At 47.1% G+C, this 120,883-nt stretch overlaps 2 protein-coding genes across 2 annotated transcripts; both read right to left on the bottom strand.

Annotated features, from left to right (window-relative positions):
- Positions 1-657: 657 nt before the first annotated feature.
- Positions 658-69,195, bottom strand: LOC142574618 (uncharacterized). The gene is made up of 16 exons (XM_075683661.1): positions 69,018-69,195; positions 61,785-61,909; positions 55,139-55,288; positions 48,023-48,523; positions 42,734-43,057; positions 38,460-38,825; positions 37,922-38,333; positions 36,154-36,199; positions 35,323-35,442; positions 32,483-32,599; positions 24,167-24,247; positions 23,999-24,079; positions 18,791-18,968; positions 11,324-11,491; positions 3,678-3,812; positions 658-991 (listed from the first exon to the last, which is right to left on the bottom strand). The coding sequence occupies exons 1-16, from the start codon at positions 69,076-69,078 to the stop codon at positions 833-835; spliced, it is 3,024 nt and encodes a 1,007-aa protein (XP_075539776.1). The 5' UTR covers positions 69,079-69,195; the 3' UTR covers positions 658-832.
- A 10,332-nt stretch (positions 69,196-79,527) lies between these two features.
- On the bottom strand, positions 79,528-81,391 carry LOC142574047 (uncharacterized). Its single transcript, XM_075683224.1, has 2 exons — positions 81,001-81,391; positions 79,528-79,851 (listed from the first exon to the last, which is right to left on the bottom strand). The coding sequence occupies exons 1-2, from the start codon at positions 81,333-81,335 to the stop codon at positions 79,548-79,550; spliced, it is 639 nt and encodes a 212-aa protein (XP_075539339.1). The 5' UTR covers positions 81,336-81,391; the 3' UTR covers positions 79,528-79,547.
- Between the last annotated feature and the right edge of the window lie 39,492 nt (positions 81,392-120,883).

Consider the following 120,883-nt stretch of genomic DNA (forward strand, 5'->3'; position numbering starts at 1 on the left):
GCACCACAACGCCATAGACATGGCTCTCGAACACACAGCGCATGCATATAGAGACAAGTAGTATACTAGAGTCCTCATGGGTCAGTTCTTGGTTAGTTACCAGAATCTTCGTGAACCAGTTCTAGGTATTGTCCGGAAGAAGAAAAAAAAAAGCATACACGCGATAAACATAGGAGTTCGGAAATCAATATGTTAGGCACTCACTTTGGGTTAGTTGAGCTCGGACAGACGCTGGCGCTTCTGAACATTTGCGTGCAGAGAAAAAACACGAAACGTTTTTGGGCGTCTGTCTAGAAAAATAATAAACACACCGTGACGATAATCTGTGCTTCAGACGTTATAGCAAAGCTAAAGCAGTCGCGAGATCGAAGAAAAAAAAAGATGGAATTGGTTTGAGTTATTTAACTGAAGCCGATTACAGGATGGCGATGCTCGTCGTCACTTTGCGCAATTCGCAGTGCACGCGGCAAACCGTTCAGCAGGAACATGCACTGTTAAACTTGCACTGTACTGTGCAGCAACAAATTAAAGAGAGATAGCTAGAACCCTATTCTGTGGTTGCAGACGCGCTCTTTGAACATTGGATTACTGTCACCAGCTGGCAGCAATCATCTCACACGCGGACAGTAACGAAGTTACATCAAAAAGCGAAAAAAAAAAACGTGGCGTGGAGGATTGAACAAATACACAGAAATTTCGCGCACGCTCGACACCTTTCAGGCGCGGCAGGTCCTCTAAGGAGAGAAACACTGGACACTCAACGACGTACGATGAAAAATAGAACGAACGAGCTTCGAAGGTTTGCGTTTCACAAATAACGCTAAGCACGGCGTCACATAGTTGTCGCCTCAACGTCGCTGGCGTTGCGCAGTGCAAACATGGCTTGCGTTCTCGCCGGCGGATCGCCTTGGAAGAGGATAAGGCCGACCGTGTTCATCGAGATGAATATGACGACCACGGCGGCGCACTTGAGGAACACGCCATAGGCCACCTGCGGGAGGGAGAAACAGTGGCGTCTTCTTTGGCGCGAAATTAAAGGTCCCGGATGGCCACGCCTGGTACAGTTGCACAAAGAGCTTTGGCGACCCCCAGCAGGTCACGTGGTGACCAACTTCAGAATATATCGTACCGACTTATAAGCGAGGAGGTTATAGAAACACCTCCTGGCGAATAACATGCCATGTACAAACAGGAAAAGCAGGTGAAAATAATAATAATAACAAAAAACCAACGGCCCTTCCCACCGCCTGCGGACGTGACTTCACAGATGCCGCACTCCCCACGCCCCCCTAGCCAATAGCGCCACAGGAAATGTGCCACATGTCTCGCGAAGGCCAAGTGGTCATAGCATTCAACCAATGAGCATGACGTCGCGGCATCGACTGCTTGCTTCCGCATTTCATGTGGAGTGTGCGGAACGCGAGAACGCTCGCGTATCCCACTTTAATGAGTGAGAACATCGAAGGGCAACTGCAACGAAATTTCGCTTCGGCTAAATTTGTTATAAATGAGCAGTATATATGCCACAAAAGCAATCTTGGCAGAGCCGGCCGCCTGTAACCAGCACCTAGGTAGCCGACTGATGCACCTTGTGGTTGTCGCTGTGAGCTAAGTTCTAGCCCGCCGCCTCAGAGATTTTCCAACGCGCCGAGGGCCGCCGCGATAGCCGCCATTATATCGGAGGTCACGCGGAGAAGCCACGTGCTGTAGGTCACCCGTCACTTCCGGTGAGCGGTCATGGCGGTTTATTCTTCTTTTTTTTTATTTCGCTATCAATAATGCCCTTTCTTGAGCTCGTATATAAGATGTCAAAATTTGCACGGAGGTTCCTTTCTATATACCACTATCTTAAGCTCAGAACTTTTGCGGGCTTCCAAATTCCGTTGCAGTTTTCCTCTAAAGGGAACCGAGGAGCTCGGTTACTTATTACTTACAACCATAGCAAACATGTCAATGAAGCCACAGAAAGCACAGTGGAAATGAAATGTTGTGTTTCAATGTAAATAAAGATCAAGGAAAATGAAATAAAAGTGTATGAAAAGAAAAATTAAAAAAAAATAACTTGCCTTTGAACGCTCCTTTGACGGTGCTTTAGAACTACCACCGCAAAAACAAAACTCCGGACAGGGACTGGTGAGCGGCTCTTTAAGGCCCCTCACCAGGTCTGGCCATTCTGAGCTGGCAAGCGCAGAGCATACAATGCGCGCCAACGATCGTGCCTGCTAAATATTACTTTGCTACGCGCCGCGGGAAGATCTGAAATTTCAAACCGAACGCCGTTCGCCCTTCCCCTCGCGGCCACCGGGCTCCAAGCCGAAGGGAGACGTTCACGTGCTAGTGCGCCTACTACACGTGCGCCTACGTACACGTGTTTGCGATGTGACGTCGCTGGTAGTGACCCGTGACCTCGAGAATTATTCAAGGCACCATCTGTTATTTCTGCAATCTGTTGCTTGAAAAGACAAATTAAAGTTTAGAGAAATGATAAAGTACCATACCGAATCTCTGCGTGTTTTTTGTTTTACTTCGCACCGCAGCAAGAGAGATGCACTTCAGTTTCGTCTTCTCGTTCCCACGTCGTGCGGTCGCGCGCGCAGACATCGGAACCGTCATTTTCTACCGTGTTCCAGCTAGCGATCATGCTCTGTGATCCGCTTGTGTCTGCCTCAGCAATTCGTGCAGCACAGACTTATATACCGCTAGTCAGGTGTCCTCGTGCACAGCGCGCAAAATCGTGCGCTGCGCGAAACGAGACAATCGCAGCAGCTCGCGCGCGACGTCGACAGCTGAAGGGCGCCGCGTCTCAAGAAAGCGAAGAGAAAAAAAAAATGAAGGCGGGGCCCGTGACGTATGCGACACACGTTACTCGAGTTCCGGTATGGAGAACGCAGGGAAGTAATTTCGCTTGCGGAGGCTAGACGGGGCAATTGGGGAGAGCGTATCGCTTGGTGGTGGCGCTCGCCTCCTGAAATCATGGGTTCGCGGCACTGAAATATTTCTATCTCTTCTATTAATGAACCGATTTAAAAGCTTTTGCGGCATAGCGCTCTCCAGAGGACACGTAACAACTTCCAGCGTATAACCGAAATTCGCTGTGTGGCCTGGTGAGGCGCCTTAAAGTAAACCAGAAATGAGCCTCATTTGTAGGTCTTCAACATGACGGTCACTGTGACGTCAGTACAGTATCTAACCACGGCCGTTTTATGACAACACATCCTATGTGTTTTCTTGTTTTGTTCCAGCGTTCATTGCCGTTCAAGGGTGAAAATATCCTTTTGCTTTTGTTTGTTTCCACTGCAACGTTTCTTTTTAAAGAAACCGCAATGCGATCCCTTTGTAGCATTGTGTTTACTCTCCTGTTGAAGAGTAACTTTCATTAAGCCGAGCAAGTGACAGACCAACATACCCCAGTTTTTACAAACGAGGAAACCTTAAAGACTATGCTGATTAAGATTCAAGGGCACTGTTACTCGATATATAATTTCCTGTGCCGTCTATATCAGATATAAACTGCGCCTGCTTATATAAGTCAGAAGCTTTCTCCTTCGCACTATGGCACGCGTCACGTCAGCGATACACTCCGATATACCTTTAAGTTGGTGACATCGGTGGTTGCAGCCATGTAGCCTATCATTGTTGAAGCATAGAAGGAAATGTTAGCCAGCCTTCACGCTTACCATCTGCGCACACTTGGTCTGCAAGTATTGGCGCATGATCAGCAGCGGCAGTGATACTGGCAGCATCACATTAATGGAGGCCGCCAGGCTCACCGGTACCACGTAGAAGGACACCGGGGTCTCCGTCGCTACCGCCTGCAGGTTGCGATGCCAACAGAGAGACCATTGTACAGTCCCCGAGTGTGGTTTTGTATGCAGCGAAATCAAGATCTTATTTTAGCTGTTCAAAATTTACAGCTGCGCACTGAATTTCATTTTGTAGTAGCCGCTGGGCAGTCCTGATTTCTGTGCATATGTCCCAAGCGCCGACTTGACCCAGTCGATCGGGACAGCTAAAAATAAATTTACTGACTTTAGCTTGAGTTCACTGAAAAAAACAGCAACAACAATAAGACAGGGGCCCTATAACGTAAAAATATTCCAATATGTTTTTATTGCAATCTCCTGACGTCAAATTTGCGTAACCGCTGACGCAAGCATCGGGCGGTGACCCGCAGGGTTGTCTGAACAGACCAATCAAACGCTCCCTCGTTCATACGAGGTCACTTTTGTTTGCTTGAAAATACCTACACTGAGCGGCTTGTCCTATTTAATTGGCTGATAAGACGCGATGAGTACGCTCAAGTGGAGAGGGATTCGACGGGGCCGAGCCACTGCAACGAAAATCGATAACCGGATGAAGAGGGTGGCGCCGGTGTCTGCGATTGGTCCGCTTTCTCTTACTTAGCTTGCGGTGGCTGGTCGCAAGTCGCGGTAGCATGCCACGGAAGCTTAAGAATCACGCTAAAACGGAGCCTCAGCAAAGAAGAGTTGGCAGAACGAGGTCGTAAACGTGCCGAAGGTGCTCGAAAACGTTACACGGCCACGCAAAAAGTTTTATTATAAGCAAATATACTCATCCTCTCCGGCAGGTGCGAGTAGCCAGCGCCTGAGCGATCAGCGGTAGCCATCTTTTATTCCTGTCTGAACGGGACAGTCTGCGGCTATGCGGAAGGAAATTCACTTTTGTTCAGCATATTAATGCATCTTTAACGCGTACGCGTCACTTTGACGCAGTGAAGTCTTGCGGTTTTGCGACGTCGCGTGAAGGGCAGGTGAAGCGGGCGCAGCCTGAAAACTTTTGGCCAATAGTCTGGAGATAATGGCGAAAAGACGTCGAATCAGAAATAAATGCTTTTGTTCGGTCAAATCATGCATTATCAGTGTGTACACGTCATATCACACGGGGAGCTGTCGTGATTTTCGTGACGTCGCGTGACAGACAGGTGAAGGGGAGGTGGTCCAAAAAAGCTTTTGACGAATCGCGGAGGGCTGATTGCAGAAATGGAATAGAAATGTTTGGAATAGCTGTAAATTATAGCGCCTCTAATTTCCTTTTTTAATGCCTGACGCTCAGTTCCACATTCTTCGCTTATGTTTCCTCTCGCGTTGCCTTAAGCATAGATGAGATTATGTTCTTGTCCATCAATTATGGGGTTTTAAGTGCCAAATCTACGATCTCATTATGAAGCATGCCGTGGTAGGGGGACTCCGGAATAATTTGGACTACCTGGAGTTCTTCAACGTGCACCAAAATCTAAGTACATGCGGCTGCCGCGGTCGGATCAAACCCGCGATCTCGAGCCATGCCATACACTCTAAAAAAGTTTGCACCCTTTGGGGTGTATATATGCCACACAACAATAATCGTCATCTGCCTTGATGCGTTTTCTTTATTTAAAGCTGCGAGCCCGGTACTTTCCAGTAACGAACAGTGTGCGCGTTATCAGCATGACATAGCATTCCCGACAGGAAAGTAGCGGGCGAGGTGTTTTCAAGAAAGGAAACGCATCAAGGCAGACGACGATTATTGTTGTGTGGCAGATATACACCCCGAAGGGTGCAAACTTTTTTTAGAGTGTAGCCGCAAAGCTGCCGCGGCAGGCACAGAAGTGTTGCTTTGGCATGTGACCACTTCCATAGGTTCGCCTAGACTATACGGTGCGCTTTAATGCAGCTCTGCTTCTGCACGCCTGGAGTAAGTTGCCCGCTTGACCAATTTGCATGGTGTTTATTTTTCAAAAGTAGCAAAAACGTGCCGTACCTTAAATTTAAATTAATTTCGTCTGCCCGCAACTGCTCTCGTATCAAAAGTAGTAGCGTTTCCTTGCCTGCAAGCTAAGAGTGGCAAGGCTTATTCACTCTTTCCCGGCTGCGTCGGTACTAGAGAAGCGCTTGTACAGGGGTTTTTAGGTTCTATCCATTCTATCTCCCCTCCTCTCCACCGTCTAGCTTTCCTCTGGCCTTGCACGTTAGCCGAAAAGTAAGCGCTGCAATTTCTGCGCCACTGACAATTACAGCTGCCAAGAGGCTAATGTAGCGACGCTCCGGGAGCTACAGAGGGCATTGTGCACATTCGACGCGGTACAAAGGTCCAAGCTAGTTTCGACTTTCCTCTCTTCCGTACTCCTGCCATGCATAGACATTCTGAACCACCGCCCGACGCGGTGTGCCAAACAGCAGCAGAACCTGCAGCAGCAGCCGCGGCAGCAATGGGAAAGTGGATTTAAGAGAAAAGAAAATTACGCTCTAAAAAAAACTATGCAGAACCCAAGCACTGTGGGAATCGATGTAAGCGAAGCTTTCCGTGCTGTATGCTTTCATTGGCGATAATTTTATTTATTATTTATTTATTTATCATACCCTCAAGGTACGGTTGTACATTGCAGAGGGGAGGGGCAAAGTAAGTAAATACAGAGGCAATCACAAAGTAAGGAGGGAAGGCAAACAACATGGCAAAAAATATCGTATACAAAACAAGAATGGTAAATAGAAACTTGTGAGCGTGGCAAAAATACATGGCGGAACAAAATAAAGAAAGGAAAGAACATACGATATAAAAATACAAGCAATAATGTAAAACAATGGCATAAAAGCAGTTATTATACAGAACAAGCAAAGGCAACAATTATTTATAACATGAAGCTTTGAAGTGTGCTTTTAAAGTTATTGGTGTCAATAATGCTTGTAAGTAATGCGGGTAAGTTATTCCAATCTTTGCTCGTTTGGGGAAGAAATGAGTATGAAAAGCCGACGGTGTTGCAGTGCGGAATGTTTACCTTTTGGCGGTGGTCTATGCGAGATGAAATGTATGGTGGTGGTTGGACAAAGATAGAGCGTAAATATGTGTTATGGTAGTAGATTTTATGGAAAAGACATATGCGAGATAGTTTTCTACGGGTTGATAACAGCGGGAGGTGAAGGAGAGCTTTCATGTTAGTGACACTCGCAGTTCTTTGGTAGTTGGTGAGAATGAAACGGGCTGATCGATTCTGTATTGCCTCTAGAGAGTGTATGAGGGTGTCATGACCGGGGTCCCATACTGATGACGCGTACTCTAGTTGTGGGCGAATGTAAGTTGTGTACAATAAGAGTTTTAGTGATGGTGGTGCTTGAGAAAATTTTCGACGAAAGTATCCCAGCGTGCGGGTGGCCTTAGATGTTATGTGATCAATGTGAGTTTTCCAGGATAGATTGCTGGCAATGTGAACCCCCAAGTATCGATATGACGTTACACATTCTAGTGGGATGTTATTTAGCGTATAGGTGGGGCAGATGACGTTAGTACGAGAAATCCTCATAGTCTTACACTTTCTAATGTTTAATTCCATGCGCCATGTACGACACCACTCATTTATGTTATTGAGAGCCTCCTGAATTAGTAGAATATCTGAAGAATTAGTTATTTTACGATACAAGACGCAGTCATCCGCAAAAAGACAAATGTTCGAGGAAACGTGAGTGGGCAAGTCATTAATATAAATTAGGAATAATAAAGGACCGAGCACAGACCCTTGCGGGACGCCGGAGTCAACTGGGGCTAAAGGTGAGTTAGCGTCATTAGTGGTTACATATTGAACACGTGATGTCAGAAACGCGCGAATCCAATTAATTACGGAGGGGTCGATGTTTAGAACGCCTAATTTATGAAGAAGCAATGCATGGTTCACTTTGTCAAATGCTTTAGAGAAGTCGAGAAATATACAATCTGTTAAAAAACCAGAATCTAAATTGGCATGTAGGGCATTAGTGAAGAGGATAAGCTGAGTATCACAAGAGAAGTTTTTACGGAATCCATGCTGCATAACTGTGAAGAAGTTGTTATTTTCAAGAAAATTAACCAGATGTGTGTATATTATATGCTCCATAACTTTGCATGGTACAGATGTAAGTGAAATAGGTCTGTAGTTGTGTGGATCATGGGTTGGTCCGGTTTTGTGAATGGGGATTACTTTGCCAATTTTCCAATCATACGGTAAGGTGCCAGAGTTGTAAGATTGTGAGTAAATGCATTCTAGTAGGATTGAACAGTATTCCGCTGTGTTTTGTAAGAATATAGTGTTAATTTCATCTACCCCACATGATGCTTTAGGTTTTAAGTTTTGTACTATGGCTTTGATACCAGTTGCGTCGAAAACGATGGGATCCATGAAATGGTAGTTAGTTGATTTTATCTCGGGCATCGGATCAGGGGTCTGAGGTGATGAGAATGACTGAGTGAAGGTATTGTTAAGCACGGTAGAACACAATAGGTCAGGTACTGGGTCCCCAGAAGTTGTTAGCAATGTGATTCCAGTTTTATGGTTGTTTCCTCGTATGGCTTCCCAGAAGCGTTTTGGATTAGTCTTCAATAAATTTGGAAGTGTACAATTAAGGAATGAAAATTTGGCTGACCTTAGGGCTTTAATATATGAAATTGCTGCGTGTTTATATGCTAGCCAATGTGTCTGTTTTGAGGAATGTTGCGCTGCACGGAATAAACGTTTTTTCCTGTTCGATAACCGATTAAGATATGTGCTGTACCATGGTGCTTTATTGTTAGCATAGACGGATCGAAGGGGTACGTGTTTGGTGATAAGCTCACTTATTTTATTTTTGAAGATAGACCAGTTAGTTTCTATGGAGCGTTGCAGATAAAGTGGTAGGAAAGTGTCTAGAAATATGCATAGTTCTCTGTTGATGGCTTGATAGTTAGCTTTTTTATAATCTCGGAACTTTTTCCGCTGTCGGTATGTTTTTTGTTGTGTTGTTGTAAGTGTAAAATGCAAGATGTCATGATCGCTCAGTCCGGGCATGTGTGTCACCGCAGAAAAGTTATCGGGCGATGACGTTAGAATGAGGTCCAGGAGTGATGATGTGTTATGTGCTACACGTGTTGGAAGTCTGACGATCTGCGATAAGCCGAAGTCAGAGCAAATGGAAATGAACCGATTGGCCTCGGCCGACGAAGGATTAGAAAAGGGATTGACATGTGACCAGACAATGTTAGGAAAATTAAAATCGCCTAAGAGTATAATTTCAGTTCCGGGGAAACGCATGGTAATCTTATTTAAACAATCATATAAGTCATCGCAAAAGGATGAGTCGCTTGATGGGGATCGGTAGCACACACCTAGTATTATTTTTTTAAAACTAATAGTTATACAGCACCAAATTAGCTCTAAATTGGTATCAATGGTCACAAAAAAACAATTAATACATACTTTAACGGCGAGCAGAACGCCACCATCAATTCTACCAGTTCGGTCACTTCGGTAAACAACGTATTGGTTCTCGCACTGAAACAGTTCGGGGTTTGTTATTTTACTATTTAACCATGTTTCTGTGAGTACAATGATGTCAGCATTACAGTCGTTAATAACAGCTCATAATTCGTCTTTCTTAGGAAAAAAACTACGAATGTTAGTAAAAAGAACTGAACACCCGCAATCTTTTAAGGCACCTCCCCTCGGATGGCCCTAACTTGGCTGTAACTTACGGCCAGAACGAAGAGTTGTACCAGGTGTATGCGTTCTGCGCATTTCATAAATACTTTCACTGGCTTCGTCATATGCGTAGCATTTCCCATCCAACATTAGTTTTTTATATCTTAGTTTGAAAAGCGTGTTTTTCGATTTGCCATATTCTATTAATTTTTTCCTTATTTTACGAGTGGCTTGGCAGAAATCTTCACTCATTGCTGTGTCAGTGTTTTTTAACAAACCCCGCTTTGAAGAGACTAGCTCCCTGGTTTTATAGGTTTCAAATTTAGTTATTAATGGTCGAGTTTTCGCTGAATCAAAACGACCAATTCTGTGCGCCCGGCATATGTCAGAACCGGTTATGTTAACCTTCAATGTATTAGTCAGCAGGTTTAGTATCTTATTTTCCGATTCTGATGAAGTTTCGTCTGCGGTGTCCGGGATACCATAAAAGATCAGATTATTTCTGCGAGATCGATCTTCTGCGTCATCAAGACGTGAGTGAAACGCACTCGTGTCTTTTTTGAGGCGCTCTACCGTGGCATGCAATTCTTTCATATCTTTTTGGCACTGCTCGAAAACAGAAGTTTGAGTTTCGACTTTCGCTAGTCTGTCCTTTATTTATAATTAGCGGTGATGTTGATAGCTAAAGCTTCATTTCTTCAACGTTTAGGCTAGCACAAGAGCGGTGAGTTGATGTTAAAGGTTGCTTTGAGTGCACCACTGCTGTTTGTCTGCGTAGTACACAGAACACACAGGGAGAGGTGTTTGCTTGAAACGTTGTTGTGCGCCATATTTTATAACCTTTGAGAGGGTTGAGCGTTGTCATTGCCTCCCATGGCACATCGCATCTCGGCAGAAGTACTATATTTGAATTAGATTATGGGGCTATACGTGCCAAAACCACACTCGAATTATGAGGCACGCCGTAGTGGCGGACTCCGGATTAATTTTGACACCGTGATGTTTTTGAACGTGTCCGAAATCTAAGTGCACATGCGTTTTCTATTTCGCCACCGTCGAAATGCGGCTGCTGCGATTGGGATCAAATCCGCGACCTCTAGCAATGCCACAGCGGCAAAGCTACCGCGGCGGGCGCAGAAGTGTTGATTAGACGGTCGACCACTTCCGTAGTGTCTCCGGGACCCTGCGGTGCGCTTTAATCAATGCGGCTCTGCTTCTGCACGCCCTGCGTAAGTTGTCCGCTTGACATCTTTGCATGGCGTTTATTCAGAAATAGCAGCAACGTACTGTACCGTACCTTGAAATTAAGCTTATCCTGTGTCCCCGCAACCACTGTCGTATAGCAGGGGGGTTTCCTTGCCTTCTCAAGTCACCACCCTCCCTCTCTTGTATAGTGATTCTTTCTCCCCTCCTTCTCTCTCTCCCTCTCCTTCTTCTCCTCTTCTCCTCTCTACAGTTCTATCTGTGTGCCCTCTGGCCTCGCACGTTAGTAGAAAGGGAAGCGCTGCAGTTTCTGCAATGCTTCTGAGGGGAGTCTCGGATAATTACAGCTGTCAAGCGGCTAATGTTGGGACCGCCAGGAAGCTCTGAAGGGCATTGTGCGCATTCGACACGGGGGGGTGAAAACGAGTTTCTCCTGTCGTCGTTCCTCTCTGACTCGCGCCTCTCATCTATATACACGCTCTGAACCACTCCCCCTCCTCCCCTGACGCGGTGTGCGCGAAAGTAGCAGCCACAGAAGCAGCAGAACAGCAGCGGGAAAGTTGAAGGAAGCGGCAAAGAGGGGCCATTTTTTGACGCGTCTTCGGATGAATCGGGTGGTTTTGCGCCTACCGTTCTTTTTCACCTTAGAACACGTCAGAGTCGAACGCGCTTCGGGAGCGGACTTTCCGGACCACTCACCACTCTGACCACCGTGGCCGCCATGGATCTTGCGAGCGAGTCACCGACCACAAGTTCGGAGAGAACGGCTGCCACGCTCACCAGGATGAACTGGCTGGCCTTGGTGGACCGCTGCGTCCAGAAGTGGTCGTCCAGCTTGGCCAGACCAGCCTCGACCAGCCGGTATTCCTGCAGCTCGTAAAAATAAAAAGAGAAAGAAGCAACGAAAAAAAAGCGCATTCGCGTAGAAATAGCTTCAGCACTACCACTTTCTGCTCAAAGATGAACCGAGACCTACTCTTCAACATTCAGTTGCACTTTTGTGTACTCTGTTATTGCCACTCTAGTGTGCGTTGCAGGCTTTATCCTGCTCCGGCAGCCATATTTTCTTTCTTTTTTTCTCTTGTTCGGTGACATTTTCCTTTGCTCGTACGAAACCGGGCACATGACCCGACACGGTCACTGGTAGGGTGGCTACCACCCTAGCACTGGTGTATAGGTGCGCTGTCCTGCGGGGTTATAGCACATGCAGCCCCGACAGTGATAGTTGGAGCAAGCAGCGTTCCATTGAAGGGAAGCTTAAACGGTTTTCAATTTCCATGAATTGCTGGGGTTGGGAAGAACACAGACCTATTAATTTACGGTTCTGAAATTTTTTCTTTGTATTGTCAATATAAGGGGCAGAAAGCGCGTTCTAAATCCCCCCCGCGGACACGCCCCCGTCGCTTCCCGGAGCGCCGGGTGAGGAGGCAGCCGGAAGAGAGAACCGGCGAGAGTGACGTCATTCCCGGGGACCGTACTTGCGGGCCTGCATGCTGGCATGCTGGCATGCTTCTTTCCGTCCTGCGCTTTACTAAACAACGCTACGAGAGATCTGCCGCCGTTCACGTTTGTTTTCTTTTGCAGTCGGTCCGTGCGGTGAGGAGAGATAATTTCTTGCCGACGAAATCAACTGTGCTGTGTTCGGACCATTTCCGCGACAGTGATTATCATCGGAGCTTGACAACGATGCGGGCAATCGGTATTCCAATTAAATCGGCGTGACTGAAGGCCGGCGTTGTTCCGTCTATATTCTCCCACAAGAGAAACACCTCGCCACTTCCAAGAGCGGCCTTCGCCAATAGGCGAAATGGTGAGGTAAGGGTTTTAATGTGCACACGGGCAATTTTTTAAACGGATGATCACCTGAGTGTCGAACAAACGGCCTTACAGCGGCCTATGACGAAGCGAGGTGGAGGCACAGCCGGGAATATGCCCATGCGTGCAAAGTGCTTGCCGTTTTCATCCTCTTTTTCCACTCCGCTTTGTCACGGAACACTGTACTACGGATGTTTGTTCGGCGATGTTTTGGTACGGTGAAATAACTGGCCGGGGGTACGCTTGCGCATTCAGTGATATTTGCTATTCGTCCTACCACGCGGTGCCCGCAGGTTTAGCTGTTCAGCATTCGTGTTCAAATCGCACGACATAAGGCGTTACGCTAATATTTTCATGCTCGCGTTAGAGTAGTTGAACTCGGCGTGTAAAAACTTCGTTCCGTAGATTTCGCACTCACAGCTTGCTATCAGCAGCGAAATGCCGCAAAAACGAGCGTCGGCACAGCCGCGCCCGTGGCAAGGCGAACGGGCTCAAATAATGAAGTAACGTTGTGAGGTATTGAAGTTATCAGCGTTCGACGTGGTCTAGCCCAATACAGGCATCGCTGCGTGGCAGCAAAAATTTTTTCTTGCCCTTGTACCTAGGGAACTAGCTATGCATCACGCATGGCAAAATTATTATTTGTAAGTAATTATATTACATTACTCATTACTTTCTTATTACGCTCATTGATTTGAATTACATTACCAATTGCCGCCTTAAAAAGTAATGGTATTACTTTACGATTGCTTCCAAAAAGTTTTCATGCATACAAGAAGCAAAAAGCAAAGTATAAAGGGACGCCAACCTTTCTTCAAGGTAACATTCATGCCCTCCCCTCATGTTTCTCCACGACACCTCACCACATTACCAACGTTCTGACGCCATACACAGCTTACTGGTGCATATTTGACGCAATTACTAAATTACCTTAGCCATGAAATTACAGACACCAAATAATTCGCATTACTAAATCACTAGACAACTAATCCATCACAGAAATTACTGAAAAAGTATTTCAATTACTGTAAGTAATCCAACTGTTGTCATGTTTGCTGATATGCATGATATGTTGAAATTCATGACATCCATGCCTTGCACTCCTTCAGGTTCTAGCGGAGCGCCTTGAGAACCGAGCCACTGATCAACCTGTTCCACTAACATCACCAATCGAAGAGTTTGAAGCAGCCAGTGTGACACAGGCAGATAATGTTAAAGAGTTTGAAGTAGCCAAACGCGGCACTTATGTTCGCGATCGTGTATCAACACGCAAAAAACCACGGAACTTTAGGCAAGCAGCGGCAAGGTGCATGGCATCGCGGCACTGCACCCGTGTTTACAATCTAATGAGATGTTAGTGCTTCGGCATTCTTCCAGCAGCAAGTTCCCAATGACACTTTAGCGCGTTTTCTTTCCCGTCATTAGAACGTGCAGCTACATGAGAAGATACATGTACCAGCTAAGATTTTCAACGCGCGAGAAGGTGCACACATCCCTCTCGCTGTTGGCACACTCAACATCATCGTTGGCCCGTTGCCGCCATCGTTCTCTGTATCGGCTGTCGGTTCGAACATGTACGGCGAAAATACAAGCTTTCCAAGACAGCGAGAACGTTCCATAATGCTTGCAACTCACCTGTGAAGCCAGAACAGAACAGCGTGCTACGCTCTGAAACGGCGGCGCCGACCGGCGATCCCCGTGAATGACGTCAAAGCGGTCCCGACCAATCACGGGCAACAGCCGCGTTCGCGCGATGCCCTGAGGCGCTGGTGCGCGTTTTCTTGCAAAAAACAGCCGCTTGCGTTTGTTTCCGCCCTTTTTAAACGAGATATCCGTGTCCAGTGGACTCAAAATTGTAGAATGCCGCAGGGAACTCATTTTTTTTCTTTCGAAAAGTGTTTCAGTTTCCCTTTAAGGTCCGCAAACCACGGCTCGCGGGCCTCGCATGCGGCTCTTCTCAGAATTTCTCTTGGCTAGTGGCCGGCTACCATGGCTGGGGGCGCCATTTTTCAGATGGTAAATTTCCGCCATAGGTTCAAATTCTGTAACGACAGAATTTTCAGCCAATCGGAAAGGCCGCGAAGCAGACTTATGCGGCCAATCAGAGCTGACCAGACGGCAAATTTGACAATATGGGAAAATTCGAGAACACACATATGTGGGATATTGTGCTTGCTTTCGGTAATCTCTTTTCCTTTGTCCCACTTTCACTTTGGGTAACCTGATCAGCGCTTCTCAGGTGACATGCACTTTAAAGTCAGATAACAGCATTACCATTTGAAATTCCCCAATTTCTCGGCGTCTATGGAAACTATGGCACAATCCACTGTGGATTTTTCATGCACCCTTTCGGTACATATCACCCACAGCTGTGAATGTTTGAGTCACGGCTCTCAATGCTCACATTGAGGATGAAAAAAAAAAGGTAGTGTGGCTCGTACGAAAGAAATGTACAACCACGCGTCATGTAACCTGGCGTAGCGTTCAGTCCCATGCATTTATGTCGCAAGATATGACGTAATTATTGCGTGAAAGGCGTAACAGACCTGGACTTATCCACCACGTGTACGGTGCCACCTAACGAACCCGTTAGGTGCGTTTCTGCGACCAGCGGCCACAGCCAAACCACGGTGCACTGCTTGCATGCGCTCGCGACCACAACATTGCGCGCCGCATACTGGGAACACAAAGGTGCGCACGTAAAACGTGATTCGACGCATCCTTAAGTCCACAGGTTCTAGCTGTGATCGAAGTATCAAAAACTCGCCACTGGCATTGTCAATGTAACGATGGAATGGCCTGCAACCATTGCCGAACTAACTCAGAATATTCTTTTTCGTCCTTACGCCGAAATAAGTATCCGGCATTTTTGAAATTTAATTACGCTGGAGTGATGCACCTGAAGTGATGCATCTGAGTGATGCATCTGAACCTGGCAACGTTTAACGTTAGAACGCTATCTAGTGAGGCGAGTCTAGCAGTGTTATTGGAGGAATTAGAGGGTAGTAAATGGGATATAATAGGGCTCAGTGAGGTTAGGAGGACAAAAGAAGCATATACAGTGCTAAAAAGCGGGCATGTACTGTGCTACCGGGGCTTAGCGGAGAGACGAGAACTAGGAGTCGGATTCCTGATTAATAAGGAAATAGCTGGTAACACACAGGAATTCTATAGCATTAGCGAGAGGGTGGCAGGTCTTGTTGTGAAACTTAATAAGAGGTACAAATTGAAGGTGGTACAAGTCTATGCCCCTACATGCAGTCATGATGACCAGGAAGTCGAAAGCTTTTATGAAGACGTGGAATCGGCGATGGGTAAAGTCAAAACAAAATACACTATACTGATGGGCGACTTCAATGCCAGGGTAGGCAAGAAGCAGGCTGGAGACAAGTCAGTGGGGGAATATGGCATAGGCTCTAGGAATAGCAGAGGAGAATTATTAGTAGAGTTTGCAGAACAGAATAATATGCGGATAATGAACACCTTTTTCCGCAAGCGGGTTAGTCGAAAGTGGACGTGGAGGAGCCCGAATGGTGAGACTAGAAATGAAATCGACTTCATACTCTGCGCGAACCCTGGCATCATACAAGATGTAGACGTACTCGGCAAGGTACGCTGCAGTGACCATAGGATGGTAAGAACTCGAATTAGCCTAGACTTGAGGAGGGAACGGAAGAAACTGGTACACAAGAAGCCAATCAATGAGTTAGCGGTAAGAGGGAAACTAGAGGAATTCCGGATCAAGCTACAGAACAGGTATTCGGCTTTAACTCAGGAAGAGGACCTTAGTGTTGAAGCAATGAACGACTATCTCATGGGAACCATTAAGGAGTGCGCAATAGAAGTCGGTGGTAACTCCATTAGACAGGAAACCAGTAAGCTATCGCAGGAGACGAAAGATCTGATCAAGAAACGCCAATGTATGAAAGCCTCTAACCCTACAGCAAGAATAGAACTGGCAGAACTTTCTAAGTTAATCAACAAGCGTAAGACAGCGGACATCAGGAACTATAATATGGATAGAATTGAACAGGCTCTCAGGAACGGAGTAAGCCTAAAAACAGTGAAGAAGAAACTAGGAATAGGCAAGAATCAGATGTGTGCGTGAAGAGACAAAGCCGGCAATATCGTTACTAATATGGATGAGATAGTTCAAGTGGCTGAGGAGTTCTATAGAGATTTATACAGTACCAGTGGCACCCACGACGATAGTGGGAGAGAGAATAGCCTAGAGGAATTCGAAATCCCACAGGTAACGCCAGAAGAAGTAAAGAAAGCCTTAGGAGCTATGCAAAGGGGGAAGGCAGCTGGGGAGGATCAGGTAACAGCAGATTTGTTGAAGGATGGTGGTCAGATTGTTCTAGAGAAACTGGCCACCCTGTATACGCAATGCCTCATAACCTCGAGCGTACCGGAATCTTGGAAGAACGCTAACATAATCCTAATCCATAAAAAAGGGGACGCCAAAGACTTGAAAAATTATAGACCGATCAGCTTACTGTCCGTTGCCTACAAAGTATTTACTAAGGTAATCGCAAATAGAATCAGGAACACCTTAGACTTCTGTCAACCAAAGGACCAGGCAGGATTCCGTAAAGGCTACTCAACAATAGACCATATTCACACTATCAATCAAGTGATAGAGAAATGTGCAGAATATAACCAACCGTTATATATAGCTTTCATTGATTACGAGAAAGCGTTTGATTCAGTCGAAACCTCAGCAGTCATGGAGGCATTACGGAATCAGGGTGTAGATGAGCCATATGTAAAGATACTGGAAGATATCTATAGCGGCTCCACAGCCACCGTAGTCCTCCACAAAGAAAGCAACAAAATCCCTATAAAGAAAGGCGTCAGACAGGGAGATACGATATCTCCAATGCTATTCACAGCATGTTTACAGGAGGTATTCAGAGGCCTGGAGTGGGAAGAATTGGGGATAAAAGTTGATGGAGAATACCTTAGCAACTTGCGATTCGCTGATGATATTGCCTTGCTTAGTAACTCAGGAGACCAATTGCAATGCATGCTCACTGACCTGGAGAGGCAAAGCAGAAGGGTGGGTCTGAAAATTAATCTGCAGAAAACAAAAGTAATGTTTAACAGGCTCGGAAGAGAACAGCAGTTTACGATAGGTAGCGAAGCACTGGAAGGGGTAAGGGACTACATCTACTTAGGGCAGGTAGTGACCACGGATCCGGATCATGAGACTGAAATAACCAGAAGAATAAGAATGGGCTGGGGTGCGTTTGGCAGGCATTCTCAAATCATGAACAGCAGGATGCCACTATCCCTCAAAAGGAAAGTGTATAACAGCTGTGTGTTACCAGTACTCACATATGGGGCAGAAACCTGGAGACTTACGAAAAGGGTTCTGCTGAAATTGAGGACGACGCAACGAGCTATGGAAAGAAGAATGATGGGTGTGACATTAAGGGATAAGAAAAGAGCAGATTGGGTGAGGCAACAAACGCGGGTAAACGACATCTTAGTTGAAATCAAGAAAAAGAAATGGGCATGGGCCGGACATGTAATGAGGAGGGAAGATAACCGATGGTCACTAAGGGTTACGGACTGGATTCCAAGGGAAGGGATGCGTAGCAGGGGGTGGCAGAAAGTTAGGTGGGCGGATGACATTAAGACGTTTGCAGGGACAACATGGCCACAATTAGTACATGACCGGGGTAGTTGGAGAAGTATGGGAGAGGCCTTTGCCCTGCAGTGGGCGTAACTTGGCTGATGATGATGATGATGCATATGCTGGTGCCATTTAACAACCCCTGTTGGGCTCTTTGCGGCGTCATAGTCGATGTTATATATATATATATATATATATATATATATATATATATATATATATATATATATATATATATATATATATATATATATATATGATGTGTATATTTTACGTTGCTCCTTTCCTCAACCGACGTTCGTTCTATCTTGTGTTGGTGTTCACCAACTGTGCCTATTTTGCTTTCCATTTTTCCCTTTTGGGAATGAACACTCTTCTGAATTGCTTTGTAGCGCTGCATGATATTTTCGTTGTTTTGCAAATCTCTCCCGCCCCCTACCCCTTCCTATGTAATGTCCCACTCGGGGCCCCTCGGGCATATAAATAAATAACGTCACTAAATATATTCCGTCTGGAAAGTCTCGCAAATCAAAAAGAACTGTACTCCGAAAAAGTGCGGAGTGAGACTTCATTGATCGTGCTGTAGCTGTGTGTACGAAGCGTAGTACATAGTATTTGTATTTGACCGCCCCTGGTCTAGACATTAGGTCGTGGGGCCATGTTCTGGCTTCCTCTGCCAATGAAGCGCCTACATCACGAGCTTCGCATACCTCGACGGCCTTGGCGAGCGCCATGACGGAGCCCAGCGTGAGGATCACGTTCCAGGGCATGCGAGAGCACAGGTTGCGCCAGCACAGCAGGCGAAGCGACCAGCACCGGCGCCACGTCGAGCTGGGAGCGACGCTCAGCACCAACAGCGTGAGACCCAGATAGGGCCCTTCCGCGTACCTGCGCGCGCGAAGGAGTTGGCGGGCTCTATATGCGAGAAGAGAGGCACTGCAGCAACATTTCCTTCATTCGCCAAGCACGAGATCGATTGTAAAAAAATTAGTTTACTGGGGAGATCGTCATAGTGCGCGTGGTATTCCTTGCAGTTGCTCATCCCTTAAAATGCGGCAGTCTTGGTTTTCAAGGGTGTACAGCCCAGGCTTCGTAAGCAAGGATTACAAAGAATGCTACCGGATATATGACAATTCCTCAGTGGGGAGTTCCAACATTTTTAACGCGACAGCGTTAAAGAGCTCGTGCCGCAGAATAGCCGGAGTCGTCGGCGTCGGCCGTGAGCGAAAATTGGCGGAAGGCAATCCATAAATAAAAACAACTTGCAAGAAGATATATTACAATTCCTCAGGGGGGAGTTGCAACGTTTTTTTCTGAGATATCCTAAAACGAGCGCAAGGGTTTATTTCCAGTTATTAAAAAAAAAGGGGGGGGTAATCACACGTGTAATGGCAAATGCACCTTTAGTATGGTGATCACTAGAGAGTGGAGAACGTACGGGTACGCCAGTGACATGGTGAGACAGAAACACGGAAACTTAAGGTGAAGCCCCCATGCTTCACTCGATTTAAATGACGCCTGTCGTCGGCGCGCCGGAGGAAACGCAATGAGCATCCTAGGCACGTTCACGCAGGCGTCACTGAGATCAAGTCAAGCATGGGCTTCAACTTAAGTTGCCTTCTTGAGTACGGCGGTAAGGGTTGAAATGTTGCTCGAATATTGCTCGTCGTTTGAAACATTGCCCGCATATAACACTTTCGAGCACTCGTTAAGAAAATTTTTTTAGAAACACGTGTGCGATCCACATGAATTTTATTTCGCTAACAAAAATGGCATTAATTTTCTCACCATTAATTTTTTCACCATGTGTTCATTAAATATGATATCGGCGGCGCTCACAGCTCAATTTTACGCCGTTCGTAAAATTCTCCGGAGCGCTTGCATACGTAATTGATCGCAAAGACTGCAATAACGACAATAACTTTGAACATTGCCTATATCACACATAACCTACCCTTTAAGCTTAGCAAATATGAACGGCATGGCTCCTTTACTTCACCGAAAACACCGAAAAATTAAGCCTATACTACGAACCTCGTATAATGCATGAAAATAGGGGAAAGGAAAAAGGTTCGGTAATTATTTGCTGCACTCTTAGTTAGGACATAAACATTAAAGGTTTCAGCGCACTTCACATCCAAAGTGTCCTAAATTTTCATACCGGGTAAGCTCAACGTGGTATAGAGATCTCTCGGGATTTCATATACAACGCTTATGAGCCTTTGCGAAACGAATTTTTCCCAGTTTCATTTGATCCACACACGTTCAACTTCACATGCACATTTATCATGACGTCCGCCTCTCCCTCCTCCTCTCCCCCTTTTGACGCATTTTATGTTGGCGGCATTTGGTATTCTCTGAAAACAGCGGACTAAATTTTGCTTCATTCATAAGCACACTTATATATAACGGAGCTGAGTGCTTGCATGCATGATTTATTTCAAGGGAAGCAATTAACACACCGCCTTCGAACTTTACCTACATATTAACCAAAACTTCCCGCTTTCTTCCATCAAAAATAAGCTTGGTGGGACGTAGAGCTCTTTCGGGACGCGCTATACGAACATATGGAAGTACAGAAAAAGGAGCGAAGGTTCATTAATATTTCACACCGCTACTAATCAATCAAGTAACGTAAACTTCAGCTGCATTTTACACTTAGGACGCTTCTCATCGCCACAACGTATTAACTTAAATAGCACAGTTTGCTCGGGGCATTCGAAAACATTGCTGACCACGGCAGCGTGACAGCTGCGAACACTCGCTGATATCTTTTGCGAACGCTGCACACATGGGATGCACACGCAGAGAACTGCGCACACCGATTTGCATAAAGAGGCTGGCACATAACGTTGACTTATCTCGGTGGCATTTCTGTTTCTTTTGTTATGCCAATTCAGCGGGAAAAAAAACTTGCGCCGCTCGTAGAACACTCAAAACACTATATACGCCGCAAATGAATACGTACGCATTTCAACGGTTGCAATATAAACCCACACACACTTTGAAATTTGCTTGCACCTTAACCATAGTGTTCGCAATTCATTTTCACCAAATATAAACAAGGTGGCGCATTTATTTCGGCGAGGACACTGAAGGAACCGACTAAAATCTATAGTGTATAACGCACGGAAATACCGAGAAAAGAAAAACGAGGGTTGAGTAAGTTGTATAACGCTGATAATTAAGCAAATGTATCGTTAAATTCGGCCACAACTTACACCCAAAGTTCTCGCCATATCCAGCAAATTTGAACTCTGTGTCATATGCAATGCTTTTGGCACTCTAGGAAAGGTGGCAGGTGTTAGCAGGCTGACACTAGAATGCTCTAGTAAGTTCATTTTCTGCAAAAAACTGTAATTAAGGTACACAGATGAATCATTTATTGTACGCATCCCGCAACCAGCACCATAAGCCAACGAAATGTAAGCAACAACCTCTGCCGCATATAGTTCACCGGGAATAGTAGAAAAAAACTATACATATGGCTCGTATATATAGCACGTGACAGTTGCGAGATAACGAGTACTGAGTAATAATTTTCAAACCACAAAATTAACATTGAAACTTCAAGCGTTCGGCACACGTCACCCATAACATGTGGCACTCATTTTCTTTAAAATTTCTAACGTCTTTCTTCCTCCCATGAAAGCGAGTAAACTTTGCAAAGGTATCATATAATGCCTCTATGCAAGCCAAAAACGAAAGTTAGCAGCTTTTATTTAACCCGCGATTAGTCAAGAGATTAACAATTCCACATTTACTCAAAATAATATCTTTGTGAGCGATCTAGTATTTCTTTTAAATTGTTAAATCAGGCATATACCGTTTTTTGACACCCGCCGTGGCTATTTACGTTTATTCACTATATGCTGTCGCGCTGCTACAAGCGAGGTCGCTAGATCAAAGGCCGCGGCCACGGCAGCTGCATTTCGATGGGGACGAAATGAAAAAAAAAAAAAAAAAAACACGCGTCTACTTAGATTTAGGTGCGCGTTAAAGAAGCTCAGGTGGTCAAAATTAATCCGGAGTCCCACACTACGGCGTGCCTCATGATCAGATTGTGGTTTTGGCATGTAAAACCACATTTAAAAAAAGCGTTTTTTAAAGCTTCTATATATAGTCGCACTGATATAGCCTCACTGCAAAAACGTGACTGACTGCGTCGTATTTTCGGCCCTCTAAAATAACGTAACTTGCACGGCTCTGCCGTTAGAACACGTTTGCAAGCTGCAAAGAACAGAGCATCCATTGTAAGGCCAGCGCCCGTCGCCCAGGTCTGTTCAGTTGCTAGATCTTAATTAATTACACCCACACTGGTCCCTCATCCGGCCGAGGCGTACGCAGCTGTATAAAGCAGTTTAAACGTGCAACTCAATGAAACTGAATGCGTTTTCAACGCGTTGGACACGGAGGCATTCGAAAGCAGATCACAGTGTGCCTGCGCCAATATGACTCGTACAACAGCGCATTTAATTCCTTGCGCAATACTATATACACCAGATAAATATTGGTCCGTGTCACGCGACAGTTAAAAACGCTATCTTTCAGTGAGCTAAATTTGCGGGAGAGGCTGAAAAACTTTGTTTCCGCACCAACAAAAAGTTTCGTTCTCCCTAATTCGGAGGCGCTATAAACTCGTATGAACCGGTTCGAACCGTTATGTTTTTGCTCCGCTGTTGAACCTAAGCCAAATATGAAAATATACAGAGGCCTGAACCCGGAAACCTTTCGGTTCGACACACCGCAAAGGTTTCGAACCAGTTTCAACAAAGCACTCCTCTGTAGCGCTACATTTCGCTCGGAGGTAAAATGGAGGTATCTTAGGGAAGGAGCATGTTCAGCTTAACCCTAAGCCTCATTTTCGGCGTCTTGCACCGCTGCAATGAAAAAAAAATAGGTCGAGTACGCAAATGTGTACGCCGTGACTGAAGGGGGCTAACTACGTCCACTCGAGTTCATGGGGGCATCCGCGAGCACCGAACGAGGTCAGTTGTATTCGCGGAACCCGGGGCTCAACAGTGGCTCATGAACCAATTGCGAGGGAGACGCCTTATTAAAAGAAGCAGCGCAATCCGGGTTCGACATTAAATTAGAAGACCTAAGAAGTAGCTGAGGAAATATACCTCCTGAAACAACGAGGAAGGGTAATTAGCTAATCAGGTTAGATTTTAGACACTCACATCAAAGTCTAATGACCTGAAACACATGCACTTTGCTGCCCGCAACGTTAAATATATGGAACTTGGCATTGCTACTTCCCGGGTAGGTCAACAATAAAACTTCAAGTGAAAAAAAAGAAAGCTTTAAATTTGCTTTCGCCTGCGCCTTTCACAGTGTGGGATGTTTACAAAAAAATATGACGGTTATGTCGCTTCCGTTGTCTACAATATACGGCGAAGCAGAGACTTTGAGATTAAATTTCAATAATACCTTGAAGGTGCACTTGAGAGGCGCAGATAAAAGCAACATGGCGTTTCTTTTTCCTTTAAGACCAGGAAAAATAGACCCAAGTGTTACACTGAATGTTCGGAACCATAAAATCTGACCTTTCCATGAATATTCAATATAGAACAAAGCGATGGTAAGCGCAAGGTTGTCTTTCTACATCTATAAGAGACACAAAACACACGTCTCTGCGCAAACTAGGTCAACAACAGCGCTATTTATGTTGAACAGAAGCTTCTTGTGAAGCTAAACTGTATAAACCATGCGCTAAAACGCACACGCGTATATGGCGCTCTATATAGGGCTCTAAATATCACTTTTCGTATTCCTCGTCGGCTTTGCCATCGCGCTCTTTGTACAATTTATTTATTTATTTATTTATTTATTTATTTATTTATTTATTTATTTATTTATTTATTTATTTATGATTACTGACTGTTTCAGAGTAATATTGCACTGTGGCTACTAACCCTTCGGGATAACGAGTGGCGTAAGCGCTGGAGACAACCGGGATCCCGATGAGCCAGTAGAACAAGAGAGCCTCTCGAATGCTGCAAGTGTCATTTCGGGGGCATTCAGTTTGCGCCGTCTAGGTCTGTGCAAACAAGCATGAAAAAAGAAAAGAAAAAGCGACGCACGTGTGCTTCTTCATGTTGCGCTGCCGGGCCCGGGCACACTTGGACATGTCTTCGTGCGTTTGCTCATCAATCTCGTCATCGCTTGCGGGAAAAGCAGAAAGATGGTTGGCGATCGTCAGGAGGGGGGGGGACATTAAAACAGAAGCGCGAAGTCAGTTTTCTTATATAGAAAGGAACTGTTGTTTCCATTTCATAGGCGGAAAATGGTTTTGATCATTAGAGAAAAAAGTTTAGGGCGACCTTAGTTTTTCTTGTTGCTGTTGTTTCGCCCACACACCAGCGCCGATGACGCAATTGTGACGTATAACAGACAGCAGACCAACTTTTGCGTGCTCGCGAACACTTCTTGGCGATAAAATGCAGCACACCTTGCTAGGGTTAGTCTTAGCTAAATACATTGGAATACGTAATGCAACGCTTTCAATTCGATCAGTAATTAATAGTGCTTCGAGGAGGGGCGTCAGAAGAAGCAGGCACGCAAATAAAGAAACGATAAATTAATGGAAATTAAAGTGGATGAAAAAACAACTTGCCGCAGGTGGGAACCGAACCAACAACCTTCGCATTTCGCGTGTGATGCTCTACCAATTGAGCTATCGCGGCGCTGTTTCCCCATCCACTTTCTTGGGTACTTAATGTGTACTAGTAGAACCCTGGGAATGTTAGCCAGCGCCACCACTCACAGACCTTGGCGGCGGACGTGGAACGCCCTTTTTGCCGCAGGCGTCACGGGAACGTGATCTTTTTGGGTGAAGGAAACTGATCAATAAACCCACACATGCTACCTGAAGGCATCAATGTTGCCGGATTCGAGACTCTCGTTATGTAATAAACGAGAAGAGAGCGGGTTAACCGAGGGTCCCGATTTTTATTAGTCATATCACAAGAAGCCAACAAACATTGACACCAAGGACAACATAGGGGAAATTACTTGTGCTTAATAAATGAAATAAAGAAACGATAAATTAATGGAAATTAAAGTGGATGAAAAAACAACTTGCCCCAGGTGGGAACCGAACCCACAACCTTCGCATTTTGCGGTAGCTCAATTGGTAGAGCATCGCACGCGAAATGCGACGCCATCTTGTCGACTAAGTGTCCCAGAACAAGTGTTTGACGTTCGCCAAACCGACATTTTTTTTTTTTAGTTTAGAACCAGTCCAGTTTTCTAGATGCAGTCGAGAACAAGGCTGAGACGTTCGTTATGTTCTTCAAACGTGCGACCAAAGATTACAACATCATCGAGGTAACACATGTATATCTCCCACTTTAGACCACGTAGTACTGTGTCCATGAATCTTTCAAAAGTGGCAGGAGCATTGCAAAGGCCAAAAGGCATAACATTAAATTCGAATATGCCATCTGGAGTCACTAAAGCGGTCTTTTCCTTGTCGGCAGGGTCCACTATAGGTAGTTGCCAATACCCCGATCGCAAATGAAGAGTTGAGAAGTAAGAAGCAGCATGTAAGCAATCAATGACGTCATCGATTCGCGGTAGTAGATAGACATCCTTCTTCGTCACTGCGTTTATATGTCTGTAATCCACGCAAAATCTCCAGGAGCCATCTTTTTTTCGGACCAGGATTACTGGGGCTGCCCATGGACTAGACGACTATTGAACGACACCTTTGTTCATCATCTCCTTGACTTGCTCTGCAATAACTTTGCACTCGGACGATGACACTCGGTAGGGCTTCTGGCGGATGGGGTGTGCTGAGCCGGTATCTATCCTGTGACGAGCGCGGGACGACGGTAAATGAAGGGGTGCATCTCCGTGCGTGAAGTCGAATGCAGCCTCATGCCTAGCAAGGACCTGTACCAGTGCTTGCCGTTCCGATGTACCGAGAGCCTTGCTGATCATGCCAAGCATTAGCTCTTCAGAATTGCGATTATCGCAAGAAGGGCAAGCTGTAGAGACGTCCGTAGTTAGTGCCGCTATTGAGCTACATGCGGCTTTATCGAAGAGAGCGATTTTCATACCACGAGGAAGGACAACCGGCGTGGCGGAACAGTTCAGCGCCCACAATGTGGCGACTCCTTTCGTCATGCACACGACAGAGCAGGGCACAAGTATATCTTTTTTAGCACAGTTTATGCGGAGAGGCCTAACTACAAGGTCAACACAATCAGCATCAACAGTAGTTGCCGAAACACGAACGGGCGCCAGGCACCACGATGGTGCAATCATTTCATCACGAACACTGAGTGTCCCTGTGTCCCTGTCTTCACTACCCGAGCTTTGTTCGGAATTTGCTGATATTTAATAAATAACTTGTTCAACGATATATCGCCACAACCACAGTCCACGGAAGCGCCGCACTGTTCAAGAAAATCGATACCAAGAATAACATCGTGCGAACAACGAGAAGGAACTAGGAATTCCGACACAAACACTTTCCCAGCCAACAAAACACTCACAGCACAAACACCAAGGGGATGAAGCCACAGCACAAACACCAAGGGGATGAAGGGGATGAAGATGTGGCCTAGACGGTTTTTGAAAGCGAGGCTCATCACAGACACAGTCGCCCCAGTATCAACTAACGCCATGATCTGTATTCCGTCAATCGAGATATTCACTTTGTTTTTGATCATCACAACAGGCAGAGGTATTTCTTGCAAAGACGGTCCGGCGACTACACCTCCATTGGCCGCGGATGCTAGCTTCCCGGCGGCGGTGAGGAAGAACGGTGCCGAGGGGACGGAGAGTGACGGGGACGGTTATTTGGTGGCGTCAAACTCCGCTCAGATGCTGGCGAATCGCTGCGTCTGGTCTCGTGTGAGAACTGGTCCATTGGAAGCAAATCGGTCGTCCGCAAGTCATATGAAGTACAAGTTCTGGGTGGCGAGAACATTAGTGGTGTCCCACGTGATTGACGGCCTTGGCGACAATACCGAGCTATATAGCACGTGGAACCGCAGTTGTAGCACACGGAAGGGTCGCGGTTCACAGCGTCTTCCTCGAAACGAATGGTAGGCGGCTGTGGGCGGCGAGAAAGCTCGTTGTCATGTGGATAACGTGTCTCTGCCGCTTGCTGAAATCCGTTAGGTCGTTCATAAGTCACGTCGTGGTAGTAGGGTCGGTGCTGTTCTTGTCGCGGCCTGACAGAAGTCACAGGGCCTCGGGTGTAAAAGCGCGGCTGCTCTCGTTGTGGCCGAGCGTCATAAGTAGGGCCTCTGTCGTAGAGACGTGGCTGCTGTCGGGGCGCGAGTTCATAATCCTCAGTGGCCCTCGCGACGGGATACGGGCAGAAGGATGCCACGTTTGGCTTGAAATCTCTTGGTAGGCGGAAGCTATGAGTGCCTGGATGTGTCAGTTTACGTGCAGGATGAGCTCTTCGCGAACTATATGTGAGGGATCGTTGATGCAAGATCAAGGGGCTGGTTGCTGTCCACGCTTGCAACTGTCGTCACATTGGATAACCTGCCAAACTTCGGCGTGATGCGCCTCGTCTTTAGTTGCTCGAAAGTGCGACAGTGCCGAATGATGTCAGCGACGGAAGCCAGGTTGTCTTTTGCGATGAGGAAATTGTGAACGTCCTCGGCGATTCCTTTTAGGATGTGCCCGACTTTGCCTTCCTCGGACATTCCAGAGTCCAACCTCCTACACAGTTTTATTACTGCCTCAACGTAGGTCGTGCAGGTTTCGCCTGGCACTTGCGCACGTTGCAGTAGCGTCTGTTCTGCCCTTTTCTTTTTCGTCGCGGAGTCGCCGAATCGCTCTTTGATTTCCGAAACAAATCTTCCCCATTTTGTGAACGTTTCCTCGTGATTGTCGAACCACAACAACGCAGTATCCGTTACAAAGAACACGACGTTCGAAAGCTGAGAAGCGCTGTTCCACTTATTGGCGGCACTCACCCGGTGATAATGGATGAGCCATTCCTCAACGTCTTCGTCCGACCTTCCGGCGAAGGGACGCGCATCTCCCAGTTGCAGAACAGAACTTGTCGGCGCAGCAGTTAGAATGGGCCGTTGTTCGTCTGCGTCATGGGGCATATTCAACTCCGCTAGATTCGGTGGGAGTCCAGCAAGGCGACGGCTCCGTCGAAAAACTTGTGGTTCAGCCTCCGTCTTCGGGTGTCGATTACCCCCCACTTCCACCACAACTGTTACGAAGAGTTGCGAAGAAATGGTTTTATTTACAGGAGATGGACGATGATTGTAGCGGGATCGTAGCGCAGCTCGGCCTCTCAAACTCCTAGTTCTCTTCCTCTTCTCTTCTCTCTTCTTGTCCGATCAGCTTACTGTCCGTTGCCTACAAAGCATTTACTAAGGTAATCGCAAATACACTCAGGAACACCTTAGACTTCCGTCAACCAAAGGACCAGGCAGGATTCTGTAAAGGCTACTCAACAATAGGACCTATTCGCACTATCAATCAGGTGATAGAGAAATGTGCGGAATATAACCAACCCTATATAGCTTTAATTGATTACGAGAAAGCGTTTGATTCAGTCGAAACCTCAGCAGTCATGGAGGCATTACGGAATCGGGGTGTAGACTAGCCGTATGTAAAAATACTGAAAGATATCTATAGCGATTCCACAGCCACCGTATAGTCCTCCATAAAGAAAGCAGCAAAATTCCAATAAAGAAAGGCGTCAGGCAGGGGGATACGATCTCTCCAATGCTATTCACAGCGTGTTTACAGGAGGTATTCAGATACCTGGATTGGGAAGAATAGGGGATAAAAGTTAATGAAGAATACCTTAGTAACTTGCGATTCGCTGATGATATTACCTTGCTTAGTAACTCAGGGGACCAATGAAATGCATGCTCACTGACCTGGAGAGGCAAAGCAGAAGGGTAGGTCTAAAAGTTAATCTGCAGAAAACTAAAGGAATGTGTAACAGTCTAGGAAGAGAACAACAGTTTACGATAGGTAGCGAGGCACTGGAAGTGGTAAGGGAATACATCTACTTAGGACAGGTAGTGACCGCAGATCCGGATCATGAGACTGAAATAATCAGAAGAATGAGAATAGGCTGGGATGCGTTTGGCAGGCATTCTCAGATCATAACAGCAGGTTGCCACTATCCCTCAAGAGAAAAGCGTGTAATAGCTGTATCTTACCAGTACTCACTTTCGGGGCAGAAACCTGGAGGCTTACGAAAAGGGTTCTACTTAAATTGAGGATGACGCAACGAGCTATGGAAAGAAGAATGATAGGTGTAACTTTAAGGGATAAGAAAAGAGCAGATTGGGTGAGGGAACAAACGCGAGTTAATGACATCTTAGTTGAAATCAATAAAAAGAAATTGGCATGGGCAGGACATGTAATGAGGAGGGAAGATAACCGATGGTCATTAAGGGTTACGGACTGGACTCCAAGGGAAGGGAAGCGTAGCAGGTGACGGCAGAAAGTTAGGTGGGCGGATGAGATTAAGAAGTTTGCAGGGACGACATGGCCACAATTAGTACATGACCGGGGTAGTTGGAGAAGTATGGGAGAGGCCTTTGCCCTGCAGTGGGCGTAACCAGGCTGACGACGATATATATATATATATATATATATATATATATATTGTGCCATTCGTGACTTTTGCATATAATGCCGCCGTTCAACGCAAGACCGGTTACTCGCCATTTTACCTTGTCTATGGTCGTTCGCCCTCTTCCTATCTTGACGTCTCTTTCTTTGCGCAAACTGTCCATCAATGTCCTTCCTCCTGCGAAGAATATGTGTCCTGCATTCTGCGTTGTCGCCAGCTCGCCCGCATCAACACCGAAGCACGGCAACAGGACCGCAAGCAGCATTACGACGCCTCTCATCGCGTCGTGTGCTTCCGCCCTGGCGACGAAGTGCTACTCCGGACACCAGTTCGTCCTCCTGGCTTGTGTGACAAGTTTGAGCTTCGGTTCATCGGCCCCTACAAAGTCGTGGAGCAGACTTATCCGGTTAACTATCGCGTGGAACCAGTTAGTGTTCCAAATGACCGCCGCTGCCGCGCCGCTGAGATTGTCCACGTTTCCCGTATGAAGCCTTTCACGAGACGTTCGGCGCCCCTTTGAATTGCGGCCAGGATGGCCGCTCTCGCGCGAGGGGTCATTAGTGTGGGAATTTATAAGCTATTCTTTGTCATCTGTACATGATCATCATCATGTGGGGTTCATATGGGGTTTTTCTTCATCATCGCTTGTGGGGCTGGCTCTCTAGTATGATACGTGCTGTGGGCGTGGTCGGTTCACCCAGTCTTTGACGCGGAACAAACGTCGTGATAACTGCTGCGTCACAATATATATATATATATATATATATATATATATATATATATATATATATATATATAGAACACAGCTTCGTTCAGCTCAGTGGTTAGGGGAGGTCACACTACAGGTGCCTTCTAACCAAGTGGAGAGTGGAGGCATTGGCCATCTTAAATGTCGCAGCAGTTGCAACCCATATGACCCTCAATACATTACACAAGCTAACTTTGTCATCTCTCCTTGTGGGCAGGACTCAGTGTGCATCTATTGACGTGTGGGTGATTCACAAACTGCTTACCCGTTTTCCTTCCCTTCAAGGTTTTTTTTTTCACGCAAGTTGGCATTCACGGTTGTTTTCGTTGCCTTTGATATGAGCCTCTGCACACGCTGGTATTCTTGACACCACATTTTTTTACACGCTCGAGTTCGTAAAGCTTGTCTTCACGGTTTTGTTACCTCTCGCTCGCTTCTTTCACTTCTTACTGATAAAATGTATCAATTGAACTCTCTGTGCTTGCAGTCGCACTTTTGATGAAGGCCGGACCCGGCCGAAATGTCAGTAAAGTCCTGTTATTTTTCTTACGTGCTTATATTCCTTGAACTATTTCTGCAGTGTGCCCGGATCCTGTGATTCCATGCTTCACATAATACATACATACATACATACATACATACATACATACATACATACATACATACATACATACATACATACATACATACATACATACATACATACATACATACATACATACATACATACATACATACATACATACATACATACATACATACATACATACATACATACATACATACATACATACATACATACATACATACATACATACATACATACATACATACATACATACATACATACATACATACATACATACATACATACATACATACATACATACATACATACATACATACATACATACATACATACATACATACATACATACATACATACATACATACATACATACACACACATACATACATACATACATACATACATACATACCGGATGTTTTATTTAACGTTAACACGACTGTTTTTCAACTCCTGTGGCATTTGGCACAAATCTACTTATTGAGGTGGTTTACTCGAAGAGGTATATATTACTTAGACCATAAATTAAGTTACACAATTTACTGGTCAACTAAAGCCCACTACTTAAATTTTCAGCTGATCAGCGCATATACTGCCACACACGGATTGAAGCCAGTGCTTTGACAAGGTACATTCACTTGGAACGAATTCAGAAAGTATAGCACCACTTTTCAGACAAGCGCAGTCGAACTTAACGTAAAAATGCACGGTTTCATTTACTTTCGTGGTTTTTTTTTTTGTTTTATTGAAGCGCCTTTCTATGTATTAACGCTCAAAAGTTACCGAAGCACCGATACATTTCGTCACAAACTTTGGGAGCACGCACCGTATAGACCCGTGCAAGGAACCGCACTTCTTTCTTCACAATTTTCACGAGGTGCGGTCCTTGCACGGACCAAACCTACTAGTGAAAATGGTGCCGGCGCAGCCGGCGACTGGTGCACACCCTGGCTCTAGCCACCTGATAAGCAGCATGGGGAAGTGTATGCAGCGCGCCGCATAGGAGCACCGAAGGCGATTGCTTATCTATTGGAAATTTTTGTCCCAAATTCGGACTGCCAAGTTGGGGGTGCGGCCCTTACACGAATCTATACGGTAATCCGAAACTTGTTCCGTCCTCAGAATTCATCCCATGTGAAAACGGCTTTAAAGGTCACCGGCTATAATTAGTAAATTAAAGTATGTGGCGCAAAATAACTACCGTAAAAGCTAAATAAAAAGCATGTTAATTATGCTACAATTTGCTTTAATTATTTTAGCGCGAATAATGCCTGTTTCTGAGAGCATAATTTAGCTAACGCGGATAATTGTACTACATATGTCACGGGCGATCTTTAAAAAATTCTATTAACCACGCGCCCCGTATCTGTAGCACCACGTGGCCGGTTTTCCACATTTTTCATCCACATACACTTCTTTTACACTTTTCCGCTCATAATGCCAACGCATTTAGAAAAAAAAAAAGACCAATGAAGGGCTGCTCACCAGCTGACGAGGCTGGCGCAGTAGATGAAGGTCCAGGAAATGATGCAGCAGATCACGGCCACGGGCAACGACACGGCCAGCCACCTCCACCAATTTACCGGACAGTCGTCGTCGCTGCTGGGTGAGCGAACATGGGAAGGGCCAATCCTCATAAATGTGCATCGGTTACAGAAGCAAGGTTTGGGTACGGGCTAGTTGGTATTCCATTGTTTCAAACATCACTTAATTACAGCGCGTACATAAGGACCAAAAGATCAGCGCTTGCCTTCGTCGTTCTTTTGGTCCCTGCCTGTGTAGGCGCTGTAACTTTGAAACAATGTATCGGTTACTTGGTTGCAACGACCTTGGGTTCATGGATTCAGACGGCACACGACTCACGCGAGGCAATTTAGCACAAAGCTTGGCGGTGGTTTATAATATTCGCGAAAGTGACAGTATACCAGTAGGATTACGTATGCACTAAGAATAGAGAGCCTATATATATATTTAAAGAAGAAAAATGGCAATATTAACCAAAATAAGTGACATTGCGCAACTTGAGTGAGTCACGCGTCGCAACAGCGGTATTGAACCGCCCGCAAGGCGCCGCCCACGTGTGTTAGTACAAAACGTCTGAGATGCCTAGGTTTGGAGATGTTCATCACGCAGAATCACTACGAAGGTTTTCATAGTGTTTTGCCTAGCTAATAGTTGAAAAAAAAAAGTCTTTCCGTGGAAAATTGAATTAACGAGACCTTATGTATGTCTACGGAGGTTCGCGTATGGCTACCTCGCAACTGTTTTAATTATAGCGGTGCATACTTGGTAGATATTTATTGAGCAATGCTCTACTTCAGTGACGCAGTCCCATATTCCGTATATTATGCTATAGCATTTATTGGATACTCTTAGTTACTAGTAAGTTTATCGGTTATCACTGTAAACATCTTTTTTATGCCCGCTGGAATGCACGAAGTGAAGCCGGAGAATATCCTTTTTATCTCTTGTGGGATTCACTTGCTATACTTACGTAACTTCGGAAAGACCCGGTATGTTTTCCATACGAAGGTGATGCTAATGAGACTTCTCGCGGTTTTCTGCTCGTACAGGTTTGTTTTCGAAAAAGTAAGGACGTTATGAAAAAAAAAGAAACAAAGGAAAAAAACGACAAACAGCTCTTCTCGCAACAAAACAGGCGAGAAAACATAGCAGCTCATCCTCGCAAACGCGTCGTTTCATATCGAGTTAACGCATAATCTTCAAGAACTCGAAATCCTTCGTCAGCACTGTTGAGTAGTTCGCTAATACATTGGCGTTTATGTTGTCACTCCGCTGCCATTTTGATTCTTTTCAATATGTCGCTGTCATCAGTCACATACATACATACATACATACATACATACATACATACATACATACATACATACATACATACATACATACATACATACATACATACATACATACATACATACATACATACATACATACATACATACATACATACATACATACATACATACATACATACATACATACATACATACATACATACATACATACATACATACATACATACATACATACATACATACATACATACAGAGAACTTTAATTACAAGGTCCTGAGAAGTTTTGCCCTAGGGCAGAGCTTAAAATTAAAAAAAGAAATTAGGCTTACATTTTGACCTTGCGTAGTCGGATGTCAGGCTGCCTCGTTCAGCGCGTGGAGCGCTGGTATACATCACTCAACAATTGATGCGCAACCATGTTGCGGACCCATTTTTTAAAATTCACTTTTGGTAACACGCAGATGAAAAATTATCCGCTAAAGTGCTAAAAAAATTGCGCCAGTTTTCGTATGCGATGGCAGCATCGACACCCAATAAGAATGAACAATGAAGAACAAATGGTCAAAAGTGCTTGTCGGGAAACTTGGAACGATTCCCTGTACATATTTTCGAACAGCTCGAAGACATCACATGACGAAGTCTCGCACAGATAAACGCCTTATGTGCCTTTGAACATTCGTTACGCCGGACCGACAACGCAACCAAGAGTGATGGGGGCTGTACTAGACAGCTGGTTATCACATTACGAAAGCGTTAATCTTTTTTTTCCGGGAGAATAACCCAAACAGGTTATAACAAAGCAGTGCTAGTTTCATATGATCTTTCCGTGAAGCCGGTTGTGTGACAGTCGAAATGCTGTTATATGTAGTGATGGTATCGAGTGCCTCCCCCTTCCCCCGCCCCTACCCCGGTTGTCTCATGACATTTTTACCCAACCACACCCTTATCCATCAGTGGTGAACTGGGATAATATTTCCAACTCCTCTCTCTCTCTTTCTTTGGCGTTAAGTGAAGGCTCGGGGCTTCTATATTCTCGAAAAATTAAAATACTGACAAGCCTCAGGAGGTCCCAAATAATTGAATGTAATAGCTAATAATCTGTTAATAAACCGTCTGAAAATAAACAATTTGGTTTCTACAGGGAGCTTTAGTTTCGTTTTTACTATGTCACTTGGTCGTCTGCTATGCTGCCAAGTCAGTCCTCATATCGAGCAGTGGCATAGCAGGCCGCCGAGAGAGCCAGAGCGACCGTTGAAAAAAAGCGTGGCAACGTTCTGCTCCCTCGTAACCACCTCCTGCGTCGTAACGTCACAATACGACGCGGAATCACACGTCCTCACAAATGCAACGGAAACTCCTCGAAGACCTTGTTAAAATATTCAAGGCTTTTTGAGGCGTTCAAGCATTCTTTTCTTGATTTAGAGCACTGGAACCTTCATTCAACGAAAAAAAAAATGAGTTGGAAACATCATGTTGGCACTGCTTAGAATTGTTACTGTAAGTTGTTACCAGCCGAGGGTGACAAGTACGGTGCCCCGCGTCGGCAGTGTGCTGAAGCTGGCGAGGTTCCCGAAGATGGCAGCGTAGGCAGCGCCGGCAATGAACGCTGGACGTGCAGCCGATGTCAGGCTGTGCAAATCGAAAAGGGAATCAGCGCAAAAAAAAAAGGAGAAGTCGCAGTTTCACCCGAAAAGACGAAGCACTGATTGCGACGAAATAAGATCAGTCGTTTTATCAGTCGCACAAACTACGGTAAACGTTCGCTTTTTAGCTAAATTAGCAAGCACGGTGTCAAGCGCCCTCAGACAAACGTGAACACTCGATGATCACTCGACGAACGCGGGCACTCGCAGTCAGATTGCCGGCGGGAGGAACAGCGGCAGCGGCAGCGAGCGAATTTTTCTTCGCGCTGCCTCTCGCTTCAATGCGATCTATATAGGCGTGGGAGAACACAGCGGGCCACCTATAGCCTTCGAACTCATCGCAAATTACCTCCGAGATAGGGCGCGTGCTGCCGTGCTCAGCCGCCGCACAAGAGAGGAGACGCGCACTAACCTGCCCCCCTCTCTCTCTCTCTCTCCATACCCTCCCCCCTATTGCGTGTGTGAGAAGACACCAGCGCATCAAGCTACCATCCTTCTAATCTTACCCTTGCAAGCTTTCCTCCGCACCTACAGAACACATTGCGCTGCCGCGACTTTAGCGCACTTGGACTTGACACGGAGCATCACGGCAACGCCGATGGCGACGACAACGGCGGAAACTCGCCTACAGTGTCCGTACGATTGTTATCGCAATTAGAGAGTTTGCCGACGACTCTTTGGCAAAGCCAGGACTTACGCTCGCACGCGCAGAGACGACGTCTGCAGCTCTGCTCCGGTGAGGTCTGAAATTAGACAATGGTGAAGGTTAATTTGTACAAAAATGATTGAAGCAGCAACGATTTAGGTACACTTCCTAGCGTATTCGGCGCCAAAAATGGCCGCTACATAAACAAGCTACAGCACACGGGCATCATTTATCAGAATAAATAAATAAATAAATAAATAAATAAATAAATAAATAAATAAATAAATAAATAAATAAATAAATGTGGGCATTACGCGTTGACACGTATTTTGAGATTTGCCGCCCGCCCAACCGCGTTTTTCTTGGCTGACCGGGGAAATAATGTGGGCCATTCCGCATGGCCACCTTGACCCAGGATTTTCCATGCCGCATGGTCCGCTTTCGCCGATCCTCTGCTTTTTAAGGCAAAGCTTTATTTGCGAACAGGTTCCACATTTCCTGTCTTGCCGAACGGCTGGCACGTAGTACAGCACTACCGTGATTTATTCTACTATATCTATATCTACCACCAACTAGCCAATTAGCCACTACCTAACTAGCCACTACCATACCAACTAGCCCAACAGCTTACTATTCTAAAGCACTACCATGTTCCATGTTTACTACTCCCTATATATGGGCGCCCAGTCTGTTGGCCTTGTTCTTTAAGTAATGACTAAGTTATAAAACAAGTGATACCTTAATGTCCTCATTGCAATAAACATACGTCACTATAGAGCGCAGTCGCTTTAATAAAACAAATGTTTCTAAAATCTTTCGTAACCGTTCGGCCACAGTCGCAAGTATACTTCTTTCGTGCCAGCGCCAACTATACGTACGTCCTTGGATGATCCGTCGGGTGTTGATGATCTCCACACTGTGGCACGTACCCACAATGGGGGGATTGGCCAAGAAACGCGGTGTATACACTTAAAACAGATAAGAAGAAATGCGAGGCGATACAAGAGTGGTCCCATTGCTATTACGACGGCGCTATAGCACGTGCGCGCACGTCAGTTTCGATTACGCCAAAAACGCAGGAACGGGGCAAACTTATAGCGTTTCATTAAACCGCGTCACGAAAGCTTAGCTTTAAGTTTAAATTTAAAAAAATGTGATTTGGATCTGTGTAGCTTTGTTTTATATCATCCGCTACACCGAATCATCGATTATGACGATGCCACGAACCATGGCTTCGTGTGTGCCAGTGACGAAAAAAAAAACGAGAAGAAAAAATAACAAGAAAAAACAATATGTATTAAAATATGTATCATGCTGATAAGCTCGGTTTAATGTGCTAACTAGTGCAGGCTAATTCTGTAAGCGAGGTAAATTGGGTCTACTAAATTCGGTTGACTTTGTTAGGCTTTCTGCAATCAGTCTGCGGCTTATATACCGTACTGTTCATACATAAAAGCTGCAGCGCACCCTAGAATGACTGATCTGATCGTGTCACTCGCGAAATGTACCGAAAATTTTGACAGGCACTGCATTTTTTGATGCTATGGATTAGAATGTGGAGTGCCTGAAGGAAGAAGCTCTCTTTCGCCGGGAGCTGCTGTCAGTTGATGCGTGTTCACGGCGTGCATGCATGTAGAGGTATCATTTGATGCCATCCTCACGTTCACGAACATCTCCAAGTTACCTAACTTACTTATTTTTTCTCCCTGGAAGTGGTTACAACGTCACGCGATTCCAGATGCACCAACTCAGCGTGAAGTCAGCTAAGAAGATCACGTCATCAAAATATGCTGGTCTACGGGACAGAAACGTTTCTCACCTGTCGTTGGGAGTGGACAGTGCGCCATGTGACCGTTATCGTCGTTCTCGGACGGCGACAGCAACCTTCCGTAAGGGACGCTGCCACTGCGGCTTGCGGCGCTCGGCTGAAGGGACGGATTTCTCTTCTTGAGAACCCCGCGTACTTCCACCGTCCGTGGTTCCAGTTCCTGGTCCACTCTGCACTCGGGCCTTGGCTCCTCCGTCTTCGTGTCGAGCTTGACCCCAGATTTCGGTGGTGCCACCGGCACGAATTCGGGCTGAATCTTTGGGTCGGGCACCGTCTTTACATTCGGCTTTGGCGTTCGCAGTGAATTGGTTCGGGCGTCAGCCTTCATTTCGAGGGTCTCTCGAGCTGGTTGATCTGGCTGTCGCACGCTGCTGGCAGATAACGTTTGATGCCTGTTTCGCGCCTGGAACAGACGGCGAGAATTTTCGCTCTAACCGTTGCAGAAAAAAAAAGGCGAGGCGTAGTCGACAGTATATATAAACAAACGCTCTATACCGTTCCATTTACATTTACGTAAAACCGGACATACCTCCAGGTTGTCCACGGCCGTCTTCTCCGGGGATGGAATTTCTTGACCCTGGCTCCGCCTGGGGGCGGCAGTTTTCGCCCGGGTCTTCCTCGGCGATGGCGAACGTTCCCCGCGTCCTTTTAAGCCCTTGGACGACGATATTCCGGCCACTGGCGCGGCCGCGTCGGTGCAGTTCTGCTGACGCGAAGGCGTCGCCGCCGCGGTGGCGTTGCACTCGTAGGCACCGCAGGCGTCCAGCGCCGCTTCCGGGGAAGTCGCCACACTGCAAAGCGGTGCCCTGGGCGGAGTCGTCGGCGAGGAAAGCGTGGACGACAGTGGCGTGTACACCAGTGACTCAGGGCTACCGGGGCTGTCGATGGGGCCTTCCTGCAAGAGCGGGAGTGAATGGGCTGGTTGGTTCGCTATATACTGAGGCAGGTTTCAGGTTTATTAATGATGCTTCTTTCTTTAAAAAGCAAAGCTAGCTTTGCAAACCTATGCTGGGCTTTCATGGCCGTGGCTGCTGTGTGCTGCTGTCTTGCGGAATAAAACTCGTAATTAAAGAAAAGTGACTCGCCATCCCAGACCTGCACAAGTGGATGTCCAATGAAGCGGCGGAAAACCGCCACTACAACTGCTCAGGGGGGTGTTCTTTACAAATGCGAAATTATATCCATGGCCCATGAAGCGAAAAATCTGGCGTTAACATCCGATCGTACCAGAATCTATGTGACCAAGTGGTGAGGTCATGTTTGACATGATGACGTAATGTGACTACGCCATCACGTCAAACGTTATGTTACGTGATAACGGCATCTTCGCCTGGCAATATCGCCTGTCACATGACATCATCATGTCAACCGTGACGTCATGCGATAATGTTGTCAAGTGACCATGTCCAAACCATTGACCAAACAGTGACCAAACAGGACAATCAATGAACGTCTAAACGAACATCGCGCGGACAGATCTTCCCAAAGCCGTCGCCGAGCATTTCAACCAAACAGATCATAACTCTGATGAACTTAAACTACATCTTACAGACAAATTTCCGTTCTGAACGAGAAAGAAAATACAAAGAATCATACCTTATCCATAAGTTCAAGACATTGCAACCAATAGGCATAAACGTTTCAGAGGGAGCTTTAGAATCTATTCCCTATGCTAAATTTCAAGCTATAGGCAACAACAGTTTGGTTTCTTAGCGTTTTTCCTTTTTTAAAGCGAATGCTTTACTGGCCGCGAACTTGCGATTTCGCCGTGGCGGTGCTCCGAGGAGGCACATGACGTCACATCGCGTTCCTCGTCATTGCGTTCGCCTCCGCTCGCTTCGCCAGCTGCGTCGCATGTCTGATAACATGTCGGAGGATTGAAAAGGAGAGCTTGCGTGCGCTGCAACCACATTTGAGGTGGCAGTATGAACGGCGACAATTCTGATAAGCAGGAGGAGGCCTGGAATCGACATCGGAACGAGATGAAGAGGAAACGAATCGCCCAGGAAAGAGCTAGACGAACAGCGCGCCGAACGATTGGCCAAACGCCACAACATAACTAGACAACCAGACTATCCTGGACTTGCAATCAAGATTAACCAAGGCTAACCATGCTATGCCTTAGCTTTCGCTACGTATATCCTGGCATAGCCGAGCTAAGCCACTGCCAATTTTTTTCTCTTCCTTTTCTCGTTTTCCCCTTCTTTCCGTTTTCCCCCCTTTATTTATTTATACCATTTCAGTATTTTCTTTTTTCCCTTTCTTTCTTTTCCTTATTCTCTTTATTTTACAAGCCCGGTTTCTGCCGCTCCTTCTATTATCTCTTTCTGAGACACGATAGCCTACGACCACCAGTGAAACCGGTAATAGAGGGCTGCTGTGCAAGCCGTTGACACGCGCGCTGACACGCGGGCGTTGACACGTGATTGACAGACGGCCGGGTCCCCGGCCTTGTGCACAGCACTCCTTTATTCTCAATGCGACACGCTAACACACCTTCGCTCGTTGCCGCACCCACCCGCTTTACGTCCTCTCCCCTTTAGAAGGACCCCACCTATATATACTGTGGCGAGGAGAGCACCTGGTCGCCTTGAAGAAGACAAATCCACTTGTCGAAACGTTGGCTCCTGCTTTCACCTTGTTCTCGTTTTGCTCATCGTCTTGGATTTCCATCTCCCGCCTTCCGGATGTTTTCCTTCCATGACACCTGATGACGCTATGTGATGCCTCTTGGATAAGCATCACACTATGAGCTTCCCGCTACCTTGCACTGTCTCCAGGATCGGCCCACATTTCTGTGCGAGCACGCCGCCACGAAAAATCCCGAGCAATTAAAGGCTAACAGCTTCGCTGTAGAAAAACTAAAAAACTAAAGTGGAATCGCAGCTCTGTTCACCAGCACATTAGCCCGACACTAACCATCACGTCACAATCGCACGGATACTTCTATCGTGCCAACGCCTACTAGCTCTGAAATTATTGCCGCATGTTTCACATAGCGTAGCACGATTGTGTGAGAGTGTATATATATATATATATATATATATATATATATATATATATATATATAGATATGCGTGTGTGTGTGCGTGTGCGTGTGTAAATGCGGGCGCGCCAGTTTCTTTTACGCCAATGTCACAAGAACGAAATAGACAGCTTTGGATCTGCATAATTTTTCTGCTCTTGTGCAAAGATGTCAATACACATTTGTTATTACAGAACGAGGTCCTAAACTCACTTTCTCTGGGGTCACGTCCTTTCGGAGTTTACAAAGGACATACAGATATTAGCATCCAAAAAATAGAACAGTCAATTAGAAACGTCGGTACAATGGAAATAATGATCAAACACGAGCAATACATTATCGACTAACACCTGATTTTCAATAAAGATGGCTGTAAAAGCAAAGGAAGTTAGGAATACAAATAAGAAAGACACGTGTTAGCCCTACTTTAAAAGCAGTAAACGAAGGAAGCGGCGCAGGCAAAGCGAATGACACAAGAACCGCGGTGTCAGTTTTACGTTCCTCACGTGTCCTTTGCCTTTATACTAAATATGGTGACCTGTCTTTTCTGCAAAAGTGCTTTGGCACGGGCGAGACGAGCGCTTGTGGCTACATATGCGTTCATTTGCAGGTATGCGCACACTGGCTATGGTTATCTCCTTGCTATATCCCTGACCTCTCCCCACCTCCTCCTCCTTTCCTTCGAGTAGAGCAATTAACTGGACGTTACATTGCTTGAAAGGGTGCTGATATATTTCCCAGTGTTCCTTTTTTTTTTTTTTTTGCTCTAAGTGACAGTCTGGAACCTCTAAGCACCAAACAAAATACTGTCAATTATGCCTCACAGCGCCCTAAATAATTCAATATAATAGTTTCAGTTTTGTTTTTACTGTGTTTGTGGTCACGTGGTTACTGCAACGTTCTGACACTCAGTCTGGCCCCCTCGGTCGACCGCTACTCTGCTACATAGGGCCCTCACGACATACGAGGCGACCGAGCAGAACGTCGTAATGTCCCGCTCCCACGTTACTACGCACTGCGTCATGCCGTCACAACACAGCATCTTCCTGGAAAATGAAACCGAAAACGTCACTAGAAAAGCTTATGTCAAAATATTTACGATGCTAAGATGTCTACCACTACCTTTTTCTAGGGTTTAGAGGCCCATAAGACCTTCATCTAACGCAAAAGCATGGTCGGCCTATCCATTCCGTGAAGATGGATGATAAGCGAAGCTTGTCCCTTTGTATACCTAACCGTCCCCTTTGCCATGAACTTTGTGTTTACTTGAATGTGCCCTTGTTATTAACGAGATGTGCATTGTGTCGATACTGGCCACACCAATGAAGACCAGTTGTCCTTGAAACGCATATTTATTAACGTCGGAAACTTCAACGGCCAATTTTCACGTTAAAGTCTTGTAGCCCCTGCTTTACGGGCGTTGGGCCATCTCATTCTTTTGCTTGCTTACGGGGGTATGTACCGTCAGATTTTTGCGGACAGATGCGAACGTTCAGGCTAGACAAAGACAAGCTCCGCTTGTAAAAAAAAAAAAAAGAAGTTCTCGAAAATATTATGTATTATGTCGGTACCACTTTAACCTGTCTGGTTGTCGTTCTTTATATCTAGCAGTATGCTTGCTGCTGAGCTAGTAGATGCGCATGTCGAACAACAATGAATGAAGCGCTCGTCCCGTCTCAATGTCCTCACCTCTTCGTGATCGCGTTGTTTGGCGCTAAATTCTTGATTACTCCTTACGCCCACATCTCTGCCTCTCTCTCTCTTATGTCTCGGTATACCTGCACGAGGTCGTCGCTGCTGGGCGACGGTGACCGTGCCGACAGTGGCGTCGAGAGCGGCTCCGCGAAGAGAGCGGCCCTGCGGTCCTCCTTGCCCGCGATGGCTGCGCACGGCGACGGCACCGGCGAGGACTGCGGGCACGGGGTCGCCGACCCTAGGGGCGTCGGCGGAGGCACGGCCGGGCTGCGCTTCAGGATGGACGACGGCGGCTTGGGGCACGAGCTGAAGGAGCGGATGTGACGCACGGGGAGGTGGTGCGGCCACTGCGGGTCATGCGGCGCGGCCCGCTCGAAGGTTCCGAACGAGGTCTTGCGAGGTATTCTCTGCGCGGGTATAGGCGACGTCGTGCATGCCGGCGCCTCGTAAACGCAGAGACGGTGTTCTTCTAACTTCAGTCGGCGATGTTGTATATGAGGCGTGTTCCACGTGACTTGAGCTAAAGTTTTTAAAAAAATATGCATGTGCCACGTAGCTATAGCTAGACAGAAGCGAAGTGACGTTGTTTGCCGTCGCTTGGAGACATTCAGATTACGTTTTGCATCCCGCCTAGTTACGTAATTAGTTCTAATTTATTAGTCAGCTTCTGGAATATTATAATTAGACGAAAAGTGTCAATGAGAAAATTGTAGGGCTACATGAAAAACTCCCGGTATGCAGCTTTATGTTGGTCAAAATTGGGAGGACATTTAGGCTTCGCCTTAAGAGGAAGCTTTAGCTCGAGTGCTCTTATCAAAATAGATGAAAAAGGAGAATTCGTTTTTCTCGGGCAACGGCTACACCAAACTTGATGACGTTTCTTGCATTTAAAAGAAAAGCTGAACGTCTAGTGACTGTTGGTTCCGAATTTTTTATTTAGGTCGTCGAGATTGTCCTAAATATTCGCAAGATTCGCAAATTTTCAGAAAACGAAACTATCAAGTTTACACCTCCATAACTCAGCAATCAAAAATTACATCACAATTCTGTGAATTGCAGCTCATAGTACATCTCAAGCGGACAAATATGATATGTTACACATGAAACTAAAAAAAAATTGTCATGTGTAAACACAGCTTTTGCAGAACCCTTGTACACAACGTTACAAGTTCACGCAATATATAAATTGGCATATAGAATTTGTCCGTTTTGAATGATCTAATGGGTGCCGTTCATAGAACCGCGATATCTGTTTTTGTCGGAGAGCTGTTAATTTGTAAACTTCGTGCTTCTATGTTTTTTTCGACCTCTCGAATTATTGAAAATTCTGTCAAGAAAATTCAGACCCTAAATCGAAATTCCGCTTCCAACAGTGACTAGAATTTATCTTTTTCTCTCAAATGAAACAAACTTCATTAAAATCGGTCCAGGCGTTATCTCAGAAAAAGGGTTTTGCGTTTTACATGTATTTGAATAGGCGGCGTCGGAGTTGGGCACGAGCTGATTCAAAGCCACCTAGGTGGCTTTGGCTGATTCTTCATTTCAGAGTGGAACGCGATACCGTTCAAAGACCCCTTACTGCTTTTCTTGCTTGTAACTGTAACGTTTGCCGGGAAACACATGCTGCGAACGCTATTCACGAAGGCGAGCTTTCTGGTAGAAACGCGGCCTCTTGCATGGGTCGATCTGCTATTTCGCGCATTTAATATTTCAATCTGAGAAGAGCTGACATAAAGGACGTGCGCTGTCGGTGTTTTTTTACATTATATTTGCTTGTGGGCTGCCCCTCTCAAAACTCCCAGGAATAACTTTGTAAAAGATGAAAGACGAGGTCTGAGCAATCTTGGTGGTAGAGAAGTGGTTGGGTATGCGTGGTTCAGATTTGGCTCGAAATTCTTTCTGCCGAGGCGATGTCCGACGCTGGACGCCACGAAGCGTGGTGCAGCAGAAACGTCCTACGTAAACATCTCTCAAGGAAGAGCACAACTCTCTCTTCCCTAATAGATCCAAGCGATGGTAGCATAGTCGATTCACCAGATGGAGTTCTTGCACTGGCGAGGCAGTTTTACATGACCTTGTATGCCGAACCAGCTGCCACTCCAACTGCGTTTCCTTTTGCTTCGCCAGCTGAGCCGCCGCAAGTGTGCGACTCAGCCATAGATGAGGACGAGCTTTTTTCGGCATTGAAGTCTATGAAGCGTAATCGCAGTCCGGGATCCGATGGTCTGACAGTCGAATTTTATGTTAAATTTTGGACACTGTTAGGGAAGCCATTCACATCACTGGTGAACCGGCTACTCAGTGAAGGGACTTTGTCAGCGTCTCAACGAGAGGGGTTAATCACTCTCCTTTGTAAGGACGAGTCGAGGAGCTCCGATCTGAGAGCATGGCGTCCAATCACACTTCTGAACTGCGATTATAAGCTCATAGCAAAGTGCCTGTGTATGCGACTCACGCCAGTGCTCAGCACTGTTTTGGGTCCATACCAGGCATGTTGTGTCCAGGGGCGCTCTACTCAGCTTCACGGTATAGCACTAAGGGACCTTCTCCTGTGGGCAAATACCAGAAAACTTCCAGGTATTCTTTGCTCCTTCGATCAGGAGAAGGCTTTCGATATCATTAGCCATAGGTACCTTTTCCGTGTTTTGGAAGAGGCTGGTTTTAGTGTGGGTTTTAGACAGATGATCCAAGCTTTGTATTCTCGACCGACTTCTGCTGTTCTCATACGAGACCGCCTCTCGGAGGCGTTCATTGTGGGACGTGGTGTGCGACAGGGGGACCCGCTCTCACCTGCCCTCTACGTACTCGCTTTTGAACCGCTTCTGCAGAGGTTGTCTTGTGACAGCAGAATTGGCAGGTTCCTACTTCCACCAGGTTCCCCCCCGGTTGCACTCTTTGCCTATGCAGACGACTTGTCCATTGTCGTCCCGGACGAAGCATCAGCTTGCGGCGTCCTGGAGGTCATGGACAGTTACTGCGGGGCGAGCGGTGCAAGGTTGAATAGGTCCAAAAGTGCAGCAATGTACTTGAACTCCACTCCTTCCAGTCCGCAGCCGGTTCATGGTCTCCCCATGAAAACGCGGCTGCGGATTCTAGGCTTCCAGTTCGAACCAGGTGGTCTCTCTAGCGAAAACTGGCAACAGGCTAAGGAGAAGCTTGAAGCCAGGGTTCAGGAATTCAGCGCGTTGTCATGCCCTTTGACTGCTCGAGCGACAATCCTTCGCTCACTTCTGTTTTCCTTTCTGACGTATGTGGCGTGTGTGTCTCCTATTCCAACCCGAACCAAGCTTATCTTGGAGAGGGTCTTGTTTCGCTTCCTCTGGAAGGGTACAACTGGTTGTGTAGCTAGGCGGGTGCTCAAGTTGCCCAGGGACAAGGGAGGACTCGGAATTCCCGACCTGGGCATCGTGGCTACTGCACTACACGTCAGGTGGACCCAGGTCGCTCTTAACTCGGATATGCTCCTAACTCGAAGCTTAACTTCCTTCTTTCTTAGCACCCGACTCCGCTTGTTCTCGCAGAGCACATTTTCCCACTGTGTTCCTCGTTCAGGTACCCCGTCCACCATTTATGCGGCGGCTGCCAACTCTTTGGTAAGCCTCCGCAAGGTTCACCCAGGCATCGACGTAGTTTCAGCTCCACTCCAAGAGTTAGTGGATATCCTCACCCCAGGACTCCCCCCACATTGCCAAAGGTACGACCTGTCGATTCACAGGCCAAACTGGAAGCTCATTACGGCCGGTTTCCTCGACGCCAGGCGAGCCACCTTTATGTACCGCCTGGCGCGAGGGTGCCTGCCGTTGAGCTACAGGCCCTTCACAGCCATCCCGGCTCGTGGAGTGTGTCCTTTCTGTGGCGCTCGTGAGGACTCAGTTCATATCTTTACGCAGTGTTTGCTTCCTGCAGCTCTTCTCCAAAGAGTTGCTAGTCTATTTAGGCTCCCAGGCGTTCCTTATGAGACAGTCCGATTTTTGCACCCTTTGCCCAATCAGGCGATCAACCAGTTCGTGCTTCTCCTCGCCGAGTGCTCATACCAAGTTTGGCTGGCACGCTGCGATGCAATTTTCGGGGGTCGGGCACCGGGCCTTCACGAAGTGCTTGCGAAAGCACGGAAGGAGGTCTGGTTCCACCTCACCCGGGAGCGGCACCGCTTGGGCGAGAAGAAGTTTCTCGAAGTGTGGGCTCGTCCTGCCGTGATTTTTGACGAGTCAGGTGGAAAGCTATCCATTAAGTTATGATGCATGCTGCAAAGGTCGCACGACTCGGCCGTGTGCGCCAGTCGATCTACGGGGTTTTGTTTGGCTCAGTGGAACCCAGAGCTGGAACCGGTGGTGGTGCACCCTCAAGTGGTCGCGCTGCTCCGCGGACGGCTTTGGTGGTCTCCATGGTTGTATGCCTTGACCTCTTTTGCGTCAGGGCAGTCCGAGGGTCAGTCAGGCTTGTGCCCTGCAAGACCGACATGGCTGTTTGTGTGTTGAGTGCAGTCCCTCAGTTGGACTGCACCACAACAGCCCCCTTGTCCGGGAAGGACCGTTGGCCCGAACCAAGTCCCCCCACCCAGTTAGCCCGGGTTGTGGGGGAGTATACCGGGGTCAATGTATCGAATGATGCTGGGTTGATGAGTACATGAAAGCTCTGGGACGCGGCGCCTCTGGTTGCCAAGTCCTCTTCCCATCTGACAACGGTACGTCTACATTTCTGCGGCACGGGATCCTTAAAGCTATCGCGTTTATACGTGTTACATAAAAATGTTTTTTTTTTGAGCGTAAAAGAAGTCCGCGAACACACGCGAAGTGCCTCGAGCGGCCAGTCGCGCGGCAGTTTTTTGTGTAGTCCCTACACTTTTCTCCTTGCCACTTTATCTGATTACAATATCTGAGAAGTTGATTAACTAATTAAGACTAATTATGTAATTAGGCGGAACGGTATAAGTAATCTGAGTATTCCGAAGCTACGGCAAACAACATTACCTTGTTTCTGTCCAGCTGCGTCGCACTTTCATGTGTTGAAAGTTGGGCCCAAGTTACGCAGGGCACCCGGTATACACTCGTAAGTTACATTTTTTCCGTCTTTGTCAGTCGACTTCCGTTACTCCGACGAAGCTGTTTTCCGGAGAACGCTTTATTTTGTCACAGCGCAATGTAGCCAGACAACTGTACTCTTCAACTGCGTTATAATTGTTCTTTTTTTTTTTTGCGCAGCAATTACGCTCAAACATTGCCAGTTTTCTGTGAGGCACGCGCGATTTAACGTGCAGTGCATATTTCAAGCGCGGAAATTTGGCACCATGGCTCCTCTAGACGTACGGCTCTTAAGCACGTGCCAAAGTTAAACAAATATGAAGCAACGCTTGTTGGCCGCCGCATAGGTACCTTCTCGTCTCCGCTGGGCGTCGCGACCGTCGGCTGCTCGAGGAACAGAGCCGGCGGGTGCATCCTGTACTGCCTGACCAAGGAGCTGCTGGCGTCGCTGGCGAGGGTCATCTCGCTCACCACGGACACGCTGCGGGGCCTCCGGCCCGCGGCGCTGCCCCTTCGACCCAGGCCGGCCCAGCGGGGGCGCCGGCCTTCGTCGAGGTAGTTGAGCGACGAGCTGGCCGTCTGGATGCGCACCACACTGCTGCGCTGGTCCGCGGTGATCTCGTTGTGCACGGTGGTGACGAACCGGTCGATGAACACGGTGCTGAAGACCACGACCAGGGCGCTGGGCAGCAGCAGGCCGAGCGCGAACACCAGCAGGTGCATGTAGAGGAAGAGCGGCTGCATCCGCAGGGCGTAGCGTCGCAGCGCGTGCAGGGACAGCCGCAGGAACACGGTCGTCTCGTCGCCCAGGAAGGCGATGGCGAACAGCAGGCTGGCCGTCAGCACGCGGGGCTGCGCGCATTGGGGGGGGGGGGGGGGGGGTGGAAACGCGCGTGCATGCAGGAGCCGTCGACGATGCTCGTCAATGTGGTGAGCGATACAGCCGAACGCCTTCTGTGGAAGCCTTCGTAAGGAAGGATGCCCTTGAAGGTGTGTCTTAATGCGTTGGCATTAGGACTGTCAAAGCGGAAAGCGGAAGTGCGTGCGTGCGCGCGTGTGTGTGTGTGTGTGTTTGTGTGTGTGTGTGTGTGTGTGTGTTTGTGTGTGTGTGTGTGTGTGTGCGCGTGCGCGCGTGCGTGCGTGCGTGCGTGCGTGCTCCTGAACAACGCTTTGCAATGTCATGAGCGCGGTTAAATGAATCGACGGATCCGGCGCCTCAAGGAGGTGTGCACGTAATGCTAATGCACTTCTCTCGCATTGAGCGTTAAACTTCCACCGATCTCTTTCTTTCTTTCTTTTCTTTTTTTTTTCAGAGTAGGGGCATAGTGTTGTAGCGCTTGTCGTTCCGTCGCGTAATACCCGGAACATAAGGCGCAGCTAGCCTTTAACCAGCACACCTGTAGCGGTATATAGTACAAGTGGAAAACTCGCGCTTCTCGAAGAGTATATATATATATTGTTCGGCGGTGAACGCACCCTGCTACTTCGTTGCGAGAGCCCGCGTCCTCTGTGTTGGCAGCGAAGGCGGCGAAAGTTCAAGAACAACCACGAGAACGGGCGAAAGGTTCAAATAAGCCTATTTGGCGTTTTAGATATTGCAGGCTTTAACGCGCCGCAACCGCAATCTGATTACGAGGCACACCGTATAGGGGGGACTCCGGATTAATTTCGATCACCGATATAGGCATTCATTAACATGTGCCTGATAAGCTACGTGCACGAGGGTGTTTGTATGTTGACCTCCATTGAAACGTGGATGCTGCAGCGGGGATCGAACCCGTGACCTCGAGCTCATCGGCGCAACGCCATAGCCACTATATAAGCTATATATACTGCGTCGGGTATGTAGGTTGAGGCTATGTTAAGCCTTTTTCTCTCGATGTACTTACAATAGTCTCAGTGGAAAATTAAGTAATCAAATAATTATATTAATTAATTCAGCTAGCGGTATGTTTCATGGTACTCCCACCGTTGAACCGGCTTCAGTAAAGTGCCTTGAAGTTGCAAAGAAGAGAGGAAAATACGTCGAGGTTGTTTTACAAGAAAGAAGGGCACTGCTTCGTTCGCTTCAATTGAACGGCCGCCGTATAAGATAACCAGAAAACTGTGTAACGCAACTTTACACTTGTCTTATAATGCTTCTGTCGACTGTGAGCTCTGTAGCTAGCGGAAGCTGTTTTGAGTAAGATTTAGAAAGTGGATACTAACGAGTCGCGCTAATTAGGGCATCGATAGTAGCAACAGACAATTTCAACACATCAAAACATACATGAAGTATAGTGCCGTCGTTGGAGTGCATCAGGGCCTGTTTTGGCACCTCGTCCTTCTCTCAAAGGTTTTGTTGCACTGATGGGAAAGCTACGCGGCCGAAATGTCGGCACCCGCATCAGATATTAGATTTACGTCCCCGGTCCGTTTCATTTCACTTTCCTGGAGGAGCGCCACGCGGTAAATGTACAAAGGCTTTGTGAAACGTGGCAATGGTTTCGCGCTTTCCTTCCGCAACAAGCAAAACGTCCGAAGAAATAAAAATAAAACAAATTGCATATGCGTTGTTCCGGGAAGAAGAAATTGCAGATGCGACGCACTGTGAGCACCGGTGTGAGCGAATTTTTGTGTGAGCGAAGTTTTGATGAGACAGCAAGACATAAACGGCGCATACACGCAACGTGTTTTCGGGAATCAACGCTCGCGCGCCATGTAACGGTCTTCAGCCAAGATGCACCGTGAAATGATTTACACACTCATTCGTCTTTTAAGGACGTATTATCTTACAGCGGCGCGTAGCTCGCGAAGCAAAGATCAGTTTTATTCAGGGGCGATATTCTCGACTGATCAACTTCGGTGATGCTATCCACCTTTCCACCATTTTGCTCGACTCGGCAGCAGACGCGTCGAAAGTGCTCCTGGCACTGTTCGAAGATAGGAAGCTATATATAGGCGCAGTGCCAGAAGCTTGCTAGAAGTGCTGCCAGCAGTACGCGCCGACGCGTCTGGTATATCGAGTCGCACGAAACCTCGCATACATCCCCAACAGCGCGGCAGCTTCTACTCGGCGACGACTACGGCGTCCTCGTCGACCACCGTGCACCGGGACTACAACGGGGACGACACGCCAAATCGCAGGGTGGCAGGTAAGAAATATTCGTGTTAGAAAGCCTTGCTTCCTCTGACGAGTTGTCAGTATGCAACGAATCCTTATTACTATAGTAACTATACGGATACTCGATACTACGGAGCCGAATAAAAGAGACGTTTTTACGAAAAACTATTGCGGTCAGGGTAAGACACGAGAAAGCCTTTCGTTTACAATAATGTGTGCTGAACTGACAGCGTGTGAAAAACAAGAGTGAATTAATTGTGATCCGCCGAACCATGGGCGTAGCCATATTCTTTTCTCTGTGGGGTTTACGAGATCAAGCTCTTTTACCCTATTGAGGTTTGCGAACGCCTGAGCGCACATTTTCGGGAAACGACGTGGATAAATTTTATTGCATCCAATGAATTTATTTTATCTTTTATATGGTATACTTGACCTCCCCCCCCCCCCCTACATTATGCCCTAACGGCGCCCTTAGGGTATTCAAATAAATAGATACGAATGGAAATGTTTCTTTATTATCCTTAAAACGACCACGACGTTTTACACCATATCCAGTATCGCACCTACACATGTGCACGCACTTTGAGTCCGTTGTTTTAAATACAGTGCCTAAGAAAGTTGTCACCAACTTCTTCCCTGGTTTCCTTCAAAAGCTTAGTGGCGAATAAGGAGTCAGCAATCGGAATTGTATTAAAGACGCCCATAGTGCGAAGTGTCAACGTTTTATACAAAGTAGTAATGCTCCGTTATTGTACAACTTTTGCACGAAAACCAGATCGGTATATGCGCACGCTGGCTCCCCTGGGAATGTCTTCTTTCTTGCCTCACTGAACAGCTTCATTTGCTTTGCGGAATAACCACTTTCTTGGCACTGAAACCACAGACTGCTGTCCAGTCTTTGTTCCCTACTAACGCATTAAACTAACACCCCAGAGAAAGGGTAAATTAACATATATTAGTAAACTCAACTTTTTAAATAGCAGAATGAGTGCGGTTTACTGCAAGAGGAGGCGATAGAACGTATCCGCACAAGCTTGCTGTCATCGAATTTGGCAGCGGTATTCTGGTATAGTTGAGTTGTTTATCTGCCAAGAAGGACTACAGCGCACTCTAAATGGAGAATAGCTAAAGCCAGCACATCTGTATACGTTTTACAGAGCCAGAACGACCGGAATACAAGATTACTGAGATTCTTGACCTCACGTTGACAAATGAGAGCGGAAGTTTGGGCTTGCAATTCAGAAGAAGGAATGTTGCATTCTATTGTTGCAATCGAACATGCTCAGGCAAATGAACAAAATATGTAGTTTTAAAAAAACGATTCATTAGTACGAGCTTATCCAGTGCGGCTACGTAACTTCTCTTCAACAACCAGTGCTTCTCCTTATTTGAAATGGGCTTAGCTCGAGCTGAAGGAATTTATGCTGTGATCTCCTACTGCGGAAAATCGGCGCTTTGCCCCTCAGCACTGCCTGCGGTAGCGGTGCTCGAAACTGTCGCCTAACGCGTCGACTTGACTCACCCGGCTATTGTATAGCGCTTTCAATTGCAATATTCGCGTCTTCAGCTTGGCAGCATAAGTTAAAACCTGCTATATTTTCTTCGACTTGTACATTTGTCCCATTGAAGAATATAAAGATCGTTTATGGCAAACTGGTGCGTCTGTCGAGTGTCCTTTGCAGACTGGGATATATAAATGGATACCGTTCTCTCTTCTATTTGCCCCTCATTACAGTGACAGAGATACGTGTGGAAAACAGCTTTCGAGGCATGTCATAGGAAACTTGGCACGGGAGACATTGCAACGGGAGCCAAAAAGTGGAACAAGTAAACTTTTAGCCGTTGGTTATCAGGTACTTAATGATACAACTTCCATTACGTGTCTGCAACGTCATGTACCACTGGCATGTATCCCATGACCGGTGCCTCATAACTTCCTGCATGACCTCTCTCCACCAAGACAACAGCAAACTGTCGCCAATTTATGCAACGTGTTTCTACGAAGACATTAAGTAATATGTAAAGCTAACCGTTTTGAAACGGTAACAGAACGCTTCTCTAGGAGACACGCCGTAGGGGACGACTGATACGTGGTAATTCGTCGCTAATTTACAAACGTTCATTAATTAACTCTTAAAATTTCAGTTACAGCGGGTTCATCGTAACAGGGAAATCGAAGCAAGCTCTCTGCACAATCCGTATCAACTTTTGGATATGGAAAAATTGGGTTTACCCGCAGAAGTGTGGCACGATGAATTTCAGCTATCAGAGCGCGCGAAGCCGAAAGTGGGAGGCTGCAGCGAGCGCAAAGCCGCGCCCCTCGAAGCGACGTTCTGCTTACGTCACAAAGCAGCGGGCAGCCAGCGCGCTGCGACTCCGTGATCCCCGCTTTCGCAGCGAGCTGACTTTCCGCAGCTGGGTGAAGTAACAGAGCTCGCTTCAGTTTCCCAATTAACTATGAACGCGCAGAAACTAAAAGTTAATTAGTGATTTTTTTAATTAGGGATTGATTATCACGTATCACCCATTACCCCGTGGTCGCCTCTGCATACTGACGGCATGTCTCTGAAGAAGCCGGCCTTTTATTTCAAAACGGCTATATTTAAATATTACTTAATGTATTCGTAAGAACTTCCGGTACATATACTTTGCAGGGCGCACACAAACGCGGGTGGTGATCAAGCAAAATATTGCTGCAGAAATGTGTCCTCGAAACTCACTCGCTAATTCTTGAAATGTGGCTGTGTTCTAAAGAACGGGCTGCTCTAGTACAGCGCTCACCAATTGAAACGCGATTCTCGGTTCGCGTGCCTGCCTGTACTTTGTGCGTCACCGGTGAGCGCTGGGTTATCGCTAAGGGGCCGAATGCAGTCACAGTGCATCGCAAAGGCTCCTGCATTCATGCAATACAAAGTGCATCATCCCAATGTCCCCAGCACCTGCCAGTGGCGCAAGAAGTGTCAGCAGCTAGGCGCTCTCAGTATCGCGTTTCAATTGTTGAGCACTGTGCATTCTTTAGTTATGTGCAGAAACAAAGAAAAAATGGACAGTTTTCAATGAAAAGCAGATGCTTCCTTCTTACATTCGTTCCTAAAAGCTATGGAATAATGTTAGGCTTGCAATCGCACATAAACGGTGGTGGAAATAAATTGCGGCAGAACCCATCTAGCGACGACTGTCGATGGTATCTATAGTGCGTTAGCACTGAATCAATATAGCGACACAATGGATTGCCATCGTCGAAACGGGGTTTGTGCTGTAGTGGGACTGCTCTTTCGCGCTTCCCCAAGAATACTAAGCGCCATCTAGTGCCGCCGCCGCGAAGCCTGCGTGTGGCATCCGAAATTCACGGCCCGCCAGTGCGTGCGAACGCAGAGAAACGCACCATGCGGCAGTCAGGCTTCTCTCCCGCATTTCTTTCTAGACACGCTGCGCCCACTGGTGGCACTGCCGCGATGTTCGCGCGTGGCCTCCGAGATGCGTTGCGTGGCGCGACGGTGCCTGCGAACGCTGGTAATTATTCCCTCACTTGCCACACACTCAGCGGCACATCCTCAGAAACTCAAGTTGGCGAGAGATTCAGTGAACAGCTGCACATAGCTAGTGCAATCCTGGCGCAGCTCACTAAAGCGTTGGCCTGAAAGGCGTTTGTCGAAAGATAGACGCGTGCTCAAGGCATTTGTGGCGCAGCCTGCGAATGCGTCGGGTTGCTGTCTTGAGGAAGTCTTGTGACGTCGGTTAGATTGCGCTCAGCATCGGATAAATTTATAAGGGATCCTTGTTGTCATTGTAGAGCGGCACATTCCCCGTGGCAGGCACCTATAGCTACCCAAGTTGGCGTCAAAGACGTTAAGAGTAGCAAATACCTACTGGCACATGACCAATAACCAAAGTCGGCATCAAAGAAGTTCATTGAAGACTAGCACTGACCAAGTCGCACATGCCCATAACTTCAAGACGGCGGCTAGGTGTTTCTTTAAACAGCGGCACCTACACAGTCCCACGCCTACATTGACCCATGTCGGCGTGAAAGAGGTGCGTTGTTGGGCGAAACACATGTAGGGACACATTGCCACATACTCAGTGAGCCAAGTTGGTCCGATGATTGGTTTCGAACGCTGTCATCTCAGCACAGCAGCCCGATGCGCTACTCATTCCAGTGACCCAAGTAAGCGGGAAAGCGATCAGATACAAACATACAAACATAGATACATACATAGATAGCCCCCAGAATATGCGTGAAGTACCACAAGAATGCAAACGCGTTATAACAGATGGTGTGAGACCTGCTAATGCAGCCAAATGCTGTGGCAAAGCTCGACCTTTAGCCAGTTTTCAATCTCCTTAAACATAAGTGTACTTACACCCATGTACTCAGCGGCCAGCCGTTCTGCGCTATAAATGCCGCCGACGGACAGGATGACGATGGGCAGCATGGCGGCTACAGCCGGCGGAAGCAGGCGGCCTGTGAGGCAAAGCACCGTCAGCAGGACGCAGTAGATGCAGGTGCCCTCCTGCGTAAGTGAAAATCCAGGGCACGTATACTCACGCAGAGCTCTTACAATATACAACTGTTTCGTGAGAGATAAACTGTAGCGAATCCCGGTGCTAGACATATCATTAGCTAAGATGGGCCAGCAAAGAACGCTTACGAAGCTTTATGAAATAAAACCCGAGGTCTTTATAAGGCACGATTGGACACCCACGAGGGTAAGAATCTCATTGCCGAAGAAAGTAGCATAAAGTTAGCTTTGTAAGGAGGGCATCTGTGTTCACAGCAATATTTATGTTTGGTCTAAATGATGAAATGGTTAGTTAAATTGGCGAGTCCACTGTCGCTACTAGCTTAGCTGTTCGATGCACAGAATTTTCTTTTTGCATGAAAAAGAAATATTGTTGAAGGAAATTGCCCAATATGCAAACAAATGGCTGTTGATGCAAAAAATAGAATATCACTTCACACTTAAAACAGGGCGGTTTGAGGCAACCAACACATGTACGTGCCACGACGGTTTCCCTTGCTTCAAGGAGGAACACTGCAAAACAGCTTCTGAGCTATTATACTGTGCGTGACCATCGTTCCTTTTCTTCGTCTATGTTTTGTAGATTTTTTATATGTTCCTCGGGGGGGGGGGGGCATCACATTAACGTTTTAAGTGGCCTTCATTATCTCTTCTATTAGTGAATAAATTACTGCGAAACAAACGAAAAATGAGTTTTGAAATGATAATTTATCGGTCTCGACTTTGGTGTCAAACAAGCCACGTTGGCCTCGCTTTTGTGTACATGTCGTAAGAGGTCAACAAATAAAGACACCAAGGACAGCATGGGGGAAATTACTTGTACTTAATAATTGAAGTAAAGAAATGATAAATTAATGGAAGTGAAAGTGGATGAAGAAAACAACTTGCAGCAGGTGAAGAAAGATACCACGGCTTCGCATTACGCGTGCGATGGTCTACCAATTGAGCTACCGCGGCGCCGTTTTCCCATCCACTTTCTGGAGGTATTAATGTGTTACTACGAGAAGTAACCCTGGGAGTGTTAGGCAGAGCCGCCACTCGCGAACCTTGGCGGTGGATGTGGAACATCCTTTCTACCGCAGGCGTCACGAGTACGTGATCATTTTGGGTGACACCAACTGGTCAATAAACCCACACGTGCTATCTGAAGGCATCAATATTGCCGGATTCTAGACCCTCGTTATGTAATAAACACGAAAAAAGGGGTTAACCGAGGGCCCTAGGTTAACCCCTTTCTTCTCATTTTGTGTACATAGTAGTTCTTGTCAAACAAAAATTGAACGCTGCGTACTTAAATATAAGCCTCAGCCTGAAGTTTACACCAGCAGGTAATTAGCATATAAATAGTCACTGCAAAACAGCTATGTGTCCATGACCTCCGAGATCCCTGTGTAAACTTTGCCCCGCCAGGTGCTGCTACCAACCCAATCACTCGAATTTACGCCAGTAACACGGTATTCCGCTAAGGGCAGTGCGTTCACCAAAAGCTAAAATTTGAGTTTTAGTTCTTTCGTAAACGTGTTACCCATTGCGTAGTACTGCATTACCCGCGAAGTGAACTACAGCCGCAGTGCTGACAGTGACAACTTGTGCCATCACCGCGCGATCGCGCAGGTCACACGAAGTTCCTACCAGTGAAGACAGCTATTTTATTTCAGTGACAAAGTATACTTTACTTAGCTGTCGGCGTAAAGCTTTGATAGCCACATAATTATCAACACTCATTCCTTTTGGGATTTTTCTCCGGAGGGAAGTCTCGGAACGCAAAAAACGTTACAGACGCATTGTAGTTGTACAAAGCGTCACAAGATGTCACTGCCAGTTTTGCTACTTTACTGACGGCCACGACTTAAGTAATCTCTAGACAGTGGTAAGCTTACGCGCTAACAAACTCTCCATTACACGAACGCGACAAGTGGTGCATCATGTCGCATTCGTGTAAACGGCGGAAATACGCTAGGAAAATGCAACAGAAGAGTATAGTTCCAAACTGGTTAGGTCGTGTCACGCAGTGCCTGTAAACAATAGCGTGCCACATCGACGGAGAGAGACGGCTGCCGCCGTGGGTTTCCTCCACTCACCAGTGGAATGCAAATCACCTGAAAGATGTTCCGGCTGCCGCATGCGCTAAACACGTACGCTAAATTAAACAAGCTAAACATTCACGTAAGTGCGACACTATAGCGCGTCGCGTTCATGAAAATGCAACTCCGAGCACTGCCGAATGCACCGTCCGCTTGTGTTGATAAAAATATCTAATTCCACTAGGGCTGGGCGAATAGCCGAAGTTTCGCATACGAACGCAAATAGTTAGCGTGTAATATTCGATTCGTATTCGGAAATTACCCATTGCATTTTCCAATATCAAAACTAAGCAAATACTTGGCAAAAACCGATTAAACTCTGCTTACTATTTTCCGCATGCTGGTCAAAGTGTCGCAGTTTATAAGAAGTAAAACAACAAAAAATGTTCTTTTCTTAATGATGCAGGAACAAAATCATAATGCTAGATTTGTTTTCTGCTTCGCGGCGGTAGCGTGGCGCTGGTCTAACACACAATGGGTTACATGTTGTACATCTGCTTAAATGCTCAAGAGCGAAAATATCTCAGGGAGGTTGCCGTAAACAAAGCAAATTAATGACTTTGAAAAGAAAATTTTGTTCATTTCGGTCAGGGTAGGAATCGAACCCGAGCCTCTGGGGTGCGAGACGAGCAGGCTTCCCCGACTCCACAGGGGATTTTCGTTTTTGTTTTATTACACCGGAGCAGAATTTTAAGCAAAACAAGAAAAACGAAGCGCTACAGAAATGTAAGGTGACTGAAGACACGCTCAAAAGTCAGGCAAGCAGGTTCATGTGTCCAATAAAGGCATCCAGTCCGGCACTGTTTCTTGTGCAGCCTACACACTGCCGACGCAAGCAACAGATTCCCGAAAAAAAGAATGGCCGAGTGCTTCGCGGTGGTCCAGTGTGCCTGTCGCACATTCTACTGCACCAAAGGTTATGCAGGCCAAGTACCATGAACATGTCATATGGTGGGTCACAGGGATCAATAAAAGGTAGAAACGAATTGTGTATAGTGTGATGTCTAAATCTTTTTTAAGTGTTCTTTGTAGAATGTCCCAGAACAACGCAGTTATCCCTACAATCTGCAAAACAGTGATCAATTGTTTCAGCATGTGGACACAAGCGGCAGTTGGTCGACTACGGCACGAAACAGCCTCTTTTTCTAACCAGGTTTTGACAGGAAGGGCTGCCGAAGGTAACTTAAAGAAAAAAGTTTTGATCCCTGGAGGAACGATCATTCGACGAACACATTTAAAGTACGTCTAGATAATGACATTCGAAATAAGGCGCACGATAATGTGGGACAGGAAACTATGTGTCTATGCTTGCAGCGGAAATTTTCTTGCGGGAGCGAGTGAAAATATAATCCATACTAAAGCGCGCCTTTAGAAGGTGAATGAATGCCTTCAACAACCTCCTTCAAGAACCCCCCGTTGGCGCATCTCTGACAGATGACGACACAACTATTTCTGGAATGTAATTGATTAATCGAAGTTGTAACATCCCTCCTAGAAATGGACTGTTTGTATCACGACAGAAGAATATCGGGGAGATAGGCTGCCTTACAAAAAAAAGGAGGTGAACTAGCCCAAGAATTCCCCTCTCAAGAGGGAAAAGAAGAAGGGTTATGACGCAGCATGACCTCAACACGTGAGCTTCATGCATAGGTAGCAAGCACACCATGGAAGGCTTGGAACCTAAGCCAAGAACAGTGTAATAATACCTGATAAGTCGAGCAGCTAGGAACACATTGCTTCAGCTCGGCTAAATATGGACAGCTGCCGTCCCTGCCAGTTGTTAACCTACGTAGTAGTTCTGAAATTTCCGCTGACCAGTGAGAATTACTATTGACCCTTTTCGCGATGATACCATGGGTGCTGCCATGTTTGATCACGTGGTAATCGGTCCATTGCTTGCCTCAACTGTTTCTGTAGCCTCTGCGTTTACTATAGGTGTGTATGACGCCGGTGCGGCTTAGCAAACCTATTTCGAGAAATATCGTAGACGATGACTCGATGGACGACGCGAAGCTTTGGCCACAGCTTCAGAAAACATGCAAAAGCGTTTCGGAAGTTGATTAAGTTAGGTCCAAATGGTGCGAGCAGCGTATTTGGTGCTTGTTTTAAAAGCGAGGCTAAATATGTATTCCCAAACTTTCCACTCATGCATTGAATCAGGGTTAACGTGCTTTTTCTCTTCGTTCTTTATTTGGAAAATATTTTGAAGCAGCGGCTTGTCATATTTCTGCCTAATCGCTCGCTGGTGTGCTCACTTCCGATAGATTTGTTCTTGCTGCGCGCAAGGCTTGAAACGTAGCCGTTTTGTACGTTGTAATACCTCGTAGCAACGATGTATTATTGCTAGTAACTCGCTTACGCTTGTGGACCGTCATGAAGCATTCAGCTTCGACCAGCGCTATCGTTGTAGTCCGTCATTTAATGTGCGCATATGATGCCCACATATATGTGTGCGCGCCCATTCACTTATCGGCACGTTGGCCGATAGACTGGGCGTAAGATTCCGTTCCAGTTGGGGTAGAAGTCGGTAGATACTGTGTGCGAAATGTACTATATATGACAGGAAGGGGCCATACTCCCTTTGTCATTGGTTAACGAGTAGTACTCACTCTTACCGACGTTCCGGGGCTGGAGCACTTTCTTTGAAGGTTAGCGATACAACGCTGGCGGATGAGCAAATTTCTGTATCCTCAAAGAAAGCCGTACATCTTTAAGTGCTGGTAACACGCACTGACAGTTGCAGCTATAGGGCCCGCGAACTTGGGTGCACAGATTCATTCCATTCCTTATTATGCTGGTCACTATTTTTGCAGCCGACTACTGCACACGTCTTCAGTCCACATGACTCAATCCCGTATGATTGGAGCACCGTGCGTCAGCGAAAACTCGGTTGCATTTCCAACAGCTGTTCGCACAGAAGCAAGGTGGAAGCGGTAGCGGTTTCGTATTCGTGCCCTGTCGCTGAGGCGACATGTGGCACGCCGCCGAAAGCTCCATCTCGCTTCTCTAGAACAAACTGCTCCGCGAAAAGGGTAAACAGGAATATTGAGAGACGGGTACACCTAAGTACTTGAAGTCTTGCCTCCACTGAATACCCACGAATCAAGTTGACATCGTATACCATAGACCGAACCAAAACACCGAGCTCTTAGAGAAAAGTTTACTGCTGCACCACCACGGCGGCTCCCCGGTTCTGGCTGACTAAAGGTGTACCTAGGCCGTGCGTCATTGCACACTTCACGTCGCAGCCACCTGGCTGACTAAAGGTGTGTCCTAGTGCGTGCGTCACTGGGCACGTGAGGGCGCAGCCAATGGGGAGGTGGTGGTGCCACGTCATGAGTATATAAAATGACCGCGCTGTTTCCCGAGCGTCACTTGCTCTTCGGATTTCATCGGTGTTGTTTCTAATGCGACACATTGTTGAAACAGAAGACATAATCACGAGAGACCTAGCATGAGAGGAGGATGACCGCTTAACTTGAAATAAGGTTCAGCGTTCTGCAGCAAAATGGTCCGAATGTTTCCTGTCTGTGGCCAACGTATACGCAAGCACACATGGCTTTAATGCATGTCGAAAACATTAGTCGAAGACACTTCACCGAAGCGACTATAATGCTTTCACATTCCAACACGTAAGCAGTCTTAAGTGTATCAGTCGATTTTTTTTTCTTTTCCCGTAACTTCTGCACAACCCCGGCTGGGTCCGTATAACTGTGAGGAAATAAAAACTAGAACGTGTGCCAGCCTTGGTGAAAATTAATTACCTTAAACTCAGGGGTTTTACGCGCCAGAACTACGGTATGGGGCCGAATTCACTATGCTTTTCATTTGTAAGTCCCCTTTCGCATTGGCCAAACGTCTTCGCTAATCATATATTTGTCATTCCTATTGGCTGGCATATACTCTTGCAAAAAGTTATGACAGCTAGCGTATAAAGCACTTCTTTTTTTGGGGGGGGGGGCAGGAGAGGGGGGGAAGACATGCCCCGATTAAGAGACACGCTGTAGTGGAAGACTCCGTAATAATTCTGACCACCTGGAGTTCTTTAACGTACATGTGAATATAAGCCCGCGAGCGTTTATGCATTCCCGCCTTGAACAGGAAACGGTAGTGAGCCCAAAGTAGAATGAAGTTTTTTTTTACCCACCTCCTATATTTCACGTACCTTTTCGCTACCACTATACGCCTTCCGCGATTGAAGCTTCTTGTTCACCAATGACGAGCACAGCTTCGGGGCCTTTGGCAAGCAAAATAAGTAAGAGGCGCCATGTTCGGGCTTGCAATTACGCCGTCGTTGGGACTCCTTTCAGAATAGAACTGAAAACGGAAGTCGGTTTAGCGCAGCCCATAGGACTACCCCGCGGGCAACCGTCGGTTTACGACAGACGCGCTAATGAGCACACCTTGTCGCCGAAAATGAAAGGCAGCAGGTAGACGGGCAGGAGTAACTCCAGGCACTCTTCGAAGCTGCGTTCCTTGCGTTGCAGATCTACGTCCTGCGTGATCGAGCTCCTCTTCGCCCCTTCGCCTGCGATCAAAAGAACACCGCTAAAAAAAGAAGGAATAAAAAAAGAAGTTGTCCAAAAGTACTAGTGTTCGCGAAATGCGAGTGCCCCATACGGATCAAGGAATACTGCCAAATAGTTTCGAAGTTGTAAATTAAAGCTCTCCCTCGTGCTTCTCGTCTACGTAAAAGACTCACGCTTGGCTAGTATGAAGGTTGGGACACACAAATAAGATATATTTTTAATTTGATATTAATGTACCTTGAAGTGGTTCCTACCGCGGTCCAACTCAGTTTGCAGCGATGCAAGGCCTGTCCCTGCCGAGCGCACTATAGTTGCTCTCAGGGCAATCGGAGTTAGCCACGTTATCGAGTTTCTGTCGGACCTCAGTCGCGCTTCCAGGTTGAAGGTGGGAGCGTCTCCGAGCCCTCTGAACTGGATCGCGGCGCTGTGAATGATCCAGGTGAGCGTGGTCCGAGTGCTCGATTTCGACCAGCCGAATGTAAACCGCACTGCGAGAGCAACCCTGTGCGCTCGGAAGTGACCGCTCTAATGCATTACGTAAGTTTGTCTCGTAATGCCCGACCTGGCATCATCTAAATTATCGCGACGTCATTATAAATGGAAAAAAAAATTACTTAAGTCGTTAGCAATAAGGCTAGGTGGTATGGTGCTGCTCATTAAAAAAAGAGAATATGGTGCACGCGGGTGCGTCTGCGTGTGGCAGCTGCAGTGAGCGCAGGAACAGAGAGCCAGTGTATCCTGATCATGACGCCATGACACATAAACCGCCTTTGTACCGAAACCAAAACTATGTCATAGTTTAATAGTATTGTATTAAATGGAACAGTTGAATGCTTGATAGGGCATATTTTTATGGTTTACAGAGTGTGGACTTTCATTTAATGAAAACAAAAAGTTAGAAAACGCCGCATCAATATTCCTTCAAGCTGCGGCCACAGTCACGTTTTCATTCCCTAATAATTAGGGTTGTTCGATTGGCCAAATTTTCGCATCGAATCAAATAAAGATATTCGACAAAATGACTTTCGAATATCAATTCGAATACCAAATATTTCAAAATAAAAAAGGAAATATAAAGGTTGTGTGGAGTCATTCAAAAAAAGCTAATTTCTTATTCGATACCTCTGGTGCCTTGAACTGATCTCACTGGTCATGTCAGCTTAGCGGCTTGTATGTCGAATAAAGAAAAAAAGAAAAATGATTGTATCTGGTGGACGTAGTGACAATGGCAGCAATAAAAGAAAACAGCGCGCCAATAGATGTATGTAGTAGAGTATAGTATTGATTGTAGTTGCGACAGTACGACATAACAGAATCATTTTGGACAATTCATATACGGTGGGATTAGCCGAATAATAAATTGTTTTGCCGAAATCAGTCTTGCACAATGTACGGATGGTCCCTCGGACTGCATGCGTACCGCGAGTGGACATTTAGCGGCCCGCGGCCAGAGTTCGTACTTCCATGGTGTACTGCCTATGACCATATGATGAGAAACCCCTATTCTGTCTTCTAACACCGCCCACGACCTGAATAGGGTCGTGAAGCACTTAAAAAATAAGTTGGGGGAGCATGGGATTTCTTGTTCGGAACGGATAAGAAAGAGACGGTGACCAGCTTGGTATTCAAGTTATCGAAGCCGCATTATTGGTGCAATCAACAACCACCACTGGATAGAACAAGCGCTTTCAGATAATTCTTGATCGAACCATCGCAGCTGTTAGCGCCTGCGAGCCGATGCTTTTGTTTGATGGATTCGTCGTACTTCAACATTCACAGGTGTTGCTTATCTGCTTATCTGCTCATAGATAAGCAGATAAGCAATGCCTCATGACTTCGAGCGCACCGAAATCTTAGAAGAACGCTAGCATAATCCTTATCCATACGAAAGGGGGCGCCAAACACTTGAAAAATTATAGACAGATCAGCTTACTGTCCGTTGCCTACAAAGTATTTACTAAGGTAACAGCAAATAGAAACAGGAACACCTTAGACTTCTGTCAACGAAAGCACCAAGCAGGATTCCGTAAGTGCTACTCAACAATAGTCCCTATTCACGCTATCAATCAGGTGATAGAGAAATGTGCCGAATATAACCAACCCTTATAGCTTTCATTGATTACGAGAAAGCGTTTGATTCAATCGAAACCTCAGCAGTCATGGAGGCATTACGGAATCAGGGTGTAGACGAGCCGTATGTAAAGACACTGAAATATATCTATAGCGGCTCCACAGCCACCGTAGTCCTCCATAAAGAACGCAACAAAATCCCAATAAAGGAAGGCGTCAGGCAGGGAGATACGATCTCTCCAATGCTATTCACGGCGTGTTTACAGGAAGTATTCAGAGACCTGGATTGGGAAGAACTGGGGATAAGAGTTAATGGAGAATACCTTAGTAACTTGCGATTCGCTGATGATATTGCCTTGCTTAGTAACTCAGGAGACCAATTGAAATGTATGCTCACTGACCTGGAGAGGCAAAGCAGAAGGGTAGGTCTGAAAATTAATCTGCAGAAAACTAAAGTAATGTTTAACAGTCTCGGAAGAGAACAGCAGTTTACGATCTAAGGTAGCGAGGCACTGGAAGTGGTAAGCGAATACATCTACTTAGGGCAGGTAGTGACCACGGATCCGGATCATGAGACTGAAATAACCAGAAGAATAAGAATGGGCTGGGGTGCGTTTGGCAGGCATTCTCAAATCATGAACAGCAGGTTGCCACTATCCCTCAAAAGGAAAGTGTATAACAGCTGTGCGTTACCAGTACTCACATATGCGGCAGAAACCTGGAGGCTTACGAAAAGGGTTCTGCTAAAATTGAGGACGACGCAACGAGCTATGGAAAGAAGAATGATGGGTGTAACGTTAAGGGATAAGAAAAGAGCAGATTGGGTGAGGCAACAAACGCGGGTAAACGACATCTTAGTTGAAATCAAGAAAAAGAAATGGGCATGGGCAGGACATGTAATAAGGAGGGAAGATAACCGATGGTCATTAAGGGTTACGGGCTGGATTCCAAGGGAAGGGAAGCGTAGCAGGGGGCGGCAGAAAGTCAGGTGCGTGGAGGAGATTAAGAAGTTTGCAGGGACAAAATGGCCACAATTACTACATGACCGGAGTAGTTGGAGAAGTATGGGAGAGGCGTTTACCCTGCAGTGGGCGTAACCAGAATGATGATGATGATGAATCATCATCATGATGAAGCATATAAGCAGTAAGCGTCAGTCAAGCTTATTTGGATGCGGTAATAGATAGTTTTGAAATAGCGTTTGTCGCCATATTTACGTTAAACACAATCATAATAGCGGGACGTTTAGGTGCGCGTCCCTCCAAGACTTGGAGGTCGAGATTTTTCGCACCCAAAGTTTGCGGATGCTAACGGCCGGGCTTACAAAAGAACGGAAAGAGTGTACAAAAGAATGTAAATGGCCCACAATGGCGTTTTGGTTTGGGCACGGCCTGGCTTCTCGTGCCAAACATATTCAAACCAAGACAACCCAGTAGCTACCATCCAATCGCTTCTAGCGTGCGTTCAAATGCCGTACGATAATCCCGCACGTGAGAAGCTGGTAATGCGCCTAATAGCAGAATCGTTTAGGAACCTTTGAAAAGGCGCGATGGTGGCGTTCCTATAGGCCGACGCGTCTATAGTTAAGCCTACGGAGGCCGATATCACCGAACGATATCACAAATTCGACGCACTATTCCCTCATAGCATTGCAGGTGAGGTTATATTAAGTGAAAGCTCATTTCAACAGTTACTGACCATCAGTTACGGCGAGAGCACAGCCATCACGACGAATCATGCTGGAGCGGGCGTCAAAGGTATATATGCCATCATGTTTTCTCCCGATATGCTTTGGAACTTCGGTCGTGTGTTGCAAGTCGTACATTTACCGCGTTCGTTGCAATGTGAATGCGCGGCTGAGGCCCGTTGATTCAGGTCCCGTTCCCTTTTAAGAAGAGCCCGCACTCAGTGCGTGGCGGTGGAATAAGACGCTAACATTTACTGCAACATCATCACGTGTTAGGTTGACTTGGCTTCAAATTTGTTACGCGACGGGCCTTCCCGGTTATTTCTTTTCTCGATGCATGGGGCGTCCGGCATGCAGGTCGAGGGGAAGCGTCGATGTGGAGCAACACAGGCCCGAAATTAAGGACAGGACTCTCCGGCCGAGGCGATGTGGCAAAGTATTTCTTCTTCTTCTTTTTTTTTTTTATACATAAGGCGTGACAGGACAAACACAGCTTGTGCGTGGAACTATCGCAAAGGGCCGTTCAGGGTCCTTGCACTTCTTCGAAACAGTCGCCCAAAGAGTAACCGTACCGAATTGCGTATATTAAAGGGGTCCTGAATCACCCCTCTGGCTTGGGCAAGACACATAGTTGGCGGTAGCATACGCTGCCGTGAACATCTCAGCCAAGGTTTGCAATCGTGCGCGGCGCGCGGAGCGCGCGAATGGAGGGCAAAGTCGCCTCTTTCTCAAACTCTCTCTCTTCAACAGAAGCCGACTTCTCACCCTTTTCTAGACGCTTTATTTCGCAATATAGCAGATTCCCATACGTGGCTGCTATTGGCCAGTATCTTAATTAGGTCAATCAACAAGGTTGTTTGGATCAGTGTGCTTCTTCCTCCTGTCACTGCGTATATTTATCGGCGCAGTTTAATACACAGGCAGAAGTAAGCGAAAATCTGCTTTACAATTGCGATAATAACTACGTACTTCAGGAAGAAGCCGACTGTCGTCTGCTCACACACGGCCGAAGCCGACCGCGTGCGAATTAAGAGGAAGCTTTAGCTCGAGTGCTCCTATCTAAATACATGTAAAAGGAGAATTCGTTTTTCTCGGCAACCACTGCACCAAATTTGACGAGGTTTGTTGCATTTAAAAGAAAAACTTAAAATCTAGTGACTGTTGGTTTCGAATTTTTGAGTTAGGTTGTCAATTTTTTACTAAAAATTGGCGAAAATCAAAAATTTTCAAAAAACAAAACTATCAAGTTTACAACTCTGTAACTCAACCAGTAAGAATGATAATACAATTCTGTGAATTGCATCTAAAAGTACATCCATAGCGGACAAAATTGATATGTTACACATGAATACAAAAAAATTTAATCACAGGGAAATACAACTTTTGTAAAACCGTTGTAACCAACGTAACAAATTCATGTAAGATGTAAGATGACATATTGAATTTGTCCGCTTTGAATGATCTAATGGATGCCGTTTACAGAACCGCGATATCAGTTCTTGATGCATAGCTATCAATTTGTAAACTTCGTGCTTCTATTTTTTTCAAACGGTCAAATATTTGAAAATCGTTTTAAGAAAATTCAAGCCCTAAATCGAAATTCCGCTTCCAACAGTCACTAGAATTTAACTTTCTCTTTCAAATGCAACAAATTTCATCAAAATCGGTGTAGGGGTTATCTCAGAAAAACGTTTTTGCGTTTTACATGTATTTGAATAGGCCGCGTCGGAGTTGGGCCCGAGCTAAAGCTTCCTCTTAAGCTTTGGCCGCCCTGCTTATCGGTGTCGTAGCCGCAGGGTCTCGTTAATTTCGACTAGTTTTAAACACTAAACCAGCCTCGAACTACACGAAACTTAAGGTCAGACCACACGCACGCTTGCCAGCGTGCGCTCAGTCCTAGCCGCTTATGGTTAGATGCCTCGGCAGACTTCACTTCGCATTGAGCTAATGACACCGCTTCAAAATGCCCAAATCGCATGTGGCTACTATCCGTCGTTCAAGCTGATGCATGACAAAGCCGGTCCGAACCACGTAGCACGGCCGGACTGGAGTATATGAGCGCGAACACGCACTCAAGCCCTGTCGTGCACTGTATAAGCCCTCTATATATGCTCCCTGCGGGAGGATATACAGGGACACTGGCTGAGCGCACAGCGGCTCTCTGAGGGCAACCGTGGCGTGTGGGTCACTTTTGGTGCGTCGTAGGCACGAAAATAGTGAGGAGTGGCGTCTACGTGAACGTCCAGAATCAAACTTCAACTACGCGCCACAGTGACGTTCAGTTGTGGTCACGTGCCGCTCGGCCGCAGACTTCGCATTGCAAGGCATTAAAGAAGGAGCGGGGGCACCGCGAAGCGGGAGTTTGATTGCCAATAACTCCACTTCTGTTCAATGCTTTGAAGTACCTTTTTGCGGTAAAGCATTTCTGAAATAGCCGCAAATGCATTCTTCCACTTCGATAAATATTTGTTCAGGGCCCCTTTTGAGCGAATAGATTTTGGGGCTTTTTCGGTCGATCTTGTATTTGATAAATGACCGGACTCGGTGAGAAAAACATTCGCTCGTTCGTTTGTTCGGTCTATTTGTTTACATTGACGATCATCGTCGATGGTTTCCGCACATTTCCTTTTTTGTCTGTACCTATAATCACTATACCATGTATGAATATACCGGAGTAAAGGAGCCGTAAATTTGTTTACCGTAATGCTTTAGAGCTGCTCAACATACAATTACCGTATAGGCTCCCTTTCTAGAGAAACAGTGCTTATGGTACCATCTGTTGGTACCAAGTTGAACCGTAGAATATAGAAGTGTTGATTGCATAATTGCACCGACCATATTCTACTGATTTTACTGCCCTAAACTATTGGCAGTGACATCGTCATTACCGTAGAAAGCGTTAGGTTATTTTCGACCGACCAGAACATGCCCGCGGAAAAAAATATTATTGCATATCACGGTGGGACAAAGCGCCCCAGAAAGTTGCTACCGGTAGCGCAGGCGTCGAGCTACTGTACGAGGGAGCATATGCTACATTATACTTAACGCTATACACCTCCAAGCCCTCAATGCTTCTGTATGACCATTAAGGGAGCCACGCACAGGTATACACTTAGCTGCTGCACCTAACTTTTCTCCACCAATACGCAAAATAGTTATAGGATGAGCTAAAGATGTCGAACAATGTAGAGTCGCAATATTTCTATGTACATATATATGTCCTTGACAACGTGGTGTCTCCGTTCCTTCTTCGGCAGCTCATGCGAAATGCATCAGAATTTACGCTCCCACACACAGTGTGGCAGGTGACCACCAGCTTAGCTGACCCACCTTGGCTTTACTACGCTCACCTGGAATGTATGGCTCGCTGCTTGCCGGCAGCGTTTGCGCGACGGCTCCCGTCGTGGTCATGGCTGTGCTCGAACGGCCGTCGCTGGTGGGCGACGAAACGAGTCCACCGTCGGCTACTCCTGTACGCGTAGTCGCGGCCTCTGACGCGGCGGTTATTCAAAGTGAAGCCTTCGAAGAACGCGAGAAACCTGCGCGGGGGAGCTCTTCTCTTCTTCTCCTTCTTCTTCACGTGAGTGCGATTGCCGACGCACCAACCCTAGTCCGGCCTGATTCATGGCCGATCCCCCTTAGTGTGTTGAACCACACCCATATGCACCATACAAACCAAACCAAGCTGATTGCCCTTGGAAAATATTCATGACTGTGATTTGCACTTATATGGCGCGTATCCACAAAGGGGTACAGGCCAAGAATCGGGTGGCAGGCGGTAGCGTACGAAAAAGAAAAGTTGTATAAGAGGAGAAACGAAGAAAAAAACATAAATGGAAAGATTGGAAAAGCAAGAATAGTAGGCTGTAGTGGCAGCAGCGTTAATTACTCAAGTCGGACAGCACTCTTTAGGAACGATCGCTGCTGTGTAGTCAAAGATATTTTCTTTTGATTTTGCGACGAACAGGTAGTCAGACAGACTAATATAGCTAATCGTTCTTCTCATTGGTGATCACGTTCGGTGTTTTAGATTTCTTTAAGTTTCCTTAAGGTTCCCCAGTAGACGAAAAATGTCGATCTTTCGGCGATGCAGCCGTAGCGCCTGCGGACGCCAGAAACAGCCGACTGAACGCTAAATAACTATATCGCCAGCTAAAGCGTATTACAATTGTCTATAAGTAATAACTTTGAGAGCGTGTGGCGAAAATTGAAGTCTGCCACCACATGTTGTAATGATAAATGACGACCTTACTGATGCAATGCCGAGCACGTTCTGCGTCCTCGTTTTATGCTCTAATAGCAGTATACGGATATCCGCTTTATCCGATAGCGGATATTATACGGACATCCGCAACTACGGATATCCGATATGCGTTAGTTTACCGCTTACACTACCAGGTACTCCTTCCCACGCGTTTTGGCTTCAGGCTACACACGCAAGACAAATATTGTAGTCATGGCAGCGGCATTTCATGGGTGGCCCGCTGGGTTCGGCTTTCGGTGCCATGGTAAACGAGCAGGTTACCATGGAATAATGGTTCTTTGAGGGCCTTATAAACATTTTGGCAGGCTTTCTTTCTTTCTTTCTTTATGATTTCTTTTTTGAGCGATAGCTGCTAAAGTTTTCATACAACCAACGGGACCGATTTTGCACGCATTTTGCAGCACGTATACCGGACCAGATCGTTCTCGCTCACACAGCGCGTCCTCTCTTCGCGACCCGACGCTCGGTAAGTTCTGTCCGTTAACGCTTAACGCACGCTCGGTAAGTTCTATCCGTTAACGCTTAACGCGCGCTCTGCAGACGGACTCAAGCTCTGCTATTACCTGCTGCGGAGGGACAGAGGCTGAGCTTGTATTCTGTTTTGCAAACATTTATTCGGCATGTTTCATGATGTACCCATTCGATCACGTCCACTATACTCGTGTCCTGAGGAGAGAATTGCCGAAGTAGAACGCACTGGTATACGTTGGGAGGTTGTTCCTCGGCCAAAGAATCTAAAACTATTTGAGGGATGAGCCGGGAATCGGGCTGTGTGTAATAGAGAATATAAAATATATTGTGGAAGAATATGTTGAAAATTATTAACTCGAAATCGGGAAATTGAGAGATAGTCGACTCGAATGCAAAATTAATGATTATGTTGTAAAGAAACAAATATCTGGATAAGGAGGATAGAGAAAGGAACTAGGCTGCGATTCTTGTACAGCTAAGGAAATTGAAACTCTATTCGCAAGCATTTTGGCTAATAAATCTGAGAGCGGTAGCACCTAAAAAAGAAAATGAACCCAGGAGGAGTGAAGTTGAGGCCATGCTTCGCCATCGTGAACAAGTTTGGTTTGGTTTGGTTTATTGCTGATCTATATGGCTCAACCCACTACGGGGGATCGAACATGAATAGGGCGGCATGCTGGTGAAAAGAGAAAAATACTTAAATAAAATTTTGTAATTAAAGAATGAGATATTAGATGAATGCAAATGGGTAGCATCAATTTTCAGGCTATATTATTTCAAAATTTGAAGTTAATGTTTGGTTTTCATATTAAGGAAAAAAACAAATGGCAGCCTCCTTGTTTCACTTACAAAATTAAATATGGCATCACATGCGTTCCTATTGCAGTGTCCTAGTGCCGATGCCCCGCGGGAGCCAGTATGACAGGAAGCTTAATGACCAATCCAAGTTGGCGAAGGGGACTTTTTGAAGTCGTTTTCTGTGCACGTCGAGCCTACTAAACTCTATAAAGAAATGTTCTATAGTCTCAGGTTCGTTGCAAAACATTGAGGGGAAGGTGCCAAACCAGACCTGTGGGAATGAAAAATTAAGCATTGGCACTCGGCAACGATTTCTCGTAAATGAAACATCAAATCTTCTTGTTGAACACCATCTGCTGTGCCAAGGGAATATAAGGTGCAGAAAATCGGCGTCGTTTAATACACATCACTTGACATGTTCTTCTTTGACACAAAAAGTTTTAAATCTTGCAGCAGTGGGGTATGCCGGAGATTTTAGGATCATCAGTAGCGGGCCATTAAGAGATGCCGCCGCTATAGTGCGACTGCTGACTCGATTGAAGCGCGAGCCAAATGCTTTTAATTATATTCTTCACCTTAATTTATCGGCATTCCCCTGTGGGGTCTCTTGCTCGTCGCCATCGTCAAAATGAAACTGGTCGTTCACATTTATTTTACGGCAATAGCAATTATACTGAAACTCAAGGCGTGTCCGCGCCGTCGGCGCAGCCACCGCCTTTGTCGTGCGGTCCCGCTAAAGGCTCACGCGCGCCGCTCGCACACGGAGGTTTGTTTCAGGGTGCCTCAGTACGTTTGCAGAAGGACCCTGGGGACGAATTTTCGGACGGTCGCTTTCGGCGACATCGCTGTCAGTGCGTGTGTGTTGGCTGGTCGAGCAAAACCGGAACAGCCGATTGGCAGCTGGTTCATCTCTACGTCACGCGAAGGCGACAGTGTCGTCGAAGATGATTGTCCGTGAATACGTCCGCTCGCGAAGTGTCAAGACTGCCAGGTAGTTACAACCTTTGTGTAAAATTACTTACGAAAGCGTACCAGGCTGACCATATATGGCCGTTATCTAAATATTTCCCGGAGAACTAAATGGGCTATACATCGCAGCGACGTCACATTTAGTGGAAATGGGGCACAGGTTAAGTGTTACGACAAGCGAAACTTTCATCTTTTTGGGGGGAGGGGGGGGGAAACACTGAGATGAACGCGAAGGGGAACGACTCCGCGCGGTCGTATAGCCACGGCGCGAGCGGCTGCGCAGCGTGTGTGCACAGCGGAGCCACCTCCGAAACGTGTCGCGCCCTTAAATGACACCTACTCATTTTATACACCTTATACGGCGGATGTGGTATCGGAGTATATAGCTTATACTACCGGGCGTCTCAGAACAGTAGCCAGAAGAGTTACTATCGAGACATCCTATACTCTGCAGTATAGGGTACCAAGATAAAAACAAGTTTTCTTGTTTTATCTAGGGACCTTATGTAGGGATCTAAGGGACCTAAGCCTCATATAGGGACCTAAGCGGGCCGCCAGCGGCGTCCGATGTGTACTAAACGTCGGTGTTTGTCAGAGGATAGGTCATCTAAATCTTCTTTTAGAACCTCCTCATTCAGAGTCCAATGAAAGCATTAGACAGGTTGAGCAGGTATTGAAGAACGCTGGTTCTTTAAGTTGACGTTTACTGGCTACGTTCCTCTGAGACTAGTTTCTACACACTATAGTGCTCAACGGGAATGCTACAGTGCGCGCGCTGAACTCTGGTGCCATAAGGTGAAGGCAGAACGCTGCCCTGCGCTGCAGAGCCGATCGAGCGGAGCGTGGCGGTGCGTCCACTTGGCGCCTTCGCGGACGAACGCGGTACGCATCGCTGGCGTCTCTGGAGAACTTCTGACGCTGTGCACGTGAACTGCGCATGCGCAGTCGATACGAGGACATCACGGCGACGGCGAAAACGTCGCTTGAGTGTCCGTATAATTGCGGTCGCTACCTATAGGAAAAGGCATAAAGAGAGGAAAATTGCATTAAAAAAACATTTCGCAGTACCGCCGGAAAGGCGTACCTCCGATTGCGATAGCGAATTAGTAGATAGCTGTACGAAGTAAGGACAGTAGTTTTATCGGCCGTATAAACTTGTAAACGTTCGCTTAATAACTAAATTAACAATGATAGGATGCGCAAGCGTGACCGAACGAGGACGTAGAAAGAAACAGACACACGGAGACAGTGCTGTCTTTGTGCGTCTGCTCCGTTCTACGCCCTTGTTCAGTCGCGCTTACACATTATATCATGGATTGAAACCAAATAGCCTGTCAATGTGTTTTAACAAACTTGACCAGCTCGGTTACACGCGCGCACAGGAAAACATGAACACACATCGCGCAATGACAGCGGAAGCTGTGTGTGAAAACGCTGGAGTTAGGAATCGCGGCAGCAGCCGCGAGCCAATTGACCTACGTGCATCTGTCGGTTCAACGCGTACGAAACGTCGAAAGCACAGCGCATACGTAGCTACCAGCAGTACGCGCACTTTGCAAACATCGCAGATCGCTTTGAAGATGAGGCCTGCGCAGGCGCGCACTTTGGCAACGTCGCAGACCGCTTTCAATAGACACGACCACCGGGAATGCGTCCCTACGGTGTCCGCCAAAGGCGTCTACTACGGCGTCCGCGATTCGCGTGGCCAACGCCGTAGTAGACATCGCATTTGTCTACCATGGCGCAGAAGTGTCCTTGTATCGGGTCATCAACGCCGCATATCTCGCATACGGTGCGGTCCATTGTGGGGCAATATTCTGAGCGATGTCCCAACTCGAGGCAAACCGTGCATAGTTGCTGGCGTTGACGACGCACGTAGCAACGGTGTTCGGCGCCGTAGGAGCGAACGTAGTGGGGAAACCGGAGTCCGTCGAACGTGAGGAGGGCCGTGTTAGATTTGCCAATCATACGTTCCTGCAGGATGGTTAAGCCCATCGTAAGGAGATGATCCATAAGTTCGGACGGGGTCGTTCCCGGTTCGACACCGGAGATGATTCTTTTACACGAGTTGTCGGGGGCCGCAATGTAGACCAAAACGGTCTAGGTGGCTGGCCCAGGCGAAGGTGTTGGACGCTGTACAGGTTCAAGACGATGCATCCTGTGGCGTGCTTATCACGGCAAGATGATGTTCCGGGCGTAGGCGAAAAACAGGCCGATCGGCTTCAGCAGGGCGGCCAGCCCGCAGCCTTCCCGATCGCCCGGGTCAGGGTGGGATGAGTCCACTGGTCCAAACGCCACCCTCCCTGCGGGCGCAGTATGGCCTTGTAGTGGTGGACCGGCAAGGGGGTGGCCGCAACATGACGGGCTGACGCAGTTTGGGGGTCTTGCCTTCAAGCTAGCTGGTCTTCGTGCCTTGGTTCAGCGTCGGGACGTGGATGTCCGCTGGCGTGCAGGGCGGCCTTTGGACCAGCATCCGTGCACAGCTGTCCTCATTGGGTCGGGAAGTTTCGTCACTAGTCGTGGTCGGAGTCGTGTCCATAGCCGCTGCAACAGGCGCAACCACAACGTCAGCATGAACTTTCTTGGTCAGAGCGACCTCCATCTGGAAATGGAATGCTTGTAGGCGCCGGCGGCGTTCGCGGAGAGAAAAACGTTAAAATGTACCAAAACATGCGTGAAAGGCAGAGGTTCTCACACTATGCGATGCAGATTCATACAGATTGGTCGAAAATGCGTCACTGTCCCCAGTCAGAGCTTCCGGACAAAGCCGTCGTCAGGCCGAAGCTTCGGCCATGCCTAGGCTTATCGATTCCGTTGGGTGCCTGCGGCTGTCGTTGTCGCGAAGCCGGGGGGGGGGGGGGGGATTCACTAAGATCAAAAACGGTGTAAATTTCACTCACTTGGGGTCGGGGTGGTCTCAAAATTATCCCGGTGACTTGCCGCGTCTATTGAAGGCAGCGGTCAGGATGCGGAATTGGCTCGACTTCCGAAAATGAGTTGGAAAGCGAGAGACCGTGCAGAGCACGTCACGTAACGCGGTAGTAACGCCGCGTCTCCGCCGTGCTGGAGACGTGGACTATTATACACTTGATAGCATATGGCAGAACGGTGGCTAGGTATGTCGTGCGCTAATGCAGAAGCCCGCAACTAAAGTCTGAACTGTGTGGAACGCGTAGTAGTATATATGTACCAAAAAGGAGTGAGTCACTCACTTTCCAATTACACAAGTTCTCATATTGTGTCCGTAAACTTGCTCATAAATTTACACACTTAAATATAGGTTCTGTGCACTCGATATTGGTCCATTGTTAACTTTCAAGGTAGGAAAAGAAACTTCACTTTGCAGACCATTTCGACATCCATGTCAAGAGAAAAAACTTGCGCACATTGCAAGGGCGACGCAGATGGTCTGTCCGGAACGTGGACGTTAATTTATTCTTGCATGCATTGTTTTGTGTGTCTGCATGACTGCTAAGGGAGGCTGTTGAGTCAGCACTAATTTTTGGAAGGCCTTCCTTAGGCCTGAGTGGCAAATCCAAGATTAGAAAGCGCGCTGCGTAGAAAAGCCTCATATGTGCCCCAAGTGCAAGTACAAACTTTACAAAGACAGCTAAAATTGTTTCACAAGCCACCGAAGATTATAGTCAGATTAAGCGAGTGAGGACCACACAATTCACATTAGCAATACCTTATAACGGGGCTGCTCATGCAACATACCACACGCGAGCAGATATTTAGTGGCCCTTGGCCGAATTCCGACTTCAGTGGTGTGCTGGTGCTGCTAAATATACAGTGCACATGAACCAGGGAGATTAAAACAAAACAAAAATAGTGTGCAGGCGAGGATCTCTGGCTGGCGGCCGATAAGAAAGGCGGACGACCGCCGAGCGTATTCGTGAGGTTAACAACGCCAAGACCCCATTATTGGCGCAGCGTCTACATTTCAATTGAACACGAGCTTTGATAATATCTTCCAATACTGAATGACGGTAAATTCCCCATTATTGATTGGCACTGAAAGGCTTTCCCCAAGCAAAAGATGCACAGTCCTAATTCAAATGCGGTCTGAGTTGCATGCCGCAGAAGTGGATTTTAGCAGTAGCTGTTTCTGAGTCGTGCAGCCCTGCTTAAAAGTATACACTGCTGCCGTCGGTAGTGTTTGATGATGGCAACATAAAATATAGCTCATATGTTTTTTGTAGAAGGCATGATAGCGTGACAACGACGGCAGCACGACGCAAGACGGCATGGCAACAGAACTCGGGCAGCTTGACGATGACGGCACGACGGCTTAGCAACAAGCTGGCAACAGTGCAAGGACGATGGCTTGATAATGACCGCGCACCTGCACTTTCTTCTCCGCTCGCTTGCTCCATGGAGGCCAGGTACTCTTCTCCGACTCCGCGTACTGTGGGAGTTGGGCTCAGAGAAGCTGTGGTGAGCGGGCAAAGATGAAAGGGCGCGTCGGCACAAGAGACGCACAGCGAATTTGGGCAATGAACGCGTCCCACAGCCGTCAGCCAAGGCGGTGGAGAAAAAAGAATTGGCTGCAGCTTAGCTCAGCTAACCCTGTACACGCAAATCGAAAGCTTGGTTTAGCCTGGTGAATTCTTGGTTTCATTTGGTTAACCTTTGATTTAGCGGTAATTATTATACTTACGTGTGCAAGAATCGTTAAGCCAGGTATGAAGGCTGTGCCTATAGGTCGGTGGCTAGACATGACTGCGATTAGGCTTGGGTAGACACGCATCGTTCGACGGTGCGGCGCCTGTTGTGCCACAGGGAAAGCGCAAGTGCTAGACATGCAAAGAGACGCCGCGAACATTCGCAGTGTCGAAGCACAAACGGACAGGGCGCGAACGCGGGCGCTACATTGATCTCGATGGTGCGACGCCTGTTGCGTTCCTGACCCTTGCCAGTAGAGAGTTTTAGATTAGGTCACGAAAGTGGCTTGCGTACGCAAGAACTAGGGGCGACGGTACTGCGCATGCGCACACGCAGACGTAGGGTTCTGCGCATACGCAGTACCGCGGCCCCTAGTTCTTGCGTACGCTAGCCGCGTGAGTCCCCTAACCTAAAGCTCTCTAGTGAAGAAGCTCTTCTGGCGATACCAACGGGTTGGGGGGATCAGACGCCGCTCAAAGACGGCCCGGCGTCGCTCTCATCCATGGCCAAGCTCGCACTGACAAGGCGAGCGCGGCGCTCCTCTTAGCGAGGCACGCGGCGAGTCATCTGGTCAGGCGGCGACCCAGCACCCAGCTGCGGAGAGCGCATGCCCTAAGCCGGCAGCGAAGCTCGGCGCGGCGAGTCACGTGGTGCGTTGCCAAGGCTACGGCGCAGCTGCGGTGAAATGAAAGTCAAATTGACGGCGACGACGGAACTCGGCTCGACGCGATTAATAAAGCCTTCGCTTTAAAACGCGACGCAGCGCCGCGGCGACGCCACAGGACGCTTGAGGGACATCACTGTACGTGCGTCGCAAAGGTCGTCATTCGGCGACGAACGTCGCTTGTGTCTGTGTTGCAGATATCTCACGACGCTAGCCTTTCTCTCGCCGGTAGCCGCGGCCAAGCAACCACTCTACGCGAAATGTCCCAGATCCTAAAATCAACCATAGCCATTTCACTTGGGAAAAAAAATTGGTGAGTTGGCAGTTTGTGAATGAGATTTCACCAAATAATTCTCGTGAAAACATTTTTTTATCTTGACGTAAGCGCTCTGGTAAAGTTTTTCCGAAGAGACAAATGTTGGATGGAGGTAAATTTATTAAAAAATCAAGTGTAAAAGTAGGTACAATGACAAATCTTATTTTAGAACATTCTACTGGCGTGGTTCTGTCAGGTGATGTCATAGGTAAATGTATTCATAAATATTCCGCGTCTAATCGGCTGACAAGAAAACCAGAAAATTTTGGGTTTTTATTGAATCTTTACAGAAATATCGTTAGCGTTTCACTGACAGAAATCTTTTATCACTTTTTCCAGTAGCTATAGTTTCTGGTAAGATAACGTTAAACAGTCAAATTAAGTTTTTTTCCAGAAAATTAATTCCTGATTTGCCAAAATTCATTTTTGACGATGTTCAGAAGAATCATCCAGATTAAAACACATGAGATAGCTCAATATTTGAATAAACATTTCAGCTTGTGATCGGGAAATTTCCATTTACCCGCCGTGGTTGCTCAGTGGCTATGGTGTTAGGCTGCTGAGCACGAGGCGTGGGATCGAATCCCGGCCATGACGGCCGCATTTCGATGGAGGCAAAATGCGAAAACAGCCGCGTACTTAGATTTAGGTGCACGTTAAAGATCCCCAGGTGGTCGAAATTTCCGGAGTCCTCCACTACGGCGTGCTTCATAATCAGAAAGTGGTTTTGCCACGTAAAACCCCATATTTTTTTTTATTTCAAGAAACTGCCCAATGTAAGTAATGAAATGGACAAATCATTTTTTCGAACAATGAGCCTCCGATTAAAAAAAGAAAGAAAAATCCTAGCGGATGGTTCTCTTCAGCGTGGAATGCAGGGGTCCCGCAGCCTTCGCCGTTTTCCCAAGTTACGGCACAGCAGTTCCTCCACAAGCCATGACCGGAATACGGCCAGGCTATCAAGATCGTCTACTTCCCAGCTGCGCACGCAGCTGGGAAGTATATCGGGCTCGCGGCTGACACTTCGGCATCTCTCCTTCTCATTCGATCTGTGTTATATTCTAACATCCTTCTTTCCCTTCACAACTGTACTCCCATACCCTGTGCCTCTTTCAATCTTCACTACATATTCTTTGTCCACGAGATAGTCCAGTTGCCAGCAGCCACGTATGTCAAATCTGAATAGCGAATCAATTAATCTACTTGGCATTCTCGTAAGCAGAGGAAGAAAAATATTATGGAATTTAATATTTCAGTCGTAGGGTATTTCAAGTGCACTCTAAAGAAACGCGCATGAACGCGTTTATTTCAATCAGAAATAAAATGCAATGACTACACTAAGAAACGGCTATGGTGACCCGAGGTGGCTTTCCTTTAGCACTGCCTTTTTGTTAAAGAACTTCACTCGAGGTGATAAATTAAGGCTCATGCGGGTCTTTTTTGCACAAGTTCTTGGCAAATCGGGAAAACAGGTAAACTGGCTTCGAACTACAAGCAATTGGTTAGTGCGTGTGCTAGTGTAGTGCTGACAAACCAGCGGTCAGCGTCCACGCGTAACGTAGTAGCTAGTGAATCCAGAAGGAACAGCTATAAGTGTGTCGATGACGGTGCCTCCCGAAGAGGAGCCTGTAAGGAGGGGAGGCTGGCTGGTCCCGAGAAAGGACTGTGCCTTCGCAAGGAAACACGCACGCGCAGGCCCAGGCAGGGATGTTTATTCACGGAACACGTCGAGGCTACATGAGTCCGGCAACCGAGAGGGTGTCGGGAAGGTTGGCGGTGCAGTCGGGAAAGGCCTGGGCGCAGCCGGCCAGGCCCCGCGAACGGCCCACCTCGGCGGCGGCAACGAAGACCGAGGCGGGACCCGTCCTGAGGCCCACGTTGGTGTTGAAGAAATGCACGGTCGCGTTGCCCACCTTGCCGAGCCGCAGTGCGTCGGCGGCACTCTCGCACACCATGCGGGACACGCACCCTTGGTCGTCGAGATCCTTCAAGAAGGTGAACAGCAAGTCCGTCTGGGGCTTCGGCTTCTCGTCGACGCTGCGGGTTTAAAAGTGAGAAGTGAAATACCATTGTGAGGCATAACCCTCCCCCAAAACCAGAGCACATCGCGTTATGAAGGTCGGATTACGATTCCAAAGTTCGAAGCCCATGTGCTCACCAACTGTGAGCACATGCGTTTCTTTAAAGTGCACCTAATTCTAGATGGCGCCAGTTTTTTTTTTTTTTTTTTTGCAGTGCGCCACCATATAAATGTGGCAGCCATGGCCGAGAATGAAACGCGTCACTTCGGATAGATCAGAGCCGCTAATTCACCGTGGTGCAAGTGTGCAGCGGTATACCACACCTCGCAGATTGAGCTCATCGTGCAGCCAAACCAAAGATGACGACGGGAGGAGCATTTAGCCTTGCTCTAACGTCTAGAAATTGTTCCACCCTAGCAGAGTTCAAGGACGCCAAAATTTATGGGTAAATCATTCATGCGCGTCCTCATTCGCGAAACGGGCGAACGAACCGACGCTTATGGTGATGCGGAACCGTACGCAAGCCGTAGTGTATTTCAGCGCGGGATGGATGACTCAACCCACGCAAACCCCCCTCCGCAGTCTACCAGAATAGCTCTCCTTAAGATTACCAATCCCAATCTAAGACTACATCGCTCAATAAGTTCAGTGGAAGCCGGAACATCTCTCGCATGAATGACCAGTGTCCTCGCGGAATTAGCATTTGTGGCGTTCAGAAGCTATATCGCTTTATACACCGAATAATCAAAATCGGACTCGTCGTGTCGCCCTTGTGACTACCTGCAAGACTGAAATTCAGAGCTATGGAATGTTATTTGTTGACATGTCCTAGACTTGCACACCTTGAACACTAGCGTTTATGTTGTCTTCGCTCAACTCTGCACCAACTTTGACCTAATTTAAGCCTTAACTTGACTATTGAAGAACTTTTGCACGAAAATAGATAGGGAGAACCGAGGTCAACATCGTATGGAAAAGTAGACGTATATTGCTGCATACTGGCGCCGTTCAATAATTCTAAACCAATTGGACAGGCTTTAGGTACCAAGTGCAGCGGCGATGAGTAAGTCGAATGGCAGTGCAAAACCGACATAGTGCTACATTTGTAACCGAGGAAACGACCCCAGCATGTATCTAAGACGCTCCCGCATGGCTTCAGTCTTACTTGAGGATGTCTTGGAGCGCCGAAATCGGCGAGACCCTCACTTGCGGCTGCTCGGTGGTGGTTGTCGTCCTCATGCCGAGGTCCAGAAGACCACGCCGTTCGCTCTCCTCCCTGGAAAATGACTCTGCGACGTTCGCGCCGGTCCTGGCGTCAGAATCGCCGTAGAAGGCCTGGCCGAGCATGCGGAGCACAGCGGCGGCCACGGAGATCTTGAAGCGGAGGATGCCGCTCGCGGACGTGATGCTACTGAACGGCAAGAGCAGACTTCCCAGGAACGCGCTGTCCACGCCGTGCATCGCGACGACGACCACGAGGAAGATGGCTGAGGTTTTCATGTCTGCGCGACCACGTGGCTCTAGCTCGCAATAAGCGGGCGCAGGCGCGCGTTGCGGATTTTATCAGTTCTGAAACACCACGTGACGACGGGATTCAAAGTGGTGTTGCTGATGTCACTCCGTCCAGGCACCAATGAGGCGTCTCGAAAGTGGCGAGCATCACGCGAACCCTGATCCGGGATCCGGAGAAACACAAGAAAGGGCAGTGCTTTCTAGTCCGAAAAAAAAAATTTTTTTTCAAGGGAGGAGCGGAAAGTGCGCAGAACAGCAGGGCGTCACCCCTTTCCTCCTCTCGATGGAATGTTGGGGGAGAGAACAGCGTGCATCTGGGCCTCTTCGCATTCTATGCTTTGCAAGTTTCACTGCTCGGTGGGGAGGGACTCCGGGTAAAAATGGCTAAAGATGGCATGATACACGAGCACTTTTGTATTCCGCCTCCAGCTGAACGCAGCCGCAAATGTCGGTGAACGAAACCGCGACCTCGGGGTCAGCAGGTCAAGTTCTAGCCATTAAGCCACGTGGCTATTCACAAGCTGGGGTGTGTAACACTGCGGGTAAAAAATACATGTGAACCACTCGCGAAAATACTCGGAGCATGCACGAAAAAGTTACTAAATATGCTCGAGGCCTAGACGGCGAAAAAACGTGTTTATCAAAAGATGTGGTTTCACGCATATAGACGTGAGGGAGGTCTTTTGATAAGTCTTGATATGAGGCTCTTATGCCTTTCCTTAGAGGTTGTGCTGGTATCGATCGGGGAAGGTGTTTGTTGAAGAACGCGAGCGTATACGCTGCACTCGACAACAGCGAAAAGGTCATGGTGCAGAATGTGGTATCGGCTGACTGCAAGCAATGCTATGCAAATAAAGCTTGACCACACGTCTACTTTCTGCCTATCTGTCTATCATCTGCCAGTCTGGCGGTGGTAAAGTCTGTTGAATGGCAGCTTATACTTTGTTACCCAAAACCAAATGTAATATTTTGGTTAAGTATGATAACGAGGAATTTTCACAGTAATCTTTTAAAAATCATTGTGCTCGCGCTTACTCTAAAAAAAATATTATGCAGATCCCATGCACTGTGGGCATCGATGTAAGAGAAGCTTTATGTACTGGTTGCTATGATTGACGATAATTAGCGGCGATGTTGACGGCGAAAGCTTAAGCTCTTCAATGTTTCGTCTGACAGGAAAGTGGTGAGTTGATGTTAAACGTTACCTTGCGTGTACCATTGCTGTTTCTCTGCGTAGTACACAGAACACACAGGGAGAGGTGTCTGCTTGAGGCGTTGTTGTGCGCCATATTTTATAAACTCTGAGAGGGTTGAGCATTTGTCATTGCCTCACATGGCACACCCACCGTGGCCCAAGTATTAAATTTGAATTGGGTTATAGGGTTGTACGTGCCAAAGCCACAATCGGATTATGAGGCACGCCGTAGAAGCCGATTTCGGATTAATTTTGGCACCGTGATGTTCTTTAACATGTCCCAAAATCTAAGTGCACGTGCGTTTTCTATTTCGCATCGTCGAAATGCGGTTGCCGCGGTTCCGATCAAATTCGCGGCCTCTAGCAATGCCGTAACCACAAAGCTGCCGCGGCAGGCACAGCACTGTTGGTTTCACGGTCGACCGCTTTCGTAATGTCGCGTGGACCTTACCGTGCGGATTAATTAATGCGTCTCTGCGTAGTTCCTGCGTAGTTTGTCCGCTTGACATATTTGGAAGGTGCTTATTTTTCAGAAATAGCACCAACGTACTGTATCGTACCTTGAACTTAAGCTTATCCAGTTTGCCCGCAACCGCTTGCCTTGTCACGTTCCTGCCCCTCACCCCCACCCCTCCTTTGTATGGTAACTTGGGAGCTGCAGCTCCTCCTCCCTCCTCTCCACAGTTCTATCGCGTCCCCTCTGGACTCGAACGTTATCAGAAAGGGAAGCGCTGAAGTTTCTGCAATGCTTCTGAGGGGAGTCACGGATAATTACAGCTGTCAAGAGGCTAATCTGGCGACGCCCAGGGAGCTCCCGAGGGCATTGTGCACATTCGACACGGTGGGGTCCACACGAGTTTCTCATCTCACCTTTCCTCTGTGACTCACTCCTGTCACTCGCTTTAAAAAGGTCGGGGGAGGGAGGATGGGGGCCTCGCTTCAAGGGAGAAATGCAGTCTTGTGAACGAGAGTGCCTGGTTAGAAAGCACGTGGCGCTCATTTTTTTGCAAATCGCCAAATGCCGAAACTAGGGTCCCTAGAAATACTTTTTCTAGGGACATTTCGGGACATTTTTTATGGACCTAGGTATTTCTAGGGACCCTACCGAAACACACATCACGGCTGGATCATACGTTGGGTTAGTGCTGGTTGCCTGCAGGAGAGGTCATATGAAAGAAGTGATGGGATAATCAATAAATTACCTCGCCCTTTCCTTTCACAGGCACAACCATGTACAACCAGGTAGGGGTATTCAAGGTTTTGTCGCCGTGGCTTGATCATGAGGAGTCAGCAGCATTTCGTGTGGACAAGTAGCAGCACTCATCGCTTCCTCGCATACCGATAACACAGGCTTGAATGTCGGCCCGAGCAACAAAGAAGCAAGGGATTCAATGAGTCACCCCCGTGCACCTCCTTTTCCAAGAGAGAGAAAGGCAAAGGGAAGAAAGGAGGTTAACCAGATAATGTTAGGCTCCGCTAATGGTGGTAGCTGCGTGGGGCCCTTCGTTGGGTGCCGGCTTGTACGTATCTAAAATAGTATACTCAAGTTCCTTTATCTTAAATACTTTTCAGGGAATGTTAGTCTCCTTGAGATACTTTGAGAGAGGGGGTATCTATGTTGTAACTGAAATATGTTGTAAAGTATCTTGTACTCATTAATTTCAATACTGAGAAGGAAAATGCAATACCTTTAGCGATATAGTATTTGCACTATTCGAACGCGCCCATTTTGGAATAAAAGGTGCGTTCAAATTTGCATGCATGTTACAATGGTAACTACTTCTAGTCAAAAGCAAAAATTAAACCGATTCTTAATAAAAAGAAAAGCTGCATGCATGTTAGCTATAACCACATTGCCATCGTCTCAATAAAGCCACACTCGGAGACATCGCAAGGTGGCTTCATGGTGCGTGGAATGCCCTCCCTCAGATGATGGTTGCGCGAGCCGTCAAGAAGTGTGGCATTCCTAAGGCATTAGATGGAAATGAAGACGACTTTCTGTGGTCGGCAAACGGCGAAAAGGAGGTGACGTCGGACTCCGATAGCCAGTAGCCGCTAAGATTAAGCTTAGTGCGTATCTGTGTGCCTTTGTATGGTTCATAATATCGCTTCAACACGGTATACGCGTTGACTCAGGTTTCATTACTTGCTATACGCGGCAGAATCGGCGTCAAGTTGGTTTTATATATATATATATATATATATATATATATATATATATATATATATATATATATATATATATATATATATATATATATATATATATATATATTTATTTATTTATTTATTTATTTATTTATTTATTTATATTTGGGCGGCAGCCCAACTGCGCGTTACAATCGGCGGCGCGGTAACCCAAGGCCAACGTACCTGGGGGCCTATAACGTAAAACTCTTCCAATATGTTTTATTCCGATCTTCTGAAGTCAAATTCGCGTAAACGCCGACGCAAGCATCGGGGGGTCACCCCCAGGGTTGTATGAACAGACCAATGAAACGCTCTCCTCATTCATACGAGGTCACTTTTGTTTGCTTGAAAAACGAATAACATTACCTACAGTGAGTAACTTGTCTTGTCTAGTTGGCTGATAAGAGGCAAGGAACACGCTCAAGTGGAAAGGTAATCGATGGGGCCGAGCCACTGGACTCAAAATCGATAATCGGATCAAGAGGGTGGCGCCGGCGTCTGTGATTGGTCCGCTTTCCCTTACTTAGCTTGTGGTGTCTGGTCGAAAATCGCGGCGGCATGCAACGGAGGGTTAAGAATGCCGCTAAAACGGATCCTCAGCAAAGAAGAGTTGGCAGAGCGAGGTCGTAAACGTGCCGAAAGTTCTCGAAAAAGATACACGACCACGCAAAGAGATTTATTGTACCAAAATAAACCCATGCTCTCCGGCAGGTGCGAGTAGCCAGTGCCTGAGCGATCGGCGGCAGCCATCTTTTCTTCCTTTCGGAACGGGGCAACCTGCGGCTGTTCAGAAGAAAATTCTGTTTTGTTCGGCATTTGAATGCTTCTTTAACGCGTACACGTCATTTTGACGCAGTGAGTTTTTGCGGTTTTGTGACGTCGCGCGACAGGCAAGTGAAGTGGGTGCAGCCCGAAAGCTTTTTACCAATAGCCGAGGGCTAATGGCGAAAAGGCGTCGAACCAGAAATAACTATTTTTCTTTTGTTCGGTCAAATCATGCATAATCAGCGTGTACACATCATATCAGATGGGGAGCTATCGCGGTTTTCGTGACACCGCGTGATGGACAGGTGAAGGGGGCGTGGCGCAAAAAAAGTTGACTTTTTTTTTATTGCGGTAAAGACTCGCCCTTAAAGGGAAGCTGAAAACTTTTCCAGAAAAAATGAGTGAAGAGCAGTACGCCGTGGTTTTCAACCCTCTGAATCCGAATATCGCGTCGAAATTCAGCGAAAGAAAGCGCAAACATATTTTATTTCGACGAAAAGTGCAGCAGCAGACACCCCCAGCTTGCGCGCCTCGTTTCCGCCTGTGATTGGTCGGGCGCCTCGTGACGTCAACAATGGTGTTCGTCCGGACCGACTGCTGCCGCTACACACGAAGCACGGTGCAAAGTAGTTTGGTGGTGTTTTACTGAGACGGTCATGGAAATTTTCGAGAGCTTGCGTTTCTCTGAGGAGTTCGGCGTTAAGTCCGAACTCTACGAGAGCGATTTTGCGCGCGACGGTGACGGGCGACGGCTTCGAGCGACAAAACGGGCCGTCGCTTGAACAAATCGCTCGGTGTTGTCGCTCGATCGCCCGTTTCTAGAAATCTAGAACTCGTCGCCCGGAAATGCTATGAACGACTAGCCAATTGTGCGAAGCCGAAACTGGATGTACATAACTCAAATACTACTGTTTGTCGCACGGAACGAGCAAACTATTGAATTTTACACGTGCAAGAATAAGAACCTAGTGCAAAACCTTCAGAAATATTTTGTGCTCCTTCTTCAGTAAAATACATCAACTTAAATTGATAAAGCATGCGTCACGCTAGTTTCGGCGCGTATACTGCTGCCCTCATACCGGGAAGTCGCCGCTCAAAGCCGTCGCTCGCGTGGAGTTCGGCTTGCAGACGACGAGTGAACGCGACAGCCATCGCCTCGCTTGTAGCGCTGTCGCTGTCGCGTGCAAGATCACTTGTAAGGGGTTTATACTTGTACATACTACACGTACGTACATACTTGTACATACTACATGTACGAGCCGACTGCGAAGAGCCGGCCTCTCCAAGAAGCAAAAAATGCTGGTGCAAGCACTGCTTTCCACGCGAACGAAGGCGAAGTGTTAGCATCTCCTTGTGTTGGAAATGTTCTTTGGCGAGTATGTTTTTTGCTAAGCTGCATTCAGCGTTCCAGTGAGTACGTTTCCGGGCAAACAACTGTAGTGTTATGTTCCTGCATGCCTCCTCGTAGAACGTAAGCGCTGATGCGATCTTCAGCATTTGTGCGCTGCCCCAAAGCTGTCGGCAATCTACACAGGCGGTTTAAAAGCGGGAAAAGTTTACCGGCTGTTGTAGCACGTGTAGAATAGAACCTTCATCAGCGCGCCATCCGCACGCTACTCGTAACCGGCGAATTCCGTCGGCTACGTGAGATGGTCGGTTTCTTATGTGTGCGAGAGAAGGAGGAGCGCAGCGTCTTGGCGTGAGCAGGCTTTCCAACACATGCAAACTTTACGCTTGCACTGCGTTATGGTAGCTGCATGCCGGCTGTTTCACAACAGACGTGCGAATAGAAAATTCGAGGCGCTTGGCGATGAAACCTGCGTCAAGGGTGGGCGATAAACATACACCTTCCTTCAGTTCAGCGTGCCAATTTTTTTTTTTTTTGAGAACCCAAAGCACGCATTATTGATAAACTCCTGTAGTAATCGTCACGGAAGTGGTTAGAGCACAACACTGTTGTTCTTGAGCGCTTGAAGTTGTTTCGCTGCACAGCAGCCTCCCACTTAGCTGAAAGCTTCTTGTCTTGCAGGAACTAATGGAACATCGGAACATCGTCGCGGCCGCTGGTGTTCGTGCAAGCGTAGGCTGCACAGAACGCCGGCATGATCGGCCTACAAGTTCAATTGATGCTGCGCACGTCAACCACCACTCCTATATACACACAAATAAAGGAATGTAGGGTCGAGCAAAGCAGATTAGGACGGCACGCACGCAGAAATAAGCCCGGTCAGGCACGGTCGCGGAGACTGCGAAGGAGCGGAACACCAGTGTTGACGTCACTAAGCCGCGGTTTCCGGTCTCCGCTCGCATCGTCAGCGTCAGCAGCAGCGCGCGGCGCTCGACGGGGGGCGGAGCTACAGCGCAATTTTAACCCGCGATTGCGTCGCTCCTAAGTGAAAAATCCCCCCCAAAATTTTACCTTCATGGTTTATAAGGTTCCCGCATCCGTATATGAGCATCTTATTGAATTCGACAGACTCTTCAGCTTCCCTTTCTTGGTGCGTATATGTGTATTATATGTGTGCTGTGAGGCCTGTGTTGTGTATGAATTGAAGCAGTGTTTTGTGGAATCTGTTGTCATGTATCCAGCGGTCATAGCTGGTTGTCACACTGTAGCGGAGGCCGGCTTCCAGTAGGAGATGCGAGCGTTCCGATTTTAAACCAGTACATGTCCATATTCGGTGGTATGCATCTGCTTCCATCAGAGGAACGGAGCAGTATGGACACGTAGCACCCAGTGGTAAATGCGACCAGTTCCACCTTGAGATAACAGCCGGTGTAAGGGCCACCCCAGCCCGAAGCCTCCTAAGCACAACTTCCTCCGCCCTAGTAACGTGAAGGGGGAGGGAGCAGACACACGGTGGTATAAGAGCGCGTGTGTCCTGCCGGAGAAAGTCTTTACGGGCTCGGAGCGAGTTAAGGGGTTGAGGTGGGAGAAGAATAGGCGGAAGATCAGGATTAGGAGGGCAGTGTGCCTGCTGGTCAGCAGCATTGTTGTGAGGGTTCGCTGAATGGCCTTGAATCCAGTGTACCTTGACGCAAGTAGCTGTTTTACTACTCATAGTGTGTATTGTCTCGCAGATTTCCATCGCCTTATCAACCTTCCTGAGTTCCTGAATAGCCGCTAAAGAATAAGTGAAGATATATAGTTGCTTGATGGTAGGCAGCTTAGATGTCGCATCTTGCACAGCGTCGTGGATGGCTTGAAGTTCCATTACTAGAGCGCTCGCTTCCGTATATAAATAGCGCTGGTGGCCGCTGATGAAATTATGCGTAGTACTCAGGAATGATGTCCTTCTGCCGTCTGGGAGAATGGCAGCATCCGAATAGACTTTGCAGGTGTTAGCGCATGATGCATCGACGATATTGTGTTCGTCAATAATACCTGTTGTATCGCTGCGTCGTAACTTCGTTGGCTTACTAGTTGTGATGCTGGTGAATTCCCAGGGAGGCATTGGATAGGGCTGATTGTCAATCCGAGAGCAGCGGTGAAAAGGAGCATGCAACGCAGCGACAGCCGGAATAAGTTGCTTTTTTATTTCACGTGCTTTTTCACGTTGCAAAACTAGCTCTGCAATTGTGTTGAGCTGGGCATGTTCCTGTAAGGTTGGTATCGGAGTGATGCGGGGCAGTGCTGTGATTGTACGTGTGCATAGCATCGCGATTAATCGTCTCCAACTTTGCCAGCTGTGCCAAAGTCAGCCGTTGAAATTGTGCCTGATATAAATGAATGTTAACCAATCGCGGAACCCGCCGTGGTTGCTCAGTGGCTATGGTGTTGGGCTGCTGAGCACGAGGTCGCAGGATCGAATCCCGGCCACGGCGGCCGCATTTCGGTGGGGGCGAAATGCGAAAGCACCCGTGTGCTTAGATTTAGGTGCACGTTAAAGAACCCCAGGTGGTCAGAATTTCCGGAGTCCTCCACTACGGCGTGCCTCATAATCAGAAAGTGGTTTTGGCACGTAAAACCCCAAATATTATTAACCAATCGCGGAGGGCCCATTGAATAAGAAATAGAAAAGTTTGGAATAGCTTTACGTTATAGCGCCCCTGGTCCCTACAGGCGCGATTCATTTGTTCAACAGAGGCAGGGTTCGCAGGTTGAGCTATAAGAAGTCAAATTGGGTAGCTTCTTCTTCATTTTTTTTTTTTTGATTTGGCGGATATTTTGGTTGTTGGCTATTTGGCTACTATTGACCTATTTCGTACTGTTGCTTCAAAGGCTTTCGTTCCAAGGTGTTTTCTTTTTTTTTTCTTACTGGGCGCTTTCCCTCAAGATTGTCGTGAATAATATGCGGTCACTGCCTGTTTTGTTTTCAGAGCGTATTATAGGTTCATGTCTATGTAACGCCGTGTTTTGAAGAGACGTCTGATTGCCGTTTGCAGGGTATAGATAACTGGTGCCTCCAAGAGAAACGAAAGTCGGAGCATTGCTTTAATGTGGAGTAGGGCTTGAAATCTTTGTTTCTTTTCCAGCATTTGGACTCCCTCAAATGTGTTATCCAATATCTCTTTTTAAATAAACAATCGGTTAGTTTTGCTCTGAATGCAAAAGTACGTCTCCTGTCATTGTGCCATCCCGGAATAGTCTCTCTTATTTAACAGTTGCCATTCAGCAGTTGAGACTACCGCCGAAACCATCGCGTAACAATATATAATAAATAAAAATGGCACGATAATATTTTTCTATGTTTAGTACCTCACGAAAAGTATGTAATATAAATTTAGTTTTTTTTTTGTCTTTGGCTATGTTGGGCTATATTTTTATGATCGTATCTGGCTACGTTTGGGCTATTATCGTGCCGAAATTTGGCGGGTCATTCTTTGAGCACCTGGCAACCATGGCGGATTTGTTCCATAAGAGGTTTAAGCTAGTTTGTAGTTAAGCTCTTCTCGTTTCTTCTGTCACCTAGTTCACAAAGCAAAGCTCTTTTTTTTTGCCTCTTCATTCGACTTTTCCAGTACTGCCACTGCTGCTGTCTGGCACACCGCGACGGGGTTGGGGGGAGGGGGAGGTGCAGAGCGTGTGTACACACGTCAGGAGCGCGGCAGGGGGGAAATGCGACACGAGAAACTACTTTGGACCTTTGCACGGCGTCGTATGTGCACAATACCCTCTGGAGCTCCCTGGGCGTCGCCACATTAGCCTCTTGACAGCTGTAATTATCCGTGACCCACCGCAACAGCTCTGCAGAAATTGCAGCGCTTAGCTGTCTGCTAAAGTGCAAGTCCAGCGGCAAGCTAGATAGAATGGCCGATAGGATGCGGTAGAGGAGGCACAGAATGGGTAGAACCGACGCATACGCGAAGCGAGTAACAGCCTTGCCACTCTTCACTCGCAGTCCCTATGCGGGAAAAAGTGACATGCGAAGACAAGGAAACACTGCTGCCATAGAGACGACTGCGGTTGCAGGCAAACGGTATAAATATAAATGCAAGTTACGGTGCGGTGCGTTTCTGCTATTTCTAAAAAAAAAATGAATATCATGCAAATTTGTCAAGCGGACGACTTATGCAGGGCGTGCAGAAGCAGAGCCACATTAAATTTCAAATCCTATGAGTGCGATTTTGTGCGCGACAGCGACGAGCGATGGCTTCGAGCGACAGATCGGGCCGTCGCTCGGTTCTGCAAATCTAGAATTCGTCGCTCGTCGCCCGAAAGTGCTATGAGCGACTAGCCAATAGCGCGAAACCGGAACTGGGTGTACATCACTGAAGTATTACCGATTGCGGCACGGAACGAGCAAACAATTGAATTTTTATAGTGCAAGGATAAGAACATACTGGAAGACCTTCAGAAATATATTATGCTGCTTTTTACAGTAAAACACGTCAACTTAACTTAGCAAAGCACGCGTCACGCTATTTTCGGCGCCTATATTGCAGCCCTCAAACCGGCAACACTGGGGAGACGTCGCTAGAAGTCATCGCTCATATGGCGTACGGCTTGTAGGCGACGAGCGAACGCGACAGCCATCTCCATCGTGTCGCTTGTCGCTGTCACGCGCAAGGTCACTTGCATGGGGTTTATACTTAAAGCGTACCGTATATTCTAGGCGACACTGTGGAAGCGGCCACACGTGAAATCAACACTTCTGTGCCCACTGCGGTAGCTTTGTGGCTGTGGTTTCGCTCGAAGTCGTGGTTAGGTCCCGACCGCGGCAGCGGCATTTCGACGGTGGCAAAATAAAAAAAAAAACGCTCATGCACTTAGATTTAGGGAGGCATTAGAGGACACCACGGTGACAAAATTAATCTGGAGTCCATCTCTACGGCGTGCCTCATAATACGATTCTGGTTTTGGCACGTACAGCTCCATATACCAACTTCTGCCATGGTAGGATGTGCCATGTGAGGCAATGACAATTGCCTCACATGCTTCTTAGAGGTTGGGAAGTATCGCGCACAACAACGCCTCAAGCGAACACGTCCCCCTGTGTGTTCTGTGTACTACGCAGACAAGCAGGAGTGGTGCACGCAATGTAACGTTTAACATCAACTCACCACACTCGTGTTGAACTAAAGGTTGAAGCAATTAAGCAGGCACCGTCAACATCACCGCTAATTAGCGCCAATCAACGCGCACAGCAAGAGAGCTTCGCTTACATTGATTCCCACAGTGCGTGGGATTCGCTTTTTTTTTTTTTAACCGGTTGTCGCTTCCCCACTCATGTGCATATTTATAGTGTCCCCTTGATGAGGCAAAAGTAAAAATCTGCTGCTACAGAGGCCCTTGCAAGAACCTTTGTAGCAGCAGAATTTCTCCTCGTGGTGGGCATGAATCTCGTACTTAGCATGGTTTATGAGTAACGCTCAGCAACAAGGAGCGCTTCATTCCTCGAGGGAAACAAATTGGGGTTTAAATTTCACTGACGGAGCTAAACAGCAACTCCTCCTCTGGAGCCGGGTGCGACCTGTTCCTATAGGGGCTGAAGTTGAGCTTGTTGGTATGGCTTCATTACGGGGAAACAGTGAGAAAAAGAAAAAAAAAGAAAGACGAACAGGACAGCGCTTGTCCACTTCGTATTTTCTTGTCTTTTCTTGCCTTTTTTTTTTTCGTGCTATTTCCCCGTAATGAATCCTAGGGACTGTGAGGGCGCTGCAGTCGAGATTTGCGCCAAGTGAGGTGCGCACTGCTCTGCAGGGATGTGCACGATGGCTGAGGTTGTTTGCGCTGCGCCTTGTGCTGGTAGGCGATTTTATTTTCTCACTGTGCGTGCCTCGTCGCTGTCCGCATGCAGGCGGCCGGCTTTCAGAGTCTTCTGTGTGCTGTACAAGTCCTGCGCTCACCGAGACATGCGGGTCGGCGAGCGTTGATATCGCGCGCGCGCTTTGGTCTGTATATAGGCCCACCTTTTTTTGGTCGCCTCCCGAGAGACTCTACGTGAAACATACGGCCTAATGCCCGGCGCACGATATACCGATGCTGCGAAATATTCGAAAACTTAAGCGCACGCTGTCAGCGCTGTTGACAGCAAGGGTAAAGAGAGAGCGGCAGCTAGCATCTGAACAAGAGAAATAGATACGACAGAAGAAACAGCAATATCTCTGACCATATATATATATATATATATATATATATATATATATATATATATATAGAACTGACGTGTGATATTGCAACATTTCGGCGCGAGCTTTTCCTTCGACCTAATGTCGCCGTCCCGTTGAGCACATCCGTGGAGCTCCTTTTCACCACAGGAACGGTATTCTTTCAATCGGAAAGCCTTACATGGCCTTAAGTAGCGGAAAATACTGGCACCAAAATCCACGTGACCAAGTGATGACATCTCGTTCCCGGCGCTGGACATGCTACAGCTCGCAATGCGAAATCCGAAGGTCAACAGCCACGGACGCCGTGGCTCCCACTAAATATAAAAATAAAGATAAAGTAAGAAAAGAAAGAAATGGACTTTGCCCAATTCGAAAATGGAGTTCACTCCAGTTCAATACCGACCTGGCTCATTCCCCAGATTGACTTGTCGTACCCTAAATATTACAGTGGCCCAGCCTCAGAATTGACTTTTTTTTAATTCGAGCACATGACCAAGTGAAAAGTATCGCGCGGAAGTGACATACTATTTCGTATTCAATGCACTTCGAAAGGCAAGTCATCTTGCGCGCCAATAAAGCTCTCTGGCGCTCAGTGGCGTAGCTAGGTCGTCTGGCACCCGGGGCCCTTAGCTCTTCTGTCACCCCCCCCCCCTCCCCCGGGTGTAGTCGAGGAAGGCGGGGATATCGACAATTTTCGGGTGTCTTCAGACGTATATGACACCCCCCCCCCCCCCTACTGGCCCCGTGCACCCGGGGCCCACGGCCCCCCGGCCCCCCCTGTTGCTACGCCAGTGCTGGCGCTACTTCGTTTTGTTGTACCTTTCGAACTTCACAAGATAACTGAACTTCAAAGTATCTTCAATGTAACGAAATTCGTTTTTACAAATATTTAGTACTCTACTCAACCAATTTTTCTGAAATAAGTATTTTTGTGCTCTATTCAAATACCTTTTCCGCGTAATATTTAGTGCATTATGTTAAATATATTTTTGAAGTGTCTTGCGCAAGTCTAAATGGGCAAATGGAAAATAACTTGATTGACAGGGGCGAAGTGAACCATGGTTGTTGGTCCGCTACAAGGAACTAGTCATAGCGTGCCGGTGCGGCTGCTATCACCACCGACGACAACGTGACGAAGACGGCATGACGAGAGTTGGATGACAAAGCCGGAACGACGACGATGCAACGACCGGGAGGGCATCACGACCACGCGAACACACGCCGTGGCCCAAGCTGGTAGACAACTTGGTGCACAGCTTCAGCGAAAGAGGATGGGTGGATGGAGCGCCAGAAACGCTGTCAGCTGGATGGTGTAAATGCGACGGCAAACTATGCCGCAATGCGATGCCGCCATAGCGAAACAGGCGAGACCATTTCCGCCGAGGGCGCAACTTCACCACGGCCGGTGTCCGCCTGCAACTTGCCGCGGACTTTGCGCCGAGCCTCAGCTACTTCCCATTCTTTACCACAGATGGCAGCAGTTGCCTGGTCGGTCTAAAACCCCTTTAAACATAGCGCCATCGCCACCGCCGCCGCGCGGACTCTCCTCCTCCTCTTCCCACTCTCTCCTCTCCTCACCCGCCGCCCTCCGCCACCTGTTTTCCCTTGATGGATGGATAAGGCCAGAGTCCTTCAATGCTTTTGAAAAGCATTGAAGGACTCTGATAAGGCTTAACCCTTTAAATCGGGCGGCGGCTTACGCCACATAGCCGTGACTAGTAATATATCTTGTACTTAGTGGACGGTGAAATTTCTCTCTTGCCTTGATTTTAGCCACCAATTAGATAAGCTCCGTTTGGTTACTTCTGCCCGCTAAATTAAGTCTATTTTGCCTCCACTGTTTCTAAACTCCAATACTTTCACAGAAATCGGCCCCGTTGTTTTCACTGTGAGGCGAAGCCCTTTACAGAAAAGTATCAGGTGTTCAGCCGTTTATTCCTCCTCTCCACACGCACCGCATAACGTGTCTGTCCCGTGGTGTTTGAGACCGGTACGTCTTAGTCCGCAATACTCGCGTCCTGGCTTCAAATAAAAAAGATTTCCCTAGAATTATCGTAGATATTTTCTTTGGCATTTTCCTGCTCGAAAGTTCTCTATGTTCCCGGTGCTGATTTCGTCTGCATCCCTATTTTCCACAGACACCTCTCTGCTTCATTAACTTTTTTTTTACTGATGTTTCTTGGCTTGCCCCCTCTGCTGTCCAAGTATTTGCTTGGCAGTTTCGTGGTCCGCTTCCTTCATTTTGTGTCAGCATTCTTCATGTACAAGTAACTGGAAACTTTCCTAGCCCACCGCTTTCCCGCCATTTCTCTCAATTGCTCCTCAATTTCTATCTTGCTGCTAGCTTCCATGGAGAAAGGAAAATACTAGGAGGCAGCGTCACGTGACAATCTTGAAGCCTAGTAACAAAAAAAATTGAAGAATGAGATGATGGGAAATAGGTACTCCCGCGATAGGCAAGCCTATCGCTTTGGTTGAGTCTGCTGCGGGGGTTTTAGAATATGCACACATAGACGTCGTGACAAACGCACGCCGAGGTTGAGTGAAGAAATTCAAAAGTGTGAAGCAGTCGAGTCTGTCTTATGTCATTCAGGTAAAGGCACCCAACCATCACGCGGCTCGCTGCTTAAGCAAGCAGCAGACAGGCGCCAATGAAGTAGCGAACGAAGGCGTCGGCATTATGCCCAACAACCCGCGACGACCACCTCAAGGAAGACTGGTCGCGTTTTGGGGCGGTTTCAAGGAAACGAGAAAACCTTTCGCCCTGCAAACGTGTGAAGGCAACCAAGCTGCCCTTCCGATGGCGACTCGTCGCGTTTGGGGGCATCTTCTGGGAAACAATGCGATATCTTTCGCCCCTGCAAACATGTGCATGCTCTCAAGCGAGCGTCCAGGGTCCGCAGCGACTACTTTACCATGTGAAAAAAATTGAAGGACGCTTAAGCTTCGCCTTCAAGAGTGGAACGCGATAGCGTTATCGCACCCCGTTCCCACCACCCACTCATTCACTCGGCATGCTCTTGAGACGAAGGGGAGAAGCGGGCGAGTGGCTCGCCACCTGTCGGGGCAGCGCCGTAAATTGCGAGGAGGGTGTCTTCTGTGTTTGGCGCAAGATGGCTCTTAGTGTGCGCCAAGCGCTAAAGAAATGTAGCGGAAACGTACTTCGCTACTCGTTTAATTGCGACTTCTGTAATTTACGTGCTCATAATTACCGATATACACCGCAGTATAACTTTCTACGGCACGTTTCTAAGACAACACCGTATTCACTAGAGGCGCTTTTGTCCCACTTTGAGGCATCAAACTCATCGCTGAGTGGTAGCGTCTCCGTCTCACTCCGGAGACCCTGGTTCGATTCCCACCCGGCCCATGTTGCAAGTTGTCTTTATTTATGAATTGCCTACCGGGATTTTTCGCTCACGGCCAACGCCGCCGACGCCGACGACACCGGCTTTTCTGCGACACAAGCTCCTTAACGCTGTCGCGTTAAAAATTCATCCCATCTTGTGCCCAACTATGGACGGGCGAGGCAGGGACCTCTACCATATTTCAGGCCGTGCCTTCCCACTGTTAAGGCAGACGGTCCCAGTCGACGCTGTCGTTCTGCTCAATGCCTTCTGCTTCTCAACAGACCGGCGAAGACTCAAAAGGCACGTCTCCAACAGCGTAAGGATGTCGCAACACACAATCTTACAAAATAGCGCACGTAAAAAAGGCGACGACTTCGCCGTTTAGAGTGCAGGGTAATGCTATTTATTTCTTTCACAGCGAAAGACGCACAGCAGAACATTTTACTAAGCAAACACGCGACAAATAACTAACCCACGAAAGATCTTGTCCTATCATATATATACAGGTGATAGACAGAGGAACAAAAATAAGCAAGGCAATACGCACTGGAGTTGCAGGTACACAACTGATTTGACGAAACAATAGACCACGCTCGGGCCAGCATACTCTGCACGGTTTTCGAGGTGAGAGCGCCGACTAATTTCGGTGGTAAGCGCAAGTGATGCTTTGAAAATTATGTCGCCATGGGTCTGGCTCTCCAGTCTTTCTTCACGTTTCGAGGCAACGCACTTGAAACGAAGAAGGCCGTCCGTGGTAGCAGAAACCTACGCGTTGTACTTCCTACGCGTCTCCGTGCCCATGACGGCAGGCGTCACGAAGCCACTAGTCGTTACCACTTACTAAACAAACACGAATTGTCCGGCAACGACGTGGACCTATTCCTACCCGAAAGGTACTGCGCACAAGGCTCTGCCGAGCGGGAGGGGTGGCTTCAGAGGAGGTTGGCTTGAGGCTTCAGAGGAGGTTAGCAGAATCACGTGACTCTCCAACGTAGTTTTTTTCCTTCCTCCATGCTAGCTTCCATGCCTTCGAACTGTATCCATTCCATGTCACCCACCCTGTGTCCCTGATTTCGTCTATTTCCGTGTGCTCCCAAAGCAAGCCTACCTACCCCACGTTATTTAATTTCCAAGCATGCTCGAACCTCTGATCTCACGCACCGGACCGCGTTGCCGAAAGTCAAACTGGGAAAGCATCCCCCCTTTCCAAATCTCTCTCACCAGTTCGTGCCTATTGTAATTCCACAGTGCCCTATTTTTCATCACAGCTGCATTCCCGCTACATTTAGTCGTTACACATTTTTCATGATCGGTTAGGTACTCGCCGCCCTTCCGATTGCACTACCACCGTTACGTGAAAGCGCGCGCCTGTCTATTTTGTAGATTTTTCATCCCCCCCCAAAAGGGCGTGGCTTTCAGAAGTCTCTTCAGTGCCATTTTCGATGCAAATGAATGAATACGCGCCGTAGTGTACCTAGTATGTGGTTCACATGGGGAAGGTACCTGCCATCGCGAGCGCGTCGTTAAGGACAGCGCGCTTCCTCGGCGATGTTTCTGCTCGTCGTCATGAGTTGCGGCGCCTGCGGTTGCCATAATCTCTTCAGTGAAGGAAAAAAACAACTGCTTTTTATACTGCCGTCCGGCAAGCATGATGTGGAGCGAAGAAAATTAGACGTTGGATTGCGCAACTATTTGACGAGACACACAGAAAAGAAACTCACACCACAGAGCGCTTCTCTTTTGTGCGCTGTTTCTTTTTTGTGTGTCTCGTCAAAATGGTCGCGTAATCCAACTACTAATATGCTATACCAATGCGTCCAGTCCTCAACCTTTGTGAGGGAAGAAAGATGTGGTTGCACCGGATCGGTCGTGCAAACTTCAGCAGCGTGCTGTCTGCTCACCTTTGTGAGGTAAGTAGATTTCTATATAGTGCACTGTATCCGAGGTATTTATTCCGAAGCTTTCACACCGTGCGATGTTACCGCAGGTACTGTGCAATACTTCGTTATGCATCATGTCAACGCAGCTTTTCTTTTTTTTTTCCTTGAGCGGTAGCGTGCACTTTTTTTAAAGGGAAAGACAACTGGCCAGAATGTGTTGTGAGACGTTGATGGAAATGAAATTACCACGATTTAGAGCGATAGAACCCAGCGTGCTGTTCGCGATTGAAGTAGGAATTATAATTTTGAATGTGAATAGAAAGTCTCAAAAACCAGTAAGTGGCGACACCTGGCGGCGAAATCTTGGTACTTCAAATGTATTCTATGAGATCACTGTGCCTAAGGCGACTGCTATTAAGTACAGCATAATTATTGCTTAAAGTCGCAGTTGGTATATTATTAGACACTCGTGCATTATTCTATGCTTCGGAAATCAAAAACGCACGCGTGGCTACGGCATCACGCTGAACTCCGCATCACGTGTGAAGGCGTCGTTTCGTTTTGACTGCTTAAATACTAAGGGGATAGGACAGGAAGCCACGAAACCACGTAGCTATTATCGCAGAAATAATTTAACAATTCGGAAAACATCAATCCCAGGAACATCGACTTGATGAACAAAATCATAGTTTGTCACAGCTACGGCCACACTTGTCGTCTGCCTTCAACTAATGCGGCGTATAATCGCTATCAAGCCCACCTAGCACCGTTTTCAGCATGCTTCCAGTGAACGGCTACAGCCTCACTGCAGATCGAAAAATTCGGATAAAAAATGTTCCACGGCGTTTATCACGTTAACACTTCATGGTCAGACACTCTGACCGGTAAGCTTTCCATTGCAATAAAAAATAAAAATAAAATGGGGTACCATGAAAATTGGTTGTCACTCCTTTTTATGCATAGGCATTCTTTAGCCAATACCACAGGAAAATTTGTTCACCATGTGAAACGTGTATAATGCCTTATTTCTGCACAAAATGCGCACTTTGCCAACTTAAATAATTGAACAGTTATAATGGTGTAAATGTAGATAATTGGCAGCTTCATAAGCGACAAGGAACAACTGAAACAAACAAAATGAAAATGATTAGAGAGAATAATCATAGGATACATATGGCTCCATAGAAAATGCGAGAGGAACCTAAAAGTAGAAATGGAATAGCTGAATTTTGGGCGTGGGCGAACTTAAATTGAGGGGTGGGGGGACGAATTGAACTTTGAGGGTGAGCGAACTGAAGTATGGGTGTGGGCCAACTTGAAATCTGGGAGGGGCCTACTTAAATTTCGGGGTGGACCTACTTATATTTCGGGGCGGACCAACTTGAAGTTTGAGGTTCGACCAAACTAAATTTGTGGTTGGGCCAATTTGAAATGTGAGGATGAGCCAAGTTGAATGTGGGAGTTGGCCAACTTGAAATTTGGGGGTGGGTAACATGAAATTTAGGCATGGCCGAACTTGAGTTTGGGGGAGGGCCTATAGAAATTTGGGAGTGGTGCAAGTATAAATTTGGAAATGGGCCAACTGAAATTTAGGGCTGTGTTTACGCCTACTTAGACAATTCCAGCGAAGATTCTTCATACTCTTTTGATATAACAAAAACGGAGTGATACTAAAAGACTAAAATTGGCGTTCTTTAAGTTTGTGCATTTAGCCATGGAAAAAAGTACAGCATCAATTAAACTGTTAGAACACTCAAGAAACAAATCAGACTTGTACGCGATAATACTCTCACGAAAAAATAATGTTTCAGTTTTGAAAATTCTGCAGGAAAGGCTGTTCATTCGATCGAAATTTATATCCTTCGTCAATTTTTTTTCATGAATGTTTGTCCCCGATGACTCCTTTTCGGATCGTATGATGTTTAACTTATGTAGGACTTTTCTGTCTTTTGTTTAATATGTAGGATCATTTTTTGGGTGACCAATGTGAGCCTATATGATTATGCGCGATTTCGGCAAAAAGAAACTAAGGACTGACGTTGTACCTAGCATGCTCCTAGGTTATCAGCCAAAAGACACAGTCAGTGCCGACATAATCAATTTTAACGTTTATTTTAAGGCTCTAGGCGAATAAGCCATCATGCCCGAATGCCTGATGTGGCTTCAGTGACCGCTTCCGTTCGCCTTAGCGACGTAGATGAATGACTGATGTTTGGGATCGCACCGCTGGTACGATCTGTTGGGAACTCGGCGCTGACGCCCGTGGTTGTACCTGGGTCGCAAGCCCCAAGGGTAGCGTTGGCCTGGCGGCCTGGGGTACAACTGGAAGCATCCGAAGGTCCCGGCAAAGCATGAGTCGACTGGTAACAACGAAACAACTTGTTTATTTTAACATCGCAAAGAGTTGGCGGTCAGGTTTGACCGAAGTAGAGAGACGGGAGAGCACTTCACTCAACAGAAGAAATCGGAGCCCTCCTTCTTGGCGTCCGGGGGCAGCTGTTTTTATACTCTCGCAGTTGAGGGCAAGAAGGAACCCCTCAAAAGACGAGCACGTGAATGTACAATGGGCTAATGGTGACGCACACTGTCGTAGCGCTGCCGTAGCACCATGTTGAGCACGATCTCGTAGCACCCTGTCGAGCACGATCTCGTAGCACCCTGTTGTAGCGCTGCCGTAGCACCATGACTGTAATGAGAGGATGATCCCTGCTTTGGCATCGCCTGTTTCGGGCACAATGACTGGAATGAGAGGATGATCCCTGCTTTGGCATCGCCTGTTTCGGGCACAATGACTGGAATGAGAGGATGATCCCTGCTTTGGCATCGCCTGTTTCGGGCACAATGACTGGAATGAGAGGATGATCCCTGCTTTGGCATCGCCTGTTTCGGGCACAATGACTGGAATGAGAGGGTGATCCTTTGCGGTCGCATCGCCGCAGTCGCGCCTGGAAACACCTGCCGATGAGTGTTGCGGCGACGACGATCGGGCCAAAATGTCTGCCGCCCCGCCGCAGTCGCGCCGGCAAAACCACGTGTCGCAGGCGAAACGCAACAGACCGCCCCGCCGGGGGAAGGAGATCCCGATGGACAGGGGATTGCATCCGCTGTCCGGAGGGATGTCGCTCGATGATGCTCATAACCGAAGTCGGGCGTCCCTCGACGTTTCTTGAGCGCAGCGCACAGAGAAGGCCTCGTTCTCTCGTTCAGGATCGCACGGGACACTGCAAAGTGACTTCGGGAGAGTTCACATTTTTGTTCTCGTTCCCGGCAAGCGTTAGAACTACGCTGAAACTCAACCGCTCAGTCAGCAAGCACGGCACAACCCTCACTAAGCCCTGCCAGGCTCTTTCCCCTTTTTATACCACTGCCTAGTTCCTTACAGTAGTCTAGCATCACTCAGAACGCGTCCACAAATTGAAAAATTGCACTAGAAAGCATATCATCACTTTGAAACACTAAACAAAAGCAATATGTTAAAAAAAAAATCCTGCCTCAGGAAGAAAAACATCAGTAACAAACAATTTTGAGGCTGATTCCTACGTTAGGGGCTTCGACTTAAGCCATCGGCGTTACCGTTGAGACTCCCCTTTTTGTAACGCACCTCAAAGGAATATTGTTGTAAAGCGCGGCTCCAGCGCAGGAGGCGGCCATTTTTGGGAGAGATGGTCTGCAGCCATTGGAGAGGGCAGTGATCCGTCTCAATGATAAACCTCGAGCCGGCTAGATAGCATGACAATTTCTGAACGGCCCACACGAGACACGCACACTCTTTCTCGGTGGCGCTATACGCCTGCTCACGACTGGACAGCTTACGACTAGCATACAGGACGGGGTGTTCTACTTCTCCATTTTCCCGTTGGCACAGTACAACGCCCATGCCTCGCTCACTAGCATCGCACTGAACAATGAACCCTTTTGTATAGTCTGGCGATCGTAGCACAGGCTGGCTTGTTAGGGCACTCTTTAGGGCGCTAAAAGCTCTTTCCTTTGTCTCGTCCCAGACGACTGTTTGAGGCTCTGTTTTTCTTAGAGCATCCGTCAGGGGAGCCGCGATATCAGAGTACCTAGGGATGTACCTCTGATAGTAGCCGGCGACACCCAAGAACGACCGAATATCGGTCTTGGTGCGCGGTTGCGGAAAGTCTCGCACAGCGGCCACTTTTATTTCAGAGGGGCGGCGACGACCCTGACCAATCACGTGACCGAGGTAGACAACCTCGGCCTGTGCTAACTGGCACTTAGGAGCCTTGACTGTCAAGCCCGCTTCGCGCAGGCGGGTTAGCACTGCCCGCAAGTGTGCCATATGCTCAGACCAGGATGCGGAGAATATCGCTACGTCGTCTAGATACGGTAAAGCGAATTCTTGCTGTCCCCGCAACACTTTATCCATGAGGCTTGAAAAACAGTATGGCGCGTTCTTCAAACCAAAACTCAACACTTTAGGACGGAATGTTCCCATTGGTGAAATGAACGCCGCATACCTACTAGCCTCTTCTGTAAGTGGAACCTGCCAATAACCCCTGACAAGATCTAGGGTGGAAATAAACTGAGCGCTACTAACTTTCTCAAGGCGCTCCTCGATGTTAGGGATCGGATAAATTTGATCCTTAGTGATGGAATTAAGCCTGCGGTAGTCGACGCAAGGACGAGGTTCCTTGCCCGGTACCTCAACTAAAATCAAAGGGGAGGTATAATCACTCTCACCTGCCTCAATAACACCGAGCTGTAGCATTTTCTTTACCTCAGCCTTCATAATATCGCTCTGGCGGGGTGACACCCGATACGCCTTGGATCGTACTGGCTCTGGGGAGGTAAGTTCTATATCATGAGTAAGTACAGAAGTCCTAACAGGCCTTTCAGAGAACAGACCTTGAAACTCTTGTAATAGCTGGTGTAGTTCGGTTTTCTGCTCGGGCGACAGCGGTGCTTTACTGATAAGGTCACTAATGACTTGACCGGTGTCTTCCCTGTTCGTCACTGAGCCTAGTCCTGGAAGCTCGACCGGAAGCTCTTCAGGAACGTTTACCATCATGCACACCACTGCTTCCCTTTGTCTATAAGGTTTGAGCAGATTACAGTGGTAAACTTGCTGTGCTTTCCGCTTTCCTGGCAGACTTACCACGTAGTTAACGTCCGACAGTTTCTGAACAATTCGTGCTGGGCCCTCCCACTGCACGTCTAGTTTGTTGTTTAGCGATGTGCGCAATATCATGACCTCATCGCCAACCTCAAAACGACGGGCCCTGGCTGTCCGATCATAATAAACCTTGGCCCTCTGCTGGGCCTTTGTCATTGCTTCACCTGACAACTCCTGTGCCCTTCTTAAGCGTTCGAGGAGCTTAAGTACGTACTCCACCACGACTGGGTCGTCGCCCCTACCTTCCCACGATTCTCGAAGCATGCGAAGCGGAGATCGAAGCGAGCGACCGTACACCAGTTCAGCTGGCGAAAACCCCGTAGCTGCATGCGGCGCGGTCCTTAAAGCAAACATCACCCCAGGCAGACACAGCTCCCAGTCAGTTCGATGTTCAAAACACAACGCTCTCAACACGCGCTTCATGACGGAGTGGAGCTTCTCAACGGAATTCGACTGTGGGTGGTACACTGAGCTGTGTAACAGCTTTACCCCACACCTTTCGAGAAAAGTTGTCGTCAAAGCGCTAGTAAACACTGTGCCCTGATCTGATTGGATTTCCGCAGGGAAACCAACTCGCGCAAATATGGACAGTAGTGCATTAACTATCTCAACTGAGCTGAGTTCTTTAAGCGGCACTGCTTCAGGGAACTTTGTCGCTGGGCAGATCACAGTCAAAATGTGTCTGTACCCCGTGGCTGTTACCGGCAGAGGTCCCACTGTATCAATAACGAGCCGTCTAAAAGGCTCCGTTATGATAGGTACCAATTTCAACGGCGCCCTTGATTTGTCCCCTGGTTTGCCCACCCGCTGACAAGTGTCACATGTCCTCACGAAATGGTCTGCGTCCCGAAAACACCCTGGCCAATAGTACTCTTGCAAGAGACGGTCCTTAGTTTTCTTAACTCCTAGGTGTCCGGACCACGAACCCCCGTGTGACAAGCGCAACAGATCCTGACGATAGCATTGAGGCACGATCAGCTGATCGAACTCCACTCCTCTGCGGTCTAGATACTTCCGGTACAGGACTCCACCTCTTTCCACAAAACGCGCAGTTTTCCTGGCGATACCTTCTTTGACATTGCAGCGCACGTTTTCCAGGCTGCCATCCTTTTTTTGCTCGGCTATCAAAGCCGTCCGGCTGACTTTTAGCAACCTATCAAGTCCGTCTGACGTAGGCGCGATGAGCAAATCAGTAGATAGCTCTTCTAACTTTCCCGAATCGGGATTTTCCTCTCCAGTATCTGGCGCCTTCAACGCTACAGACTCAATTTTATTTTGTTCGGGCGTGCTCTGAATATCAGCTTGCTGCGCCTCTGACCCTTTTTCGTTGTTTGATAACGTCGGCCCCGCAACTACCGCCTTTGCAGCGAGCTCCCGAACCTTCGACCTGGTTAAGGCCTGAACACTAGCTTCACCAAACAAAAGCCCCTTCTCGCGCAGGAGGTGATCGGACCTGTTTGAAAATAGGTACGGGTACTGGGGTGGCAGCATAGATGACACTGCCGCCTCCGTCTCAAGCGCTCCGAAAGGTCCTTCAATAAGCACCTTTGCTACTGGCAGACACACGCTATGAGCTTCCACGGCTTGCTTGATCCATGCGCACTCGCCCGTGAACATATGGGGTTCTACGTAAGATGGGTGAACTATATCCATTGTAGCTGCGGAATCGCGAAGCACTCGGCACTCTTTCCCGTTCACGAGGAGGTCTCGCATGTAAGGCTCGAGAAGCTTCATGTTCTCGTCAGTGCTGCCTATTGAAAAAAACACAACTTTTGGTGTTGTTTCCGGACACTGCGCCGAAAAGTGACCCGGCTTCTGGCACGTATAACAAACGCCCGCTCGCCTCATCTCGAACCGCTTTCTGCGTTTGGCTTCGGCTGCCGCCGTCTCTTTACGTTTGGTCGGACTGCTTTCACTTGCATCCTCACTACGCGTGTTCCCCTTTGCTCTCATGGGTGTGAACTTCGGCCTCTCAAACTTCGAGCCAAATTCACCCTTTTGACCGTCCTTAGCTCCGCGAGCCCGACGCGTCACAAACTCCTCGGCTAGCTCAGCGGCTTTAGCCACCGTACAAACGTCTGGCCTATCCAAGACCCAGTATCGCACGTTCTCCGGTAACCGACTATAAAACTGTTCTAGCCCGAAACACTGCAGAACTTTATCGTGGTCACCGAACGCTTTCTCTTCCTTGAGCCACTCCTGCATGTTCGACATAAGCCTATACGCAAACTCTGTATATGACTCACTTCTGCCTTTCTCATTTTCCCGAAACTTCCGACGGAACGCCTCCGCAGACAGCCGGTACTTTTTTAGCAGACTCGATTTTACTTTGTCGAAATCCTCTGCTTCCTCTCTATCCAAGCGAGCGACTACGTCGGCCGCCTCGCCGGGTAACAAAGTGAGCAAGCGCTGTGGCCACGTTTCCCGAGAGAACCCCTGCCTCTCGCACGTTCGCTCAAAGTTAACCAGGAACAAACCAATGTCCTCTCCAAGCTTAAACGGCCGCATCAGGTCAGTCATTTTGAACAATACTCGTTCTCCTGCACCGTGTGCCTGACTTCCATTACGAGCGCGTTCCATCTCTACCTCAAGACGCTTCATTTCCAAAGCGTGTTGACGGTCACGCTCTTGTTGCTCACGCTCTTTCTGTTCTTTAAGTTCGCGCTCCTGTCTCTCTTTTTGCTCTTTAAGTTCGCGCTCCTGTTTCTCTTTTTGCTCTTTAAGTTCGCGCTCCTGTCTTTTTGACCTCTCCTCAATAGTCTCAAGGCATTCCGACAGCTCGTCATCCTCAGCCTCTAACTCAAGAATAGCCTTTAGCAGTTCAGGTTTTCTTAGTTTGTCTGAGACATCCAGACCCAACTCTCTTGCAAGCTCCAACAATTTCGGTTTGCGCAACGACTTCAAATCCATGGCTGCTCTGAATGCTGCTTTCTCTACTGCTTACTATTGTCTTGCCGCAAACTAACCCGGCAGCAACGACAACCACAATTACCAGCTCTGTTTCTAACACTAACAAAAGCCTGGCAAAGCTCAGAAGAAGAAAGTCCCGCACTCACCAAACCTCGCAGGCAGGAATTCCGCGCAGTCGTTCCGCTGCAGGCAACCAGTCGTCACACAGGGCTCGTTGCACTGCTCCCGGATCGTCGTTGAGCTGCTCAGCATACAGTCAACTGCATCTCTTCGCTGCTGGCCTCCGTTGTCGCTGTCTCACCGCTGGCAGACAGATGTTTGAAGTCGGAGGCGATCTCACCGCTGCCAACCAGATGTTTGGAATCGCACCGCTGGTACGATCTGTTGGGAACTCGGCGCTGACGCCCGTGGTTGTACCTGGGTCGCAAGCCCCAAGGGTAGCGTTGGCCTGGCGGCCTGGGGTACAACTGGAAGCATCCGAAGGTCCCGGCAAAGCATGAGTCGACTGGTAACAACGAAACAACTTGTTTATTTTAACATCGCAAAGAGTTGGCGGTCAGGTTTGACCGAAGTAGAGAGACGGGAGAGCACTTCACTCAACAGAAGAAATCGGAGCCCTCCTTCTTGGCGTCCGGGGGCAGCTGTTTTTATACTCTCGCAGTTGAGGGCAAGAAGGAACCCCTCAAAAGACGAGCACGTGAATGTACAATGGGCTAATGGTGACGCACACTGTCGTAGCGCTGCCGTAGCACCATGTTGAGCACGATCTCGTAGCACCCTGTCGAGCACGATCTCGTAGCACCCTGTTGTAGCGCTGCCGTAGCACCATGACTGTAATGAGAGGATGATCCCTGCTTTGGCATCGCCTGTTTCGGGCACAATGACTGGAATGAGAGGATGATCCCTGCTTTGGCATCGCCTGTTTCGGGCACAATGACTGGAATGAGAGGATGATCCCTGCTTTGGCATCGCCTGTTTCGGGCACAATGACTGGAATGAGAGGATGATCCCTGCTTTGGCATCGCCTGTTTCGGGCACAATGACTGGAATGAGAGGGTGATCCTTTGCGGTCGCATCGCCGCAGTCGCGCCTGGAAACACCTGCCGATGAGTGTTGCGGCGACGACGATCGGGCCAAAATGTCTGCCGCCCCGCCGCAGTCGCGCCGGCAAAACCACGTGTCGCAGGCGAAACGCAACACTGAGCAGTTACAGTGGCGGGACTCAAAGCATATTAGTAGCTTCTAGTTCTGATGGACACTTTGAGGCAGCCGTACTTCTTACGACTTGCAAACCACAACCAGTGAAAGACCGCACAAAGGGACGTGAACGTGTACGCACACGTTATCCCTGTCGTGACTCCAAAGCATGCACTTTTTTTTACATGTTTTGTCCCGCTAAAATTTACTTCGGAGCGCTTTTGCTTTTTCCGAAGGTTGAAATAAGGCTCTCGGATGTAAGTTCAGTCCGAGAGGAAATAATTAAGAGCTAAAAAAGAGGGACCAAACTAAAACATTGCAACCCCGTTCGCATTAACGTGTGGCGTCGTCTGATACGTTGCACCGGACAAGGAGTCGCCCAACGGAGGGGCGAGAGCGCGCAAGGAGAAACGAACGTGAAGCGGAGGAGGTCTGCGGGTCGAGTCTGTCTAAAGGCTGTTTTACATGCTGCGACTGCAGCAAAGAAACCAGTGCAGTCCCAGGCGTCGCAATGCGATTTTTAGAGAGCTAATTTCACATGATTACGATTTCAACAATGCGGCTGGCGCGAAGCCCGGGGTTGCTTACTGCCAGATTTTGTGGCACACGTCGCATAATTTTCAAACGTAACAAAAATAAAACCTGTGCGTTACGATAGTGTTAACAATGAGAACGGATTTATTTACAGTGAAAGGGGTAGAGAAGGCATGTGACGGTCCGAAACAGCCGATAGCCCAAAAAACTCGCGCCGCTGCTTCCTGTGCGGCGTTACGTTTTCGCCCAACTTTCCTCGCTTCAATTTATGCAACAAAATTATAGATTTTTAAATTCGTTACCGGAACACATAGGCAAAGTCGGCCCGACTCTCGGCCAATGCCCGTGAGTGGGTATACGCCAGACTCATCAAGGGCATCATCATCATCATCATCATCATCGCCGCCCGGGACCAAAGACGAAGCTCACCGAGTGAGACAGTGGGCTATATAAATAACTTTTAAAATAACGTGTTGCAAGATTACCTAACACAATTACAAACAAATAACATTATAGCTACAGACGCTTCAGTGAAGAACGAATAGGCGGGCGTAGGCATTTTCTCGCTTCCTCTTGGCTGGTCATTCTCCTTGAGACTGCCAGACTTCACACCCGTTTTGGAAGCCGAACTTTTAGCACTGATTTTAGTGCTTCGGAAACTCCCTTCAAACTCAATAAGTGCGGTTATTATAACAGATTCCCTTTCGGTCTGTACTTTGCTTACAGCTTCATCCAATTCGGCAGCTCTAAAGACGTTTCTAACATTAGTTCTTCCATAGTTGATTTCTCTAAAACTATTATGGGTACCTGGCCACTGTGACTTACATTCAAATGAAATGCCGTTTGCGGTTACACACAATCAACAAAACGAATAACGTTTTGATTGTTCTCTTGTAATGTAATTTATTAGTTTTTGTAGGTTTCCTTATATTTCTTTCTTATTTTTTTTCATCGAATAAGTAACACTTCAAAAGAATAGGTAATCGCTTCAGCACGCAATTCTTGGCCAATCCTCAGTGTGGGTACGAGCCATAATATGAGGCCGTCATCATCATCATCATCGAGTCAGAGGGCGCGCTGATGGTGCGGTTTCTATCGTGCGACGTGCACAGCTTGGGCCTTGCGTGAACGCTGGTTATCAGCGGTCACTTGTATATCTTGGTCACCCTAAGACCACACTTCTTTCTACAATCACCAAAGGGAATTCTGGCCCTGCGATCGTTCGATCACGATGGGAATGGGGGTTAGTACGCAGACTTGTCTGATCTTCGTGCTTGTGACTTCGTTTTTTACGCTTTATCTGGACCTAAACTGGCCTCAACTTCAAAGCAATGAATACTTTTCTTTTAATGCAGAAGATAATAAGACTCTGCAAATAGGCACAATCGCTGCTACAGTGATTCCGCATGTCATTGCGTCGGGGGCTTAATGGTTTGAATATCGGGCTTCTTTCCTATAGCTTCTATGTTCGAATCATGCCTATAATAATGCATTTTCAGAAAACGAAACGCTTGCTATATTTTGAGAAAACAGATTTTTTTTTGGTGCTCCATATCATCAACCCAAAAGGTTGACAAAGAACCAATGAGACAGATGAAGCCGCACACGTGCGGCTGCCATTCCGAGCGTGTCTCAATGAATAGGATGCATGACAGAAAATTCCGCGTTCGAAATGTCCGGCGTCTGATGTTGCCGAAAAGTCTCGATGAGTATACCCGATCTCCCTCATTTGCTGTAACTTCACATTTGCGCATTCTTTTGGCAGCATTTTCTCTGCGTGCTTTTGTTGCCCAGAAACAAGACAAGAATAACAAGAAAAAGGAGCAAGGTTGAAAAAAAAATACAGTATTTTGACTTTCCACGTGTTTTGTTCGCTGCTGAACAACATCTTGTCCCAGAATCACAGAGTGAAGCAATGCGCACCATATTCTTGTAGTCGAACCTACTACAATGATTTGAGCTCGAATTGGCTACGTTGTGATTTGTCTTTTTCATTGTTATTTTTATTCCTTGTTCTATGACACCTATACTCGCGGACAACTTTCTGCGGCAATGAAGGGAAAGCTACGGAGGCAAAGCGCGCACAAGTGAGAGCGCTTCTGAAAAGAGTCCCGTGCTATCCTTCACGTTAGGTTAAGCTGGGGAAGAGAAAATATAAACACCTTATTAGCAACAGTTAAATAAGATAAAACACGCCGCTGAACGTAAACGTTTACTTATTTTGCGGCTTTTCCCTTCCGCGTCTGGGCAAACGCGAAACCGTCGCACGTGGAAGCTGCGTCGATTCAGTGTCTGTTCCGAGCGACCGCAAAAGCACTGTCAAACGCTGGCGGACTACCTGGCGCCGTAACACTTTTGCAGCAGGCAAGCGCCCCGTAGCTTTCCCTTCATTGCCACATAAAGTTGTCCGCGAGTATAGACAATTCGTACACGTTTCGAAACTGTGCCAACCTGCAGCTGTCGCGCAAAAATGGAATGTGGTTGTGGAGGCGCTTTCTCCTTTTGGATCAGCTGTAGCTTTAAGTCGGCAAACGTGGATTATTCGCGCATACGTCCGACGTAGCATTATACACTTCGCTTATTGTAAAATGATTTATTAAGTTATAAACCAAATTATTTGTGACGGATCTCACGCAGGCTGCGTTTCAGCTTTACGACGGCAGCCTTTCACCACTGCAGCCGTTGAAACTACTACCTGATTTCTGAACGTATCACTGGCAAGAAAAAAAGAGAAAGAATATAAAACTGCACAGACAAGCTTTTGTTTATTTTAGTGAGATGTAAACAACGTAGCTTTAACATTATTATGACATATTATTATGTTTCACAGAAAATTCGGAGTTCGACACACGTTGCAGCGCGCATTTCTTGCATTTCATATCGACCACATTTTTGCACGCCGGCGTTCACAGCAGAACCGTTGCGGAACTACCCTCAACAGCTTCGCTGTAAAGAAGGAAAGAAACCATCCAAAAAATTGTTGCGAATGTTTGTGTTTTTTTTTTAACAGAAGGGAGACGTTACGTTCCCGGCAGTGTACTAAATCTTCTCCAAAGTGGTGCCAAGCAGTGGTGGTTTGATTTAGGTAGAAAGTCGCTAAATTTAGCGAGCTTTTTTTGTCAGCCTAATGACGACTTTGCCTGTTTGCAGTGTTAGTGTGAAATTTCTGTGGACGCGTGTATCCAATAAATAAGCGCGGCAAAATTCTCGAACTTATCCTTTGGCTAAGTTCAGTGCTTCGATCTCACTATATTCCAACAGGAACATTCGCCTTTGTCGCTGCTTCTAAAGGTGTACAGAGCAGCTTATTTCGGAGCCATCTGGTTCCATCGCATCACACGAATGCACCACGTCGATTCACGCTAAATCCTGCCGTGCCATCTGTTTCATGAAAGCTACACATGTAAAAATGCATAAGTGACAAACAGAATTTCCCAAATCAACTAGTTAACTAAATACATTGGTGCACATAAATTCACGAATCGAAGCCAGTTATCAAAGCGCCTCCAGTATTGGCTCGTCGACTTGCGTCAGGCGCCAGTTCGCCAAATTTGCGACAGAAATGCACATTTGTACCACCTGTATTTGTGATGAATTTATACCGAGTTGGTATGCCTTGCAAGCTCACCGGCTACTATTCTGAATTTGCATCATATGTGGTAAAGAAAGTGCCTTAAATATTATTTAGCAATATCTTGCTAAATATTTCAATGATCATTTTGGTAAGTGCTGCAAGTAATTTCGCCCCTTAAGGCATATATATACAGCTCAAGGAGCAGAATTGTAGAACATGCGACAGGCGATTTTTTAAATTTCTGTTAATGCCCCCCCCTTTAAAAAGCCATCTACATGCGCTTTAGCGTTTTGCATATTGTGGCAGTGTAAAAAGCTGATAATGTGAAAATATTTTCCTTGCTCTGTTGACCATTCTTCGTACAATCTGAGTTCATTAGTTCGTTTCTTCTTTATTTGCTTATTTTCCTTCTTCGCTCACTCGGTGGTTCGTTTGATTAGCGAATCTCTCTAACAAGATACAAACGTGCGGCCATAGCAATGCCGAGCATAAAGTCTGCCACTATTCATGATCGAGGTACGGAACTGCACTCTCTGCGGACCATTCGTCATCTGGTCGGGTTACACTTTTATTCTTGTTACATATTATTTCCACAAGGTAAGCGTGGAACCTATTTTCTTACACATATGTCCCACTTGGCGAAAATTGCTCCGATTGAGTAAATAAAAAACCATTCTAATTAGAATTTCGTTGGCTTCACCGCAGTGCAATTGCGTTATGTGGTGAAAGTTAGACAGCGCATTGCGGTGAAGGAAAGTGAGAAGTTACGCAAGTGTAAGCGTGAAGAACGTATGATTAGTTAGCATACTAGGGCGGCACTCCAAGAGAACGAAGGCACCGAAGCTGAAAGCCAGACTCATTCGTGGGTTGGGGGTTCGCCGAGGCCTCCGCATGTCAGGCGTAAAATAAGATCGTCTGCCGGCGATAGCGCTCACTTGACCTTATGTGCGAGCACCTTCCGGCACGCTCCTGCCTTGGCGGACCCAACCCACGGACCACACCACGGTTCCACTTTTAATCCCCTGGCCACTGCGGCCCCTCGGTGCACTCGAGCATATTGGACGTGGCCGCTTTTTTGCCATTAAACCCCTGCTTAACGAGATCTTGCGCCGCCCGCTTTATTATAATCTCAGGCGTTCTTCGCAAGCCTCCGTCTGCCGGTAAGATCTTTACTTTCGCATGTATGTTAAATCTGTTCACCGCAATACACAACGGTAATGCGGTGAAGCTTACTAAAAAAAATTCGTCAATACGGAGGGCATTTAAAACCTTTGACACATGATGGTGTTGCACTTGCTTAGCGAAATTTACGTGAAAAGATATTCAGAGTGGTATACCGTAACGGGGGGGAGGGGGGGCAGGGGCAGGAAATATTGTTCTAGTTGGTGAACGCGGAGATTAAGTGCGTATCGCTCGACCGAGACGAACCCTTCAATGATGACGGCAACCCTCACATCTGCCGCGGAGCTAACAGTTCGCACGCGTTCGCACTTGTGCGACTAGTAGCGTGACCTGCACCGTTTGCGTCGTACATGGTCCTCTTGTTTCAAGCAGCCTTTGCTTCGGCTCTCTGGTGCGCCGCGCGACTGCATATTTCGCTCGCGAGCACCTGCCCTTACATGAATTCATTCATGGAGAGCACGGCATTGTGACATGCGGAGTATGCAGCTGGTGTGGCCTCCGCGCGCATATGCGATCGCTCATACGAGAACATATCTCGCCTACACACTGGCCAAGTCCCGTATACGGGCAGCGTTGCCCGGCCTTAGCGAAGCTGCGGCCCCAGCTGCACGACCAATGTTCGAACGCATTTCGAGCGCGCGAACGCGGTCGCCGGCTGATGCATATTTCAACGCAGCGCCGTTGCTTTCGCGGACCGCCGACACGCGACGTGTCGGGAGCTGCGGACAACGGTCATCATTGTAAGTACTACCGCGCAGCGTGTGTAGACATGGAATATATGTGCATACATTCGAGGCATCAGTGCTCTGTTTTCTTTTTCTAGTTTGTTTCCCACTTGCTTGTTTAATTTGTCTACTTGTCTATTTGTTTGCTTGTGTGCAGACCGATCGCAGATCAGCGGCTCGGTCCACTTGCTTGCTTCCAAACGCACGGCTGGGTTGACTTCGCGGCATCGCTCCTTTCCCCACGTACCTCGCACACACACACGCACACACACATACATGCACACACGCATGCACTCGCACGCCATAGCGCGAAAACACAGCAGTGAAAACGGAAGACAACGGTGTATGCAACGGTTTTGTATGCGACAGTTTTGAAGGTATGCAACGCAGAATAAAAATAGCAGTGCAGGACCACAATCCGTTTCCACAACCGAAATAGGCATGTGAGGTGCACACAGGAGCTAAGCGCCTAAACGATAACGGTAAAGAAACTGCGATGTGGCTAGAGTTCATAAACCTGGAAGCAGCCACTGGTGATGTAGGTTTGCACGGAAACCACAACCACAAGTCAGCAATAGAACTAGTTGTGATACTTTTCAGTGGATAAAAAAAAAAAGAAAGGAGGGAACAGCCCGAGCCTGTCATGCGCCAACAATTAACGGGAAGTAGCAACAATGGTGAAAGGAGAAATGCATGTGAAGCGGCTCTTACTACTACTGCAAAACTTGCAGAATATCCACCATGAAATGAAGCGCTGAGGTATCGTTCCCAGCATATCGTCGGGAGTTGTTTCGTCTGAGCATTGTTTCCCGCCATATTTCATCGCTCTCCCCTCCGCAATGAGTTTATATCGATTTAGCAATATGTTTCGTCTCTGTTGTATCATCAACAAAGTAAGTAACCCTTGTTCCCTAGAAAATTAATACCTTATTTTAGAGATTAGAACGGCGGACGTCAGGAAAGTGAAAAAAAAAAATTTCTTCTAGCACGAATAGCCGCCGTCAATGACCAGCGTTTGTTCAACAACACTTTCGCTAACAATGTGCGATTAGAATGTTTCTAGATTTTTCTTACTCATTCTTGTTTCTTCTGTGTTTTCTTTCTTTTTTTTTTTGCTGGTCACTCGTAGCGCACTATCCTCTCGGTTGACATGGGAATAGAAAGTATCCTAAGTAAAATAAAATAACAACTGCGTAGGTTGCAAACGATAAACCGGTTCCTTAAGTTACTTTCTTCATTATAACAATGACAGTAGTCAAACAGAGTAACCATCCATCACCAGATGTACGTACAATGTTGTGTTCGTTAAAGGAGATACGAGTAAGTGGATGGGCTATTTCAGTGCAACAACAATGGCGATTCTAGTATACGAAACAAAATCAACAGACAAGGGCAGCAGTTCCGGAAAGTATGTTAAAAGGAAGCTTTAACATTGTACTTGTTCGAATTCATGCAAAACACATGAGACGCTCTCATTAGACAAACATGCGCTAAACCGTTGGGAATAAACTTTGTCGCATTTAAAATGGAGGGATAAATTGTAGCTACTGTAGGAAGCAGTAATTTGATACAGAGCCTGAAAATTTTTGCTAAAATTGCTGAAGATCGATAAGTTTAGGAAAAAGGGAAGCACGTAATTTATAAATCTCTACCGTCACCCAAAAGATATCGATGTTCTGTAATCTTTGTTATAGATGTCTCAAGCGGATAAATGAGGTGTCGGAGTTTACAGCTAACACGGAACTATTATAACGTTTACGAAGGTTTTGAAAATCCCTGTTCAGAAACTATTTTTATACTTCAGAGTGGTTTAAAATACATGATATTTTTTCTGCTTTAAATAAGTGTAGCAGATGGAATTTAAAGAATGTGAAATCAATGTTCTTCTTGTGTTACAAGGTTTTAAGCTTGATTGTTTAATTTTTTCTAGTTTGGTAATTTTCATAAATCTTTGTTTAAGAAGAAAAGGTGCATGGTGCTAGGGAAATTCTGTCAATAAACAGTCGGTGCATTCTAATTTGTTCTTTTAAATGCACTAAATTATATAAAATTCGGTGCAGTCAATATCCAGCAATTTCTCCGTTCTCGTGTATATTTACGTTCTATACAAAGTAAAGATTCCTCTTGAAGAGAATCAGTAGTACTGTTAAAATTATTGCTTTATTTTCTTTTTGTTTCTTAATAAAGTGACAAAGTCTGCTGATTTGACACGTGACTGCGAAGCTGCTCCAGATGGTTCCAGTTTCTTTTGCATTCATGTGGGATCCACAGGTATACGCAAGCGATCAGGTGAGCTGCATTACAGCTATTTAGGGGAAGTCGGTCGGAGGCACCAGTATAAAAGAATTTCCATTAAAAATGAGGACGTCAACGTATGGGTCTCGTAACGGCAGACGCACCGTCGCAAGTCACGCTCGTCGAAGAAGGCACCGCAGACAAAAAAATAAAAATAAAATAAAATAAAAAATGAAAAATAAAAAAATACTTCGTCGTGGCACCAAGCCTGGAAGCAACCTCGCTCACGAGCGCACACTCGCTGTTCTGTGTCGGTTTGCTTCGCAGGTTGCATGTCCGTTATTTTTAAGAGATATCTTAAGCCTAATTAGCAGGCCTAATTAGCAACCCTAATTAACAGGGAAGGAAAATTGAATGAAATGTGACACGTATATTCAATTAAAAAAGAGAGAGAGAGAGAGAAGGAAGAAACGATAGGCATGAGGTACAGCTTCTGACTCTTAAGTCACGCACCACCTTCTTTAGCTGTGTTTATTTCCTCCACTCGCTTTGAAGTTAACATATTTACGAGGCGAGTCTGCCCCGTGCACGCAGATGCAGGAGGAGAAAACTTCCACTTGTAAGTAGGGGTAGAATAATGGGGGGGAGAGGGAGGGTCGGGAGGGGCGTGAGCAAGGACCTGAATACGTCACGGGCAAGCTGAAAGAAAGAAAAAAACGAGAAAGACAACAAAACGAAGAGAGAGAGAGAGAGAGAATAAACATTTTTATTAGGTAAATGCAGCTTTGGAGAGGCGTCCTTATTCCAGAATGCCTTGAGCTCTGGCCGCGTCCTGGGCCCTCGCAAATGAATTTTCTGCGTGCCCTCTTCTTTTCGCGCAATGCAACGACGCCGATCCAAAGATATGAATGAGGGTATGGCGAATGAAACTAAATATATACTCGCGCCTGCGTACAACACACGTACAAACACCCCCACTCAGGGAGCTATGCTGGCTTGACCGGCTTTACAGCGATCATTCGCATTATCCGGAGAGTCACGTGCATGCGAACAAACTTCTACATTTTTCCCTACGACTCGTTTGTGCTTTTTGATAAGCAATGCTTCGTGACGTGCAACCCTTAATGACAGAAATTCGCTAACATTATTATTGTGAACATCGTTCTACATCAATTGTGAAAATGGCTGAAAATTCGAAAACTATATGAAATGTATTCGGTATTCGAGTCGGTCTCGAAAGTTACTATATACATACCCTTAATATATACGTACATATCTTTAAGAGCCTTATTTGCAAAAACAAAAACAAAAAGAAATGCAGCAGATACATCGAGTTCGAATTCTACAATGCGTGTTAGAAGCCAGCCGCACGCCTGCTGTGCAAAACATTTGGAAAAGCTTACCTGACAGGATTGTGAAGGGTATAAAGCACATTGTGTTCCGCACAAAAATAAGCAACCACTTAGCAACCACCTAATTACTAACCAAACGCGACTTCGGACCAATGCAGCAACAAAGCCTGGTGTGATTTCTCCTTCTTTTTCTCTTTTCTTTTTTTTCTAAATTTATTTCATTACAATACTGGTCCTTCAAACAAGGTCGTTCGTGGTTCGAAGTCGTTCCAGCTGAACCGTAAACTTCTGCACGCATCTGTTGCGCTTGTGTTTCGTCTATGTAACTTGCATTATTCCCGCACAATCTCGTGAACATGATGATCTTGGCTATTTACAATTCTGAGCACCTCACAGTGCTTGTTTTCTTTTTTTTCTCTCTTTACCGTATTTTGAAGTTATTGCTTTTACGTGAAGTTGGCTGCCCCAAACCTCATTTCATACTTTCGGGCCCATAAAGTGAAAGTCAATGAAACGAAGTAAAAAAAAGAAAGAGAAGGACAAAGCTCGTGCGTTTAATAAAATACGAGAGACGGCCGCAACTGCAAATAATTGAGCAGGGCCAACGGCCCCGTGAAACGAAGCGTGCAGAGCGCGCGTCCACTTGATGATCTTCCAGCTCATTACTTTGAATCACTGCGCAGCAAGAGCTCGTATAGGCGACAAATTCGTTAGTTGACTTGTGCACGTCGGCGTGTCGTGTATGGTGTGCGTGTACGTGTGCTGTAATGACCCGAAGCAAGATGAAAGCAAGCGTGAGCTCAAGCGGTGCCGAAATACGAAGTGAAATGCTATACACACCAGTGCTACTTTACAATGTCGCTGTCCGGGAAACAATTATTATAGTCATTCCTGATTGGACGTGGCGTTTTGCAGATAACCGGATAACCTTGACGACTCATTATGTTATATTGTCACGTGGTAGTGACGGTGAAGAAAGCAGCCAAACTGGGAAAGACGAAACTAGCGTTTTATTGGGCGAACTTGTGACCCTCAAAAACAGGCTACACTCAAAGAACGGCGACAGCGGCGAACACTGTCGGCGATCGTCGAAAATCTGATCTGCGGGTCAAGCGCGTCGGCTTTTATACATCCGTCGTCGAATGTTCCAGTGTAATCGCTGGGACCCGCGTGCCTTCCACAATGTTCTACATTATTCGCGTCCCGCACACATGCAATCAGATTACATAAGGTTCGGTCACAGACAGCGGATGGAAGCATCGATAACATTCCAGAAACGTCCGATACATGCAGGCGCGTCCTGCTCTGTGCGATAACATTTGTTAGGCGGTGAAATGTGTCGCCCGATAAAGACAAACAAGTACACGCGTCAACATTTAACTCAGTGCGGGGCTGTATACAGTCTTGAAGGAAATAGATTTGTGTTTCCTTTAGTTATTTTCTTCTTCGCCTCACTCTTGGTGAGACACTGTGTGATAACAGCTGAGACGAGAGAAAGAAAGAAAGAAAGAAAGAAAGAAAGAAAGAAAGATAGAAAGAAAGAAGTTGGAGAAGTTCGCGTTGATCACGCCACTGGAAACGATAAATGAACACTGGGCTACCTGAGGAGAAATTTCTCTCTTGTACTCCCCACCAGCGTAAAAATTATTATCCACTACAACATCAGTAAGACCTAAGCTAGAATACGCAGTGATCGTCCGAGTCTCCGATATTAAAATCCACATCGCGCCGCTTGTTTCTTATTCTGCGCCAGCGCTTTCATGCTGCACTGTAAATCTCTCAAAAGTAACTCTCAACCGGTCATGTGTTCCTCTTTGCTGCAATATCGCGCCGTCTCCTTGCCATTCTTTTTTATAAAGTTTAGAATATCGGTTCCAGGCTACGAGACTGCCTTTTTCTGTTCCGCCACCAATGTAGCACATTTCCTGTCCGTGAACGTGCCAGTTACACACTTCAACGCACATTTTTATTTCTTTTGATGGCAAAAAACAATTGCTGATTGGAACTGGCCCCGAGCCTCCGTCGTGTCAATAAACGAATTTAGCGTATAAAGACTCGTGTTACTGATAATACAGTGTAACGCTATTGCCAGTTACTGCGTTTCTTTTGATTTTCATTTAACCCTGCTGCTCGATTTCTCCTTTGCTATATTTGCAAAACCTGGGACCACTCATGCTTCGTCGGAAAATAAATAAATAAATAAATAAATAAATAAATACCACTACTACTCTCAAAGTCCACGTAGACCTCACGACTTTGTGGAGTTTACCAAGCGCGAATGTTACGCGGTAGTAATGCACGTTGCGCGCAACGTTGGACGACGCAACGAGCTATGGAAAGAATGATGGGTGTAACTTTAAGGGATAAGAAAAGAGCGAGTTAATGACATCTTAGTTGAAATCAAGCAAAAGAAATGTGGGGGGGGGGGGGGGGGCATGGGCAGGACATGTAATGCGGAGGGAAGATAACCGATGGTCATTAAGGGTTACGGACGGAATCCCAAGAGAAGGGAAGCGTAGCAGGGGGCGGCAGAAAGTTAGGTGGGCAGATGAGATTAAGAAGTTTGCAGGGACAACATGGCTACAATTGGCACATGACCGGGGTAGTTGGAGGAGTATGGGAGAGGCCTTTGCCCTGCAGTGGGCGTAGCGAGGCTGATGATGATGATGTTGATGATGAGTGCACGTTGTCGCAGGGCTGCGGATTCTCATCGCGTCTGTGAGCCCCTTTAAGCGCGAGTAACCGCCTATTTGGCTACCCTGTTGATGCGTTCCGCCGACACGGGTATGCGACATATAAGGCATCGTGACATCTTATCAGTTACACCTGTACTTCAACTCTTGAGTGCCTTGGAACTGTTCTATCAGCATATATGTGTACTATATAGATAAGCACGAGTCTGCTATGTATGGTATGGTATGGTATGGAGAACTTTATTGGGTCCTGAAGGTCAACCATACGTTGACGCGGGCCGCTCCCACGTTGGGACTGTCAGGCCGAGCCCTTCAGCCACATCGCGGGCCTTCTGGACTGCCCGTAATTGGTCAGAGAGTGATTCACTGTGTAGCATTTGCCGCCACCATTCTTGTTCCTTGTCACGGTCTGTGAAGACCGCGGGGCACTGCCAAAGCATGTGGTCAAGAGTAATGATGCCATTGCACTTATTACAGTTGGTTTGAAGTTCCCTCTCCGGATAGATCCTGTTAATAAAATATGGACTTGGGTATGTTCTTGTCTGTAGCAAACGTAATGTGACCGCTTGGGCTCTGCAAAGCTTACCGTGTGGCAATGGGTATTCCCTTCTGCTTAAATAATAATGCTTCGTGATTTCGTTATATGTTAATAATCGATCCCTGTGTTCCCCAGGTGAAGTGTAAGTTGCTCGGTCTTGAAGAGCACGGCTAGAAAGTCCTCGTGCTGCTTCATTTGCCACCTCATTGAGGTTTCTCCGAGCTCCGTCCACCACCCCCAGATGTGCAGGAAACCAGCGGATTTCGATCCTCTCACTCTTGACCTTCTCTAATAATTTTGTTGCTATCCGTGTCACATATCCGTTGGTAAAGTTGCGTATGGCTGTTCTAGAGTCGCTGTAAATATGTGTCCACCGATTAGCCCGGATGGCTAAGGCGATTGCTACTTGTTCTGCTACTGTGGGGTCCTTGGTATAGACGGTGATGGCATCCTGTATGTTACCTTGAGTGTCTACGACAACGGAGGTATACGCATCCTTATTTTTAACCCAGGCAGCGTCAACGA

The sequence above is a fragment of the Dermacentor variabilis genome, chromosome 3, assembly GCF_050947875.1.
Source record: "Dermacentor variabilis isolate Ectoservices chromosome 3, ASM5094787v1, whole genome shotgun sequence".
NCBI lineage: Eukaryota > Metazoa > Arthropoda > Arachnida > Ixodida > Ixodidae > Dermacentor > Dermacentor variabilis.

Excerpts from the sequence above, each read along its gene's own strand:
- LOC142574618 (XM_075683661.1), bottom strand. The coding sequence starts at position 69,078 with ATGACCACGACGGGAGCCGTCGCGCAAACGCTGCCGGCAAGCAGCGAG. Across the intron at positions 38,334-38,459 it reads CGGCCGTGGACAACCTGGAG|GCGCGAAACAGGCATCAAAC; the intron begins GTATGTCCGGTT and ends CGTCTGTTCCAG. Across the intron at positions 24,080-24,166 it reads CGCAACATGAAGAAGCACAC|CATTCGAGAGGCTCTCTTGT; the intron begins GTGCGTCGCTTT and ends TGACACTTGCAG.
- LOC142574047 (XM_075683224.1), bottom strand. The coding sequence starts at position 81,335 with ATGAAAACCTCAGCCATCTTCCTCGTGGTCGTCGTCGCGATGCACGGC. Across the intron at positions 79,852-81,000 it reads GCGCTCCAAGACATCCTCAA|CGTCGACGAGAAGCCGAAGC; the intron begins GTAAGACTGAAG and ends TTAAACCCGCAG.